This window comes from Molothrus ater, chromosome 15, assembly GCF_012460135.2.
Source record: "Molothrus ater isolate BHLD 08-10-18 breed brown headed cowbird chromosome 15, BPBGC_Mater_1.1, whole genome shotgun sequence".
NCBI classification, from domain to species: Eukaryota; Metazoa; Chordata; class Aves; order Passeriformes; family Icteridae; genus Molothrus; species Molothrus ater.
In genome coordinates this window covers 558,562-702,245 of record NC_050492.2, presented here as the reverse complement: position 1 = coordinate 702,245, position 143,684 = coordinate 558,562, and the positions used below count along the sequence as shown (strand labels likewise).

At 48.7% G+C, this 143,684-nt stretch overlaps 2 protein-coding genes across 2 annotated transcripts in view; both read right to left on the bottom strand.

The window, feature by feature from the left end:
* Nucleotides 1-65,885: 65,885 nt before the first annotated feature.
* FGF18 (fibroblast growth factor 18) lies at nucleotides 65,886-130,841 on the bottom strand. Its single transcript, XM_036391676.2, has 5 exons — nucleotides 130,616-130,841; nucleotides 130,311-130,347; nucleotides 107,622-107,802; nucleotides 82,066-82,172; nucleotides 65,886-66,897 (listed from the first exon to the last, which is right to left on the bottom strand). The coding sequence occupies exons 1-5, from the start codon at nucleotides 130,645-130,647 to the stop codon at nucleotides 66,631-66,633; spliced, it is 624 nt and encodes a 207-aa protein (XP_036247569.1). The 5' UTR covers nucleotides 130,648-130,841; the 3' UTR covers nucleotides 65,886-66,630.
* A 10,209-nt stretch (nucleotides 130,842-141,050) lies between these two features.
* NPM1 (nucleophosmin 1) overlaps nucleotides 141,051-143,684 on the bottom strand; it is a 12,032-nt gene continuing 9,398 nt past the window's right edge. The window contains exons 10-11 of the mRNA XM_036391678.1: nucleotides 142,366-142,440; nucleotides 141,051-141,398 (exon numbers count right to left, since the gene is read on the bottom strand). Coding sequence (XP_036247571.1) covers nucleotides 141,360-141,398; nucleotides 142,366-142,440 — 114 coding nt within the window. The 3' untranslated portion in view covers nucleotides 141,051-141,359. The remainder of the gene's footprint in view (nucleotides 141,399-142,365; nucleotides 142,441-143,684) is intronic.

The window sequence follows — 143,684 nt, the reverse complement described above, 5'->3', positions numbered from 1 at the left end:
GATCCTCACAAAGAGTGCTTTCAGACCCAGCTCCTACTTCAGTACTCTGCAGCTGGGGAAGGGCACAGGGATCTTCATTTATGCAGCCAGCAGCAGTTTATGACAGGCTCCATCTCATCTCAAGCATCTGACATAGACATGCATCATTGTCCAATTCTCAGATTCTTGCATCTAAAAGTTTAATAAGCGCTTCATTTGATTTCTTAATGCATTTCACAGAAAGTGAACATTTTTCCTGGCAGAGCAGGGACTCTGAGCTCTTTTATCTGCACCCCATAAAGGGCTAGGATGTCTTTTTGAGCTTGGCCAATAGTTTGAAAGTAATCCAGATTTTGGTTTTCCTGCAGGTCTAAATGAAAAGTGAATGTTTTAAGTGGAGGAGTAAGAGGTACATTGAATTTGGAAATATGACCCAAGTAGCAGCAGAGCTGTGGAAAAATTCAAGGAGTTACTAAATCTTTAAAACTCAATTGTTTAGAAATTAGGCACATAGTTTTAAAATGACATTTTGGCAAAGCTGTTTAAGTTACCCTTCCCATCATATATTTTATTAAACCTTTGCCATATGCCCAGTCTTAACTGGCCAGCAGTGTCCCCAGGCGTTTCCCCTTCTTGCCTCCAAACTCACTAAATGACCAGAACACATGTCCAGCCATTGCTCATCAGCACTTGAAGAAGCCTTGGTGCTTGGTTCTAAATTCCTGGCAGCAAAGGTGAACTCCTGCCATTTTTCCTTAGCAGTGGGTCCTAGGGAAGGGAGGCCACTGGAGGAGATGATCTTTCTCTCCCATGATGCTGCAAGTATCATAAGCTGAGCAGCTTTGAGTTTCTTAAGGCTGAGCTGCTTCTCTCACGCTGTAGGAGCAGAAGAACATCTGGTCTTAGCTACTGTTTTTCAACTGGATCATCTTGTGCCTCACTAAAATGAATGAGAAACACATGCAAGCTGTATTTTCAAAAAGTTGTATTTCATTGATGCAACTCAAGTAGTGATTTTCACATGCAATTAGATACACAGATGTAGACAAGCAACAATTTACACACACACACTGCATTTCCAACGAGGCCCTACGAGCATTCCCAGATGCTTTACACATGGAAATAGGCACATGGAGAGGAGGCATGGGAAAGTATTCACATGTGCAATTGTATCTTCCCACAGCAATGCCTGGGAATTAGAAAGGACTGACTGAGACAATATTTTGGATGTAAAATCTGATGACACTTTCAATTCTGTTCTGCAGGCCCCACTATAAATAATGCTAATTATTAATTATGATCTGCCTACAACAGCACTTCCCCAGGCACTTTGCAACAGGCCAGAGAAAAGGAGCTGAAATTGCCCTGGTGTTATTCTGCTTTTGAGAAGAGTTTTGGAACAGCCATCAGTGTCCAAAGCACTGCAGGAACAGCAAAAAGATGTCCCCAAGACATTGATGAAGAGTGAGAAACTGAAGAACAACTGGAGCCCTCTGCTCTGGAGCCAGGGTGGGAGAGTTGGGGGTGCTCATCCTGGAGAAGGGAGGATTCTGGTGAGACCTCAGAGCCCCTTCCAGTGTCTAAAGGGGTTCCAGGAGAGTTGGAGACGGACTTGGGACAAGGGATGGAGGGACAGAACACAGGGAATGCCTTTAAGTGACTGAGGGCAGGATTAGATGCGACATTGGGAAGAAATTCTCTCTTGTGAGGGTGGGCAGGCCCTGGCACAGGGTGCCCAGAGCAACTGTGGCTGCCCCTGGATCCCTGAAAATGTCCAAGGCCAGGTTGGATGGGGCTTGGAGCAACTTGGGATAGTGGGAGGTGTCCCTGCCATGGCAGGGGTGGAATGGGATGAGCTTTAGGATCCCTCCAACCCAAACCATTCTGTGTGTCCATGACTTGATGTCCCTGGATAGCTGCACTCACCAGCATCTGACATCTTTCCCCAAAAATGTGCACAAAGGACACAGGGCATGAAGGCAGTGACAGCTGGGTCATGAATCACAGCCACTGAGTTCCCAAAGCTGAATGCTTGGATGTGCAGGTCCTTGCACATGGAATTACCTGCTGGAATCCTGGCTGAGAGCTTGCAACAGCCTCTGCTCATTTCCCTAAACAGATAATTTCTCTGACCCCCTTCAGTACCTGTTTCTATTAACAGGCCAAGCAAGCTCTAAGAGCCAACATACTGAAGAAGTGGAAAAGTTGGTTTATAGAAAGGAAAAAAGGGGAAGGAAAAGAAAAACAAAAGCCAAGTTATTTCCACAATGCTTGCATTCCCATGTCTTAACCCCAGCATTCCCAGCACGTGCATTTTTATGGCGCATCTGAAAACCAACCACAATGCAAAAGAAGCTTCAAAGTGTTTAAGAAAAGGAAAGCTGAGAGGATGATGCTGGGGACTGAAGTCAGGCAGGGAGGAGCAGGACTCTGCTCTCTCTCTCCTGCAGTCTCAACCAAGACCTTGCTCTGCAGGTGACCCAGGACAGCAGCACAAGTTCAGGACAGGAAGGTCTGTAAAACTCAGTTACTTAGATGGTTTTCATTTCCCTTTTAGTAGGTTGAAATAGCAGAGCATGACCAAAATATTTGTAAGTGCAGTTCTTTTGTCCCTGTAATTAAAACAAGGTGAGTCTTGGAGGTGCGGCTTTTGCCCAGGTGGGGAGAGGGACTGGAAGGCATCCTGTGCTGTCCCTGGTGGTGGTCACAGCTGCAGAGAGGGGAGCAGAGGCACCTGTGGTGTTACAGAGGAAGTGCAAGTGTGGAACATTGCTGATATCGTTTACTGGACCATGGATGCTTAAGGGATCAGAGCACTTGGACAGTCAGTGCCACAGCCAGGACCAGCTTATACACCCCTGCAGCATCTCCTCTAGGCACAAGGGACAGCAGCAGCCCCTCAGCCAGTGAATTCCTGTCCCCAGCAAAGCTCCAAGCAGATGCTAGCAGCCCCTTCCCAAGCAGTGAGTCCATCCTGTGTGATGGAGCTCCTTTACTCTAAGGATTTTGTCAACACCTCAGTATTATTAAAAGGTTGCTTTAAAGTCAATTTCCTTTTTTCCCCTTTGTACTCTATAGAGCATTGCTGAAGACTCTCTCCCAGTCCAAAATGAAGATCCATTCCAGGTTTGGAGTCACATCAACGGTTGGTTGGTGATTTATTTTAGAGGTGCTGGTGTAATTACCCAGCACACACACCTCCCATTAACACTGAGTTCCCTGCAGCTAATGAGTCTTCCCAGAGAGGAGAAGGAGGAGGTCCGGTTGGTTCACTAAACCCTGTGCAAGTGAATGAGCTTCTAGAATGAATCCAGCCTCTGTAAAGACAGCATGTCCTGAAAGCTGTCAGGCCTTATTACAAATAAAAATGGCTCAGCTTCCTTAAACTGAAAATTTCAGCCCCATTTTGCCAACAACACCATGCTGATGTTCTTTTCTCCCCAGCATTTCTGTTTGGGTCAAAACATTGATGGATTTGTTTTGCCATTTTAACTTCTGTCATCTATAGCAGCACGTTGGCTACACAAGGCAGGGTTTGGCCAACAGTGCCCCAAAAGATACTCTTAAATACTTGGATACCTGAATCCAACATGTGCTGATACTGGAGATGTTTGGAGCAGGGATTACATTTCAGAAATATGAAATGCTGCCTTTGGTACCAAGTTTAGGTGGTGTTTTTGGCAGGCAGTATGGGATGAGCTTTGTCACCAGCACACCCTGGTGGGGTATCTTTGGGGGCTGCATTTTTGCACCCTGCATCAATCTGGGCGTATCTATGCATTACAGAGGGGTGATGCAAAGCAGAGCTTGTCAGGTACCTGGAGGAGGTGGGATGGACCTTTGGTAGCCTGTTAGAGCCACCAGCTGCCCACCAGCCCTCTTGTGCAAGACAGCCAGGGGTGGATCGGGAGTGGCCAGCGGATGGTGCCAGGTGCTGGCCTGGGCCCTGCCGGTGGCCATCCCGCCTGCAGAGCTGCTCAGGGCAGCCTTTGAACTCTGTCTGAGCGAGCTGAGCACTGGCCCCCACATAAATGAGAGCAGCCTGGAGACTGTTATAAATTACAGGGCTGCTCCAGCCCCAGAGGCAGGCACACATCTGGCTGGGCTCCCACTGGGGCAGCGGGGCTGGACTTGTTGCTCTGGCTCTGGCTCAGTCAGACTTCCCGTTCTGGGGTGATCTTCTGATGGCTGCTCAAGCTGGGCTTGGGCCATCAGAGCTGGGAAACCTTTCCATCTTCCCTTTGCTGGAAATAGCAGTCTTGATGGAAAGCGTTGTCAGCTTCGTGCCTGAATTCTTGATGGCGACTGTCCCACTGACCAGCCTGGCCCAGGCAGGGTCACCCTTCTGTCCCCATCACCTGCAGCTCTCTTCAGGATTCCTTGACAGGATCTGCCCCAACAGTGGCTCTTTTTCTGCCCAGGGTTTGGTTCCAAACCAGCAAAAACCCTCTCAGCAGAGCTCCAGGTGCCCTCTGAGCTGGACCTGGCTTACCTTGTCCAGCCCTTGTTCTGGATTGCTGGGCTGATCTCAGCAAAGAGGCCCAAAGCAGGTCAATGTCCCCCAGACCAACATCTCCCACCCCTTGTGTCCTTCCTGCATGGGTGTGAAGACAAACCCTGGTCCTTTCTGTTTAAATTCTGTAGACCTGAGTTACTGTTCTACAGCTCCTACTGGCTTTTCAGTTGAGAAGATTTTGAGCTTTTACCTTTTTCTCTAATTACTTAAAAATGAGTTTCTGGAAAGGCAACCAGGAAAGAAGCCAGCAAACCCCCAGTGCAAAGGAGTCAGGAGCCCTGATAATGTGACTTTTTCCTGGAATGGGACAGAAGCAAAGCAAACTAAGGAATTCTCATGCTAACACAAAACATTTCATTCACTTCCTTGCAGGTGATTTCACTGCTTCCGAGCATGAAAACCCTTCCAAGTGCAGTTCCCCTCTCTCAAGTCAGGTAGAGAAGCCGGAGCTTGGGCCACCCTGAGGGCAATGGGCAGCACTTACAGTGCTTACACTCCCCATCAGAAATGAGCCATGGAGGCCTGGGCAGTGCACAGCTCTTGCTGTTCCTTTAGAATGAGGCACTCATCAGTCTTCATATTGGCTTTTCACTTCAGTGCCCATGAGGATCCTGAATCTCTTCAACTGGCAGAAAAATGACATGGAAAAAAAAATGGACTTTTTTTTCCCTGTATATTCAAATAAATGGGTGGGATTTCAGATATATAACCTGATGTATCTGTAATCAGAAAAATAACTCTAACTTCATATATGAATTTTGGAGTTTTAAATATTTGGGATCTGGAAAAAAATGTCCATGCTGATGGAATCCTGTCAGTCTGACAGCTAACCTCACCTCCCATGTCAGTCCCTTGGCCCAAATGCTCTGTTCCAAAAGCCTCCTGTCCCAAAACCAGGGCTTTTCCAAGAAAAGGAAAAGTGTTCTATTTTTACCTTTTATCTGGTTGCATGCACAGGGCTGAATGCATCTCCCAGGAAATCTTGTACAATTCAGCTGACCTGCCCAAGAGAGCAAAATTCATCTGTTTGTGTCTGTGGTGTGATGATCCAGAGTCCCCCAGATGGAAGGTGCTACGGAGGTATGGAAAAATTGGATTTTTGAGGTGCTGGGGGTGCCTAGAAGGGGGAGGAGGTCTGTGCATGGCTATGCCAGCCTGGGGAGTACAAAGTGGGTTCCCATATGGTCAGTTTTTAGGATTTCTCCTGTTTCAAATCTGCATAAATGGCCCACTCAAGGAGGCCAAACTATTAAAAACAGCTGACAACGAAAAAGGGGGAGGTGAACGCCAAGCAAGCAGCAAGTAAACTCTGTAACTGAGCTGACAGATGGCAAATTAATGTTGTCAAATAGAAAGAAGTACATAAAGCTAAGGAGCACTATGACCAGATTGCTTTCTTGCACATGAAGTCTTTAATCATATGGATATCCTTGCTATTTTTACTCTAATGAGATTGGGAAAGAAAAATAAGACTGAGGCATCAAATTTAAGATGAATTTGCTTTGAATCCACAAGAAATTGAAGCCCTTACAGAAACAAGGAGAATTATTTGCCAGGCAAAATTTGTGTCACAGATGAACTTGTTTGTGCTTCTGAATTTTGACATGTTTATTTTATTGGTAATATTGCTGTAGCCAACAAGAGTAATAGCCAGTGTAGACAAGCAAGCAAAGGAAGTTGAGTGAAAAATGATGTTCATGGAGCTTTTTGCCCTTAGGCAAAGGCAAAAATAGAACCCAGCCCACCAAAACCCTTCCCTCTCATTGGTAAAAGGGCAAAAATAGGAAAAAAAACCCATTTCTCTTGTAAGGTACAACTTGATGAAATACCAAAGAGCCAAGTACATTAACTCCAAATAATTATTTTCCCTTTGTGTGGTTTATAATGAGAATACAAAGTTAATTTGTTTCATGTATTTCTTTAATGGTAAGTGTGAGGATGTCTTTTAATCAAGAGGTTAATGTGGGCTCTGACAACTATTAAGGTATTCACACCTCTGATTAAAGGGAGGATCCGCTGTGTTTGAGCAGGGAGCTCGGTAAACAAATACATCAATCATGAGAAAATCCCCCCAGAATGTGCATGGTCAGAGACAGCCGCCAAGGCAGTTAAAAGGAAGCAATTTTCCACAGTGCTTGGAGGTAGGTAATATAAAATAATCCATAATTAAGTTTAATCACGGCTTATCAGGCCTTCCTAGGCCTGTGAGCATTGTGGCTAATGTTTAACATATTGTCTCAGCTCTAAGTTTCCTCTGATGCCATTTCATTGATGCAATGAGCTCCTTTTATTTGGAAGTGGCAGATGTGATAAATGTGTCCGGAGGCCAGATTTGTCACTGATGTGACTTGGGATAGCTCAGCAAGTGCTGATATTGGGATCCTCTGCTAATAAAAATTGGGTTTGCTCAGTGGAGCCAATGGAACAATCCAATTTACACAGAAGAGCCTGGCCCAGCTGTTGGAATGGTCAGATCCAAGCCCCTCAGTCTTCCTCAGAGGAGGCTCAGGGAAGAGCACAGCCCCTCCTACACCCACCTAAAGGAGGGGACAGGGGTCGGGCTGTGCTCCAGGGAACAGGGACAGGAGCAGAGGGAACGGCCTCAGGCTGGGCCAGGGCAGGCTCAGGGTGGGCACCAGGAGGAATTTCCCCATGGAAAGGGGGCTCAGGGATTGGGAGGGGCTGCCCAGGAGGGTTTGGAGTCCCCATCCCTGGAGGTGCCCAGGAAGGGCTGGAGGTGGCACCGAGTGCTCTGGGCTGGGGACAAGGTGGGCATGGGGCACAAGCTGGACTTGATGGTCTGGGAGGTCTCTTTCAGCCTTAATGATTCTGGGATTCTGGGATTCTGGGATTTTTTTATTTTATTGACTTAAGCTAGAAGTTGCTTCAACCCCCTGTAAGGCCAGTAGCTGTTTTACTGGGAGGAGAAAAATGTTTCTCCTACACATAAAGCTGCACAGGCTTCTTGCCTGCATCAGGCAGGGAACAGCTCTGGGGTCAGAGCCAGGTGGGAGATGGGCTGTCCAGCTCAGGATACAGGAGGTCACACAGTTGGGGATGGCCAAGGCTGTTTGCTAGATCTAAAGAAGTCTTCTGTCCCCATCCTCTGCTTACATATTGGGAGTATAGAATTCTTACTTCACTATAATGCTGTGGTTCTTTTTTTCTTGGTTTCTCAGCATTTAACAAAAGCTGAGAAAAGTTTTGCAGGCAATTTTTCCCATTTCAGAAAGAAATCCAGTTTGGAACAAAGTGGGAACTCTTTGTTAATCAAAATATGCCAATTAATACTGTCAAAAGAAATGTTCATATGTACTGAGATGACATTTACAGAATTTAACTTCTTATCATTAGATTCAAAAAACACCATCCTGAAAAAAAAGAAAAAGTTTGCTGAAATGCAAAGTATCTTAATTTTGATTAAAAATTTGGAAGAAATATTCTGGAGAGGGGACACAGTTTGAAATATCCTTGTCCACTTAGGCAGTTTTTGGTGGGCTACAGAAAGGGCTTTTCACAGAGCTCCCCTTTTAACTGGCCAAGAGAACATCTGCTGACTGTTCCTCAAACCTAACCTCCCAGCTTTATGTTTAAATACTGATTCCCAGTTTTTAATCCAGGCCATCATATTTTCCTTTGAGTTCAGGAACATCTGCACTTAGGCAAACCTCTCTTTATGTTTGCTGTGGCCTTGCTGAGCCATGTCAGGGGCTTTGTGAGCCCTGTGTGATTTGCAGGGTCCAACTCTGTGAGACCCCAGGGTCCTCAGCATCCCCCAAAGGCTGTGACTCCCCATGGCATGTGGGGATTGATTCCTGATCCTTTATCACTGAGTTCCCATGGAAAAATCCTGCCCTTGGCCCTGGCACAGGGTGCCCAGAGCAGCTGGGGCTGCCCCTGGATCCCTGGCAGTGCCCAAGTCCAGGCTGGACAGGGCTTGGAGCAGCCTGGGACAGTGGGAGGTGTCCCTGCCATGGCAGGGGTGGCATGGGATGGGCTTTAAGGTCCCTTCCAACCCCAACCATTCTGGGATGCTGTGACCCAAATAAACACGGGATGTTTCCAGGCAGCAGAATTGTGCAGTCCATCAGCTGTGCCCCAGGATGTGGGGTTTAGGTGGGAAGGACTGTAGGTAATGCTGTTATCCCAAATGCTGGGGCCTGGAGAAGGGATCAGAGGGCTCTCAGCCACCCCCATTCCCTCCTGAGCCTGGCAGGGACGGAGCTGTGCCCTCCTGGCAGAGCAGTTTGTGCTTCCCTGCTGGTCCATGGCTTTGGGCTCAGCTCTTCCAGAGCTGTGCATATAAAAAAAAAACAGCCCATAAATAAAGTGTTTGCTGTTTCTCTGGCAAAAGGAAGAAAAGCTACAAACACTTACAATTGATTTTTGTTTTTTAAAGTGTTTGGATGGAAGCTGAAAGTCTATCACAAAGATGATTCTTTGGCTTTGATTTGACACTAGATTTCAGTCGGTCCAATGGAATTTTAATGCTATGGCCAAATATAACATCAAATAATGAAGAACTTCAATGGTAAACATTAACACAAACAGGCATCAAGTATATTAAACATCTTTTAGAATGCAACAGGCCAAATCTGCAAATTGGGAACAGGTCCCTGAGCTGGCACACTATAAAAGCAGGCTTCAGTTTGCCATCTCCAGGACCTGCCGATGGAATACAGGGAATATCTGAGCTGGAGTCCATTACCTGTTTAGATTAAACTCTGTGTAGCATTGATTCAGTTATTTATTTTGGCTAAAGGAAGCAGTGTTCAAACATGGGTGCCTAAATGGGATGTCCATAGCCCAAACCTGCACTAAGGGTACTAAGTGCTTATTCTGTAAGTCTGGCCACTGAGGCCAACAGCTGAGCCCAAGATCAGTGCTGAAAATGGGGCCAGATTTTACAAACTCAGGGCCTGCTGTGTGTGCTTGGGGTTTTTCAAAAATGCAGAATCCCTGCTAGCTCCCAGGGGGTGCAGGTGGGAGGCCTGAGAGCTGATCCAGGGGCAGGGAGTGCCCCTGGAGCACAGTGTGTCCTGCCCCAGGATGGGCCCTGTCCCTTACCTGGGCTGGGCACCCTCTGTGGGTGACTCTGGCCACATCACCAACTCCTTTAAAATTGCCCAGCCAAAATGAACCTGAAAACTGCCACTGCTCAAGTTCTCTCTGCATAAAATGGATTAATTCATTTCTCTTTCACTGCCCAGGCTTTAAGGGGTTGCTGCCATGCATTCAGGTTGTAGTGATTAATGGCTAGAAAGCATCTGATGGGGGTTCAGCTCTCCTGGCTTTGGGAACACTGAGTGGGTTTGGTGACAAAGAGCCCAGTATTGGAAACATGCACTGGATTGAGGAGTGGTGCTCCTGCTTTTCCCAGTAAGTAAATAATAAATAATGCAATTATAATGCCCCATAACAAGTCTTCCATTAAAACAATGCCTTAGCTCTAGAAGCAGCTCATGCATGAACCCCCATAGCATGCAAAGGCACAGACATGTTGCCTGAGCATTACATCCTTCTCTTGGCAACTGAGCTGGATCCCAAATGCCAGCTTCCAGCAGGGTTGTTTTCCCCACTTTGATTTTTAATTACAGATCACATGGAAGGATGGAGAGGAAAGGCCCAAGTTTTGGGGGGTGTTTTGTTGTTTTTTTTTTTTTCTTCCTCATTTAATAATTTAATTTGTATTCTGATCTTCAAATCCCAATAGCATCATGTGAAGTAGAGAAACTCAGCAGGGGAGGGGGAGGAGTGATAGGGGAGGGAGCCAGGGATTTCTATTTCCATATGGTGAGCCTCTCTTCCTCGTGATCACAGCTTGTCATCTGTCTTCTTTTAAACTTCAGATCCCCTTTAAAAATCTTCCCAGCAAAGAACAGGCCATAAATGTGACATAAAGACAGTCCAAGTGAAGAGATTACCATGGGGTAATGGTGAAGCATGATTTCATTACAGGATTTCTTTACACAGGGGCACGGATGCAAGAATAACCCAGTCCCCAGGAAGTGTGTGTTTCTGGAGTGGTGCACAGTGGCACAAGTGTTATTAATATTCTGGGCAGATTAGCCTCTGCATTCCCCTTCCATTTACTTGGCAGACAAAATGACTCATGTCTTCCTGATAAACTGGGATCAGATCAATGACCACCTTGATTTACCTGGGTTTAAAACAGATCATCATTGTGGCCCAGCTGAGCCTCCAGCCCCGCTGCATCACCCTGCCAGGGACCACTCAGTCTTAATATCCCACCAGCAGAAGGAAGGAATTTTTTTCTAGTTTAGAGACTTTCTGTAATGTAACAATAATGTCATCTCCTGACATGCAGCCATGGGAGAACAGAACAGATATTGCACCTGGGTTTTTGAGCCCCAATGCTGCTTACATGCAACGTTTCTGAGCATCTCTCTTAAGTACTTCACACAAACTTCTTCAAACATGAAATGAACAGTTTGTAATTGAACTCAGTGTAATGCAAGGATCCCTGCACTGATCTCCAGGCATGCCCCTTGCAGTGCTGCAGTGGGGGGGGCCTCACTCACAACAGCCCATTTGTCCTGAAAACTCTGGACGTCATTAAAACATAATGATTTCTGCAGAAAGACCTCCCTTCCCTCCTGGGCTCTGCTCCTGCAGGAATGGTTTGTTCTGCTGATGGAGCAGGAGTGCCACGGGCTGGGTCTGGCAGCGGGAGGGGAGCTGGGGAGCAGCAAAAGGGGGTGCTCAGTCAAGGACCCTCCCCAGGCGTGAGCAGGGCTCCAGAGCCCCTCAGAGCCATGCCCAAGGCAGCTCCTGGGCATCGTGGGCATGGGGACAGCCAGTCCAGTTCCCGTCCTATAAGGAGAGAAATCCTTCACTGAAATGGGGACCCACTGAATGGGAATTCCAGGCTTGGGTCAAGGCATGTTTCTGATTTTAACTTTGCAATCAGCTGCTGGAGGTTCCTGCATCTTGACATGGCCAAAGCATGTCCCTGTGCCCACAGGAGCTCTGTACCAGAGCCATCTTTTCTGTCTTTCTCATCCCAGAGATGCTGCAGAGCAGATCCAGAGGTGGAAGGAGCATTGCTGTGGAGCAGCCTTGGCACTCAGCTCACAGCCCTGCGAGGACTTGCCCTCCAGGCACGGTGGTGTGGGCACCAAAGCTCCTGCTGGGAGCTCCAGCCATGCAGCCCTCAATTCCCACTGCTCCTGCTCCTCACCTCACACTGCTCCTGTCCCCCCCCAGCCCCCAATTCCCACTGCTCCTGCCCCCCCCAGCCCTCTCCAGGGCTGCTCAGCAGGTGCCTCTTTGTCCTTCCCTTCCCACCTGGGGAGGTGCAGATGGAGGTGTGGGATCAGCCCTCTGCAGTCCCTGCTGCAGACAAATCCAGCTCATGGCCCTTGTGGAAGCCCCTCTGGACATCAGGAGATCCTGCAGGACACAGTGCCCAGCTGGCCCAGCCCCGAGGGCCAGGGGCATGGGCTGGGCCAGCCTTTCCTGATGTTCTGCTCTGTTCTGATGAAACATTATACAGAAAGATATAGGCAAAGCATTATGCTCGCAGCCTTTGCCAACAAGTTATGTTTTAATGTAATTTAACTGTAATCTCAGAGTGTTTTTGTTAGCTATAATTAGTAAAATATGTCTGTTTTCTGTGTTCCTTGAAGACGTCTGAACTCCTGCCAGTTCCCTATAGTTTTCCTGACATGCAGTGTAACAAGCAGACCACCAAAATGTATTTACCAATAACTGTTTATTTACATTCCATGAAATCTAATAACATTTGCTCCCTTCATTCGGGATAAATGCTGGCCAAAGTGTAAAGCATAAAAAAATAAACACTGCCTTACTCTCCAACCCAGTCCACAGAATATTTTATTTTTGCTCAATTTGCCCTGCCTGGTAGCATTTTGGTGTTCTGCTGCTTCGAAGTTGAAAAAAAATTAAAAAAAAAAGGTTGAAAAAGTTCTGTAATGTATCTTCCTGTTCAGTCCAAAACCTAGCAGGGATTTCCGGGACATTTTTCATTTTAAAGTCTGCACGGGGCTGGTATTTCATTTCTTTGTTTTCAGCTCTTGCAAGCGTTTGAAACCATCTTGCAGAAAAAATATCCAGGACACCGAACAGCAGCAGTGGTTGGTGTTGCACCAGTGCCAGTGTAAAGCACTGCTCCTTCTCCACATTCATTGGCTTTGCAGGTGTAAAAATAATTGGAATTAGGTCTGTATCTTGTTCTGCTCTAGTTCAAGAAAGAGGGCAGAATTGTCATCTCAAACCTCAAACAGGTTCCTTTCCTCTTGTATCTGGATTTGTTGATTTGAGTCCACGCTTGCTCCAAGCCCAGCAAGCTCAGATGGTGCAGGGAGGAGAGGACACATCCAACAGCTGTGGACAGCATCCACAAACCAGCCTGGGCAGTGTGAGCTCAGCTTGTCACCATCAGCCACTTGGTCCTGGCCCAGCTGGGGAAAGAGGATTGGGGTGAGCCTGGCTGGGAGAGGTGAGCCTGGTTTAGGAGTTGTGCCTGGCTCTGGAGCAGGGATTGCTCACCCAGGACAGTCTCAGCACCCACCCATCTTGGAGCTTGGCAGCAGCGGGGGCCTGTGGAGCAGCTTGATGGGCCAGGCTGGGCCGGGCCGGGCCGGGCCGGGCTGTACTGTACGTGCAGGGTGCCAGGTTTCCTGGTGCCAGGTTTCCTGGTGCCAGGGCTGTGTTGTGCCATAGCCCAGGCAGAGCTGGGCACAGCCACGGCTGAACTGAGCAGCCAGATGGGTTTGGAGGGAACCCAAGCTCACCCTGCAGTGCCCCAAGCAATGTCACCATGTCCCCTCCAGGGCCAGCAGGGCCAGCAGGGCCCGGACAGCTGAAGGGCTCCCACATTTGGCTGCTGCTGCTGCTGTGCCAGCACCCTGTGTGTGTCCCTGCTGAGCCTGAGCTGTGCTTGGCACGTGGAGCTGGGCTGGCACGGGGCTGTCCCACTGCTCTGCAGCCAGCACTGCCCTTGCATCCTTCCCCAAGGGCTTTTCCTCGCAAACTCACCCAGTTCAGCCATACCTCTGATTTGTGATTTGTGGGGCCTCTCACACCATCTAGAGAACCTCAATTCAACCAGATGTGAGGCCTGAGACACCTCGCTGGTGCTTTGGATGGTCAGCCCTGTGCCTTGCATCTTGATGGGACAACAGTCCCTCTCCTGGGTCACTGCAGGGCCTTTGGAGGAATTGGCTCTTTGAGGAGCCCCAAACCACCATGACACTGATGCACCTTTAGAGAATTAACCTTTAGAGCTGTTCCTTTGGAAAGCCATCTCCATCTTCACTGTAACATAACTGGTATTTTGTAAAGGCAGAGCCCTCTGCACTGTCCTAGATGCTTTCAGTTCAGGAGCTCCAGAACTGGATCTAATTTGAACATTAACAAATTAGGCCTCAGATTACCAGAGTTCTCCAGGAAATTCTGCCCCATTCTGAGGCAGAGATCATAGGACAACTCAAGTCCATGTTTCCAAACTGCCTTGAACTCTCTTGTTTCTGCACTCACTTCAGTTGAGGGTAAGGACTTCCCCTGCCTTCAAATGAGAGCAAAGTTTCAATGATTTTGGGGGGGCTTGCTTGAAAAATGTCAGGCTCAAAGGTAGAAGAAGTGAAATTCAAAATCCAGTCCAAGAAAAAGCAGAAACTGGTGTGGGGTGTGGAGCCTGCCCTGTGGCATCTCCCTCTGACCTCAGCAGTGGTGGCACAGAACTTTTTCCCCTGCCATGTTGCCCATTTACCCAGGCTGCTGGCAGATCTAAAGTACAGATCCTTTGGGATAATTAAAAAACAAACAAACAAACCTGAAAACTATGAAAAATTACACGTTGCCCCATAGAATTCTGTGATTCTAGACCCATTTTTATTTTCTTTCATTGCCTTTCTGGGTTCCTGTAATTTTCTAGCTGTGGTGTTCCTAGTGTAAGGCTTGCACTGGTACTGGTGAGATATTTGGGGAGAGGAGGAAGGAGAGGGGTCCAAAATGCATTAAAAACTCTGGGAAACCTTCTCTGCTGTTGACCACACTCAACCGACAACACACCACAGCATTCCCTTGGTGTTCTTGTAGGATGCTCAGTAAATTGAGCTGTAAATAAACTCCAAAACTGTTTACTGCTGAAATTTTGTTTCCAAAAGCAAAGAGCTTTTGAGAGCAAGTGTGTGAAGATGCAGCACCAGGCAAGAGGTGGGCATGCATGCAGGGCAGGTCCTGCCCCTCCAGGGCCAGTCCTGCCCCCCAGCATCTCCCATTCAACCCAGTGCTCCCTCAGCAGCTGCTCTGGTGGGAGATTTCGTGCTCCAGGAAACCCTGTCCTGCTGGGCTTGGCCAGGCAGGAGCTGCCAGCAGCCAATGCAGAGAGATGGTTTTGAGCATTTAGCACTGCTATAAACCAGCCTGGGCAAGTGAGAGGCCAAGAGGGTTTTCTGGAGATAATTATAAATATTGGGAAGTGAAGAAGAAAATTGGGATTTGCTGACAGAAGGAAAACCAAAGGAAAGTGCTTCCACCCTGAGTTTACAACCAAGCTGTCCTGCAGTAGTTGCTGGACTCAGGGAAGATGTGACTTTGGAATGGGAGAGGAAATCACCTTAGGACTTCTGAGACACAGGAAAAATTTGGGAGACAATGGCAAAAAATAACAAACAGACCAAGCAAAACCAACATTCTTTTGTAGAAAGGAGATTCCTTCACCACATGAATGTGACTGAGCACAATCCCCAAGTCATTAGTCATCAAGTGCTTTATTGTAAATTCTGGTTTTTTCTCATTTAAGCTGGAAATTTCTCTATTTTCTGTCTGTAAAAGTGACAACAGATACCCAGTGTGACAATCTGGGCTCTTGGATACTGGTGGGAAGAAGCCAGGCTGAGAGAGTTTGGGCTGTTCCACTTGTAGAAAAGAAGGCTCCAGGGAGACCTTAGAGGCCATTCCAGTGCCCAAAGGAGCTCCAGCAGAGCTGGAGAGGGACTGGGGACAAGAGATGGAGGGACAGGCCAAGGGGAAGTGGCTTTAAGCTGGAGGAGGGCAGGGTTAGATGGGATATTGGGAAGGAATTGTTCCCTGGCAGGATGGGCAGGCCCTGGCACAGGGTGCCCAGAGCAGCTGGGGCTGCCCCTGGATCCCTGGCAGTGCCCAAGGCCAGGCTGGACATGGGGCTTGGAGCAGCCTGGGACAGTGGGAGGTGTCCCTGCCATGGCAGGGGTGGAACAAAGTGATGTCTAAGATCCTGTCTACCTAATTCAATAAAAGTGTAACATGGCAAAAATTATAAATAAAGTAGGCCTAGAACATTGATTTAATTTATTGGAACTTGTCAACATAGACTGGTCTCCTTTTTTCATTTGAAATTGGGATTCTCCATGAAAGTGTGTGGAGAGTGTGGAACTGGATGGGCTTAAAAGGTCACCTGGCTGAGAGTCCCTCTGCCCCTAGCTGAGCCTTGGCTCAGTCCCTCATCCCTCAGTAGAATGCTCGGCAGAGGAGGTGGATAAAGTAGGCCAGGCTCTGCTCACAAACACACCTCTCACATGTCGCCAATTCCAATGGAATCAGGGAATGAATCAGAATTAAAAGCTGGGCAAAGGAGTTCAAAACCTGGTTGAACTCTCAAAGGGACAGTGAGTCCAGCTGCAGCTACTGACTAACCATGTGTAAAAAACTTTAGAAATTGGGCAAAATAGGCCTGTGTGTTCTTAGAGAGAAAGAGACAGTGAAGGCGAGGGGGGAAAGCAGCCACCTTCACACAGCCCTGGGCCCTCCTTGATTGCACCCCTACCCCAACTCTGCTCCCTCTTTCCAACACTCCAGCTATTTTTTGGTGATTTATTTCACAATCAAAAGCTGCTTTGCAAGGAAAAAAAAATCAAACAGCAACCCAGAAAGCTGTCTGACTCATCCAGGCAGGACCCAGTTGGGTTTGGATGCAAACACTGGGAAAGCAGCAGCGGGGTGCAGGAGCAGCTGCTGGGACAGAGTCTCTGGGATGTCAATTCAGCCCTGACCAAACTAGCTTCTTTTTTTTTTTCTTTTCCCCCCCCCCCTTTTCTTTTTTTTAAGTACCCTGACAATTAGTGGTAAAAAGGTCACTAGTAAAAATGAGTTTTGTGGTTTTGCAACTTTGCATTAAAAAAACCACCACACTTCTGGCACCGCGTGCCGGGCCTGGCAGCCTTTCCCCAGCCAGGACTGAATAAGCACACGGCCTGAAAAGCTCATTCACATCAGTCCCTCTAGGTCAGGCTCTCCTTACGTTAGCAGGGTCTTTGGGAGTTTGTGTTGCACCTGCCTGCAGTACATCTGGCTGGAGAATTGAAAAAAAGCAGGGGTTTAATGTTGCCTGGTCTCAGCTTCTCACTCTCCATGAGCCCCACAATATATCATTTGCAATTAAAATATAATGAAATCAAATTGTGAGATCATTTCAAAGTTAGTGACCCTAGTGTTTAACAGGTTGTGAATGTTTTGAGAAAGGCTGAGGTGATAGAAATATTTTATTCCATATTCTTTATCCTTTAGAGACCTCAGAGTAATAAACAATTAAGTTGAATTCAAACTAACTGTGGATACTACAAATTCTCCTTTATTAGGTGTCCAATACACTGCTTTTGTTCTTTACTCTCTTAAAGAACTTGGACCAGGCTTGAGGTGTTATCAGAGATGATGAAAGCAACTAAACATCACAGTTCCACTGAAAGTTTTGCAATGAAAAATCATATCAAATACAGCCTGGGAGGCATCTGATGCTCTGTCTTGAGGACTTCCAAACTCGCATTACTTCAAGCAGGACATCTGGGGTCAGGTGCCTTGTTAACACATTTAGGGCTTGTCTGAAGCTTCAGTGAGTTTCATGGAAGCAGCAAGTTGTTGTATGAGATGTTGAACTTCCCAGCCTAATTTCTCATTGATTTTGTCCTCCTCCCAGCCCCACCACAGTTTCCTCTCATCTCTATGACACAACCCAGCTGCCTCCCTGTGTGGAAGAGCCTCGACTGCAGTGACATTAATGAGATTTCTCAGTAGGATATTTTTGCCTAAAAATTACCAGTGTCAATGACCAGCCCAATCCATCTTGTGACTGGCTCTGGTCTAGAAGTGAAATGATTTTTTCTGAAGTTGTTGCAGAGTTGAAATCCATTTTCTTCCTAATGGGCAAAATTACTTTGGCAATGTTTTGATGGAACTCTAGCCACATTGGAAAGGAACAGAAGCAGCATTTTTTCCTTTAACTAGCTACGATTCCATTTCTACACTTTCAAAGAAGTTCATGATGGGATCCATAGGAAAACAGAGGCAAAACCCTGCTGGGTCTGGACTTCCTGATGAAGATGCACTGTAGAGCACAGTGCTGGCTCAAGGACACAGCTTCCAGCTCTTTTACACCAAGCAGTTCCAGCACTGACATGCTGGGGTGGGTTTCAGAAGGAGAGAAAAACTGCAATACTGTGACAAACAGCAAAAAATAGTAGACAACACCTGCAAAATACAGGTGAGATCATTCAGTGAGTAGCAGGAGTTCAGGGATGAAAAAGGGAAAAATTAATCTGTTTTCTCTCTGGATGATGCTCCCCAGGGATGAACAGATTCCCTCCAGAAGCCTCACACTCCACCCAACCTGCGCTATCAACCAGGAGCTCCACCAGTGACTCAGGAAAATGGGGAATTGATTAAAGCATTGACACCTGCCCTCACTACTATAACTGTGGCAGGATTTACAGTGTTGGTTTGGAGGTTCCATGGAGCTGTGGTCCATCTGTATGGAAACACATCAGGGCTGGGGGGGACTGCTGCCCGGGAGAGAGGGGAACGCAGGTCGGGCCGTCTCCTCTCACTCCCAGGCTCAGTTGCTTTCAAGATGCACGGTGCTCTTCTTTCATCTCTTGGATTCAAATCCACCATAATAAATAAAATTCTTCCTGTCTGAAAGATACATTAATTTTGGTGGTCTCAAAAGTAATGAAAATAAATACTTGACTTGGCATGTGGAGCCCGACTGGAGTGAGGAGCAGAATGTGTGTACTTGGAGCTGTTTTTACAAGAACATAAGCTGTGGAAAAAGCTTGGCTTTTTGCTCACAGGCTCTCCTCGTCTGAAGAGAAATGGAGAGACTTGAGAAGTTCAATCAAACAGACAGAAACACTGTCAAGTATGAGTTTTCTATCTCATTTTAAATGCTTTGAAAAGTGCACATCAAAGCATTGCAGGGGGAGGCACTGTCTGAACCCACAGGGATGCTCAGGCCAGGCCTGGCCCAGCACTGGCTTTGCCAGTGGAGAGGTGGCAGGGCTGGCCTGCATCATTTCAGGCCATTTTAGAAGACATATGGGGAAATTGCAACAAAACCAAGGTTTTGTTAAATTAAAACAATTAAATTCCCCAATTAAAAGGAACCACCAACCACCATTCACTGTGGCTATGGTTGGAAGAGCCTGGTCCCGCTGCTCTGGGGGTGAGTTGGTATGTGCTAGTCAAGTTAATAATTCCAGTTCTAACCAGTGCTGGATCCAGCATCCTTTCCTCATGTGGCAGCAGTGGGAAGGGCTGGGAGAATGGGCAATGGCAGCCTGGCAAAGTGAGATGTGCTCACAGCCAGGCAGGAGTAGAGGTGATCCTTCTGCTCCCCAGCATGTGCCCGTGGGCCTTGCCTGGCACCCAGGCCTGGAACTGCCAGGGCAGGGCAGCCCTGGGCTCTTGGGCTACTCTGTGCACAGCTCATAGGGAAAACATCCACCTGCTCTGTGCCTGGTGTTTCTGGGACACCCAGGCCAGGTGTGTTCACACACAAGTACACACATGTGTACACATGGAATCATGGAATCATAGAATCATTAGGGTTGGGAAAAAACCTCCCAGACCATCAAGTCCAGGCTGTGCCCCATCCCCACCTTGTCCCCAGCCCAGAGCACTCAGTGCCACCTCCAGCCCTTCCTGGGACACCTCCAGGGATGGGCACGCCAAACCTCCCTGGGCAGCCCCTGCCAAGGCCTGAGCACCCTTTCCATGGGGAAATTCCTCCTGATGTCGTCCATCCTGAGCCTCCCCTGGCACATGCCCATACGCAAATACACACATACACACACAAGCCCCCGCTTGGTTCTGCCCTTCCCACGCCCCACTGAGGGCAGGGCAGGACATGCCTGGACACTCAAACTCCTTCTGCAGCTGGGCTTTGGATCATGGTGTCAGTCCCTGCACAGCTGCTGCAACCATTGAGGCTTCCGAGGCCACTGATGCAACCAGCGACACATCTGATCCTAGCAAGGTGGCACTGGCACAGGGGGTGGCACTGGTACAGGGGGTGGCACTGGTACAGGGTGTCCCAGGACAGCTCTTCCCAAGCCAATGGGTGCGGCAGCTGCATCACTGAAAAGCTGAGCCCTTCTCAGGCTTTGCTGCTATTTAGCATAGAAGTGGGTTTGGTAGTCATGTTCCTCGAATGATGTTTATCATTTGAGCATAGATGAATTGTCTGACATAATCTGTGTGTATGAACTAAGAAATCATATTTACATTATTCAGAATACATACAGAAGGTGCTCATGACTTTGGACCACCTCTGACTTGATAACAATTATCCTTTCCTTTGTCTAAAAGAGATGTGTACCTCAGGGTTCTTACTCTGCAAGCTGAATAGTCTGGTGGAATATATCCATGTGCCTGCTCGGTAGTGCAGTGATGAAGTACAAAACACACTTTATTAAGCTTTGTAGAAAATGTCTGGCATCTAAATGCTGTAGAATGAGAAAGCCATTTCAGTTGTGAATTAATGAATTGCATCAAAAAGCCAGCTCTGAGGCTGACACAGATATGAATAAAAAACCAGCAGTGCCTTACAAAGAACACAATATTCTATAAAATGCTGCATCATAAAGAGGTTAATAAAAAGCTCAGCTCATTTTAGGTTAAATTAATAGGGACTCTGAGGAATGCAAACAGGATCTCTTCTCTCTGCTGATAACCAGGATCATTCCTGGCAGGCTCTGGGAGGGGAGCTGTGACAAGTGGCACCTACTGTGAGATGCAGAGTCCAGAATCACTCCAGGCTGACGGGAGGGGAAGGTGCCACTCTGGAAGGTCTGTGACGTGGGGCAGTGCTGGCTGCAGGTTCTTGACAGAGTCAGACACCACTGGGTGAGTTCTGTGTTCAGGGCTCATTCTGAGCCCACTGATTTCCCTTCTCTGGAAAAGCCAGCAGAGACACAGCAGTCTGGAGACAGCGGCACTTCATTCAACACTTCTGACAGCACTTCCAGCTGTGTTTCAATGAGTTGTTATTTTGATAAACAGCATACATGCCAGGACCTTTCCAGGTGAAAAAGCACACACTCAGCACTTCCCAGGAACTGCAGCATCCCATTTGGATGTAGAATCCCTGTGATTTCATCTCCAGAAGCTGCTTGGTTTCATTATAACATTGCTTTGTGCTGGTTGTGTTTTGAAAAATTGGCTACTGTGGTGGACCCAGCCCATGACAGGGTTGAGAAAGGGTCAGTTTAGATACAAAACATCCAGGAAAAGCAGCTGTAGGGCTTGGAGCTCCCTGTGTCAGCTGTTTTTAGCACAGGCAGTGCAGCAGGGATGACACAGCCTGCTCAGCACAGGGAAGGAGCACTTCCAACAGCAGCACTGGGCAGGGCAGTGATGAGCCTTGTGTGAGCAAAGGGATCACTGCTGGAGACTGTCCCTAAATCAGGGGCTTTCAGTCCCCATCCAGCACCAGGCAGTGTGTCCAAGGACACTGAGCAAGGGCATCTTTTACTGGCAGGTTATTTAGTTTGGTTGTGCTGGGTTGTGTCTCCTCTTCACCATCTTCAGTCTCACAAGGATTGCCTCCAAATAGTCCAAAACTGTAAACTACCTTAACAAAAAACAAGCAAAACTGGGAAAGCCAGGAAATAAAAATATATTCATGCTAGTAGAGAGCTGTCAAGTTGTTGAATATGCCACAAAGATTAATTTAAATGTTGGGAGGCACACAAATTACCCAAAGCTGTTGCTCCCTGCTGCAAGGAGCTTGTCTCTCCTCTTTCCCCTTTTTCACACAGCCTCCTAATCTGCTTGTCCATGAATGGGTGAGGAGCTTTGGAAGTATAATTTCTAGCAGGCTAATTCAGAGTTCAACAAAAAATTTAGCCCAAATGTTCTGGGTCAGGTGATACTAATTTTACCTCTTTAGCTTTGGGAAGCAGAAGAATTAATCAGGCTGTAAGCACACTGATGCAAAAAAAGCAGGAAAAAATTTAATAAAAGCTACAGTGTTAACAAATACTGAACTAATGACCTTTGATATATGAAGCAAATGCTTCACCTACTAGCCTATACAAGGTTTCATTACCAGCCATGGGAATTTACAGGTGTTAAATTAGCTGCAAGATAGCTCCCATATTGTTGCCTGACTGCAATAGAACATATTGAAAAAGTTATAAAGAATTGAGCATAGGGGCTGCAGGGTTCAAACAAAACCCACTTGCCAGTTCAGTCTGAGGTCTTCATCAAGCTAAGTTCCTGCACAAGCCACGGGTTTGTGCGTAATTGTTCATTCCCTTTGCTCAGGCTGCAGGACAGCATCCACTAGAGATGCACCGACTGCCAGAGAAGAGGAGAGGCAACACAGAGGCACCTGGAGCTGCCCTGGTCAGGTGGAGTATTGACAGATCCCCTCTTTTGGTTTTTTAACCTTTTTACCACAATCAACAGATAAAAATTATTCTAAATGGGAAACCTGGAGTTCCTTTTCTGAATCTGCTGCCATCAATCTCTTGGGTAACTGTAGAAGTTGAAAATGCACCCAGACTTCCCAGTCAGCTGTGATCAAAGCACAGCTACCAGCCCCATCCCTGCATTTCACAGTCAGGTATTGAATCCCACACAAAGGATATTCCACAAGTCCTGACAGAGACAGGATGCTCACATCCCTGCTGGAGTCGTTCAGTGCAAACCTGATCCCTTCCATAAATGCTCCGTGGTCACCGCTGTGATGGGAATGGGCTCCCTCTGCACACCCTTTAGAGTAGTTACTGTTTCCTCTCTTGTAGATAAAATTATGTTTTAAAAGTACAATGTATTACACCTAGGGGCAGGAAGGAGAGGTGAAGGGAAGAAGGGGGTGGATTTTACATAAGTGGGACTCTGAGATGAAATTATCTATTTTTTTTCCTTAAAACAAGATTTTGTGTACTCAGAAACCCCTTGGGATCACCAAACCCCCAGTTCAAACACTCAATTTCATCTAATAATATGCATAATTTAACAGTATCAAGTCTTTAATATACATCTCATAAATATTGGAATACATGGGCTGATGGTGCCATCAGTGGCTCTGCAAATTGCAATGAAAAGTGGGAGTGAAAAAGCAAAAAAAAAAAAAACCAGAGAAGGAGTTTCAGAAAGCCTTGTTAAAGCCCCAGTGTGTACTCAGAGCATCCCCAGGCCTGCCAGCTTCCCAGACCGTGGTGTCACAGCCCAGGTTTTGTGATGGGAGTGGGAGACTGGGGGCACCTCACACTTCCCAATTGACACTTGCTATGAGAAAGAGTCAAACCAAGAGGCTTTGACGAAGCTGAACAGAAGAATCAGAAGAATCAAAGACAAGAAAAGAAAGGCAAGGAAGGAAGAGCAGATCCACCTGGTTATTCATGTTTGTGTGTGTGTGTGTGTGTGTGTGTGTGTGTGTGTGTGTGTGTGTGTGTGTAATCACTTCTCCTATGGCTGATTGTGTACCCAGAGGCTTCACCACCAAAGGCAGTGCACTGCTCCAGTGCAGAATCCATCCCTCAGCTGGGCACTGGGAATGCAGAGGGGATCAGTGCTGTACTGAGCAATTGCAGCTCTAACAGAGGTAGATGAGGTCACAAATAAAGGCAAAGGGCTGGGGCAGGAGAGGAGGGGGCAGCTCTGTCCATTTGCTGACATTTGAGTTTATGGACTTCAGATATTCTCCTTGGTGCTATGAAGAAGTCACATGTTGTTCCACAAATACAGCATTCGTTTTCCATAAACAACAGCCATACAATAATTTTAAAGCTAAATTAGCGTGTGTGCATCATGCAATGTCCCCCTGTAAAGAGGGGAAAATGTAACAGATGGGAAAATATAATAAAGTAATTTTATGACAGTTGTAACAAGCCAAGAAACTCTAAAATGGCAGCAGATAGAAAACAGAATTATAAAGTACATGCATTGTTAGCTCTTTTCACTGGCACAGGGCTGGTTAGTGAAATCAGAAGACAATAACCAAAATTCCCAAAGCAGCAACCTTTGATTGCCCCCCCAAGCCCAAGTGCCCCCCAGGAGAGACAGCAGGGTGCCCCCGATCTGTGCGGGGTGCAGGGAAGGCAATAATGAACATCCAAGCACTGCTTGCCCTCGGAGAGCTTCCAAGCATGGAGGAACAGTTCTTTATTTGCTATTTCCTGCTGCTCAGGGCTGCCTTGCTGACCCCTCTCCTGGTAAATGAAACACCTCTGGCAGCGCAGTGAGTTTGATTAAAACCCAGAAAATATAGGAGGTAAGACGTTTTCAATAACGCTCCCAACCTGCGCCTGCTCCGCCGGCCTGGAACGCAGCGGAGTGGGGACGTGATCACGGCAGAGATGTGCGCTCTGTCCTCGGCTTGCAGTGAAACCACCTCTGGAATGAATCTCAATTGTTTTTCTTAATCTTTCTCATTTTTTTCTTTTTTGTTTTAAACACAGGTTCTATATGGTTTTCTCTGACGGTGTCTCCTGGGGGCTTGTGTTTTCTCTGCTCTTTAGCACTGAATCACAGTATCTTACATTTATATGGTACCCAGAGGAACCCCAAGCATGCAGAAATTATAAGCCAAATTTTGCTCTTGGAAGCATGAGCTCAGCTCATACCAAAGTTAATGGGAGGTGAGCACAAACATCTAAAGAGAAGAATTTGCCCTTTCAGACAAAGAGGAATCGTTTCACCCACCGCTGAAGCGCAGCTGCCTGTGAGGCAAAACATGGCAAATGGTTAAAGGTTCAGACCTTGGAGGTGCTGATCTCTATCAGCTCTTGAAGACAACGAGACCTAAGGATAGTCAACACCCCAGCAGGGTGCTGAGCTGGGTTTCAATTGGCTCGAGGCAGTGTATCATCAATACACAACTTTCTTGGCTTTTATGGGCTAAAAATTAAAGAGCTCTTAAAATTAACTTTCTTTGTTTCTATTTTGAGCTGACTTGGACTTTTCAACTTGAAACATTTCATTTCAGGGCTTTCTAAGGCCAAGATTTGCAGACTGAGAAGGCTGAGTGGCGCCCTTGGGCGCTGGTGCAGAAACCACCATGGCAGAAAGCTGTGCTTGTTCTGTTTGCAGCGCTGATGGCAGAGTCATTTGGACATTCAGGAATTATACATCAATTTGGTTTTCTTGCTCTAAAGTCCCTCAGGTGGCACAGACAGTTCAATGCAGAGGGTGTTTAAGTTCCCTTCACTGGCACAAGCCAGGGTGTCAGGTTAGATGACAGTGGCCTGGGGCACATCCAGCTACCTGAAGTACTTCCTGCCTTTCCTCCACCACCTGATGGCTCTGAAAAGCACTGACACAGATCAGGGGTTTAAATCCAGAGTCCAGCACACCAAATACCAAAGAAGAAACTCCCTTCCCATGCTCTTGCTTTGCTTTGATTTTACTAGATACTAGAAATGGCTGAATTTCCAACTGCTCTGCCTGAGCTCTTTTTTGGATAACCCTCCCCCAAGATGCAATCCAGATGCATAGCCAAGTGCCTTAAACCTCCAAACTGACTAAACCAAGTTATATAAAATTTTCTGAGTTTGCAGAATTGAGTTGGGAGTCTCGAGAAAACAGGCGTGCTTAGGGGATTTCCAGCGCTTCCTCCTCCTCCTCCTCAGGCTGGCAGTATCACAGAGCAGCCTCTTCCCGTGGTGTTCTGGCACTCAGGGGCTCCATCCCAGCCAGAACAGTCATTTGCAAAGGTGCCCAAAGTTAAAAAAAATGTGGGGGAAAAAATATTATTTGGCCTCTTTAGCTCACAGAAGGCTTCTTTGAAGCACAGGACAAACTGGTGGCTCATTACCCAGGCAGGTTCTGCGATCCCCGACTCTTTGGGTGATGGTTCAGCCACAGACCTCTATGGAGAGCCAAGCACTGCAGGGACCCCAAACTCCAGAAGGCTTTGTTTCTTTCTGTTTCACTTGCTGTTTCACTAGTGGATGGGCTTTAACCAAAAGCTAAGAGCCATAATGAAGGAAAATTGGAATAAGGAGCCAGGACCAACTCTCACGATAGTCCTTCCGCTCTTTGTTAGTGTAATTAACACGCGGAGGGCAAACCTAGGCTTTGGGAGCACCTGAAGGAAGCCCGGGGGTTGCAATTCACGGCCATTCAACTACTCAGTGGCATTTGCTAGGACGGTTTTGCACTTTGCTAAATGCAAATGTAGTTCCACTCGCATTTCCAGAGGAGCTCTGCCTCTCTGCAAACTCAATGCTGTAATCCAAAACCAGGAGCCAGACTACCTAATAAACAAAGGAGCTTCATCCCCTCGCCAATCCCCTCTCTGAGCTCCGGAAGCACAAAATACCCGGCTGTGTTTCGAGGGGAGACGTCCGAGCCCAAGCGCCGAGCTCACGGGCAGTGCCCGGTGAGGGGCCCGGGGATGGCAGTGCCCGGTGAGGGGCCCGGGGATGGCAGCCAGGGCAGCTCGGTGAGCCCGGCCCGGGGCCGGCTGGGCGGGAGCTGCGGGCACATCCGGGGCTGCTGCGGCCTGGCAGGGGAGCAGAGCTCATTAGCGTGCAATAACTCAATCACCCGCTATCATCCCCATCTCCAGTCTCTAAGGCAGTGGGTTGGTTTTTCCGAAGGCCGGGGAGCCTCGCAGGTCCCAGGGGCAGCGGGAGGTGTGCAGGTGCTCCAGCCCCGGAGATGGGGCCTTTGTGCCGCTGGGCGAGGGCAGCCGAGCGCAGCCGTGCCCAGCCCGGGCCCGCCGGGCTCCGGGGCCCGCAGCGGGGCAGCCCTGCCCGGAGAGCAGCCGGGATGGCACCGCTGGGCACACAGACACGGGCTGGGATTGAACGAGGAAAGGCAAAACTGGCCCAGATCGTGGGGGTGGGGCGGGGAGGGGGAGCGCCTGACCTCGGTGTGACTCCGCAAACCCTAATGTCTATTTATCGTTGTCATTCTCGCTCTTTAGGCTTCCAAACGCGATGAACCAGTTTCTCTGAGATCATGTTTTAAATATACTGCCCCGGGGCTACTCCTTAAAATTCAAAACATTGGAGGACACACAGGGAGGGCGTTTCGAATCATTTTTGACAAGCAGAAATTCTCCTTGACAACCTGAAAGGTGAGCGCCGGGAAGCCCTGAAACCCACACACGGTGCAGCACAGCATCAGAACAAGACCACAAAAATGCAGTTTTCTTGTAAGACACTGCCTTTTCATCTGCACAATTTGCCAGCAAATCTGAACCACGTTGCCGAAGGTTTCAATGTTGGATAACCCCTCTGGAGCACAGCCTGCTTCAGCAACTGCAGACCTGGTGGTGCTGAGGGCCAGAAAGACTCAAAGCAAGCTAAGGAAAGGCTCACCTGATGGACGCTGTCCCTTCCCATCTCATGCACTGGATGTCCAGTGTCTCAGATTGAAAGGAAAAATCCAGGCAGATGGTGGTCTGTGGCCCCCCATCAGAGCCCTGTGGCTGGGTCCCTCCTCATCTGGGGCAAAGGCAAACTGGCACAGTTTAAAGCCATGACTTCAGAGTTCAATCAAAGCTCTGCATTTCTGCCAGCAGCTATCCCAGTGGACAGACCATATACCTTTAAGTGCTGCTCACTTGCCCTCTAAAATGGAGAAAATCATTTAAAAAAAAAAGAAAAAAAAAAAAGAAAAAGAAGCTGTCAGGAGTTATATTACCTGCAACAGCTGAATTTAATTAGTACAGCAATCACAACAAATATTTAAAAGGTCTAAAAAGCTGTGAAGGGAAATTTTCTTTCCTAGCAGAGACATGTGCCTCGCATGCTCTGTGCAGGACAGAGCTGCCATGAATGACTCATGTTGGAGATGCTTCACACAGCTGTGGGTTTTTGCAATCATGGCATGAGCTGGAGTATAGAGACAGGACATGGAGATTTTGTTACAAATCAGAATTTCGTCATCCTGTTGTCAACCCTTTCCAACCTGTTCCTGGATGTGCTGGCAGTGCTCTGTGTGCTCTGATCACTGCCATCCCTCCCTTAGCTCTGCCTCCAGCTGGGAGGGCAGTTGTTCCTCTTGATAAAACCTGAACAAAACCAGCAACAATAAGGAGAAGGTGGAAGATTTGCTGCTTCATGCCTGAGCACAGTGCAGCAGCCACCAGGGAGACAGCAGTCAGTCCAGGGGCAGCTAGGTCATCTCTGCCCCAACCCTGGGCTTCAGATGGGGCGGGTGAGGAGGCTGCTGTTCTCTCCCCAGAACACAGCCTGGATCAGGGAGAAAACAAAGATGTTTGGCCAATTGGGTAACAACGCCTTTATCCTTACCAGGTTTCCACTGTGTGTGTGTTTTCTAGAGCCTAAAAGATCAAGTATAATGACTCTCTCCGAGGGATGGGCACAGATCGCAACAGCACTGGCATTCCTTAAAAGCCTCATGGTAGGAAAATAGGAGAAAGGGTCCCACAGCCTTGGAACTCAGGTGACATGGGTTGTGGCAATGTCCCAAAATGTGAATTTGGGGCATCCAAAGAGTTCATTTGTGGTGCCAGCATGGTTCTGTAGCCCGCTTCAACCCACTGGGCTATTCCTCCTCATGCAGGCTTGCTTCTGTGTCCATGGCCATTGGAAAGGGCCATCATTACTGGTGCTGGGTGTCTCTTTTCCTGCCCTCTTGTTCTATTTTAAGGACAATATATGACACAGTATGTGGTTTAACATGTTCACATACCAAAAAATGGAGGGAGTATAAAAGAGTTATCTGTCTGGGGAGGAATTTTGCTAAAAGAGGAACCAGAGTAGGGTAAAAGAACTACAGAAATAGTTAACTTAAACACAACACAGTTTGGTGCAGCTTGGCTCTGCTCACAGCCAACACATGGGAACTCCGGGCAAAACCATATTGCACTAGTTACAGGCTCATCTTGTGGACTTAGAGATGGAAAAGGCTTATTAGGTCATTGAATCCATCCCACCTGCCAGTGAAGGATTGTTCCCTGCAGAATTTCCTCTATTGCTTTGTACAGTCCAATTTTAAATGATCCAAGCAATGTGGTCTCAGTGACTTCCTTGGGGAGGCTCTTGCACAGATATATTTTGTTTGACTCAATCCTTTAAATGGTTAACCCTTTTCTTTCCCAGTTTGTCTTGCATTTTTCATTCTGTTTCCACTCTCTGAAACATGGAAAGTTTCATTTTATGTTTCCCTTGTTCTGTACTTACACAGTTATGGTCATACGCTACTGGTGCTGCCGGCTCTGAAACACAGCATCATCTCCAAGAGCTAAAAACATGACAATGTATTGCACAAAACCCCCAAATTTGCTTTAACCATCTATGCCAACAAGCTCCTCAAAGCCAAGAATCATTCAGGACATTCCAGCACAACATAATTATCAGGTGGATGCTCCAGTACATCCCTGTTTGGTGGAAAATCAACCCGTTTCTAGCTCAATACATTTCATTGTCACCATTAGGATGTAAAGCCAGTACAGTTCAGAGCTTAATTTGAACACTGGCAAACTCATCACAGATTATCCCTGTTACTTTGGTACCTAAGGGCAAAATTTAACTAGGGACAAGCCTGGCTTATATTTTGCCCATCTCAGTGGAAGTGATAGTATAATAATAATTCTAGATAACAAGGTTAGTGCTAGATATCAAGACCTGGCTCTTCATTGTTTCAGTCTTTCTCTAATTACTTCTTTTGGCATTTCACTGTGAAGTGCACCATCAGCTCACAGGGCTGACACAACTCAGCTCTCTTGGCAGAGTGGGAAATCAGAGCCGTGATGCCATGGAGGAGGAAGACACTGACACGGGGGTCTTTAATGGAGCCTTTGGGATTTTTTCTTCACATTGGAAAAAGCAAAGAAATCCAGGACATGCAGCTCTGTGATTTGAGGAGCTGCAAAGATGGAATACAGACAAGGAGGATGATGTACAGATTACAGAGCAGTGTCCATCCCTGCAACACCAAGGACATAGCAAAAGGTGTTGCAAAACTTTGTTGGTTTTCCTCAAATCAAAGGCCAGGGATTGCTCCATTAATCTCTTAATCCACAGGATTTATAGAGATTGTGCAGTTTCCTTTCTAGAAAGGAAATTTGCACAGATAAAAGTAGTATATTTTATCAGACAAACTGATGCAGATGAGAACAATCTACCAAGCCGTGGGGTCTAGAGGATAGGCTATGTAAGACACTGTGTCTTAAAGGCTTGGGGTTTTCTTCCCCCAGCCCATTGTGATTTTAATATCAGACAAGTTATATTCCTCAGACATAATATGCATATATTTATATACATGCTAGTATGTTGAGATTTTGTTGCTGCTGTTGCTTCGGAGGCCTTTTCCCCAGACACCTGTTGATCAAACACTGGAGGTGTCATGCCTAAAGACATTCAGTTCCTGGGTATTTCAAGGAACAGTTTAACTACTTCCCAGCAGCAACCCAGATCAATCCATTCCATGCTGATTTAGTTGGTGGAGAATAATGTTCCTCACGAGATGAAGAAGCTAGCCAGATGACCACCTCTGGGCTTTGTTTTCCTCACCAATAACACGGAGCTGGTGTGGCACAGTAACTCAGAAGGGTGGGAAGCAGAGGCTTTACACTGACTGTGCTCCATGTCCTGCAAGGACCAGCCCAGCTGATTCCCCCATGGCTGATCCCATCCCTGCTGATGCTTCTCTGGCTTAGGGCTGGGTTGTGCTTGGCCATGTCTTTGTGTGAAAGGTGGTTTCTCACTTGAGGTAAGCAAGAGAAAATTATCCAAAACCACAACCTTCCACTGGTTTTTGTTTGTTTGTTTGGCAACTCCCAAACCACACAGCCTATATTTAGAGGGAGGATCAGGAAGTGGTGGAGAGGGAAAGCTGGAAGGTAGGTGTAGGTGAGAGGCAGGTAGGGGAGGGGACTCCCAGGTGGAAGTGAAAAACAAGGCAGGAGCCAGACTTGGCAAGAGCGAGCTCAGTACCGGCCCCGGGGGCGAGGGGCTGCCAGCAGGATGGGAGGGGAGCAGAGGCATTGCAGGGGAGATGCCAGGTGGAGAAGGGAGAGGGGAGATGAGGTCAGGGAGGTACTGGTGGGTGGAGTGGGTCCCATGAGGGAGGTCACATCCAAGAGTGCAATTTTATATAAGCCAGAGAGAGTGATGAATTATCCTGTTTAGTGCAGCACAGATAGCAGAGAAGGAGGCTGAGGCTGTCTCTGACTCAGGTTTCCTTATTCTGAGCTTGCTAAAAGATCACCTTTTACTGCCTTGTCTACAGCCAAACAGATAAATAACCCCATGCCTCTCCCCCAGGCTGGCTTATCATAAGGGTGTGAGTAAGCCTTGGTGCCTGGATCCAAATCCACACTCCCAGCCTCCCGGGATGTCCATCACGCTATTCCGTTCAGACCTACATGTATCCTCAGGATTGAGCATATCCATGAACCCTACACCACTTTCCATGGGAGACCTCAGTGTTCAGAGGGGCCTGCTGCAGGCAGAGGTAACCCCACGGACTGCTGTGGGCTAAATAGTCAGAGAAGCTGTCCAACAGATGAAAGGAGTTCCTCATGTGTAGCAGGATCCTTCCAGACTTCAGATCCAGTTGTTGATCAGTAATTAATTCCATCACCTAGCGATGGTGGTGTCCCAAGCAAGGACCAGTTTTTGGGTATTGAGCAGACCAAATCTGTTGCCAAGAACCAAACACTGCTGAGCTCCTCACCATTGAGCAGACAACAGCTCTCCCCACCTTCCCCGACCCCTCCTGGTTTCACCCAAAGCAGAGTCTGCTTTAAAGCACTGTCTCTTTATTCCCATACAGATCTGGAGGTGGGGAACAGGGTGGTAGCAACATCCTGACCTTAACGTGAGAGATGAAGCACTTTGAGGCTCGTGCAGGAGTCGATGTGAATGGATGGTAGTGGTAAAGACTTGAGAATGGTGTAAACACTGCTGCTGCAAACTGACAGCTCTGTGTGGGTGACCCACTAAGCCAACAGGTCTCACCAGCTCCAGGATGTGCAAGCATCTCCATCCAGAGCTAAATCAGTGAATCCAACCTATGGGGCTTCATGTGCCCCCTTCCACTCCAGTCAAGTTTGAAGCCTCCGAAGGTTCCACCAAACTCCAGAGGTTTTAGCATGGCTCCAGAGGTTTTAAGGACCCAGGAGCCAATGCCCTCACATGCACGTGTAACACAGCACAGCAAGTGGTGATAACAAACCAGTGGATGAAAAGCATGCTGCTTCTACATTGCATAGGATGAAATTAGTAATGTGTTGATAAAATCCACTACCCTTCAGGTAGAAGGTACCATCCTTCAGCTGAGATGCAGTAGTAGCAATTTACAATTTGGGATGGTACCAGGCCTCAGGGTACAGATCACCAGGCACCATAAGCCAATCAGGAGTTCCTGACCTGATGCAGAGAAGGACCAAATGTTCTCCATCATTTCCAAAGGAAACAGCAGAGTCAGCACAATCCTACCTACACCCAGGCTCTGGTGAGTCAGCTCCAGATTGGAAAATTCCATTACCACCCATGGAAACCTGGTCAAACAATGTCCCAGGTCACACAGGGACTGCATGGGAGCCCAGGCTGCCGCAGTGCACACTGTGCCTGCCTGGGTCAGGCAGAGGCTTCCCAAAGCTCTCAAATCCACCCAATTCAATAATGCAACTTCTTGGCCCAGCCAGGCTCGGAGGGAGAGTGCTGGGCACCACCTACAACCAAGCTGGCTCTGAAATTGGGGTGTTTTGGGCTGCTGCACAGTGTGCCGTGGAAATACCGAACATACCACGCAAAGTGCTCTGCATCTCAGCCCTCACTTGGCTGGAGGTAGAACTCTTCCCAAAGCAAGTATTCCAGGCTTGCATATAAATTAAAGCTCATAAATCAGTAGAGAAAAAATCTTCTCTATGGAAATGGCCAGCTTGTTAGAAGGGAGTTAAAGGCTGCAGACGGATTCAAGAGAGCCTTCCTGGCTGTCAAGAATGCACGAGGCAGCAGAGTTGTTTGGGTTGGGAGCACGAGTTGGATTTTTCTCCCCTCTTTTGAGGACAATGAAATGTAACAGCTTTCCTTCCCCTCTGAGCTGGTCTGAGCAGTGTGAGCTGGGAGACAACAGCACAGATAACATCTCTGGAAATCATGAAGTGACTGAAGAATGACTGAGGAGTTCTGAATAACTAAATAAAGCCCTCTGTGTTTTCTTTAGCAAGTAAAGAAAATACTTTTAGCATTTTAGTGTGACTTTTGGGGTCAAGGGGGAATCTCAAGTCCAAATACAACAAACTGGTGTGGAAATTACTGCCAAGAGTCTGATAGGCTGGGAGCTTGCCTTAAAGCTCAGATGAGAGAATACCGCTCACTGAAGGCAGGCTGAGTCTGAGGTTTTGCTCAGATCATGGGAATCTTGGCATTCCTGGAGGTGCTTGCTTTTAAAAGGTTGAGTGTACCTCAGCAGCCCACAGGAAGGGCAGGGACTGAGCTCCAGTGCTCCCCAGAGAGGGAGAACACCCTGGGAATGGTGGCAGGTCTCATGTCCAGCAGCACTTCCAGGACACCAAGCACAGAGTCACTATTCAGCCATCTGCAAACACTTCCCTGACACGAAACATGTCTTCCCCTTGGGAATCCCAGGTCCACTTCAGAACACCTGAAAATGAAATGTTCCCAAAGTGTTCACCATGGGACAGCACTGAGAAGCTCCACCCAGTACCCAGCACAGACCATTGCATCTGGGGCAACCCAGCACATCTGGTTTGAAACCATTCTGCATTCACCAGTTTCTTCCCCAAACAGGAGCTTTCAGGTTTCCTTCTGTGTGCCATAATGAGAGCAGCAGCTCTCCCAGCACCAGATGGGAGATGGAAACAGAATGTAAAGGAGCACATAAGCACTGACTCCAGAGAGATGTGAGCTGGGAGGAACTAAAAGGCTCAATAAAGAAGCAGGAAATTAAGAATTCCTATTTCTCAGCTTCCTGACTTTTGATGCATTTACTATTGGAATTGCCATCTCTATCCCTCCCACTAGAAGTTCTAACCTTTGTTTGGCTTGTGCTGTTAATTCCAGTGCTATAGTCTGAATAAAGTCAATATTAATAATTCTAGCTTCAAATACACATTCAATAGATTTTTGAAGAGGATTCTTTGTTTGCTGAGGTGGTAAATGAATAGTTACATTAGTACATCCACCAGAGACCTATCAGACCTGGTTCCTGTTTCATATACCCTGTCTTCATCAGCCTGGGTGGAACAACCCTGCTGCCATGAAGAGCAGAAGAGCACTTTAGAAGCATCACATTTATTTCTTAAGCTAACAGTGGTACTGCTGAAGGATGTGAGGCTTTTGTTAGCCCAGTACAGCTGGAGAAACAGACAAGCTTTCAAGTGCACAAGTGCTTCTTCTGCTTTCCTGGTATCACCACAGTTAGCCTAATAAAAGCCATGACCCCTCTCTTCAAAATGGTCTTTGTTACTCATGACATTCAGTCAAATGAAAAGACGATTACAATAAATAGCATGTGGGTTTTGTCTTCTTTTCTTCTGTTTCATTACTGTGTCTGCAAGTGGGGGGCACCAAGGATTCTCAGAGAATTTCCTGTGCCTCCTCTAGTGTGGAGCCTTATCAGGAGCCCTTCTGCTCCCAGAGCCAGCCAGCATCTGACACACCGTGTCCCAGGTACCACAGCACAGCCTCCTGTGGCAGAGTATCCCCTGCATCTGCTCAGCTCACAGTCATTTCCAGCCACCTCAGGTTTGGCCTAAACCCCAGTACATCTGCTGGCTTAGAGGTACCTCAGCAAAGTAGCTTAACAAACCAAAGTGATTGGTTTTAATAAGAATCTTGGCTTGTTTTGACAATGCACGGAATCTTCACGTTGGCACTACGAATGATTTTTTAGGAAAATGTATGCAACTTTGCAGCCCTCAGCAACTAAATCCCCTCTTCTCTTCATGGAAAGGGTTTCCTGGCTATCTGCTTTCTGATGGATTCCAAGTCTCTCGCAGCTGTTTGTTGTCTGGGCTGGAAACACTTTCACATGGAGCTCAGAGTGCCCCCGCCGTGTGCCGTGTGCGGGCAGGGGCACAGGGCACGAGGGGCACACCCTGTCGTCCCCCCCCCCACTTCCCAACGTGCTCCCAGAGTGTGCAGGGGCACGGAGGGACCCCCTGCTCCCTGCTCCCGGCCCTGTTACAGGCAGTAGCAAAACTCACGGAGTTCAAAGGCATTTCATGCTCACTGAGCATTTTTCAGCAAGAAATCTGAGATTAAATAAACTTGAATCCACTCTGAGGAGAAAGCAGAAGATGGAGGGTGAGGAGCTGGCTCTCAGTTGCACAGCACGATCCCGGTGTACCTTGGAAAAGTCCCAGGTGAGGTGCACCTCAAACCCACATCTGGCCACATGTCCCTGCGGGGCCGGGTTTGTGCCTGTTGGCAGCGCTGTGGGTTTCAGTGTGCTGGTGCCACGGCTGCCAGCCTGCTGCACACCCCACAGTCACCTGAGATGCTTGCTAGCCTTTTATCCCAGAGGATTGCTGAGGGGGGGGTTTACAGTGGATTCACATATTTTCTCTATTTCCATCCATAAAAGATGACCCGTTAGCACCAACAGAAATATCCAGGTTTCAGTGAGTACAGGCATGAAACCCTGCCTCTCTGGAAAGAGCTGAGCTGTTCACTAGCAGAAGGCCACATTCCCCCCTAGTGCTAAAGAAGTAGGGCCCTGAGCACATCAGCACCCTGAAAGGTGGCTGTGAGCACTGCTCATCCAGGACTTAGCACAAAAAAATCCAACTGCTTGATATTTTCCCTCTCCCTAACAACTCTGCCTCTGCAGGAAAAAGAAAATATTTGGGTCACACAGCTGACTGAAATGTCATTCCCACAGATGAGAGCTGTTTGTGCAGTCTCAGTGATGGAGCAAGCTGGAAATGCCTGTCCTGGGCAGCCCCCACATCTGAGCCCCAGACAGCAGCTGAGTGCAGGTGAGCTGGGAGGTTTTATTCTGGAGTGAAACCATTCCCCAGAGCTGGGGTAAGGTGTGTGCTCAGCTTCCAGGCTGGGATTCACCATCACCAGGCTCCAAAAGGTGCTGGTGCTCCTGCAGATGTGCAGATGTGTCCAGGGCATGGAGCCCTCTGCCCCAGTGTGCCTCAGAGCTAAACTCTACTGACTTCCTGAGACAGATACAAGCCCAGTGTGGTTTGGAAAATCCTGCTAGATACCATTCCTCATCTTTAGGTGACCAATACTTCTGAAATCCCATCCCAAACACCCTCAGAGACTTTGGATAGTCTGCACGTAAGTCTTTCCTGGGCTGCCCAGTTGAAAGTCACCGTGGCTTTGCTGGAAAACTTTCTAGGTCAGGTCTGACTTAGGCCTGTCCTTGAAAAAGCCATGGAACTCTCGAGCTGAGAATGCTGCAGTGGCAATTAGCACATCTCTGCTGTAGACAAGACAAGTCCAGGACAGATCTGAAAGCTTGAGAGACAGACATACAAGAGTGTTATGTCCTCTGTCTGAGAGCTGAATTCCAGGGAGGGTGGAAACAGCAATGTAGGACAGCTGTGAGTTTGCTTAGTATTAATATAAAATATAATGGTAATTCAAAACAGAATCTTTTGGTACAGATCTGAACTACACAAGCCAAGTTATGAAATGATATTAGCAGCTGGATCTGAGGAGCAGCTGAGAGTAAGCTGGCCAGCAATTGCCATATGTCTCATCTAAAGAGAATATTTAAATAAGTAAACACAATGAGTTAATAAATACATGAAATAACTTTGCAAGATAAGCACCTAGTGGTGTGGCAGGTCGTCAGAATGATCACATCCAGGGGAAACCCTGAAAGGGAAAAATGTATATGGCACAAAGCTGGATATTTTTTGAGTATTCAATTGACTGAACAGCATAACCCAGAATGGTGAACACTTATGATGATCCTTATCTGCTGGCAGGTGAGAGGATCCTGTTGCCATTGCCAAAGCCTTAACTCATCTTGGAACTATAAACTGAAACCTTTTAAAGACCTTCTAGCTACATCCCTGTGTAGGCAGAAGGGGCTATCATTTTACCAGCATCAAAGGTATAGAAAGTCATGCTGCTTTCCAGTAATTCCCTGATAACACCTAGAGGGTGAAACAAACCTGCTGGTGGTCTACTCTGAACTGGAGGAACAAAAAAATGCTAAACACTGACTCTGGGAAAGAAACTATTCCTTAAAAACAAGCCAGACAGATCCAGTGTCCTGAATCATCTTAACTTGTGCATGTATCTAAATGTCTCCAGCAAGGGCCTAACCTACAGAGGATTTCAGGATCTGACCCAAGGGAAGCTCTTGAAGGACCACCAGACTTCAGGGGTTTTATTAAGAAATCTCCCCCCCTTGAAGAGCAGATTGAGGGCTTGAGCATGAGGTCAATGGCTTCCAATTGCTCCACATCCACAGCTCCCAAACACATCCAACCCCCTGAGCAGTTCCCTCTGACTCTGAATCACATTCTTTTATTGACAGAGGAGGCAGAATATTAATTGCATACCAAGGACATTTTTGCACAGAATTTTTTTGTAATCTCAGCATGTCCCTAGAAGATGTCAACAATTTGATTCTAATAGGCTCTGGCAATGCATGTACTATCAGTTTATCAGCCTCAGCTTTTTTGCTTTGGGTGGTACAAAATGGTACTGAAAATTAACACTGCTATTAATAATAGGTGCTCAAAGTGATACTTGCAGTCATTTTAGAAAGGTTCAAAGCCCAAGTTTATTTTGGCTCTCTAAACTAGATCACATAACACTGTTCTGATTTAGAACAGGACCTTGCTTCAGTTCTTACATGGGTGGGTTCAAACAGGACTGACCATCTCAAAGATGCACAAGCTGAATCCTCCTGACTTCATTCTTGTTTGCTCTCCTTTCATGCAGGACAGGATAAATTGTGTCATTCAGTAGAATCAAACCACATCTATTCAGGTTTCCTGGGGTTCATTTTTAACAGGTGTAAAATCCCTGTTTTAACATAAAGCAGCAGTGCCTCTCTCCAGCAAATCTTCCACCAGTGAGAAAGGTTTACTCCATGAGGGCAAAGAGCTGTGTCAAGACCTGATACATAAAAGCAGGTCTCACCAACTATCAATATCACTTTTTCCTTGCCCCTTGTGAGTAATTATGAACAAAGTTAAATTTTATAGAGGCTGGTTGTGATGGGTAGCAGATGAAATGGTTGTGATGTTTGGAGGATAAGTTCTTTAGTATTCAGTCTGATTGGCAGAAGCTGCACAAAATAATTCAGTTGCCACCCCATCATCCTCTCCCCGTTTTGCTCCCTCGTGGGCAGCTGCACATCTGCCAGGCAGGGGAGGCAGAGGAGCTCTGCACCATGGGGCTGTGCTTGGGTTCACTACACCTTCCCACCTCTCTCAGCCGTGAGCCAATAACATGAAGGCTCCACACCCCCAGCAACAGCCCTCAAAGGTAATTTGCACTTTCACAGCCTGGTTTGAAGTTGCAAAGCATATTGAGGGAGCTAGTTAACGATACAGACAGGTATCAAATATATGCAAGTGCATAAAACAGAGGAGTAAAATGGCTCGAACCAACCAGACAGAGCAGTCAGCCCAAGAGCACAAACACAGAAATATGATGGGTATGAAATCATTGGGAACCAATCAGTAAGCTCCAACTTCTAAAGCAATTTCATAATTGAGTAATGGGACACAGCAGGGTCTGAACTATTGTGTATTATAATCTGAATGGAATGCTGTGAGAAGGCTGGAGCAATCTGATCGCACCGAGACCTCGCTCACAAGAAATGCCTTTGACATATTTCCTTAAAGCGCAGCAATAAGAGCAGAATAACTGCTTGTTAATGACACCCTGATGGGTTGTCTGCAGCACTGAAACTGAGATAGCATAGATTGGAAAGCATGTGCCTCTCCTTGGCTGGAGTTAACACAGCAGCCCCCACAGACTGCCCACCCACTGCAGCCCTAATCGCCGGCGTGCCTGTACAATCACCAGTTTCACTTCACTACATATTTCCTCCCCCAGAACCTTGCTTATAAAACAAGAGGCTCTAATAATCTGAGATGATCCCACGCCAGCCTCCTGTCATGGCACAGTGCTCCTGCTCCGTGCTGCCCAACCCATGGCTATCTGCACAGCTATGTTAGCTGGGCTCTGTTCCTTTCCAATTTTCAGTCCTTCCTTGGATACATGTGCACTGACTCCACCAAGGAAATATAACCTCTTTCTGGTTTAAAAGACATCACCCATTCTGCCTTCTCTTCACCCCTTCCCTCTGCTCTACTTGCAGACAAGCCTGGAAAGAGGCAAAAGTTGGGCTGTGGAAGAGTTTGACAGTAAGGATGGGTTTGGGTCTGGATCCCAGGAGGTGCTGGGGGAAGCAGGGCAAACCCTCAGCCTGCTGTTGGGCAAAGACTGGAACACATCTCTCTCGTTCACATCTCCTTCACAGATGTGCTCTAATGTGGACAGGGCTGTTCTGGGGCAGCAGACCTTGTCCTGCTTCCTGTGCTCCAGGCCAGCTGGGACCACAGTGTGGAGGGGGAGAGGGTGCAGCTTTCTGGGGAGCAAGGGACAGGCTTTGCTGGAGAAAGTTGAGCGGGGGCAGCAGCTGTGGCAGAGTTTGCATCACAATGGCAAACTGGGAGGCTTCTGAAAGAGTCAGGAAGTGTGACCGTGCTGGGGACCAGACTCACAGCCAAGCCTCAGAGGTTGTGGGAGCAACACAAAGACTGGGAGCCAGAAGAGATCTGTGCAACCCATTGAGCCAGCCACTGAACCTTCTTCGGTTGCAAGAGACCCCCTTTTCTCCCTCAGAGAGCAGTTTTTGCTTTCAGTGCTTACTCTGTTTCAAGAAGCAACCTTGAGCACTCTTGCTCTTTTATAGCATTTCCACACTCTGAGAAGACGTCAAATGGTGCTGCAGCAGTTGGGTTGAGGGCTCCAAGAGCCTGACATGCTCCATCAGCCAAAGCCCCAGCAGGCAAAGAACAGGGAATGAGGGAGATTTTCAAAGAGTTGAAGTGTTCCTGGGGACAGTCGAAGGAATTCACATTGCAGAACCAGATTTTTGTAGGTCACTGAAGATACAAGGAAGCTCCAGCTGGGAGTTCATAAATGGGTTTCTAGGCCTGGGAACTGATGGCAGCACCACAGGACTGAATGTCCCAGGAGCTCCACTCTCAGCACCTCACTGTGACAGGTGGCACCTGTGGCCCACCCAGACATGTGGTGGCTCTGGAGGAGAGATGGGCATCTGGGTATTTCCAGGGCTTAGGAGGCAGGAACAGAGCCAGCAATGAGAGCTGCAGTGGACAAACCAACACAAGAGAATGAAAAGAAAGTGGGAATTGGGCTTGGAAGCTGGAAAGGCACTTTCAGAAAATTCATCCCACATAATTCTAACCCTTTAAATACCAGGCTGCCTTCTCTCCTCTGCCCAAGAAGCTGTTTTCATACAACCTGTTAAAAATCCCTTGCTAAATTCTGAGTTTACAAGGATGCAGCCCAAAGCTCAGTCAGGCTTGTTGCCCAAGGAGTTACTGGACAGGTTTGTTCTCTGAATGGACAGATGTTGAGCCAATATTGAAGAGTCTCAGCAAGCATGATGAATACCTATAGCCAGGAGCAAACCTATCCTAGAGTATTCCTGTCCTTTCAGATGAGGAAGGTCCTCTCCACGGACCTTCCAGGGCCTGCCAGTGCCAGCAGGAAAGCTCCCTGGGTTTTAGAGGGATTTAATCAGGTCCATGTGAGCTGTGTGCACGCATGCAAGACAGCCTGGACTTGGACTATCAAACACTAACAACAAACTACTCACTAATAAGCTCCAGAGCAAGATTTCCTTTCTTTTCAGAGATTATTTTTTTAAAAACCTTCCAAATAAGAAGTTTCTCAAAGAAAAATCCAACCTTTTCATATAGACAACTCACATACTGGAAAAAAAGGCATCATTGCTATTTAGATTATTCATTACAAATTACCCACCTATTTCTTGCTACCAGTGGTCCTTCTTGTATACCTGGAGCTGTGGAAAAGCTAGGGTCACCTCAGAGAAGGGTCACTAAATACAGTCCTCGGGGTATCAAGCCAGATGAGGATGATGGTGGGACCTCCTGACCTGGCATTTGTCACATGTGCACCAAAAATCTCCTTTTTAGCCCATTGGTTGTCTTTCTGCCCAACTCTAACCTTCAATCCACATAAAAAGGCAATCAGGAGAAGTTATCCAAGATGTTCCCAGCAAATCAGCATAAACATTTTAAAAAAGAAAAAAAAAAAAAAAAAAAAGAGCACCTGTTTATCTCCTAAGGGTCAGCAGAAGTAAACAATAGAACTTCACTGCAAACCAGAGCCTTGTAGGTTTCCCTCTTGCAGTGCAAGCTCTGTGTGAGTGGTGTCCTCACATGTGCTGGGATGCTGCTGTTCACTGTCCATGTCCAAGGGCTGTGTCTGGCAGGTAACAGCTTTCATCTCCCCCTCTCCAGGTACTAATGCCATATCCCAGCCCACGGCATGGCCAAGCTCCAGCACAAACCCACCCTGATCTCCCTGGGGTCACAGCACTCCAGAGCCTTAGGGTTCACAAATGAGCACAGCTCGTGTCATTGCAGACTTGTATTCTACCTTCCTCAGGCATTCAAAAAAGGTCTTATCTCCTACCATGAATCTATCACACACATCTCCCAGCTGTGAAACTCTTCAGACAATTCCTCCTGTTGTGCAATAGTCTGAATGAACAACACTTGAAGAAACCACAGAGTGGGGGGATGTGCTACGTCTGTTGTCTTCCTACATTTTCCCAGTGTAGCCATGGCCAAACTGGGCCATGCATGTGGGTACCTGTGACAGCTGCAGCTCCTCAGGTTGGACTGAGTCTGGCTGAGTTTTCCACCTAGAGACAAAGCACCACATGGTTATGTACCCAAAAACAGGGCACACATTTTTGTGATGGACAGCTCTTCTTAAGTGTTACGTTATTTTTTTTTAGCACTTCAGGTATATAATTTGACTAGTTTACAAGGAATTACTGGAAGTGAGGCAGTTGTGGAACTCAGCATGCTTGTTTCCTCTCGCTCTGAAGCTGACCACAGAACAAAGTAGGCTTTCAGACTTAGCAGATAGTTAAGATTCATGTGCCATGGATGCACATGGAATCACCTAAGAGGAGATCAAGTGTCAGTTTGAACCAGCAATTCCTCAGATCTGATGCTCTCCTTTGGTAGATGCCTGTCTAGCAGAAGACACGAGCACATGTTCCAGGAGGTCTGTTCCAGAGAACAGCTCCTCTCACTATTTTCCTCCTGCTTCCACATCTTACATCTGCTTGGAATTTAGAGGCTGATTTAGGACCTAACTCTGGCTCCGGGCGAAGGCATCCTGACTTGTCAGTCTCTTTGATGGCTGCTGCGAGAAGCCTTGATAACAGCTTGGGCTGTGTCCACTCTGCAGAGGCAGCGCCTGGTGCGGGCCATCTGGACACTCCCAAGGTGCCAAACGCTGTCGTTCTTGTCCAGCCCAGCTTCCTGCTCCAGGCAAATGGTATTTGATGAGTGGCTGCTCAAGCACTGGGGGTTTGACCCTCGCGTGTGTCCAGCCCTCCCCAGCAGTGACATGGTCTGCTCATCAGCTGTTGACTCAGTTTGCAATAGAGCCAGCTGAAAATTTTTCAACAGAGCGATTTCTCATCCAGTAAAGTCTATTTAAAAATCAAAATATTTCTCGGCAGTTTGTCAATTTCAATGAAATTTTACACCAGGAGAATGTCAAAACACGGTGTTTCATCACCACGGCGCTGGTTCCTCTCAATGGCATTGACATGCTTCGTTTCATTGCAGTCTTTTTGCTTCCACTACTGCATAGAGCTGAATATTGACCCAAACCTTCTGGAGATTTTACATTTCCCACTTCCTAATGTTAGTTTTTCCTGATTTTGTATAATAGGAAAGTAGAAACAAATCACTTAAATAAGGCTTTCTTTTCTGAACAGTTCTTAAATTTACATTTTGTGGGAAACTTCCAAATTTCACCTTTTTATCTTGATTCAATAACAAAAGGAGCTGGGGAGTGTCAGAGCTTCTCCTACAGGAAATTCCACCTTCTGAGCAGCTCCCATTAACACCCAGCCTGACCCAGCTGCAACCCTTGGGTCTGTGGGAAGGTCCAGGGCAGATTTGCTTCCCAAGCCCAGCAACAACCAGAGAACACAACTGGCAAATCAGCCCTTTGTGAATCATCACAGCTCTGATGGAGCCTGTCCTCCGTGCAAGGAAAATGTACCTCAGCAACAGAAATAAGATATTAAATCAAATCAGACACAGCTTGAAATATTTATCTACTGTTCTGGGAAGAGGGATTGTAGTGGAACAAATCCTCAGAGTTATTCTACTCCTAAGATGGAAAGAAGAAAAGAAAATCTGAATGCAGTTTTACCAAAAAATGAGGGAGATGACACACAACTGTGAAGAAACTCTGGCCACTGAAGTGTCATATGACACTGAACAGGCAGCCTCCCCACAGGCTGAGGAGCTAGAACCCACACAAGATAGCTCCAAAACCAGAGGAAACACTTGCTGGTGTAAGTCACAACACAAGTGCTTGTGAAACACGAGGCTGCTCAATGCAGATCTGGGTGAGATTTAGCCACTCTCCTCTTCCAGGGCAGCACTCTTGGGTCAGAGATGCTCCATTCTTTCTGAAGGTGCCCAGTGACTGCTGGAGCTCATCTGCCATCTGCCTTAGCCCTGTTTCAGATGCTGCAGCTCCTTGCTGTGTGTTTGATGATAACTTGGCAGGGCAGGAAGCAGAGGATGGGTGACCATACACACTGTGGCACCATGGGGTGACAGTCATCTGCAGAAAGACAGAGGAGCATGAGCTGGCAGGATGAGACGTGATCCAAACCACTGGTTCCACGATTCTCTAGAGGAGCCATCCCAGAAATCCAGTAGCACCCATGGGATTGTTTGCCTCAAAAAAGGCTTCAATCATGTTCCAGGGGCAGTTTCTAGGATCACCCATAAAATTACTTCACCTCTGCAAGGCAAACGGGGGTTACAGTCCTAGGAGATGAAGAACCTGGCCTGTAAGACAATTTAAAGTATCAGCTTGGTTGATCTTGACCAAATGGCTCCAGTTCCCTCAGCCTTTGCTCCTACACCCACCAGCATTCTGTTGCACCTAAGCAGGTTACAGCCTTTGGATCCCATTCAAGAGAAATGTGTCCAGTCTGTGACTTGCTCTTCTCTCCACTTCTCTCCAGCCTTTTCCCTGCTCATCCAGCTGGAGATGAGTCCAGCTGTGAAATGACCACACTCCCAACACAAAGCAGGGACAGTGAGTTTTCCCTCTCATGGGTGCCCATTCCCAGCCAGAGGGTTACGAACTGCAAGGTTAGATCATAAGTAAAACAGGGTGGGAACTTCCTAGCAGAGCAAGGAAGCCTCTCAGGGCAGTCTCAGTGCAAATAAACAAACAGTATATTTCAAACGTGACTGATGTGGAGCCCCAAATATTTGAGGCTGGGTACCCTGAAGCAGAGCCCTGAGGACCAGAGGCCCCTCTGAAATGCAGTGATTGGATCTCATGTGAAAGCAGAGCGCAAAGTGACAGAGCCAGGCTGTGGTTTTGCAGCTGCACTGGCCTGGGCGATGAAATCAGGCCCAGACAGGAAGCAGTTTTCCTCAACAGTAAGCTGCTATTTTTACCCATCTCAGTTCTCCAATCAAAGAGACATTTGGAGTCAGTGGACTCTGTTCTGCTGCCTGTCACGACAGCACCAATGTCTGGAGTAGGGCTGGGCAATGAGCACTGCTGGCTCCCCTCTCTATCAGTATCCCTCTGCTATCTCAACACACCCCTGATCATCTCAACACCTCCCCTGAAGATCTCAACTGCTCCCTGGTCATAAACGTTGTCTCCAAAGGTCCGATCACTCAGGCCTGAAGTCCAGTGGCTGCATCTGCCCTGTGGAAGAGGACAAGTTGGATTTCCCATGGATCAAACGGCCCAGGGCGAGCACAAGAGGCTGCAGCAGCCTCATCAGCCACTGACCCTGCTGCTGCACCACCCAACACACAGCGTTAGCCTCCAGGAATTACGGAGGAGGAGCTGCAGGGCATGGATGTGTCCAGTGCTTTCCTATCTCAGCTGCTATGTGAGGATCTCATGTTGCTATTTATACTTGGAGGCGATGGTTTCCTTCAGCTCCTGCGTGTCCTGGCCCTGGTCACAGCCCTGGCTCCCACCTCAGGGCTGCAGCTGGGTTGGGCAGTGCAAGCAGCTCCATCTGCCACTTTGTGCAAGGTGACAGCTCTGTTTATTCCCCAGTTCTCCTTCTCCCCACCCCACAGCAGCAATGTGGGCTGAGGGAGTGGCAGCACTTCCCAAATCCCAGAGCAATAGATCTGGAGTGAAGTCACTAATAACTGCTGCTTCACAGGAACGAGCTGGAAAATAGAGCTCGGAAGGGGGAACAAGCTGTTTATGCCAGAACCACTGACATCCAGTAACACCAAGAAGCAATGAGGGGGAACATTACCATCCCCTTCTCCAGTGGTTGATTTTCTCCCAGTTTCAGTACTTGTCTGTGGGAAATGTGAGCTCAGCTGGAAGAAAGTGAAGCGAGATGGGCAGGGGTTTGCAGCTCTGGCAGCAAAGAGCCCCTGGCCCTAAGTCCCACCAAGGGCTGAGGCAGCTCCCTGCGGATCTGTGCCATCCTCCTCCCCACCAGGCACCATTACGGGCATTCTTTCAGCTCTTTGCTTGATGTCTGTGCACATGCAGTGACCAGAACATCCCATTACACCTCCCTAACACTGTCACTGTCCTTTTCAGCAGAAGTTTAATAGCAGAAAATGCCCTGTTTCCAGCTCTTTCCAACACTCCAGGCCGAGCTCTGTCTCCCTTGCTCACTGAGGACCCTGCCACACTGCACAGACAAATCGGGAAGCTGAAGACTAGACTTAATGAAAACATATAAATTAACATATGCCTCCTAGGGGGGTTGTTAGGCTCAGCTCATTAGTGGTTTAAAGCATATCCAATGCTCTAAGTTATTTATTTGTTTGTATTTTTGCAGCTGTCCTTAGTTTTCTTAGGTCAAGTAGAGGTGTGAGGTCCAAAATAGCATCGGGATGGCTGAGCTTATGTTTCCAGCCCTGAAAAAACAATGAAGTGCTAATAAAAAAAAAAACCTTGTGAGAAAGATTTCACTCCAAAGCTCTTTGCAAACAACACACACAACAACATGGAAATGCAGGAGCCTCTGCTCCCCGGGGAGGGGAGCTGCTGCCAGCTACTTTGGGAGGAGAAATGGAATCTCGGTGGCCTGGAGAGAAATTTTGGACATAGATACCAGAGTAAGAGAAGTCACTGGATCTTTGCTCTCTGAGCATTGCAGCTCAGCTGGGCAGCTGATGGGGTCAGAGGAGCCCGTCCATCCAACCCTGCTGGTCACTAGCACTGAAAGGCAGCTCTGCCTGCAGCAGCGCTCTCGGCTCTGGGAGCAGCCCCAGGCCCTGCAGTGCCTCTCCCGAGCAGGCACTTTAGCCCAGGCTCATTCTCTCAATACAAAGCAAGGGGTGCATGTTCCCAAAACACAGGGACTGTGCTTGGGCTGGGGGGAGCAGCTCTTCCTCAGGGGAGCTGCTTTGCATCCATACCTTGCCCTCAGAAACAAAGAGGTGCTTGAAGCAGACCTGTCCTGCTTTGAAGTGCTCCTCCCTTTTCCAGCTGAGCACAGCATTAGAGATCTGGAAGTGCAAAGGGATAAGTAAGGCTTAGAAGCCTCAAAAAATGCTAGAAGAGCTGTTACCCCTCTCTGGAGTGCACTGAGCCCAGCAGCTCCTGCACTTCCCTGTGCAGGCTCTGAAAGAGAGATCTGACTTTTCCTCCAGTGGCAGTGTTGGAGTGGACCTGCACGTTTGCATCCTGGAGTGGACAAATACTGAACAGTGGTTGAAGATTCCCATTTCTGCAGGGAGCTAAGACAGTTCTCCAGTGGGTTTGGTCTCATTTGGTGACAACACCACTTGTTTGAGATCTGCTGGATGAGCAGCAGCACTCAGGGGGTGCAGGCAGCATGAAGGTGGTGTAAGGGCAGGGTAGCACGTTCCCCTTTGGATGACATAAAATCAGACTGATGGTTCAGGCAAAGCCTGCAAACCAACTGGGATCTTATGAAAGGACATTTTCACTTGTTTTGGTTAACTCCACCAGGGACATGCCATCACTTTTAAGCAAAGAAACTCCACTAAAAATAAATGACGCCTCAGCTTGTGATGCCTCTCCATTCCTGTGTATAAACACTGCTGGGAGGTGATGGAAGAACAAACCATCAAGCAACACTCTGATGGAAACTTTATCCCTAAAAATTGCCCTGAGCACAGCGGGAATTACTGCTGAGTGTCCTACCTTTGAGAAGAGGTCAGGGAGACTCTTCCCACTAGATCACTCTCTTTCTACAGCAGTCATTAATTGCAACCCTCTTTGCCATCAAGAGAAAAAAACCACATCTTTAGAGCCTCAGAGGTAATAGCAGAGGCTTTATCACAGTGTCCAGGGATGGGGTGACTTTTTGAGCAACACTGGGGCAGTTGGACTGTCCCTTCCATTTAACAGGAGGCTCTTAAAAAGCAAAACCCTTTCCTCCCCTGGCACTCCTGTCCCCACTTCCACCTCACAAATTTAATCTTAAAAGTCACTACCAGTGGTCTCAGCCCAGGCAAAACTATGACTCTCTGAAAGCCACCAAGATTCCCTTTTTTTCGGTAGAGCCAGAATCCCACCAGCCAGATTTCAGATGGGCAAGAAGAGGTTCACTCTCAAGTAGGAGAGATACTGTTTGGCTGCAGGAGCAGTTAAGGAGACCACAGGCAAAGCTGCACACCCAGGCAAAGGCTGAGCCCCATTCCTACAGGCAGGACAGGAGCTGGGGCAGCCTTATCTCACACTGCTCAAACTCAAGCTCATTTCAGGAAAGTGTTGTTGTTTTGATCCTTCTTTGAGGGAATGAGCTCAGATGAAACGGAGGCAGGTGCTAATTAAAACCAGAACTATTCTTCAAACTGGGATTTTAATTACTGTAAATATATGTAAAGGAAAGTTGCAAAGAAAAATAGTAATTTCTTGTGCTACCTGCCATTTTCACTTGATTACCATCACACTTTTCTGTAGAGCAAAAACATCAGTCCTTCATAACAAACTCCTCTCTTGGGGGCTAGTGTGAATTGAGAGCTGTGAGGCCCTGCCATGGGTTCCAAAACTAGCAGCATAATGTCTGTAACAGACATGCTACCTAATTAAATTGTTAGGGAACAGGCTTTTATATCTTTAACACCTAATTTACTATTGTTTCTTTGAAAGTGTTTGGCTTCCCTGTGGTTTTTTGTGCCTCCCTTCTCAGTTTTACGATAGCTTTTAAGTTTTTCGTGTGTGTTTCTACTAAATAACCATTTTGGAAGTTTTGTTAGGGTCCCGGCTCGAGTCGGACCAAGGGAAACAGGGGCCTGTTTTACTGTTGTTCATGCTGGGTGAGTTACCACTACTGTGCTAATTATGTAATTACCCTATTTTAATAGCTATTGTACACTACTTTATTGCTAACAAATCTGATTTCCTCTTTCTTTGCTCACTGATCGAACAGTAAAGGCACAGGGACACACACAAACATTATACAACTCCATAAACCTCAGCACCAGAGCTGGCAGAGCTCTAACCATAAACAAGCATCTTCAAGGCAGCAGGTTTAGCCAAATCTACTTCACACTAATGACAATATAATTCTTGCTTATTGGGAAGACACAAAATTGAGTTAATTTCTCAAGAACCAAGTGCTCCACAGCTGTTGCTCAGGGAGTGTATAATGTGCTCACCACAAAAATCAGGGGCTATACCTGAGATGTTTGGACTGTGCTGTACCAAAAATGAGTAATGAATGTGTTAATCAGCTACTTCCTCCCTTGTACTTGCGGGGGGGAAGGAAATATTTGGCCCCAGAGAGGTGGGGGAACATATGTTCCAAAATACTCCTGAATTCTGCACAGTCATTTGGAGACTATGGCTGACAGGACAAGGTAGGGTACTCAGGGATATCAGAATGCAGACAGGCAGGATGAAAAGGGGAAATGTCACCCAACGTCTATCCCGTACAAAATTCAGTCATAATAGCAAAACCTTATTTTTCTGCTCTCCTTGTCTTTGCCCACAGCCAGACCCAGGTCTCATTCCCAGTTTATCTGAAGGATAACCAGTCTCCAGGCAAGTAAAACATACATTAAATTCAGCTGGACTTTCAGCAATAAATCATTTTGCCTGCTCCTTTCCAATGGCACTGATGGGCCCCAGTGCCCTCCTCTGCACCAGGAAGATCCCTGCAAACAGCAGCAAGCTCTGACACTTCACATTCCTCCTTAAATCCATCCATTGCCAGCATATCCACCAAAAAATTGACAGCAAGAAACATTGCATTAGGCTGCTGGTGTGCTAAGACCACTGTCTATCATAGTGAGCAATATTGGCTCGGCTCTCCCTGCGCTCGCTCTCTGTCTGCACCCATCTGCTGCCTTTCCTCTCCTGCTCGTCACTGGGTCAAGGACAAAAGCTTTGGGATGCTGGGAGGCTACCAGTGAATACAGAGAGGCACACACATATGTGTATGTGTATGTGTAATGGGTGTGTGGCTGTGTGTGCCTGTATGTATGTGTTTATGGATGCACAGGCATGTGTATGTATATATTTCTAGATATATTAATATCATGCATCAAAAGCAGTGTGGGCAGCAGGGCAGGGGGGATTCTGCCCCTGTGCTCAGGTGATTTCCCACCTGCAGAGCTGCCCCAGCCCTGGCCCAGCACAGGCAGGAGCTGGAGCTGCTGGAGCCAGGCCAGAGGAGGCTCCAGGATGAGCAGAGGGATGGAGCAGCTCTGCTGGGAGGAAAGGCTGGCACAGCTGCCATTGTTCACCTGCACAGGAGAAGCTTTGGGGGGACCTCAGGGTGGCCTCGCAGGGCCTGAAGGAGCCCCAGGAAAGCTGGAGAGAGACAATTGACAAGGGATGGAGGGACAGGACACAGGAAATGGCTCCCAGTGCCAGAGGGCAGGGATGGATGGGATATTGGGAATTAGGAATTGTTCCCTGTGAGGGTGGGCAGGCCCTGGCACAGGGTGCCCAGAGCAGCTGGGGCTGCCCCTGGATCCCTGGCAGTGCCAAGGGCCAGGTTAGACATTGGGGCTTGGAGCAGACTGGGACAGTGGGAGGTGTCCCTGCCATGGCAGGGGATTGGAATAAGGTGATTTTTAAGGTCCTTTCCAACTCAAATCATTTTGTGATTCTCTGATTCCAGGACTCTGGACTATTCCAGAACACCATCATGACAACACTGACTGAGATCCACCTACAACCTCTGCCTTTCAGACCCCTTGTTCATTTCTCAGCCAGGCTTTTAGGGTGTCCTTCAGAAGGGTCCAAACCTGATCACTTGGTCACAGGCTGTGGTCCTCAGGGTTGTACAGATGTCAGGTTGCTGAGAGGAGATACTATGCACAAGCTCCATTCCACCAGCTTCTGCCTCCCACCCTGAAGGAGTTAAGCAGAACTTACAGCATTTTTAACTTATATTACTCACTTGTATTGAATTATTCTTGGATCAGATATTAAATGGAGATTTTCCATATTATATCTGTCACAGATGGAAAAAACCCCATCATCTATGGATGAGTGTAATCCATTCATTGGTTTACGGATACAGTCCTCTCCAGGGATTGTCAGAAATAAACACGATGTCCCTGTTTGCTGGATTTTTGCATTTGGATTGCTGAGCTAGCTGAAAAAATGTGTGAAATCGCATGAAAGCCGACAGCTCCCTATTGACTCGGCATACGAACAAGCTCCCATGTGTTATTTATTCCAGCAAGCCCATGGACTGTGGCGTGTACATGAAATGCAAGCCCGCTCTGAAATTCGAGGGGATAATAATCAATAATGCTTTGTTTGGAACGCAGCTTTCATCTGCAGAGCCCGGAGCGGTGGGAGGGAGCTGGGGGAGAAGGGAGGGGCAGACACACAGACCCTCTCTCAAAAGACACAACTGGCACCTGTCTCTCCACCCTGCAAACTCCAGGGACAAGCTGCCTGCTGACAAGGCACCTTTGGCATCTCAGACATACAAAATCTGTGGATTTTTGTTTGTTTGCTTGTTTTTTAACAAAACAGTCTCTGCCAGAGTAGCTTTCCAGTTACCTGCAAAGACCGACTGCAGTGGTTAAAAACTACTTGTTCTTTTGGGAATTCCTGGGAGGAATTAGGGATATCAGTGTGCCCAAAGCAAGGGTACGGCAGGATGGGAAAAGCCAAGCCTATTTCCAGTCCTTGCTTTGATTCCTGAACACGGGATTTGCTGCAGCATCCTCTTGCCAGGCTGGTGGCATCTGGGTCACCCCGGACGGGCTCACCCCGCTCCCTCGGCAGTGCTGCCTCGTGCTGAGCGGCGTGGCACAGCTCCAGGACAGCATCACCCTCACCACACAGCTACCACTCGCTCGGGGATAATTAGTATTTCCCCCATCTGCTAGATGAGCCTGGGGAGGGGAGGCAGGGGAGCGCTGCCAGGGTGTGCTTAACTCTTCCATCCTCAGGCGTTTCGCTGCCGCTCCCACTCCCAGGCTCGTGGCAAACCCAGCTGGAGCCTCAGGAGGTCTGGGAAAGGTGGCTGGATCCTGCCTCCCACCTGAGCCTCTGAGGGGCTGTTGGAAGGGGAAGGGTCTGTCCTGCTCCCATGGGAGCCACCACCAAATCCCTGCCATTCCCTGTGTGTGGCAAAGCACCCACTGTTGTGCCCAGCATGGGTGGCCTCCAGGTGAGCAGGTTTAGGTTCCTCAGCTGCAAACCCCTGCCCAGCTGGCCCTTTCTGCCCTTCCCAGCCAAAGCAGGGGCCCATGTGCCCGGGACAGTGTGTGGGCACCTCATGGAATGGGGCCCTCACGTCCAGGAGACAAAGGAGGAGGTTAACAACCACAGCCCAAAAGGCAGATGCAGGATTAGTGCTGCTCCCGGCAGCAGGCTCCTTTCCTGCATTAAAGTCAACACATCACCCGACACTTACTTCCCACCTTCCCTGGGGTGGCCAGAGAGCTCCCTTTCTAAGGTTAATGCCTCCTCCTCCCCCAACCCCCTGAAAGAAACAGGATTATTTCCTAGCTAATTTGTATGTGTCTAATTTTCATATCAAAAAAGCAAAGTCATGATTTGAGGCTTTTTCGGCTTTGCTTTCTTTCTCACCACATTCCTGCTCTTACTGAGGCAGTTTCCATTCCTCCACTCCTTTCCCAGATTTCAGTATCCACAGGTTTCTGGGTTAACAACAAAATAACACAGGCTGGAACCTGTTCAGGTGACTTTTTTATTAATTATTTTTATTTTCTTGCTTGGAAAACCTTTTCCCCTCTCTTTCACCCTCCCCGCCAGGGAGTTCAAAGGGACATGTTCGCAAACAGGGGCAGGGCAGCTCTCCACACCCACACTTGCCACCTTGAGGGAGGGAGCGGCATAAAAACTCTCTGGTGAACATTTGTGCAAATATTCATTTGGCATCTGCTAATGTCAAGTCTAGCTGGATTGGGGCTCAGAGCTGCAGAAAAGCATAAATGAGTCAGGCAGACAGCAAAAGCCGAGCTCTTCGTTATGCAAACAGGAGCCTCTCACAGCAGCTCTTGTGCATAGGGAAGGGGCTCATGCTTCTCGTAATTTCTGTCATGCTTTGTCCTGCTCTTCAGTTACTATGACTTTTCTCATGCAAAGCCCCTGATGTGCTAAATGCTGGACAAACCTCTAGCCCCAAAAAGCACAGCCTCAATAAACCCCGGTCTGACACAGAGAGCTTGGCAGCCACAGGCAGCAGCAGCAGCAGCAGGGACAGGGGCTGCTCTTGCTCCTGCCTTCATGGCTGTTCTGCTTTATGGCTGTTACTGCCACAAAACCCTGGCAGGACCGAGTTCCTGGGACATACACGGAGCTCCACGAGCCTTTGGTCCTGCCAGCTCCCTGGCTATGGCAAACGCAGCAGAGCAGGTAGCAAGGAAGGGAGGGCTCCCTGCCAGCATAAGCAAAATGCTCAAACAAGTGCAAATAACCCGCTCCATACAATGTTAAGGGGGCAGCCACAGCCGGGGCATGTGGCTTGTTAGTAAAGCATCCACATGCAAAAACAGACCCAGGCCTAAAGAATGGAGTCAGTTCCCACTCACTTACGTGGTGACAAACCTTCCCCGAAATCAGCAGGACCTCATGGGGCAAAGTAGAGCTCCCACAGCCACAGGAGAGTTTCACTGCAGGAACTTCATCCATCCCTTGTAAATTCAACAGCACCAATGTAGTGGCTCATGGACCACATAATCTATAATTTAGAAGTAAATTAAACAAGGAGCAGGATTGCTTCCTGGAAATGATGCTTCCACCAAGCACATGGATCCTGGGAAGGAGGTCACAGCACACCTTGCTCTGGGGCCTCAGATACAAACTGGTCACAAACATTTGGATGGCAAGAGCTGGACTGGCCATGTCAACACAGCCCTGATTCACCAAGCAGCTGACCTCCTCCCTGGTCCCCTGCTCTGGCTCAGTGCTGGCCTGCCTTGGGTGACACAGGGCTGAAGCCAGGAGGAGAGGGCCTGGCACTGCACTGTTAACCATTGGAAAATTGAGCACTGCCATTTCAGATCTTATGAACTGAATAATCAGTGTATGAGCTGGCTGGAAATCTCCACATTTTTACAGGTAAACAAAAATTTTGCATTCTTTTTGTCAAAACCAGAAAACCTGGGACCTGAAATGCATTCGTTGCACTTTTCAATATTTTTAGATTTTGTTTCTAGGCTGGAAAAAGATAAATAATTTTTCAAGAAAAAAAGGTTTAAAAATGCAAAACTTAATCCATTTCCTTTAGCTGTACTTTCCAAGGCACAAAGGACAAAATTCCCAGTCATATTTCACCAGACCCCTGGCTGATTCCTGATTTAATGTTTAGTCCTTGTTCAATCATCCCAGTCCAGCCCCAGGTTCAGCATGGCCTTGGTGAAGGTGTCCCCTGGAGGTGGTGACAGGACCAGGCACAAGGGAGGGTGTCCCTGTGTGCCCAGGGCAGGTGGACACTGGTGTACAGTGGGGAGGGAGCTTCTCCAGGGCCCCAGCTGCACCCACCATCTTTGCCTGGGTCACACCATGGTCAGAGCAGAAAGGGGCTCTGACTCTCCCAGCAGCTCCCACCAAGTCTGGCTCCCTTCCTGCTCCTTTAAACAGCTTCCCACTGCCAGAGGGCAGGGTTAAATTAGATAGCAGGAGGAAATTGTTCCCTGTGAGGGTGGGCAGGCCCTGGCACAGGGTGCCCAGAGCAGCTATGGCTGCCCCTGGATCCCTGGGAGTGTCCAAGGCCAGGTTGGACAGGGCTTCAAGCAGCCTGGGACAGTGGAAGCTGGCCCTGCCATGGCAGGGGGTGGGACTGGATGAGCTTTAATAACTGAACCAGTCTGTGATTCTGTGACACATCCCGGCCAGAGAAGCCCTGGGAGAAAACCCGAGCTCCTCCAGGGTGGAACAGTGTAGGTGTAGGTGTTGGTTGTAGGTGTTGGGTGTAGGTGAGCAAAGACTTGTTCCTTAATGACACAAACAGCTGATGAGTCCATGGAGAAGAACGGGCAGGTGAGTCAGGTCTCCTGCTTTCTCCATTGCACCCACAGCCTGAGCAATGATGCCTGGATCCCCAGCAGCATCCCTCTTCACTCCCAGAGCAGCAGGGTCTTGGGTTCCTGGGTTTGACTGAAAACACTGGGGAGATGAAACTGAATTCCTCCTCATCAGCCTAAAGACTTCCTTATTATTTATGACTGGGAAAGATTCCCACCAGAAATGTGAGCTGGTTATAATTTAAATGTTTCTTCTAACTCGGGAAATTTCCAGGAAGGTCTAGCAGTAAACACAATAACGTGCCCACAAGTTACAAGCCAGATATTCTGTTTTTTAAATTCATTTGCCCAGAAAAATAATGAATACAAAACTGATGATGATTTTTGTTTGTTCCCTAAAACAACATTATTGGTACCTGCCCTGGTGCATTTTTACTGCAATTATAAAGGTTTTTCCATCTGGAAAGTGAGCCAGCTTAACTTTCTTCTTTTAAACTAATGACCATTTAATGTCAGATAAAAGGTTTAATGGAAAGGATTAAGTACCACTTTCAACAGAGATGGTGGGAGATAATTGACTCAATTTACCCCAGATATCCATGCAGGACACTGAATGCATGTGTCTGAGGTACAGCAGAGCAAGGGACCTCACCGGAGGGAGGCCTGCACTTTCCCCGTGCAGGTGTGTGTTCACATTGTCCCCCCCGCATCGTCACAGCACAACCAGCACTCTAGTGGGTGTCCCTGCGCCCTCCAGGAAGATGCACTGCCTGCCCAGGAACCAGCTACACCTTTCAAACAGCAGAGATGTTGCTTGGCAGATGTGAAGCTGATAATGCACCCCCAAAAGAAGATAACAGAACAAAATGCTCCAGATATTTGCCAGCAGACAGAGGCACAGCCCTACCCTGATTCTCTAACCTCCAGCCACAGTCACATTTTCACCTGCACCCACCACCACTTCTCTGGATCCCAAACGACTTTTAATCTTTCATCCTGTGCACTCCTTTGATCCATTTTTTCTGCCATTTTCAAGGACTTGGGGTAATTCCTCCTGGAGCAATGATTTTCTGATCTCTTTGAGCAGGATAGACCCTACCAGCAGGGCTGCTTCAGGTGTCATTGTTCCCCTCTGCTCACAGCCAAACCCACCCTGGAGCTTGCTGTCTGTGTCCTAGGTGCAGTGTGGCCCTTTCCCCTGTGGCTGTGAGGCTGCCAGGAGAGGCTTTGATTGCTGCTCTGGTGTAGGAACCTCTTGGCTCGGGTGGAAAGGTGTTTAATGAAGAACAACTGTAAGGCATTCACTCCATCACTGCTCCCTCCCTACACAGAAGTCACCTATAAATTTACATGTCATGAATTCCACCCAAGGGCAGGGTTTTGGTTTATTTGCGAAGTCAGTCACTTCCTGAGGGCGATCCCTGCCTCCTGAGGTGGCTGGGAGCTGCCTGTGGGATCTGGCTTGCCCCCTGCCCTTGGAGAGTGATGCCCTGGGAGGAAGAGGAAGAAGGACTTTGCTGGCTTGTGGCTCAGCTGCTGGCAGGTGGTCCCAGCACCTGAGTGAAGCCACCCCATGTTTGGAGGAGCCACCTGGAAAGAGTGAGGGTCTGCCCTTGCTGTGTTGTCTCACAGGCCACAGTCTGGGTTCACACCTTGCACAGGTACGAAGCAAACCTCCAGCCTTGAATAATTTGGCTGCTGCAGCAGATCGGAGATTAGGGCACCTTGGGCCGCGTTCAGACCACCCACGGCAGCGTCTGCCAGCAGCATGTACAGCCGCGCCGAGCCCACAGCCGGGCCCACAGCCGGGCCCACAGCCGGGCCCACAGCCGGGCCCACAGCCAGGCCCACAGCCAGACCAACAGCCAGGCTCACAGCCGAGCTCACAGCCGAGCTCACAGCCGGGCCCACAGCCGGGCTGAGCCCACAGCCACACCAACAGCCGGGCTCACAGCCGAGCTCACAGCCGAGCTCACAGCCGGGCTAAGCCCACAGCCAGACCAACAGCCGAGCTCACAGCTGGGCCCACAGCCGGGCTGAGCCCACAGCCACACCAACAGCCGGGCTCACAGCCGGGCCCACAGCTGGGCCCACAGCCAGACCAACAGCCAGGCTCACAGCCGGGCCCACAGCCGGGCTCATGGCCGGGCAAGGCCCACAGCCAGGCCCACAGCCGGGCTCACAGCTGGGCCAGGCCCACAGCTGCGCTGCGCTGCCCAGCCCCTGCTGCTCCTGGAGAAGACACCAGCCACGGTAGGGCCCAGAGCTCTGGAGCCAGACTCACTCCCGCCCAGCAGCTGTTTGTGGTGCTTCCTAGCAAACCATGCCATGCAGCCATTTAGATTCCCAAAGCAAAGGGCCTGTCATGTGCAAGGATCTCCTCCTGAAATCACAGGAGAAATCTGGCTGTAAGGTGCCAAACAGATGGGAATTGAGCACCTAAATCCTCCAGGTCACAAAAGATCTCAGCCCAAATGTGTGCAAGGAACTTGTAGGATCAGGCTGTGAAACACGGAGAACAAAAGTTGCCATGTTCAAGAAAAGCAAGCAATCCCAACTTCTCCACCTCCAGAATGGGACCACTTGTGCTCAGTTGTCTGGCTGGCTGATGTGAAAGGCAGTGAGGGCTGGGCAAGGTCTGGGTCACCCTGTGGAGGGGTAGGACAATTCTCCAACTCCATGCAACACACGGCCATACATCCCTGCCACATCCCACACTGGAGCTGTATTGATGGTGAGCAAATGGGATGGTCCCTCTTTGACACAGGAAGGGCCTTGGAATCTAAAAAGCGCCAAGAGAAAAGGCAAGGTAGGGTTTGCAACCAGGATTGCCACATCGGCAAAGGTCTCAAAGGTCTCATTGGAAATAGGTGCCTGTGGAGCTTCTTGTGGAGATGGAAAGGTAAAAGAATGAGGATGGACCATACAAGTGTCCTGCAAGGTCATCATGGAGCGTCTTTGCTGCTCCTTCAGGCAGCACAGGAGTGTGAGAACAGCAGGCCTCTGTGACACAGGACAAGGCAAGGACTCAGAGTCCACACATGTGGAGTTATTCTTTCTCCAGAGCTATTTAACGTAGGTGAAACAAGGTTGAACCCCAATGGTTTTCACTGGGTGGGATGGGTGAAGCACCAGTCTGTAGGGGGGTGTGCTGCCCAACACCCTGCCTCTCTGAGGCTGCTCTCCAGGCTCCCACTGTCTGAGCCCAAAGCTAATTTCCATGCTACATGTTAATTTTCCCCGAGTCAAGAACCCCTCTCTTTCAGCAGTTTTGATATTTGCTGCCTTTCTTTGAATTTCTCTGTGTTGGGAGGGCAGGTGAGTGGGAGATCCCAATTTACTTTCTCTGCAGTCTAGACTATTCATTACTTTTCTGTCTCTAAATGAAGCAGGCACAGTCCTTTCAATACCTACATAAAGCATTCCCTCACCAGGCCTCTAAGTATTTTCATTGTCAGCCTCTGAACACTTATTATTTCCACTATATCCCCTTTTGAGATCAGGTATCCAGAGAGAAGCTCGGTGTGTTAGCAAGGGTCTCCTCCGGAGCTATGCTGTAAGCAGACAGGAATTAGGGAATATTTTACATCCCTCTCTTTAACCATCCTCATATTTTGTTTTACTCCCACAATAGCAAAGAGGAAAAAAAACCCCAGAGTGGCTGTTATTGCACTCATTTTGTGAGAATAAATGATTACAATTAACATGGAACCCGACAGAGTGCAGGCACAGCTCGAATTATTCTTTGCCATGCCTTGCCTTGCAGTTATCAGGGGTGAATTTTATCTGCCATTGTGCTGCCCATTCACCTAGCTTTGTGTGGTCTGACAATATCTCAACCCAAGGTGGTATATGGTTGCAGGCACTGCCGCTCTCGTTATTTACAATGGCTAATTAAGATCCTGCTACAACCTTCATCCCACCCTTAATTCTTATGAAGCAGCCAACAAAAGGTTTTGATTTCCTTTTTGGCTGGAAGACCTTTTGGCTTCTGCAAAAAGGGGATTAAGAATGAAAGCACATAAAGGTATGTGCACAATCACAAAGTCATAACAGCTCTCCCAGTGCAGTCTCCCAGGAATGAAACGCAGCATTAGCAAGAAGGGCTAATTGGGACCGGTTTAAAGAGTGCACATTGTGTAGCTCAGTCCGGTAACACTTTTGATCAGGCAGACAACACAGCCACAAATTGCTTTCTTCCCCCTCCAAAATATCTGACCCTGCAGGAAACGGTGTTTTACCTTTCCCAAGGAATCCAGACAGGCAGGCAGACGGATGGTGCACATGGAGCTGTGTGATCACCCAGCTGCTCTGCAGGGCACAGCCTGCACAAGCCCATCTCTCTGCCAGCTCTGGGCAGATGCAGGGTCCCTATCCCTCGCCATCAGGGTCCCCAGAGGCTGGTGCTGGCTCTGATGGTGATTGCCACTGTCACTGTCATGGCAACTTTAAGATCAGATGGAGTCACACACAGGCAACTCACCCAGACTTTCTCTCTAGGGAGTGCTTCAGGCACTGCCATCAGCTGTGGGTTTCCAAGCAATTGCTCTCCATCACCTCTTTGCCTTCCAGACGAGCTGGGTCTCAGATCCCTGGTTTCAGGTTGCTTCTAGAGAGCCTCCCCATTGCACACCTTGCTTCAGAGCCTCCTCACTGCCCACCTTGCTCCATGGGGATCAGCCCTCCCCACTGCCCTGTCCCCCTGTGGCCAGGCACCCCATGCAGGCTCTCCTGTGGTGCTATGGTCCCCAGAGCCTGTCCCCAGCCCAAAGGCCTTTCCTCTCTGTCCCTGCATCCCCAAGCCAGCTCTGCAAGTCAAGCCCAGGAATCTGGTTCATTAGCTCTTGGCAATGCCACCCCCCAAATGTCATGGCATGCAGGCATCTATGAAAACCAGAGGCCTGGCACATGTGTTTTTATTTGTTTGCATGTGCCAACATTTCCAATGGCTCAGAAATGTGTGCCTGTGAAAGCTGCATGTGTGTTATTCATTTAGGATTATTTTCAGTCCTCATAATAGGAGGCTCATTTTATCCTTTTGAAAGCTCTCGAGCAGAGATGATCACAGCCCGAAAGCCTGCCATGGCTGTGAACAACATCTAAGCTCCACATAGCTGTCTCTCCTTGGAAAATGGTCCCACCAAGGAGTGGAAAGGTTTTCACTTTGTGCTCATGTCAGATACACACATAAAGAGCAGCTCATTTCTCTAGACTCCTTTGTAAACCCCAGCCAAGATTTTTACATTCTGGTTCATGCAAATCCGATCATCTGATCAAAGTAACGTGCTACCTCCCAGGAACTCAGGCCCTGCTGGCTGGGCCATGGCCCATCCCTCACACACCAATGCCTTCCCTCTGGTTCCTGGCCGCTCCCTCTGGCCTCACACACAAATCCCTCTGGCCAGCAGCAGCTCCAGGCCTGTGCCATGGTCACCTCCCAGCTGGCCATGGTCACCTTCCAGCTGGCCATGGTGGGCTCTGCTCCTATCCAGCTCCAAACTGGCCACCACAGGGGCTGCTGACTCTGCACAGCCTCACAAGACACTGGGACAGCCTTTCCGTGCACCCTCGCTGCTCCACCCATGCCAGAGTTTCTGGTGGCACCTCTCTCCTGGGTAGTCATAGGGGTGTACCCCAAAATGGGCATGTCTCTGAATCCTCAAGCTGCAAAGTTTTGAGGTGAAATTTCTCAATTACAAATTTCTCCCATGATTGCCATAGCTCATTGCATTCACTTGGGACAAAAGCAGGTTCAGAATTTCCTCTTCAGCAGAAAAAAACTGGCCCTTCCACGACTGGGATTGCACAAGCCACTGAAAACACATTCCAAGGGAGGAAGAAGCCCTCAGCTGGGAAGGGGAACATCATCATCACCTGCAGTGCTTCCCCCAGCTGGGCCACACTGTCCTGCATCCAGGACATCCCTCAAAACATATTGCAAACCTCAGGATGCCTGCGCTGCTTAACCCAGGAGGAAACTCCCATCAGAGGCTTTGGTGCGGTTACGTCTTCTGTTATTCCTGGCCGCTGCGGTTGTTTTTTTCAAAACAAAGGCAGTGTTTTCTATCCTTTAGGCCTGAGCAGACCAATTCATCTCTCTTTATATGGGTTTGATGTGGCTTGGGAAACTCAACCGGTTGTTTTCCAAGCCCAGCATAACTCAGTTATGCTTCCTGTGGCTCAGCCACGGGTCCTCCAGCCTGGCAGCCACTGGGATGCACAGACAGCTACCCTTTAGTCTGTTCCAAGCCTGGGAATCAGCCCTTGCCCAGGCAGGTGTCAGCCACCTTCACGCTGCACTGGTTGGACTAAACTTTCCACAATTCTGAGTAGAAACGAGTCCCACCCACAACAAACAGTCAGGGACTGGTGACTACGAGCCCAGAGCTCACAGCTTGGCTTGTCTGTATCAGTAACCACTAAATTCACAGGTCTTGATGGCCACGGAGGCCCCAGTATGTGCCAGACCTTGCTGAGGGACGGGGGACTCTGGAGGATGCTCACAGTGTAGATCTCCTTGGGTTGGTACCTTAACACAGACACTTAAAATGCCACAGGAGGAAGAAAACAGTGTTCTGAGCTTTGCTCCCATCAGCCAGGATTCAGCCTCTTATAAAAGGTGAGGGGGCAGAAGAAGGGCAGCAGGAACGGGTGGGACAGGGAAAAGATCTGGGCTCTGCACCCATCTGTGGGCTCCAGAAAAGGTTCCATCCAGGGCCTCAGCGAGTGGAGAGAGGCAGCATTTGCTAAAGCAACAGAAAACTGCCAAAGGACTGAAGGTTCAGTGGGGGGCTCAAATCAGTTTCAACTGACAAATAGGCAGGGGAGACTATTTTACTCATCACATAATTGTTTTTTACCTTCGAAACTTCTATTTCTCTTTTTTTCCCCTATGAAATCACATGTATTTAAAGAAAGTAAATAAATCCTTAATAAGAGTGAATTAAATGTCTCTGGTAAACCCAAATCACTCCACTCAGAACTTTGTCTCACTTAAAAAGAAAAAAAGGATAAGTTTCAGTTTGACCTGGTTTTTCCTCCCTAATTTTTCAGCTCACACTGTTGGAAATAACAGTCTACATAGGTTACATCATTTGTGAGGAATCTCCTCTCATCTGTCTCCAAATGAATAACAACAAACATTCAAAAAATAATTGAAGTTTTATATATATCCCTTGGCCATTCAGGTGGTATGGCTGGCATAAGACATAGGCACTTTAAACAGCTGTTGTGAATCTTAAGTATAAACTTCCACCCTTTGGCACAGCACCAGGAAATTCTGCATAGGAATATACCTGCTCTGCCTCACAGCAGACACAACCCACGGTGTTTAATACCTTGAGAGTGGACAGCAGAGAAAAGCTGTTTTCCCAGGGGACACCCCTGCTTTGTGTGACCCTTTTCCCTCTATTGGATGAGCATGACTGAGCAGGGCTTGGGGGAATGTACAGACCCCCACACACACAGAGCTCCTCTTCCTCCTGCACCAGCAGATACTTGTGTTGCAGAGCAATGCAATGGCCTAAAAAAGCCCAACCACCACTACACACACACCCCCCCTATTTCACATACATGTTTTCACCTATTCCAACCTTATTTCTCAAAGGCAGGCATGGTAACACAGTGTGCTCTGGGAGCCAAAGTAACCCATGTTTTCTGTTACCCAACCTGTCCCACTAGAGCTTACTCCAATTGCTCAGTCAGATCTTCCTTGGTGGACAAACTCTTCTAAACAACACAAAGACCATGTTCTCCAGCTGGAGTCTAAAATCATGGCTGAACTCCCATTCCACTGCTTTTGTGAAAATACAGAGACACCAAATTGAGCAGAGAATCAGGGAAAGCTGATGGACATCACCAGGCACGTGGTGCAGAACACAACCCCTATGGCTACATGTGTGCCTGTCAAGCCTGGCTTTAACAGCTGGTCGAGGCTGGTAGTTTGCCTAAGCCAGACCTAACTTCCACCTTGCCATGTTTCCATAAGCAGGTAAATAAACTGCTGCAAAGACCGAGGTGGTGCAGCAGGCACGGCTGGGCTGAGCTCAGGCCTCACAGCGCTTTTAGGGTCCTCCCCAAGCTCTGCCCCACTCCAACACACACCCACCCCCAGACACACAGGGCTCACAGGCATGAGGGCATCCAGCCTGTTCAGATTATGGCTTTAACTCCACGAGCCAGGGACACAGAAATTGGGTCTTCTTGTCGTTTAACTACTAGGGCAGCACCCCTTCCCAAAACAACATTATTTTGACCTGACTGCTTCCTTCTCCCCTTGTCCCACCTCATGACATTTATTGGAGGATGGATCAGCCATGCTCCCAGAAGCTGTTATAATTACAGCTGCACAGATATCACACATGTTGATGTGTAAGAGATGCAGCTGAAGAGATCAGTTTCTATCACAGGTAGGCTACACCTGGGCAGGTGCAGTAGGGCAGGGCTAAATCTGCAAACATGCTCCTGGAAGAGGCTGCCCCACTGCTTCACATCTGTGAAAAGTTCATCCAAACTGTCTGTGTGACCCAGCACCAGGGGGGTGATCCTGAGCTAAAGACTGCAAGGACAGCACAGGGAAACAAACATGGGTTTCCCATGCCTGTGCTCCCAAGGATTGTTGCCAAAAGCCAGCTGCTGGCCCAGAGGGGCAGATCAGGCTCTGTTGGGTACTTCAGGCCAGAGCCTGCCATGGCACTTGCAGACACAGAACAGAACAACTCTGCTGCTAAGCAAGAAAGACCACACCAGCTTTGGGGCTCCAGCTGCAGGGATGTGAACTCAGTCACACCCTGACAGCTCTGTGGCAGGGGGTAGGAAGACCAGGGCAGCTTGGCAGGGGGTTGGAAGGCACCTTGCACAGGGACCAGGACACTCTTTGTCCTCTTGGCCAGTGGTAAGCCGCAGGCAGGGCACAACACCACCATGGTCAGTTGTGGGGTGGAGGGTTTGCCCTGCCTGGACCAGACACTGGGCCTAGCTGAGTGGTGATCACTGACCCTTCACCCTCACAGGGACAGCACAAGAGATCCAGCACCCAGAAGGTCTCATCAAACAGCTCTGGTTCATGCAACATGCTCAAAAAACTTGTACCCACAAAGTTTCCCTCCTGGGCTCAGTGGCTCCTGCACCCGACAAAGCCAGCCTGGCATTATCAGCCCGTGCCTCTCTCTGATCTCAGCTATCAAAGCAGTGTGATTAATCCAGCAGTGTTTCTGAGGCAGTATCTCCAATGCACTTGTATTAATGCCAGTTAAGCAGAGTACTGGTTAAAGTGTGCCCGCTCAGAGCTCCATGCACATTAATGCCATCACAGAGTGTTACGTCCCTTGCTCTTGAGGCGAATCCCAGAATAGCAATTAAATCCTCATTAACAATCTTCAATTATAAAGTAAATCAAATGCAAAGCCTCCATGGGAAATTTCAGCTCATATTCAGGGTGACTGAAGATTTTCTGAAAAGACAAAATTAGGTTAAACACCACAGACAAGCTACTTCTCTGCTCTGGATGTCAGAAAGGGATCTGTCCAGCAGGGCTGCTGACAACCACCTCTAACCAGCTCCTGGCCCGATCCCTGAGCACAGCCCAGGCAGGAGTACCATGTGCCCCACGCACAGGGCTGTCCCTCACTGGGCACAGGATGGATTTCTCCTATTTCTGTTCAGTCTTTGAATGTCTCCTACCCAGAGCACCCTTCTGTCCAACATGGAGGTCCTCTGAAGGGGAATTCTCACCTTTGCCCCTGCTTTTGTTAATAAAGCCTGAAAGCAGATGTTCAAATACAAATGCTTAATGAGCACCATCAGCCAACAAATCCCTCCAGCATCACCTAATCCAGGTGAGCATCAATCTCCTCACCACACGGCCTTTCCACAGCCTGAGGGACCTGTCCCACTGCTGTCCAAGAAATACTCCTGTAAACCAATGACATGAGAGACAGAGGCCCCAGTTGTATACCAGTTGTATGACCCCTCACTCCCATGTGCCAATTTCCCATTGTGGGATGGGGAGCAGATCCTCCAAGGTTGCTCCCAGCCTCAGTCTGGAAGAGGAGATCCCTTCTGCCCACACTGCTCCAGCCTTTACTGCCCCCACCCCTTTAAATTTCTCCAATAGCAAATAAACCCTGTTGTTCTAACAGTGAAACCATCAGGGCCATGGCAACATTTCAAGGAGAAGAAAGGCACCCATAAAACCTTTCTCACTCTGGAAATCAACTGGGTGTCTTCTCTTGGAGGTACTAACGCAGTAAATCTCCAGTTGCTCCCAATCCTCCACCCCAGCACTCCTCTGAACTTTCCCCAAATCCTTCCCACATGAATCAATCTGGAGACAAAGCTGGCAAAGCCTTCCAGCCCCCACCAACCAATTCCACCCTTGGGTCCCGCTCCTGTGCTTGTCTCCAGGTGCCCCAGGAGAGCAGCTCCCAGTAATCCCCTGGGACAGGGGCTGTTGAGTGACCTCCCATGTTTAGCTGGCATGAGGCATCACCTGTACAGCTCCCCAGCTCCTCCTGGAGCAGCATGGAGTGACCCTGCTTAGCACCTGCTCATTTTTCTCCAGGCTTGCAAGGTTTGGAGATTGGTTCAGATAAGCATCCTCAAGCTTGCATGCTTATCTGCCCCATCTCCCAAACAGCTTTGATCTGCAGGATTTGGCTGCAGCTCTCAAAGTTATCTTGGGAAAGCTTGTTCTGGGGAGAGTCATTCTCCTGATTAACAAGAAAATCTTTCTTAGTGGCATTGAGCATTTCCAGCCCTGGCTGTACCCAGGGAATGTAGCCATGTCTGCAGACAGAGAGAAGGAAAAGCCAAGCAAGCTTTTCCTTAAAACTCCACTTGGGCTCCATCAGCATTCCAGCTAAAATCTGAGGTCAGATATTTCATCTTGCTTCTTTTCCCCATTTTCTGTTTGTGGGGCACTTTACATCACCCATATCCTGTGCAAAATTCCTGGAAGGAAAGCTGGCTGGACTGACCAAGGAAACAAGTTCCTGGATGAGCTAGGTGAACCATGCAGAATAAGGGAAAGGGATTTATCTGGCTGAGGGCAAGTTTTAAAAGCCACAATTTTGCATTAAACAGCTGAAAGCAAGAGCCCCTCTAAATCCTCTAATGAAGGAAACACAAGCCACACGTAAGTATGTGTTAATGCAGTCAGATACTCATTTTCCAGTTTACTTTCTGCTTGGCCACAGCTTTAGGAAATATTCCTTGGACTGCAAGGTATCAAATGTGCCGCTCTTGAAAAACACTGGCGTGGATTCCCTCACACTCAGCCCACCACCATCACCCCACTGAAACTCTTCCTTGTGGAAACAACCAGGGAGGAAGAGGAAGATGGTATTAAGGAACAGGAGGAACTACAGAATCAGCAATGAAGTTTATAGTGGGGAAACTGCCCCGAATATTTCCTGCCAGCCTCGCATAAAGGATAAATATGCATTTAAAAAACACTACTCAGTGAGGGGAAAGAAGTGTGAACAGCAAAAATATGTACATATGTTTTAAATAATTTTTTTAATTGTTGAGGCAGTAATACTTGGTTCATGGAACTGCAATATACAGAGAGGTGAAATAAATAGCTTATATATATATAATATATATAATATAGCTGGTTTTAAAATATTCCCTTATCATTGGTGTACTAGGTCATCTTGTAGTCACTTGAATGTAGTTAGCAGCATTCTCCAGAAGTGAGCGGGATGCAGGATCACGGAGCCGTGACTCCCAATGTCGTCAGGAGGGGTACAGAGGGTCGGTGCGCCGAGAGCTCCGCGGGCTCGTCCCTGCAGCCGCCGCCTGTCCTGGCGGGTGGGCAGCAGGCAATAAATAATTACTGCAACCGGCACTTGGCGGGGCAGGGTCTCAGTAACTTTGGGAAAGAACTTTGGTTTTCTTTGGTTTTATTTATTTATTTTTAATAATTTTTTTTCCCTCTGGGGATATGCTTGAGAAGTTGTCCTTTCCAAAAAAAGCAAAAGAAGCACCTGTGTGTCATCAACAACAAGAAGTCAATTTAAATAGAGCAGTTAATTTCATTTTTCAAGTCACAATTAATCCCGAACAGCTTTCCCCAGCATTTGCCATCTAGTCTTTTATTAATTTTTTTTATTTTTATTTTTTTTAAACACAATGTACAAAAATAGAGCTTCTTCCTTATTTTTAATGTAAAAATATTCCTCTGGTGCAGTTTTTTTTTTTTTTTTCTTTTTGTGGTTTCTTATTGTGACACTGTTTTTGTCTGGTTTTAGCTGGGGTTGGTGGGTCGTATTCTCTTAGTCCTCTTGGTGACTGTTGTGTACTTGAAAGGTTTCTGTATCTCCATTTGACCCTTTGGGTATCTCTTCATAAAGTGTACATCTTGCTGATTTTCCCGGGTCTTGGGCCCTTTCCGCGGCCTCCCTTTTTTGGTGAATCCAACATACCAGCCTGAATATTTTGCAGACATCAGTGCTGTGTAGTTGTTTTCTAGGACTTTTTCAATGAAGACACACTCCTTACTGGTGCCATCAGGCTGAAAAAGGAAAAAAAAAAAAAAAGGAAAGAAAAAATAAATAATTCAAATGCAAGCTCAGTGACCAAAACCCAATTTGGCATAAATAAAATCATCACATCTGGACCTCTTTTTTGGTTCAAACATTCTTAATAAGAGCCATAACAAGCATCAGCTAAAATAGATTTTTTTTTAAAGCATGAAAGCGTGAGGTCATAATTTCTTTTTTTTAAATGCTCTTATCCAAGGGGAGAAAACTTTTTCAAAGACAACAATTAAGTTTATCCAGTCCAGTGCCTTCAACTGCAAGCAAAGCAAGACATCCAGCTTTGCTTTCTTCCCTTAGGGAGAGAGGATGAATTGAATTCGTGCCAGGGAAACATCATACTTAGTCAGAAAAAAACCAAACCCCAGAATCTCACATGGCCCAAACAACAGCGTTTCCCCTTCTACCCCTCACTCCTGAAATACCTCATGGGCTTTCACCCCCAACTACCCAAATCCCACTAAAATTATGACAAGCTTCAGTCTAAGCCTCCACAGCAATTTGAAAACTCTCCCCCATGTGATCCCAGGGCAACCCCTGGCAGATGGACCACACATGGTGCTCCAGGGCTGCTGGAACCACTGGGGTCCCCAGCACCACTCCAGTCCCTGGGACCCTGGAGAGCCCTGAAGCCAAACTGGGCTCAGCTCAGCCTGGAGATTCCTACCAGACCCAGAACTGGGCTTTGAATATGGCAGAACAAGGATCTCTGCATCCAGGACTCTCACCCAGCACAGGCAGCACCGGAGGGAGTGACAGCATCACACAACTGCATCTTCAAGTCCTTGAGCATAAAGGAAATTCTTCTCACCCATAACCTTCTGCCAGAAAACATTTTACCCTTTAACTGCTGAGTCACTGGTACTGTACTTAGAATGTCACATGACTTGATTTATGCATCAGAAGATACTCAGGAGTAGATACAGGATAAGTAAATATAAACCATCGCACAGGACTTCATTTAAAGCTCAGCAAACTCAAAGGAAGTATTTCCATCATAGGCCAATTCAGCTTCTCACTGATATCAGATGAGTTTTTTGGAACTGCAGGCCTACACATACTACTATGAAACCCTGCCCACCCAAACTAAACACTACACCCATCATATCCTGGGGGGGCAGAGAAGCGTGAGCTGCTCAGCCCCCAGTCCCCGCTCTGCTTAGGGGCCCCTCTGGGCACAAGGCTGGGGTGAGCAGCCAAACCCTGCATGGTCACCATCCTTTCCCCAAGGACAGCTCACCCTGTCCCTTCCAGGGCAGCCATCCTGAAATGTGCTGCACAACCCCTGTGGAGTTTGCTGCAGTTTGTGGAAGGGCAGGGAATCATGGAACAGGAGGGAACCCCTCCAGGCCATGCTGCACAGGGTTCCCTGCACCCCTGAGCCCCAAACACACACGACAGGGGAATCATCAGGCACCATGACCCAGGCTGGAGGCAGCAACAGAGGAAAGCCAGGATGGCTGGTCATCACCAGCCCCCAGGGCCAGCCATTCCTCTAGGACTCCATGCCTTTAGCAGAGCTTTGGTTCCATCTGTGTGACAGAAGGTGATGTTTGCTCTGAAGTCAGCACCTCGAAGCTTTCAGCACCAAGTAAGGTCTCATTAAGAGGGCGAATTCTGGCAACTCTTCCAACAGTTCTGCTAATCCAGGGGCTCTGCCTTAGGACCAGCAGTCTCCATCCAGGATAGGCACAAAGGTCCTCATTTTACCATCCCCAACTGGAAGCTCACAAATGCTTTAATGAACAGCAGAACTGGGCAAAGCCCAGTGATTCCAGTTCCTGGGGGTGTCATTCTACAAATCCTGGGTTTGATCAAAGCCACATGAGTGGCAAAGAGGGAAATCAGTCAACACCACAGGGTTCCACCAGATTTCAATGGGAAGCCATAAAACCAGCTCCAGGTTTCTCAGGGCCCAGCCCACTACAAACCCTTCCCCAGTGAGTGGAGAATTTTTAAACAATACCATGGCTGGGATTCAAATCCACCCAAAGCCAGGTGCCTGTGAACCGACCGGATCCGTACCGCAGGTAATTGGAAGGGTTGTTCCCCCCATGCTTGTGGGAAGGGACTGGATTTGAGCCCTGACCTTGTTGCTAGGAGAATTAAGGGTTTTTCATGCAATTTGGGAGGGTTCCGCTTCTACTGCAATGTCAGTTTTTCATGGAAAATGAAGACTGGAATGAAAAGAAAACATGTGTGTAGGAGGGGGGAACTTATTCTATTAATAACAAAAAAGTATTTACTTATACCTTCAAATTTGCCGACAGAGCCTAAGACGGAGACAGGAGGTGGAAGATTAACAAGGTGCAACTTCAGGCCAACCTCAGGGCTAATTTGAAGTAAACAAGGTGCATGAGATAAAATAACTTCGTTCTGGAAGAGGAAGAGCTAAATGGTTTGATAACATGAAATTACAGCAGCATTTACAAGTACCTAGAGATAAATCAGGATAAGGACCTCACTTCCCCAAACAGAGCATTCCTGTATGTGCTAAGACACGTCACAGACACACAAGTGATTTTCAAATACTGACAACATAATTTTACAGTTTCTTTTATGATCCCCAACAGGATAAATCATTCACACAAGCTACCTACACCATGAAGAACTGTACTCACAGCAATCTATTAGGGGAAAAATAAATTTGTGAGGGTTTTCAGTAATTTTTAAGCATCAGGTGACCAACATTTAAAATTTAATCAGTTCCCTACTTGAGCCATAGCAAAACACTTCTTGGGTCTGTCAGCATCCTCTCACACCTCCAAAGAGAGGGGGGTGAAAGAGAAAAGGGAGACAGCTTTATCCAAGCATCACTCCCTGCTCCAGCCATGGGCTCACCCTTCCCCAGGAGCTCCTGGTGCAACTGACCCAGGGCTGCACCCTCTGTCACCAACGCAGGCAGGTGGGAGCTGCTGCCAAGCCACATTTCATACACACTGTGCTGGCAGGGATGTGCCCTGCAGAGCACTCACTCTCCAAAACACGGAGCTTTGTGTTTTCAACTGATTCTTGACAATAAACAAATTCTTGAAAGCCTCAAAGCTGCACAGGGGCTGTCTGGCCCAGTGTAATGGCCTGGCCACAGGACAGAGGGCTTCCTGTGCCCCTCATGTGCCCCACTGGCTGCATCTGCCTTTTGGCCTCATCGTCCCACTGGCAGCGGCTCCAGCCACGCTCCCTGCTCAGAGCAGGACACAGCAGTGGCACAACCCTGCTCCTGCAAAGGCCCTCTGCAAGTCAGAGACCAAACTGTTTGGGTTGGCCAAGGGGCTGCTGCCTGGCTATGCAACAAGGCCATGCCCCCTGGCAGGTCAGTTCTTTGCAAAGAAATCATTCAGAGCACGTTTTTGTTTAAACACAGCCCAAGAACTTTGGGAAGATGTGGTATCTGTTAGCCAAATTTCTGATAAATGCCTTATATTTTATAAGGCATTTATCAGAAATTTGGCTAACAAAATGCCTGATCTAAATGCCACCTTCCAGGGAAAGCTCTGGGGCGTGGCCCAGGTCTGTGCAGAGTGAGGGGAAAGCCCAGCCTGAGCAGCACCCAGGGCTGGCTCCAGCAGAGTATCTCCTAAGAAAGGGCTGGGGAGCAGCCCCGCTGGCACTGGGTCAGTGCCCAGCGCCAGGCAGGGACCTGAGCGGTGCCAGGGTTTTTACAGGGCAGGGTTAGAGCAGCAGCAGCCCAGGCTCACCCTGCAGTAAGGGGTTCGAGCAGACTTTCTGCACCGTGAGCCGGCTCCAGCCCGCGCAGCTGAGCGCAGCAGAGCCGAGGGGCCGCGCTGGGCCGGGGCTCTCCGAGCACACGGGGCTCACCGAGGAGCAGCCCCGGATTGTTTGTGCAGAGCATTTGGTGAGGGGCTCTCCAGTCTTAAACGTGAAACATGTTGAACTGACACTAAAGCAGAATTAAGTGCCAAAGCATTTGCTGCTTCTACAATTACACTCCGGAGCGCTTTGGTGCTCCTGCTCTCCTTTTATGACCCAACTTGGTCTTATTGTAGTTTGGCTTTCTCGTTTTAAGTTCTCCAAATGGAAAGGATCAAAGAGCTCTTTGTTGTCGTAGCAGGAGCGCTCCTCGGAGCGAGGCATTCCTGCCACGAACAGCTTGCGGCTCAGGGGGAATTCGCGGCCGCTCTGTGCCACCAGTCCGAGCCAAAGCATCAGCAGGTGCAGCAGCCGCCCCCGCCCTCCCCCGCAGCCACGCCGAGCCACCTGAGCAGCTCTTTATGGCACACGGGGCCAGGGCAGGTTTTCTCATTTACGCTTCACAAATCTGGCGCAGTGGACACCGGGAAATCCAAACTTCCCTCGGCTTTCACAGCAACAATGAGCTCGCGGCAGCAACTCGGGTAACAGCGAGGAGCGGCGAGAGAAGCCTCCAGGACGGAAAAGTTTCTCTGTTTGCAAAGATCGGGGTTAGCTAAGCTTAGGTTAAAACACTTCCCCTCCTCAAGTGCTGCTGTATTTAGGAGCTCTCTGGGTGAGCGACTGGTAATGTGCTGCAAATAACAAAAAACCCCAAACACAACCAAACATCCCAGACATGCCGGGTTGGCACAGGGCACAGCGAGTCTCAGCACTCCAAGTGAGAGGGGGCTGAGTCTCTGGTTTAATTATCACCTTTTTGGCAGCTCAGCCCCCAGGCTCGAAGTCAAACCGTGGTGACACCAGCCCTCAGTACAATGGAGAGCATCTCCCTCTGCGAGGGAAGCAAGACCCCACCTCCCAAAAATTCTGGAGTAGGGAAAGCTACCACCCAAGCAAAAGGTTTCCAAGAGGTGCACGCACCCAGGCTTTTACAAGGAAACCCGCTGAAAAGGGACCCTTCCTGCACCCGTCCTTCTCTCTCACACACAGACAGACAGACAGACAGACGGGGTTCCCAAGCCCTGGCACCCTACCGTGCTGGTTTTCATGCCACCCCCAGGTGTGAGGCACACCCACTGAGCTCAGCAATCATTTCAAAGGACTGCTGAAATTCCCTCGGACACTGACACTGTTAGATTCACCCACTGCATTACGCGGACGAAATCCCACCTTGTGTCTCCTAGATTTCACAGCAGTGAGAGCAAGGAAGGCTTGGGTTTCCAGGAGCAGCATGGCTCAGAACTCCCCGTGAGCTGCTCCTGAAGGATGCCCAGTTGAGGACTCAGGGCTGGTGCCCCAAACACCACTGATAACCCCTGGCAGCCCCAGAGCTGTTCCCCCAGCAGTGCCCAGAGACGAGAGGCTTTCAGGAAGTTCCTTCTCTGCAGTTTTGCACAAGCTTAGCTCAAAGCCAGAGGGCCAATGCTCGGAGCCTCCTCTAGACTTGCTCCACATGGCTTGGAAAATCCCAGGTGGAAGGAGGCAATACAGGAGCAGTGTTAATGTCACAGCTTTTAGCACTGCCCCTCTCCCGCTTGACGGGCACGCACACACACACACACACCTTCTAAAGGCAGGTCGGAAAACACGATGGGGAGGTGAGCACAGCACTGCCAGAGCCCACAGTTCTGGGGTGGCAGAACCTGCTCACTCACAGCAGTGAGCCTGAGTGCTCAGCCATCCCCTGCACTTTATGGGAATTATCGGGACAGATCCATCAGCAGCATCCTGATGCTCAGCATCTTGGATTTATGACAAAGCATCCTGACCACAGAGACACCTCTTGACCCAAATGCACATTCCTGCTCCTAGAGCAGGCTGTAAATCAGGGAAGCTGCATCCATAACTGCCAAGAGTCACTCAGCCTCATGCGCGTTTCCTCCAGCTTTCTGCCCTCTGAACCTGCACAATCCTCCGAGGAAAATACTTAGGAGTCATGATGGGCAGTTCAATAAAAGTGTCTGCCAGCACAGTGGAGAGGTTAATTATGTATACAGGACATCTAAGTGCATTCACGAGGCAGGGAAGTAACACAAAACCACGCAGAGGAGATGCTCCGTGGAGGGCACATCTCCCTCCAGAGGCCCCGTTCCAAAGCAGCCCTGCCCACATTTGCCTCCAGCTGCCCCCATGTGCTGGGAACACCCCATTCCTCCCGAAAACAGGCAAAAAAGGGCACGGTCCTGCATGTGTGGGTCAGGACATGCAGGCTCGGCAGAGCCCTGTGCCTGTCTGTGCCAGGCACAAGCTGCAGGAACCGAGGAAGGAAGAGAACAGCTTAAAATTTTTCTTTCCTTCCACCTTCCCTTCCAAAATTCCCTTTTTCTAACTAAGTTCAGTAATCCCCACATTGCCCTGGGAGAGCTCTCTGTCACAGGGTAAACTGGAGGACACAGATGAAAGGAGTCTCTGTAGGCTGGACCAGGCAAGGCTGGGGTTACACCAGGACAGGCCTCCTCACCTGCTCCTTCCGTCACTGCCACGGCTCCTGCCAACACTGCAGCAGGGTGGCCACAGCCTGAATTAGGGCAAACCAGGTGGCTTCACCTGGTAAGATGCACATTTGCTTGACAGACATTCCTAACTGCATCTCAGAGAGCTGCACATACGAAATATCAACTGCTTTTTAAACGAACTTTATTAAACCAAGAGAAAATTTAGGAAACTTAAGTTAAAACTGCAGGTTCCCTGGAGCAGGAAGCTATTGCTCTTCAGGAGGTCTGAATCCCCAGGCAGGTTTCAGATGTGATATCTGAGCAGATCTATGGCATCTTCTGTTATCTGCACCCACCAGGTCCAGTTCCATGGAAGCTGGGAGGGGCTGCATGTGGTAAGGGATGGGAAGGTGTTTTTACCCCTCTGTACAAAGCACAACCTGCTGCTGAAGGGCTCTGCTGGGCTTTGCTGGGAGCTCTTTTCCAGCAGTCATTTCCAGCCTCCATAGGCCAGTCCTGAACTTTCTATAAAAGCCATCTAAGAGCAGCAGCATATTTCATGTAGGCTTCAAATCAATATATAATTGTAGCAAGGTGGGAGTCACTCTTCTCCCTGGGAACAAGCGACAGGATAAGAGGACAGAGACTCAGGCTTGGGGGAGATTCAGGCTGGGCATCAGGCAGAATTTGTTAAACATGGGAAGGGGCTGCCCATGGAGGTAGAGTCCCCAACCCTGGAGGTATCAAAGGAAGGCCTGGAGGTGCTCTGGGCTGGGGACAAAGTGGGCACCAGGCACAGCTTGGACTCAGTGGTCTGGGAGGGCTTTTCCAACCTCAGTGATTCTGTGATACAGAGAGTTGTGCCACTACTCTGGCATTGTTTTCTTAAAAATTTGTTTAAAACCCAGGTGTAGATGATAAGTGGAGCAGGATAACAAGACTAGAAGAGTTGCTGACCTCATAGAAAGTTGTGTTTGTCCCAGATTTATTCACATTAAACAAACATGCACACTTACTGTAAGTTATCATTGCAAACAAATGCAATTTCATCCAGCCAAGATTCCAGTAGTGACACCACTTTCCATGGAGCAAGCTTAAATGGGGGAAATTTAGAACCAGAAAGGTCATTGTTTGTATGCAGGATGGCATTAGTTCTCTTCATGTCAAGTTATATTACTAAGAAAAGAGAGAAATCCATCATCAAATCAAGTGCCATCCAGAAAAAATTATTATCCAGATTTGTTCCAGCCTGTGAGTGACCAACTTCCATCCCTATGCAACAAATGCAAGGCTTGAGACTTGTCCTCCTTAGGCAAAACTTCGTATCTCTGGGTACCCAAAAGATAAGGCAAGAGAATCTCAAGAACAAAAATGTATTTAAGCAGGATCTACTTTTCTTGGACCTCAAATATAGTTCTGTAACTGACATATCAAATAGACTCTATTTTGCTACTGTTAGAGCACAGGTTTTATTCTCCACCGCAAAAATAGCCTCTGTCTTCTCACCTCCTCTCCAAAACCAAACTGCAAGCCAAGGAGAAACAGTCCTTGAGGAGCAGGAGTCCCCTGAACGTGATCTCAGCTGCACCCATTTGAGAGAGACAATTCCTTCTTCCTTCCTTCTTGCAGTTAAATACATCAGTGTATTTGCTAAGTAGTGCTTAGAAGAAACATCACACTCAGCTTAAGAGATGCTCAAGACCAACAAAAAATTGCACTTAGGAGATGAAATGCTGTGAGGAAAGCAGTTAAATCCAACTTGATAAGTGTCAGCACAAGATGCATTCAGCAGCACCCTCTCCACCCAGACAAGACAAGGCATGACCAGGGCTCAGGGATCTCCATCAGTAATTTTAATTAACATTAAACCTTAGGGAACTGAAATAGTCCAACAGGACACACAGCTGCAGCCACCACAAAACAGAGGACAGGAGGTCAGCAGCTTTATGGTGACACTTGCTTCCTGAGGACAGCAAGGATTAAATTAAATTATCACACAGCTTTCAAGAAGATGGTTTTCCTCCCTGGAAGGGCATGGACACCTTCCAGCCATCGGATAAGGAAACGATTCAGAGGTCAAGCTTACAAGTTGGGGCTGCAAGTGAACCTTGACTTTGCAAGCTTAGTCTGAGAGAGAACTGGGGCTTCTTAGAAATATCCAAAGGAAACACGGCATTTCCTAAAGAGGAAACACAATAAACCTGTACATGTGTTACAGAGCTCTCTGGTGCCCTGACACAGCCAGGACATACAGTGCTCACATCCCCAGCAGAGTACCTGCGAGTCCTTATCATAAAAATAATACTATGAAGAATGTTTATTTTTTTAAATAAAATGACCACTTGCTTTATTTCAGGGCAAACACTTGAAGAATTAGGGCTGTGCTGAGAAGCTTAAGTTAACTGGAGATGTTCACATATAGATAAAAGTAGTTTTGGGCACCAAAACTGCCCCAGCACTGGAGGTGAGGCTGCTCCAGCCCAGAGCAGAGCAGGACAATCCCTCCCTTGCCCCTGATGTCCCCAGGACAGGGATGTCCCTCCTGGCTCCAGGGCACTGCTGACTCAGATCCAACTGGCCATGGACCAGGGCCCCCCAGGTCCCTTCTTGCAGCTCATCTCCAGCTTCTCAATGATGTTTGGGGTCTGAGAATGGAGGAGTGTGGTTTAGCTTCCACTTCCACTTTTAATTTCATGACACTCTCAGCTTCTAAATTTTCAGAAAAATAATTCAATTTTTTTTCCACAGGTTGCGGGGAAAAAAGCCTGATCAGATAAATGCAGAAGATTCTGATAGCCCAACCAAAATAGAAGTGGTTTTGTCATCTCATTGCTTTTAAGACCTTCGCAATCCTACAGGCTCTGATTCCAGATTTTTGGACACTTGAGACAATTCCGGATCAGGTCTCCCTGTCCTAAATATGGCAATGTCCAAAGCTGGTTGGCTTCAGGGTCCAGTGCATGTGTTTATTTAGATGACTTAAACTAAAAAAACGTTACAGGAAAGCGAAGACTCAGACTGCAGTTCCAAACGAGATCTGAGTGAGACCCAGCAAAAGCCATGTCAAGTTCTGCTTTTGCATGAGATGCCAAGTTGGAATGGTTTATGGCTGAGCATGTCACAGAGAGATCCACAAAACATGTGCTATTAAACCTGACACCCCACCAATCCTGCTCATGTTTATGTTGCAAATTCAGCATTCAAAAATGTAAGGTTTTACAAGCCCCTTTCAAGCAACCCGAATACTGTGCAACTCCAGGAAAAATTCTGGATAAGCATTAAACTCCAGTGAAACTTAGAGTTCTGCCCCAAATCCAAGATGCAGTTAAGTGTGGTTTTAAATATACAAGCTGAGCAGGGCAAACACCTCATGTACTGCACCAGAGTTCCAAACTGCAACCCCAGGGTGCCCCTGCCCTCTCCACACACCTCCTGGCACCTTTACAGCACCCCTGGCTGCCAGGATGGCCCTGGCACGGCAGGCACAGGAGCACTGGCACCCAAATGTCACACAGGACTGGGGCATGTGGAGGGCACTGGGCTTGGGGCTCATCCTGAAGTGTCCTTACCTCAGCCCCCAGCCCTGCAGCGAGGAACTGATTCTCCACCAGTAGCTTTTCAAAGACAGCTTTTCAAGAAAGCTTAACCTCACTCTCAGCCAAAGCCAACTGATGAAAACCTGCTCCAGGTACAGCAAAAAGGCTTTGGAGGATCCCCTAGTGTCTCCCACCTATGTGAGTCTCCTTCCCTACAAAGGGAGGCTCCTGCTGAAGCCTCCACAGCTCCTTCTCCCATGGGGCCAGTGGGTTTCAGGGGCCAAGAGCACATTTACAGGCCACAGTGGGCACCTTCAGTCTTTGATGCTGTCAAGAGTTTTTTTAGCCAACTTTCCTGACTAAACACACACATGCCTCAAGAAAACCCCTATTTTAAAGCTGTAATGTAAACAACTCCAAATTATTACTATCCCCTAAAGGCTACTGCTGGCAGGCATCAGTGATAAAGCTCTGCCAGAGCAGTCTGGCATCGAGCAACAATTTGTTTGTTGTCCTGCAAAAATACAGAGAGCCTTGCCATATGGTATTAGCAACTTTCTGGTAACATTAAGAAATATATTGGCTTGGAAAGCAGTTATCACACCAGCAAAAATGCTGTGTTTAGAGGCAGGTCTCTGCTGTGAGTGGCACCAGCACAGTGGTGCTGGTCAGGGCTGGGAGAGGCACTGGTGGCCAGCCTGGCCGTGCCACCTCCTGTCCCCTGGACCAATGACATGGCCCTGGCACAGCCAGGCTTTGGCTGGCACAGCTTTTGTTCAGGAGCTGGGCTGTGCCTGGGGCCCAAAGCTCAACACTGCTCGTTGGGAGTGCTGGGAGGGCCCCAGTGCTGCAGACATGGTGTCAGGGGACACATCCCCAGGAGGCACCCAAATGATCTGTCACCTGTCTGGAGCTCTGCCTCAGCCACCCAGCTGCCCACAGCCTCCTACCCTTCACCAAACAGCTTTTCTCCTCTGCTCACATTCAGCTCAGAGAATGGAGGAATAAAATCAAACTCATTAAAATGCTATTACAAAAATAATGCCCCTATATGTCCCCAATACTACCATGATTTTGAGAGTGTGTGGACACCAGATCACTGAGGATCTTTGAAAGAAGGTGGGAGTGTGAAGAACCCTCCCCACGGATACCTGCTGCAGCCTGAGCGCCAGCATTGACCAGACTGCCTCATCCCACAGGGGGTGTCAGGGAACTTCCCTGGAGACAGTGCTGGGGTCAGGAGATGCTCTGCTCTGCTCCCCATGCAGCAGCCACCGACCCTGGCTGTGCCCAAAAGAATAGCAGGCTCTGGCCTTCCTTTGATGGTTCAGGCTTCACACAGACCCCTGACTGCAAATGTTCTCCTGGCAGAGGATGGGACAGGGCAGTGAAGGGCAATCTCTGCAGCATCCTGCAGTACTAGGGAGCTGGATGTGCTGTAAGGACAGGCTCAGCAAGAGCAGCTGGAGCCCAGCTCAGGTAAGAGCCACCTGCTCAGCCCAGGCTGCTCCTCACTCTGGGAGACTTCAGTGACTCACCCTTGCCAGCCTTCAGCAAACACAAATGGCCTCATCTCAATGCAAATGCATGAGATAAGAGAAGCTGAGGCAGAGAGAGAAAACACAGAAGGACTCCCCAGGAGAACCAGTTAGAAGCTCAAGAGCACCTCCAAAGAGACCATCAGCTCCTCTTTGCCTCTAACAGTGAATTACTGCCAATATTCAGAGTTGTTGTGTTCTAGATGACTTGTCACAAGTGGACAAGTCACATTGTGCCTCTCCTTTGAAGAACTGCACCTTTGAGTCCTTTTCTCCTTGTGTTTGTAAAAAACCTGATATAAATAAAGAGGTTTAATAATTTTTTTAGAGACAAAAAAGGTTCTCAGAAAAGCAGCTGGCATTCTTGTTCTGAATTTTCCTATTTTCATCTCTCTCCTGATTCCACCATAGTGTGATTCCACCATAAAGCCTGGAGAAGAGAGGGCTCTAGGAAGAACTTAGTGCAGCCTTTCAGTATTTAAAAAAGGTTAAAAAAACAGGGACAAACCTTTTAGCAGGACCTGTTGCAGTAGAACAGGGAGTAATGGCTTTTACTAAAAGAAGATAAATTTGTACCAGATATAAGAAGAAACTCTTTGCTTTGAGGGTACTGGCACAGGGTGCCCAGAGCAGCTGGGGCTGCCCCTGGATCCCTGGCAGTGTCCCAGGCCAGGTTGGACACTGGGCCTTGGAGCAGCCTGGGACAGTGGGAGGGGTCCCTGCCATGGCAAGGGGTGGAATGGGATGAGCTTTAAAGTCCCTTCCAACCCCAAAAATTCAGTGATTTTATAATAAAGTTCAATGGTCCACAGAAAACCTCAGGAAGACCAGAAAACTCAGGACCTACAATTTTTATGTAGCTCCAAAACACCATGGTCTAAGAAACAGATGGGCAGAAGTAAAAAGAAAGAAATCTAAATGTTTCTTGGGCCTTCTTCAAAACAACACCAAGAATCCACAAAAAACACACTCTAGTTTGTTTTCCCCAAGCGCTGCTCACCTGTAACAGAGAAGTGACTGCTGTACAACACATCCCCTGTCTCATTTTCCAAAGCATCACAGAGTGCCAGTGACTGCAGCAGCTGCTGTTATAACAGAGTCAGGAGCCTGCCCAAACCAGCTCTGAGCCCTTTGGCCACTGCTGCCTGTGAACACACACAGCAGCACCTGAGACAGGCAAAACCCACAAGGTTTGGGGCTCCTGAGCAGGCTCCATCAGAAGGCTCTGCTGGGAAACTCGGGTGGAGGTACAATCATCAGAAATAAGGACACAAAGGCTGCTCTTCTTACCCCTGGGGAGTTAATCTGCTTCCCTGCAACACAGCCAGCTCCAAGGTGGGGAAAAGCCCTGTCCACCTCTGGAGCTCTTGTGTTCATCACCAGTTCCAGCTGAGAACAACAACCTGCTCCTGACTGTGGCACTCTTTGTAGGTGATTATGGGATACAAAAGGGGCTAAATTCAAAGCAGGTTTTCAACTGGGGGGGATCCAAAACTGCTGAGTGAGGAGGAGAACAGAGCCAGATGGCATGTGCTGGTCTGGTTGGGGATTCTGCAGTGCAAGGCAATAGGAAACGAGCAGAGGAAAGGCCTGGGTTGGTCCCATGGCTCCTCTCCTGCCAAATGAACATAGCAGGACAACCATGGAACAATCACTTCGTGGGCTTCATTCCCCTCCACCCCCAGACTGAACTTAAATATTTGTATAAGCCCAGGCGTAACTTTTATCTCATGTTTTCCTTGGGGTTTACTGGCTGTTTAGAGCATTCAGGCTAAAAAGCATTCCCTCAAACTCTTGCCACAAAGAGAGCTGAAACCATGACACTAATTAAAACCACACTCTTTGGTATCAAGAAGACATGCTATTGTTTTCTTTTGTTGCTTATGAGGAGCTGTTAATATGGGCAACACGTCTGGAACATTTTCCTGCCCAGCGCCGCGTTCCCTCCAGCCCAGCTCGGCTGCTTTGGGAAATTGTCATAGGCTGGGCTGGGAGGGCAGCAGTATTTACAGGAACAGACTTATTTATTCTTTGTAACAAAACATTTACCAGCTTAACACCATGAAAAGCACACGGGGAGGCAGGTAAAGGTTCACGCTGCCTGAAAGGTGACAGTGAAACAAGTGACCTGCCTCAGTGCCCAATGGGCCAAATCAAGGGATGAGCCTTAAATACACACTCCATATAAATTTATGGTATGTTTGGAAAAACTGAGTGTCCAGGAACATCCTGACTTTGCCAGGATGCTCCTGGGCACTCCATTCAGAACAGGAAAGGCTGTGGGCTGCCCTGTGCCACTGCTGACCCACCTGGGGCAAGGTCTGCTGAAGGAAAAGGATTTTTCTAAGATTTTGTGCTCAATTTACCCCACCTGAGTGCTTCTAAGGTCTCCATGACTGGTATCAGCACCTCATAAACATTAACAACATTATCCTTAAGACATTTCTGGGGAAAATGCTCAGATCTGGGGAAAATGCTATGATCACATTTAAAGGATGGAAAATTAGGGCACAGAAAAGTCTAAGGTAGGTTTGTGTCCAATGCAACCTTCAAAAGCATCCAACATGGTTTAAAACCAGTTAAAATAATTTCCCTGTCCAAGACCAAACAATGGGGTCCCATGCAGGGTGGTAACCCAAGTGGAGGAAGCAGAGACAATTGGCTGCTTTGCCCCAGCCCTCTCAGAGTGCTAATTTCCATTTCTCCCTGATTTTAAGCAGTGCCCTGGATGCCTCCTGCCTTGACAGGTAGCTCCAAAGCAGGTCAGGCACAGGGCCCTGGCTAGCAGCAAATAACCTGGTCTTAGCCTCCACAGAGCATCTGATCCCCAAGGAAGCACAAGTGGAAGAGGGAGGGGTCCTCCAGGGAAGGCAGTGTCCCACAGGTGTCACTCCTGGGACCACAACAGTAAATAATTTTTCATCAGAGCCATTTGGTTTCTGGTTTCTGTTTGGGAGCACGGCTTTCACTGCCTTGACTAAAAACAAAACTCTGCTTCCATTTTTCACGGCCACAAAGATGCTCGATTTGAACTCCTGGTGGTGCAAAGTGAACGCAGTTGAGGTTTGAAGGCTGGAATATTCTATTTGACATTTATTTTTTGGTGGCACTTCAGCTTTGCACAAGCCTCTTCCTGGTTAGCAAGCCTCCAGCCTTTCCAGCCATAAAGAAGGACTGTGTGAATTACAAAAATACTACTTCAGCACACAAGTTGGGCTGAAGGGGTGAACACACTGTAATTTGTTACATGCTTCCATTGGGGAGGCATCCCCCAATGTTCAGATTCCAGCCCTGGCTGTGCCATGCCAGTCCCTGGCTCCTGGAGGGCAGGAAGGAGCCTTCTGCTGCCCAGCACAAACCACAGCACAGTGCTCTGCTTGCGCTTCTACTCTGAATTCTTCCCAAAAGGAATTCTGGGGGAAATTCATATTTGAATGTCCCCCCAAAGAAAGATCAGATGAGGAAGGTGCTGTGGAGGTGGCCATGGCTCTGGGATGCTAAGGTGACATCTCACGTGAGGCACGACCCCGTGCACACCTGCAGCAGCACTGGAGAGCCCTGTGAGGCTGCAGGGCTCCTCTGGCAGCCTGGGGGGCTCAGGAGAGCCCCTGGGAGAGCAAAAGCTTCCCTGCAAACCCCACATCCCCCGTCCTGCTCCTCATTTGAGGCTGACAGACGAGGCTCAAACACATCATTACAGCCTTGAGGAGGCTGCTCAAGGTAACACTCAGGTTACAGATGAATTAATAGGAAACACTTACCTTGCCCACTAGCTTGCCTTTCCTGTTCATGCAAAGGTAGAAATCTGTCTCCTTCCCTTTGATCCGGACTTGACTTCCAAAAGTGTCTGTTTCCACTAGAAGCTGGGCTTGGAAAGGAAGAAGAAAAGAAAGCATTTACCTGTGTGGTCCCATGAAGGCACAGGGTGCAGATCTCCCTAGGCACTGTCCCAGTGCCCAGCTGAATCACACCATGCCCAGGTGCTCTGCAGGGCACAGCCCCAGGCAGCACCAGGGGCTGAGCTCATGGCTCGGTGCAGGACTGACACCTCTCCACTCACTCCCACACAGATACCCCAGGTTTAAAGCTGGTTTGCCACAGAATAACCAACAATAAACACAATATAACCACACGTGTGGGCTCCATCTGTCACACCAACGCCACCACCACCAGCAATATTAGCTCAGTGTTAATAGAACCAGAGAACTGCTTATATTGGAAAAAACCTCTGAGATCATCAAGTCCAAAACTGTTCCTCCAGCACTGTTGAGGCCACCACTACACCCTGTCCCCAGGTGTCACATCTACACAGCTTTTAAACACCTCCAGCGATGGTGATGCCACCGCTGCCCTGGGCAGCCTGTTCCAATGACAACGCTCTCCTTCACGCTGTGGGAGGGTTCTTGGAGGATAAGAACGTGGATTTTATTCTCATGAAGATGAAAGATTAGCATGACGAGAAAGAAAATCCTTTCCCCACAGCCAGCAGCCTTCAAACACTGCACAGAAGTGGTTCAGCCACACACTCCAGTGCAAAACATTACAGTGACCTCCTGAAGGTCACCACAACAGCCAGCAGGGAGAAATTTGGCACTCCTTGTTCTGTCTGATGCACACCCACCCTGCACATGTCCTCCATGCCTTGTTGTGCATCCAGGAGGTCAGAAATTTCTTTCTGGCAGTCAGACTGAGGTCTCCAGCTCTAGCTGGGAGAAATGTGGCCAATCTCAGTGTCTTGCAGGGTATCGATGCCAGAGCTGGTTTGCAGCAGGAGCCAGGGTAGAGGACAGATTTCTGCTGCATCTCCATAAACGCCCTGCTCTGCCACAGCTGTACCTGCAGAAGGGGCCAGGCTGCCACCCAGACAAGCAGCATGCCATCATCATGATCATGATCATCATCATCATCATCTCAAAACCCCAGACAGATCCAAATCCAGCCTTTTATTTCATCTCTAATCTAAACACAAATTCCAGTCATGCTCAAGATTCGGATTCCAGGAATTTCCCCAGAGAGGCAGGAACAGGCAGACTGGACATTTTGGTTCAGATCCATCCCCGACATGGAGGAGGAGAAAGGAGACATGGTTGAAACACAATGCAAGAATGTGTGAGTGTCAGCAAGTGCAGCTCCACGCTCCTGCTCTGGAAATACTCACGCCTGTGAGTGCTGAGCCCCACCGTAGAAATACAGCTTTTGCCAAACTCTGGAGAATGTTTGATCTGTGCTGCAAAAAGTCACATTCTTTTTGGCATTCATATTTCAAACTTTAAAGCCCTCTAAGAGCAAATATGTTCATTGTAAGGATTTACCATGGGGATAGAAATAGGAGTTTGTTTCATTTAAACACATTAATATTTTTCCCACTTGTAAAGTCAGCTTTTGGCTTCTGCAGCAGTGCAAATATCACAGACCTTTAACTCACAAGGGCCCTAAACAATTTTCCCCTCACAGCTCAGTCACATCTGTAAGTTCAGGGGTTTCCAGTTACTAGCTGCTTACATTTATTTAGATCTATTTGTTAAACCTGTTATCACTGGGGATATTTAAATTATAACTGCTTTCTGACAGCAAGTGGGATAATGTCTGTATTACAGCAGGATATTACTTGCAATCATGCACAGATATGGATATTTATGGAAGTTTTTCAGAAACACCTCATGGGTTTAGGTACCTGTGATGGAGAGCAGCCTGAAGCAACAACTGGGTGCTGCCCACTTTGTCGTTTCACCTGCCAGGTCAGTATCCAACCTGTGACCACTTCTGTGAGGAAGGGCCCTGAGCCAGAAATAACCCCTCAAAGGGAGGCTATCAAGGTGAGCCAGCCAGGAGGGGAGTGATGGCACAGGGCCAGGCCAGCTCCTCCAGGGCAGGCTGAGCAGCACGGCTGGAACCTGGTGAGTGCCCACTGCTCCAGGAAGCTCGGGGAGGCTGCTCAGGTGCAATGCAGCATTAACAGACAAGAGAACAGCAAAGATGGGACTGTCTGCCTTTGAAGAGGTGATTCTGAAAGGGCTTCTCCTCACATGAGCAGAGGATGGAGGTCAGCCTCAGAGCGGGAGTCCAGCAGCCAGCACAAGAGCAAAGGTTGTGGAGCCAGCAAAGCCTGGTCCAGGAGCCATGGCTGACACCCAGAGCACCAAGGAGCTGCTCACAGATGTGCAGTGGCCAAACCAGCTGGGCATGAACACTGGTGTGGTGCCACCCAGCACAGGGGTCAGAGAAGGCTCCACACAGGCCAGAACAGGAGAGCACAGCTCCCTCTGAGCTGTGAGGCATTCCCTATCCACCCCAGCCTGAGAGTAAAAAGCTGCTGAGAGTGAGTCTGAACATCAGATACAGCCTCTGGCCAGCCAAAGGAGGAGCTAACACCGACAAAACCTTCCGGCATGAGAGCCGTGAGCTGCGGTCCCACGGGACAGGCAGCAGCTCCCACCCCTCTGACGCAGGTCCCCGTGGCAGCCCGTGCTCAGATGGACAAACACGGGGCACACTGGCTCATGCTCCCCACCCCCTCGCTCTGCAGCCACTATGACTAATATCCAAGCTGATTTTAATTTGAAAAATATCACCTTAAAAAGATGCCGGTTCCCTGCTGTGAAAATTAAAACCATCTGGATGGAGTGATTTCAAATAATTAATCTAGGACTCCTTTGGCACCACTACTAATTAAAATATGATACCTTCCTCCCCTTTTTTAAATAAAAAATTTAACTAAAGTTTAAAGATCTAATAAAATAATGTCATAATTTAGAACTAGATGGAAGTCACCTTTCCTGCAGGCTGCAGAGGTTACAGCAGCCTGAGATCCCTCCCAGGCAAGTGCCACAGCACAGCCTGAGCACCAGAGGATAAGCAGGCATCCAGGGAGACATTTGTGCTGGCAAACACAGCAGCATCCATCCCAGGGCCCTGAGAGACAGCCCAAACCCCCAGGGACCACCCTGCACCCCATGCCGAGGAGTGGGAACAGAGGCCAGGAGGTTCAGATGTCTGATCCCTGCTGTGACCTGAGCTGCCCTAGGACAGGCCAAGGCCTCACAGAGGTTTCCCACTTCTACAAAATCTGAGTCTTAAGATGTAGGAAACATCTTATTTCTAGGGATCCCTGACCCCCCTTTCTACAAGAGAGATCAGTGCAGCTCTAGGCTGGGTTATAACCTATAACCCAGGGGTCTGCAGCACCCCTGACAGCTGATGCTTCTTTGTGCAACAGGCATCTCCCTAAGTTCTCTCAGGAGCAAGGACAGGCACCTTAAATAGCAAATCTGAAATCCTCTGGGATGGATCCCAGCCCTGAAGGATGCAACCAGAGTTCCTAGGGGGTGGAGGCTGAGCCAGCACCCAGGGGCTGCTCATGTCTCCCCCTCCACTCACACACAGCAGGAGAAAAGCTCAGCCAACATATTTTACATTAATTCAAACTGGACTTGAATGCTGTCCTGTCCTGTGATAGGTATGCCATGGCACAATGGAAGTGCCCAGGAAAATCCAAGAGAATGTACAGGAGAGTTCAGGTGAAATGAGAGCCACCATGCCAGAGCAGCAGCCCCACAGCACTCTGGTGCTCAGCACCCCTGACTTCCAGCCCCATCTCTGTCCCTGGACACACCACACAGAGATTACAATCTTTATTTTCAAAGGCCCTGTGCTCCAATCTTCAGATCAGGTGTTATTGTTTAAATTCTTTGACAGCTAGATATTCTGATATGTTTTCCAGGGGAATAAAATAAAGAGCAAAAGAGAAAAGATGTCTTTAGAGGGTGAGATCTCCTGCTACATGTTTTGCCTTATTGGCCCATTTAACCTAAACCTTCCTGAAAACTCCCACTGGAAGAGACTGGAATTCCTCACAAGTCTAGGTGAAAAGAATTACATATGTATGTGTATATATATACATATATATATATATATATATATATATATATATATATATATATATGTGTGTGTTGAAAAGCTATCTACCAGCTAAGAAAACATGAAGTCAGGGAGATATGTGAGATATGTGAAGGTGGCAGAAAATATGCCAAATTATCTTTCAGATATTTCCTGGGAGTGGGAGGACAGGAGCCAGAAAAGCACAGGCAAAGAGAGGAGAAAGAGGGCACCTGAGAAGTGTAAGGTTTACAAGTACCAATCACAAAATCCTCAGGTCCAGATAAAGAAAGAGATAAAGGGGAAAACACAAGAAGGGTGCAGAAGGACTAGATACTTCAAGTCTATCCACTGGTTTGTGGTTTTTTTCAGGTGAAACCCCTGCAAAGGGAGCCACAGGGAGAAAGAACACAGCTGCTTACACTGTCCACAGGCACCCTGCAGCTGGCAAGACACTGGGGAAAAGGATCTCAGAGGGGACAAAGATATTGTTGCTTTGGTTGCACTTCTTTTTCTGAGAAGTCAGGAGAACCTTCTCAGACTTGAAACCATTTCCAGCTAATGAAGAGGATGCACGGACACACTGAGGCTGGGAGCACAGCACCTGGGATGGAGGGCAGCTTTCCCAGTTTGTTACCCTGGAGCTGTGAACAAGGACATTCCCATCTTTCACAGTGCATAGATCACATCCGATGGGAGAGCAAAATCCACTCTGCTGAGACTGAATCTTCTCCTGAGACTCCCAGCATGGGCAACAGTGCTTAAAATAGTTGAAATCTGTTCAAACACTGCCTACCCCTACCAAAACCACATGAATCCCTTCCACGACCACAACATAGGAGAGAATGACCCCGTCTCCACAGTCATGATGTAATGATGAGGGAGTAACACCAAAATTAGGTAAAGTCTGGAGGGTCTAATGAAGCCTGCAGGCTGTGGCCCAGTGAGGGAATCAAGGCTGCATCCCCAAGTTTTGTCTGCACGCTTGCATCGTCCAGCAAACTAAATGGTATTTAATATTTATAATCCACAGAACCCAGCTCCCTTCTCAAATATTCAGGTGCAAATTAGGAGTAACCACCCCAGTCAGTGAGGCTGGTGCTCTGACCCACATACCACTGCCCTGAGCTCATCCCGTCTCTCCTGAGCACAGCATATGCCCATCAAATTATTAAAAGGTATGTTTGTGGGGAGGAAGACTAAGAGCAGCTCTGAGACCCAGGCTCCAGATATTGTCTGTTTTAAGCCACCATGTTTCAGGAGCCAGGAAAGTGCTCGGTGTCAGCACAGAGGCTGCCCAGGGAGCAGCTCCCAGTCCTGCCCAGGGTTTGAAAGATGCTGTTACTCTAAATGAGGATTTCTTTTAGACGCTGTAACTTTCACTCGGTGAAAGCACCCTAACTGTTGCTGACCTGGGGACAAAGACTTTTTGGGGTGTAAGGTCCTCAGGGCACCAACACATCCACCGAGTGCCAAGTCCTGGCAGGTTTTCCTGCCCCATCGCGGGATGGGAAGAGAAGCGGGAGCGAGGGCTCTGTGTGGACAAAGGACAGGCTGCAGGCACAACCGGCCACCGCACAACTGCCTCAGTAGCTCTCAGGAACCAGACAAGTTAAATATTTGCATGGGAGACATCTGAAGAAAATCTATAATGCAGCAAAGACCTCAAAGACATTTCCACTGCAGCAACCTGATCTTGTAAATACTTCCACACAAAGGACTTCACACACATCGGAAGTCCCTCGAGTGCTGATAAAGACCCTACAGGCCGCAGGGTCCCGCCTCTGCCAGCGGCGGCAGGGTGGCAGCACAGCCTGGGACAGGCTTTGGGGACAGCTTCCCCCGAGGGCTGTGTGCTGCCCACTGCCCACCCCGAGGGGAAAGGTGCAGGATCCCGGCACGGAGACCCCTTCCCCTCCTGGCACCTCCCTCGGGCCTCCCCTCCGCAGCAGCCACGGCAGCTTCGGCCTCCGGGCTCTGCTTTCGGGCGCTGCCGCTCCCACAGCCCCGCCTCACGCCCGGGCGGCTCCCGTCCCACATCCAGCACTCTGGGCTATCCCTCGGCGCTCCCTGGGCTCGGCTGCAGCACTCGGGGCCAAGACACGCAGGAATCTCCATGCTGGTGCCAAGCACACCAGCCCGAGTGCCCAGCTGTGCAGCTGGGCAGGCAGGACACGCTGTGCTGCAGCCAGCCCAGCCTGCACGGCCCGGGATGGTCAGCACAGAAAGCATAACTCTCAGGCTCTTTAGTATCATTCTCCACTATTAAATATCACTCCCTATTTAGCCTGACACACCATTCCTAGAAACATGAAATCACATAGTGGTTGGGTTTGAAGAGATTTTCAGGCTCAGCCAGTCCCAACCCCCTGGGCAGGGGCACCTTCTACTGGACCAGGTTGCCCTAAGCCCTGTCCAACCTGGCCTGGACCATTACAGAGCTCTTACCTGTAGTGATGCCCACCCAAAAAATTTCCCTACCACTTCAGCAGTAGCTAACAAAACACAGCCAGGAGATGATGCTGAGCTGGTGTTCCCCAGGTATCTCCGGGACCATCTCAGGCTGATTCTGCCTCCCCACCCTGTCGAGATGTGTTGTTTATGCCAAAGGAGGTTCTAAAACATACAAGTCCTCTTCCCCAGACTGCCAGGCTCCTATAGGATGACAAAGCTTCCAAACATAGTCCCTACAAACTCACTCTAGTCACCACATCTTGAGAGAAGCTTAAATGAAAATGTGCTAATTTGAGATCTTTTATTAGCCTACACATATGAAAATTGTTTGAGAGTTCAACAGATATAAGACCAGAATCAGACCAGAATAAATACCAAGGTAGGTAGGTAGGTCTAAGAGATTTTTGTCCAACTTAAATAAAACTTTAGTAAATCCCTGAATCTGTAATTCTGTGAAAAACAAAACAAATAAACACACACAGAAACAACCCCCCCTATCGGAGCTGTAAGTACCATATTACTGGCCCAGGCTGGTACTACCCAGAGGCTGGTCATCCCTTAGCCATGTGAGAAATGAATGCAAAATACTGTCATTCTAACAGGGAGCCATTTGCACCCTTTTGTATATCTAAGAAAACAGGACTAAGCAGTGGGAATCAGACTTGACCTCTTGCAGATGTTTTATACATAATTCACCATAAGAGACACTAAAAATATTTTGGTAATTGCTTCAACGATGGTGAATAAGTTTATCTAGACAAGATTCAGTAAAAGGGAGGTGGGTAGGTTGTGTGCTTTAAAGACGCCTGGGCGGGGACAGCTGTGAACAAATTCTGCCCTGAACTTTGCCACCTGCAAACTTGCCATGACTAAGAAATAAGCCTGGAAGGAGAAACGTTCAGAATGTTAGCACAGAAATTCCTCTATCTCACCAGGGTGTCCTGCTGCCTCCAAGCACAGCTCAAGTGGACAGTATTTCTACAGAGGCAGGAAAACTGCCTGACAAGCTGCCAGGCTCTGAGTCTGGAATTACTGAAGGATGAGCCTCAAAAAAGTTCAGAAGATCTGTTATGCTTGAAAAAGCACCTAAAATGAAAAATAAAGGGCCAAACCCTGATGTCTTTGATCATTCTCATTTGAATAAACTCCTACTGACACAGTGAAGCCCAACACAACGACCTCAGAACCTGGCCCTGAGCTCCTCGCTGAAACGCATCCAAAGCGCTGGAGTCTCTCGGGTCTGGAAAGAGTGTGAACCTTTCCCGTCCCCGCAGAGGGTTAGAATTACTGCAAGAACAAACCCCAAGGAAGGTATTTTGACTCTCTTGTTCCCAGTCTCAGCTGGACCCAATAAAAACACTGATGTACACAAAAATAACAATAAGGAGAGAATGACCAGCCCAGGAACCCATGTGCTCTCGCGTCTCTGCAGAGCTGCTCCGTGTGTGCCCAGGAGCTCAGGAGAGAGCACAGGGACCCTGCAGCACTGCCCACCTCCCTCAGGCAGCTGCTGGCAGGCTGCTCATCCTTAGGGATGAAGTAGGAGTGATGTCAGCACTACCATCTCCTCTTTCCGAGGAGTCCCAAACACATAAATCTCTCCCACATCCCAACACCCAGATGGTTTCACCCACTCCAGCAGTCAGCCTGCCCAGGCTCCACTGCTGTGTTTTTCAGTGCTCCAAAAGGGGGCTGATTGGGACAAATGTGTCAAGCATCTGCAGTACAGCTTGAATTATCAGACGTGCCCAATACACAAAGATTAAGTTCTACCAAGCAGGGTTCTTATTCTGCACCAGTAAAAGCTGAAATTAAGATAATTAATTTTATGGATCAGAGTAGAAGTGTGTCTATGCATTCTCTCAAAAGGGACTCATTGTAACATTCACTTCTTTCGGCAAGTGAAAAATATGCTGAAAATAAAGTTGCAGGATGCTCTGGTGTTTTAAGTGGGATTCTTGTGGCTCTGAAACCCAAAGGAGCAAAGGCAGCAGCACAACCTACCAGAAGAAAATGTTCTGGCACACAGGGAAAATTCCTTTCTGTTTTAAGATTTTAAGCAGGATTTGCTCTTAGACATGGTCACAAATACAGTTTCAAAGATACCTGACTTCTTAATGCCTGTGTTGCTGAAGCTCCCTTTTGCCAGATAAAAGATAACTTATTATTAAATGAAGTACAGAAAATGGTCACTCTTGGGTCAGAGGATATAAGAGAGTGTGACTATTTTGGAGTAAGGGTTAAAAGACGTGGGAAAGGACTGATCTTCTTACAGTGCCTGGGGACACCTGGAACCAGCTGTACCCTGAAGAGTGCCTCAGGGGAAGGACCACGGAGAAAAGTCCTCTGCACCACCCCCTTTGGAGAGGTTTCTCCTTATAGACACAGCACAATTCTTACAACTGTTCTCAGGGCAACAGAAATAGCACAACGACCACCAAAAATCAGGTATCACATTAACTCTCCCTTTAACACCTTTGGTTTCACATATTTATTTTTGGAAACATTTATCACGGGACTTCTCTTAAACTGTTACCCCTAGTCCTCAGCATATGTAAGACTATATACTTCCCTTTTACTGCATTTTAATTGCATGAGAAGTTTTAAAAGTCTTTTTTTTTTCTTTCCTGAAGTCATTTGGGACAAAAGGCATCTGGCACTGGGTATTTAAATAAGACCTGTCAGAACTGTAAAATTAGTTTTACGTTTTAATAAAGGTACTTTAAAAATCTCAAATATAATTCTGCATTCAAATCATAAGTGTTTGGATTAAGAAAAGCAGATCCCATGTTAAATCTTAATATAAAAAATAAGTCAAGTACAGAACTAAGCCAGTCCTCATTTGTGGCATTATAAAGAGCAGCAAAGAGGTAATATCTCCCAATAGCTTTTTGGGGAGGACATTCTAAGTTTAGAGAAGCAGCATTGATAGCGAGAAAATCTCTATTATATTATATTATTTGCTATTTATTTCAGTTTATCTAGAGACCCAGGCTACCTTTAAGCTCAGACTCAGGCCCCTGTTTCCATCCAAAATTCTCTCCTCTTTCTTATTCTCCCTGGGATGGACCATCCTGCCCTCCTCTCCCCACCCTGAAGGGGTTGGCCCCAAGGACCTGCATGGCAAAAGATCCCTGGAGGTGCAGGTGCCACATTGGCAGGGGACATTTCTGCTGTAGGTGTGCAGCCCACACCCATCCAAACTGGGATTGAAAAAGCTCACTTAGCTTGGAGAGCTCTGTTTTCAGCTCTGCAATGGGCACAGAATTCACTCCAAGGACCTGCAGACATACAGACAGAGGACAAACCCAAACCTCCTTCCAACACTCACTACCCTACACCAGCGAGCACATCCCTCCTCCCCACCAGGGCACCTTCTGACTCCCCTTCTGTTATCTCCTTCCAGCCTTTGAAGTGCACAGAGAATTGCCCACTCCTACACCTACACAGACCTGAATATTTTTAGGCAGTCCTTGGCCACATCTGTGTGCCAAGCCCGAGCATCGGGCTGCCCCCACCTTTGGCATGGGAGGACAAAGCCACCTTCAAATGCCACCAAGGTGACCAAGTCTCCCCATGTTTGCCACCACCTGAATTCAGCAACCACTGCTAGGACACTCATGGCCAGCACCACCAGAACAGAGGAACCCAAGGACACACCACAGTGGTGGGACAAGAGACAGCCCCTGGCCAACAACACCTTCTCCAAGGGCTTTATAGCCCAGCACAAAGCTGCAGCCTGACCTGTGCGAGAAGGGAGCCACTTCTCCATCCAGGACCCCAAAGGAGCAAAGGAACCAGCTAACATGGACTAAGGAGCTTCAGTGCAAGCTCCTGGTGAGGAACTGCCTGACCTTTACGATCCCTTCCAAACCATTCTTCCCTTCCTTCACTGTTCTGTGACTCTGTGGAGTGGTTTTCCAGATGCTCAGCAGGCCTGGCCCTCCTCCGAGGTCACAGTGTGGATGAAGGGAGCAAGCAGGGAAGTGTCACAGGTGCAGACAGGCTCGGGACAGCCCCCATCCCCCAGCCATGCTGTCACCTCCCTGCCGCCAGCTGCCCAACCTGGCACTTCACCACAGGTCACCTCTGGTGTGAGGAGTTAACGCTCATCCCCCAGCAGGCGCGATGAAAAGGAGACAAAAAAGCAGGATGCTGGTGAATGACAGCAGTGGGTGGCCCAGCCCTGCACACAACAGGCACAGCCAAGTGTGTCTGGCACCAGACAATGCTTGGGCTGGAGGTGTGTGGGGCGGCAGCGCCAGCGCCATTCTCACGGCGGGGCACCCGGCCATGTCGCCTCACAAATCCACTCCTCTCCTCGCTCCCAGCTCTTTCCCGAGGCTGGATTTGTTTTTTTCTGTGCTGTCCTTCCTGTTGGGACATTTGCAGCTCTGAAAAGAAAGCAGGTCAAACCCCCTCAAATGGTGTATTTAGAGCTTCCCCTTGGGTTCCTGTGGCTTCCTTGCCATTTCCCCGCTGCACTGCGAAGTGCAGCTGGATTTTGGGGTAGCAGCCTGACCCCTGGCTGCTTGGGGCCTGATGTCAAGTGCTGCTAATGTGTTTTGCATTTGTGCCTGGGGGCAGGAAATCTCAACTTCCAGTGCCAAGGGGCTAATTATAATTTATACAGCAAGATCTCAGACTGCGGGAATTTTTTTCTCCAGCTAATTAAAAGGTGCAATTACCTTTGAGAATCAAAGGGATATTCTGGTACCCAGCTCTGAGAAGCAGATTACAGGCACTTAGGACACAAGGACATCTTTGCTTTTCTACATGTTCTTAGTTTTTGATGTTGATCATTAACAAGAATTTGTCATATTTCTGATCCATCATCACAATGTCCTGCTGACCACATGCTGAAAACCACTGCAACAGGGTAACACAGAGCATTGCTGCTTTCCCTGTGATTACCTATCCTTCCACAACATGCTCAGCTGGCCTATCACCTGCTGCTCAGGACTCCGAGCAAAACTTCCTGCTTTTTTAATTAACAAAGCTTTATGATGACCTTGAGGTGGGCAATACCTAACAGCCCAGTCTGTGCTCAGACCACAAGCTCGGGACTACTTACTCCCAAAGCAAGCAGTGCATTGACGAATGTTGTATTAATTTAATAAAAACATTTGTCTTTATTTGTAAATATTATTATAATTAATAATTATAAATTGATACAATAATTATAAGTATTGTATTAATTTAGTAATAAATATGACTAAACTGTCCCATGGCAGCCGCTCTGCATTTCCCTGTCCTACCCAGTGGTCCAGTGCAAACAGGAGGACACCATTTGCAAATCTACCCCCTCCCACAAGCTCTTCCCATCCGCTCCTTGTCCCTTGCCTTCGTGTTTGTGCAGAGGCTTAACAGTTCCAGCTCTCTCTTCTTACCACTCCCAGAGATGACTGCTGAGCCATTTGCAAGGGGCTAATGTAATTGAATATTCAAATGTGGGGAGTGGGGCTTTTGGCTGAAGACAGCAGTGAAAGGTTCTGGGGAGCTCTCAAAGTCCTGCTCTGGGGTCTCAGCAGAGTTACACGTGCAACACAGGCTGCAGCCTCAGCCTGGCCCAGAGTGCACAAATAAATCCTCAGCCATTCATTGTTTTTTAGGGATGCACTGGGCCATTGCTCTCAGTGAAATGGAGTGCTTAAGTTAGAAACTGGTGCCATGCAGTTGTCAGCAGCCCACACACACTGCAGGGCTCATACACCCGCAGCAGCAGCCTCCACCCTGACCCAGAGCACAGCCAGAAGCAGAGGTGAGGCTGGCAGTGGCAGGAAGACCAACCCTTCCTCTGAAGAGGGGATTCCAAGAAGAAGCTCTGTCTGTGTGAGTTAGAAATGAAGCTCCTGCTGGCAAAGGCGACAGGGGAGCTCAGCAGCTGGTACCCAACATCAGTAACTCTCTACCATGACTTGATTACACTGTAGCAGCTTTATCAGGCTGCCCTTTGATGTGCTGACAGCAGCAAACTGCCTGTGTTGAACTTGTGGCCACGCAGGCTGAAGCACACACCCCAAACCCACACCACGTGAGGCGTTTTGTTAAATGAGGAGGCGATAACACAGATAACACAGCTGACATCTCGGCATGGAGAGATGCCTACTGGCACTGCTCATCTCACAGGGAGCTCCAAGAAGCTCCTTTAGAACTGACAACAGACTTATCCCACAGGTATTGCCATCCTTTGGTAGGTGGCTACCATAGAAAGGGCACATCAGTTGTCATAAGCCATTTTACAAGAACATCTACAAAACTACACAGACCTGTATCAAGCAGAGCATTTCCAATACAACCAAGTCCCCAGACAGAATAATCTATTTCTCTTTAGGAGACTAAGCAAAAATCAGGAAGGCTTTCCTCTGCAAAGGTTGAGAATAATCAGGGTAGAAGAGAGGATGGCAGTTTTTAGAACATTTATTACTCTACACAGGAAGGTATTTTGCTCCTTGTTGGTGCAGGCAAGAGGTTGGGAAAGGACCTGGCTCAGCCCTGGAAAAAGCAAGAGAGGGATTACAAAACTATGCTTGTAGTCTCAGCTTAACCCACGAACCTGCACAGCATTCAATGAAAAAGTTTGTAAATGCTTCATCAGCAACATGACGAAGCTAAAGAAAGGAAGGGCAGATCCAGAGGGAAATAAATTTACTCCAGCGTTACCTTTCCCTACAGCTTGCTATTTATTGAAGAAGCAGAAAAGCTTCAGCGTGCTTCAGGATACAAACGCTGACACGGAAATTCAGAGCCCTGAACCACCTCCAGCAGGGAAAATATACTGACCGCAGTCTCTTTGGAGGTCAAACAAAATCAATAGCCTTTCTCTCCAGTCTGTCTCTAAACTAAGCTTCTTTCAAAGACATCCAGAGAAAATGGATCATCTTTTGTTGTTGTGTGTGGTTTTGGGTTGGGCTTTTTTTTGTTTTGCTTTTTTTTAAGTGGTCAAACATTCATAGAAGCATAAGAACTCCTTCCTCCCTAAGCATACTGAAAGGATTGTATAGAAGTCAACACTGCCCATCAGTTTTACTACACAATAGATGAGTTATCCACTTCTTGGGGAGGAAACCAAGCTGGAAGCTGCTTAGTGCTCGGCAAGAGAGGAAAAAATAAATCAATGCGTTTTGCTTGATTGGGGTACGTTTAAAGCTGGTTGTCAATTAGTTCAACACAGTTTGCTGTTAGAGAGCACAACAGTTTAGCCCCAGGAGCTGAAGTTTGCTGCATTTCCTCAGATTCCTCCTGCTGAGAGACAGATATTGGATGCAGCACAGAGGAGGAGAAGGGGTGAGGCTGAAGTCACAGCCACAGAGTGGGAGCCTGACATCAGATACAGCCAGCGGGGACCATTTTCTTCTGTTCTGAGCACACAGCACACCAGGCTTGTGTCCAGAGAGGAGCCGAGATGAGAGCTGCTTCTCACCCTGACACACGGCACGCCTCTCCCCTCCCAGCACACATCTTCTGAGATAAACTACAGCTTACACACCCTTGTGTACCAGATGGTATCATCCGTTCCACACGAGGGGGTCACCCCAAGCTGAGCAAAAGGGCAGAAGGACCAAAGCAGGAGGATGAAAAACTTTGCCTATCTCCAGTTTTTAAAGTAATTCTTAAAAATCTCAATACAAAAATCCCAAATGGGGACAAACCACAAAAGTCACTGCCCTAGGGTCCCTCTGAATGCATCCAAAGGAAAATCAGAGAAAGGGATCACCAATGCCTTTACCTGCCAGTTCTGTTCTGACAATCAGTGTTGAAAGACACTCATTCAGGCTGAGAAGGCTCTCAAGAGGTGACCCAGCTCAACCCTCTGCTTCGAGCAGGACCACTAGAGCTGGGGACCATCACTTCTCAGCTGTGCTCCAGCTACCCTGCAACAGGTCACTCTCTGAGCAAGTGACATCCTGATCTAAGCACACCTAAGGGTGGCATTACTGTGTCACAGGCATGGCTGGAGAGGGACAGACACATCTGCAGCTGACAGGTGTCCCAGCACCACCAGCAGGGCTGAGCACTAACCCAGCAGAGTGAGCTGCCCCCGGCCATGACCATGAGACCCTGGTGCCCTCGCAGGCACAGGAGTCACGTTTGCCAGCAGGCACCCATCCCACACTGCTGGCCTGTGCTGGCAGAGCCTCCACGGGCTGTGCTCAAGCTACGCTGTGTCTGCAGCCGCCCTCCAGGCACAGCACACCTGACTCACGGCCGGCCTGCACTCACACCACGGGAAGGAGGGTTTGTTCCCTCAGCCGATGTAAGGGGCACCTCATTTCCGAGCGAACACATTTAGCATCCTATCATTAGGATCTTAGTCCCGTGCCCACACGGGTCTAATGGTGCTGGAAAATCCTGGGGAAGCTCAGAACAGGCTCCAGCAATGGTGACCATCAAACGTCCACCCCAGCTCCAGTAGCAGCAGGAACAGCCAAGGCTAGGAGCTAGAAACAAAAGCGCTGCTTCTTTGTAATGCTTTTTTATCTCCCCTCCTCCAGCCCCCCCAGGTGGGACAATTTACCCGGTGACTATAAAGCTCTTACATGTGCTTGTTAGCACCCCCAAATTAGTAGGTGTAAAGTCAATATCCTTTTGCCTATTTACTCCTAATGAGTCACCAGTCAGAAACTTCACTTGAAAAAAACGGTTACAAATGCAGATGCCGAAGCAAATGAAATAAAGGCAAGAATCACAAACGTTGCACAAAGGCAAGGGGCTGGGCACACCACACAGCACCAGGCCATTGTCACCGGCTCAAACCTAACAGCTTTGATTTGCCTCCCACCGGCTAAAATGGTTTGAAATGCAAGGTCTGAACAAAGGTGCAAGACACAGGAGGAATGGGAGGCACTGCTGGGCACTTAATCTCCTTTCAGTCTCACACAGGAGCTCCAGGAATGGCTCTGTTTAAGTCGGTGGAGTTTCGGGAGTGTAGGAAAAAGGATAATCAAGCTTTGGCTGTAACAGAGATCGAGCCCTGTGATCCCTCCATGCAACCAGCAGAAACCTTATTAGGGATTTATGCTGGTTACCTTTAGGCAAGTTCCTTTGGCACTGGAACCTGGGCCTACATCACTGATGCCGAGAGGACAAGACCAGCTTTTGGGAGCTGTGGTGTTCACCTTCTAACTAACCAAGTATGTGATTTGAAATCAGGAGCCTGAAGCATCCCCCAGTCTGCTTCAGCACTCACCCCTGCAGACTGTGAGCCTTGCAGCTGTCCCTGGCCAAGCACTGGGGACACCTGGACAATATTTTTAGTGGCGTTTCTGGTGCTTACATGCCATCCAATTCCTAGCCCTTCCCTGCTGCTTCTCTACTCTAAGGTCCTCACAGCCTCCAGAGGCTGGGGGTGACATCCCTCTCACAAAGTACCTCAGAGCTCCCCTCTCACATTCCAACAGCCATTTCATCTCCTGCTTGTCCTTCCAAAAGCACTTGAGTACATCAGATATAAACCAAAGCACACCAGCTCGAAGCCAGGATCCCAAGCATGTCACCCACCATGTGGGTCAAACACCAAAGGCTCATATCACCATCGAGCTGCTCAGGAGCAATGTCTGCTCCTTCTCTGCCCCACCAGCCCAGCTGTGGGACGAGGCCAGAGCAGCTGAGCAGCGCAGGAGAACAAGGACTCCTCTCCACAGTAATACCTGGGGCCAGACCCCTCCAGCCAGCACAGCTGCTGTCACTGCTGGAGAACACCCAAAACTCATCACAGCTGAAAGAGGCAGGGCCACAGTGGACGGTGGGGTTTTGTTCATATTGCTCTGGGAAGAAAGGCACCTTTTTTGGCAGCTGCAAATGCAGAAGAGGAGAAGGCCTCCAGGCACATGTTTCAGCTCACAGAGACAAGGGCAAAAATATCTGAGCACTACCCAATCACACTTCAAGCTCCACCATTCCAGGCAGCATCAGCAAAGGACAGACACATCCCAAGGCAGCTACAGCACAACTCAGGGACCCAAAGCTCAGGATATATTGAGAAGGTCTCAGCCCCTATGTTCACCATGAAAGCATGAACTGTCTACTATGGGCATTCAAAAATACTGAAAGCTCTTCAGGGACCAAAGTGGGCACTATTTATTGCTGACACAGCTTATTAAAAGGGATGCTTTCTGAGTGCAGCTGCCTTGAACCCCAGTAGCCCCACACTTCCTCACTGGATGAAAAGTAGGTGTTTCTTATTTTTTACTGGGACTTCTCACTGCCTTTACATCCAGCTCACCTTCCACTTCTTGCGAGCACTGCGACCGCAGACGCTCCACACGTGTTCTCCTCTGCATCCGACTGGCAAGCAGTCTGGAAAATGCCAGTATTGGAACGGCCTGGATTCAGCGGTTTCTGAATGCTGATCGGACACTATTTCATTCAAGCCACAGATAGTCATTTTTGGGGGGTATTTTCAGCTCCCTTTCTGGACTCTTCCAGCTTTCCAAGCACCATGCATCAGCAGTTTCTCCTCTTCACAGCTTCGTTATTTTTCACCTTTCTGCCAAACACCAGTGCAGTTCTGCAGGACCTGGGCTCTTCCCTGCTCCTGCAGACAGCCAGGCAGTGCTACTGGCCTTGTTAATGTTTGCTGTGCTCCACCTTGCAGCTGCGGAAATTCCTGACTATCTGTTTTTTCAAAGAGCTGAGGTGAAATCCGAGTGACTGAAGTGCCTTATTTTTTATAAATTTAACACCTTTCTTGAGGAAGCCCCAACCTGAAAACAGGAACAGTCTCACAGCATCTCAAAGCACCAAATAATTACTTCTACCCAGGCTACCAGTGTGGTCTCCATTAGCACTGTCTCCTTAGCATTTCTCCATCTGCAAAGCTTTCATCCTGCTGGCACACCATGGGCTGAGGGGGTTCTGGGCTGAGGAGGGACACGTGAGGACACTGAGATGATGAAATTCATGCTGCTTCATTATACATGAGGAACAAAGTTCCTTCTGTGTCCAGTGTCTGGAGGGTCCAGCCCCAGCGTCCCACCACCCCAGATCACCCTTCCTGGAGTAGGAGATGCTCCAGGTGAGGTGTGGCCAATGCCAACACCACCATGAGTCTCCAGGAATCTGACTTTAGGAATCTCAAACAACAGGCAAGTGAGGTTCCATGATGAACTTCAAGGAGAAGTGTAATCTTCACATCAAGTTTTGTATTCCCCATCCTGTCTTTAGTTAGGCAGTTTTTAACAGGGTTATTGACATTTCTTATTCTTTCCAAATGTTTCTTGTGAAGAAAAAAATTCTTTGGCCACTTGACATCATGTATGGGAATGTACACAAAGCAAAATGTACAAGAGCATTTGTTGATGATGTTTTCCTTCCTTCTTCTTCAAAGTAAAAGCAATTAAAAACCCTTTTGGAAATGCAGACTAGCCTATTTGTAGGGTACTTTTACTTGCGCCCCAAGAACCGACTTGAATTAATCAATGACTGGCCAAATGCTTAGACATGGGAAAACCTCAGAGAGCACAAAACAAGGTTTGGTAATAGGCACCAACACAAAACAACTGCAGTAAACCCAAAGGAGCTCTCAGCATTTGTGCACAGAATCACTCCTGGCCTAGAAATATACTTAAAATTATGTAAACTTCTTCCAGAACTTCATCACAGAATGATTTGGGTTGGAAAGACCCTGAAGATCACCTCCCAGTGTCCCCCCAGCAGTCCCCAGTACAGATTTCAGACAGAAGTAATCACTATACTGACAAGCATAGAGCATTTCTGGAGCCATGGAGGAGAAAGGAAAGCCCTAAGTTTGTTTCTGTGTTATTTCATCAGAGCCAGGGAAGAACATTTAACAAAGCAGATGCTTGACCTTCGTGGGAAAGCACCATAAACACAGCAAGGCAGGAGCAGATAACATCATATTGACCTGTCTTCAGGGGCTGGCATTCACATTTTCATAAAGTGTCTAAGAAGATAAATCACTATACTAATAATATTTGTATTGATTATCTAAACTGAAGCAGCAATCGACTCCATTGTCTCACTTCCTCTTAAATTGCTCACAGATGGGATCCTATTTCCTATTCTGCATTTCTAATGGGAACACTTAAATCACAGTGCGGAATTATACACACACACACACACAAACTGTTAACAAAAACCCTTTTATGACTCACATGAAAATAAAGATTTTTCACTTTGTAGCTCACTTTCTACTCTACACAAGAATTAAAAATGACAAATTATCAGTAGATCCCTAAATTACCTCTCCTCATTATTTCTGAGTCTCTAATATTTGCTGACAGACAGGCCTATGCTTTCAAAACCCTGACCAGTGCTTGTGAGACTTGTGAAGTATAGACACCCAGTTAAAAGGAGATTCTTTGTTTCCCCATGAAAGTCAAGGTTCTTTAAGCTATCTCAAGATCCAGCAGTAGGGAAATCTAAAATCAGTGCGGTGTCAGAGGGAAAATAAACGTAAGGCTTTGCTGTTATGCGGGTACAAAACAAGGACTGGTGCAGAGAGACTCGGCTTCAGGTGTGATGCTGGTTGCAGCAGGAGTTCAGGAGAGGAGCTATCAAAATCAAAAGTAAAGGAAATTGGCAACAAATTAATTGTTCAAAAGAGGTTTGTCATGAATCAAAAAGGCTAGGATTTTTCTCAAACTTCTCATCCTGCCTAAGCAAGGCTTTTCCCCACACTGCCGCGAGCACAGAATATGGCAGAATAAAAACAGAAAATGTCTTCAATATACAGATGGTTTGTATAAGATGCTAACAGTGTGTTTCAAATAGAACTTTTCAGAGCCACCAGGAAGGTGAGGGCAACCAAGAGCCCTCGCTGCCCAGAGCAAGCTGGGAGCCCCAGCTCCATCCCCAGCCCCAGCTCAGGTTTCTGCCTCACACAGAAGCTCTTCCTGGCTCAGCAAAACCCTGAGCTGCCTGAAGCTTCAGCTCATCCCCTCATCTGCTTTCAAGGAACAGCTTCACCGCTGCCCCACTGCAGATGAAAAGGGGAGACGTTTTAAGGAACAAAATATAATACAGCTCTCAGGGATTGCTAGGCAAGCAGGGAAAAGCCCAGAGCCACAGCACAGCAGCTGGAGGGCAAAGGCTGCTTGGCTCAGGCCTGTCCCCAGGACCCATCTGACTGTACAGCTGCCATGGTGAATGATCATCCCCTACGCTGAGGTCAGCTCTGCCCCCGGGCTAAGTAAGTGAAAATAAATGGTTTAGAAGATAAAAGGTCTTTTAAAAAATTTATTTGTCTTGTTGTGATGTCAAAACTGTAATGGGAAGAGACTGGAGGCAGCGATATGTGGGTTAAATGGGAAACAGCCATTCTGATGGGTCAGCACAATAAATTACAAGGCAGATCCCAGCTCATGCGGGATTTGGGGCTGAGCTGCACTGACAGACAAAACCTTGCACGCACCTGTTCCTGGAAAGAAAAGCAGCTTGGAAATACACGTGGAAAAACTGCGGAAATACAGCGATATTTCACAAATCAAAATTGATGTTCGGACTACATCTCTTATCTTTCTTGCACAGAAATTCTGAGTCTTCCAGCCACAATGAGTTTGGTTTTTTACTCCTGCTCTTTCCAGGAGATGGATCAAAATTGATTCAAACTATTCCAGGAAGGGAAAGGGTTAATCAGATTTCCCAAGGCAGCTTGCTGTTAAGGTGCCAGAAATACTGAGGGAAAGAATGACTTGCTAAAGATGGGACAATGGCACTGGTATTTTGCATTTGTTTCCAGGCTTTCAGATAGAACAAATGGGAGTCATTAGTGAAATGAGTTTAGGGAGTTCTAAATTAGCTGTCAGGCTGCCAAGCTCGAAGAAGTGCTATGTCAGCCATTAATTCTGGAGAGCACCAGATTACCCAAACCTAGGAAGGAATCCTGCAAAATTTAGAGTCAATTAAAGGAGGCTATTTTGCTATAATATTTTCCACACATATTACACCTCCTCATGGAACAAAGCCCACTTCTACCACAAATGAAATCTCTGGCAGGATGGAGTGTGGCTGATGTCTAGACAGCAGTAATGTGCTCTCCGTGGGCAGGTCCGCTGGCATCTCAGGGCAGCTCCAGCTCGAGCAGGAGGTGGAGGCTGCAGGGCTCAGCAGCCCGGCTGGAGCGGCCCCAGGAAGTGACACCCGTTTGCCTCAGCGCCTTGCTGTCTCTGTACCACCCAAAGCAGCACATCTGTGTGGGGCGTGATGTCTGTGCCCACAACGCCCTTCCCCTTCCCTCCTGACCCCACTGACAAACCCAAAGACCCCAAACCCGTCCCTCGGGAGTTCTGAGCCGAACCCGCTGAGCCGGGGGAGCCTCCAGGGGCTGGCACCGCCAGGGCACAGTGCCCGGTGCTGATGCCCCACCTGTGCCCTGCCCCTGCACAGGGTGTCCCCAAATAAAGCCTCCACGCTGTAGACGAGAGAGCTTATCGGTAGGACGGTTTATAAAACACAGGGTTTGTAACTTCCTGAGGGACTTGAGAGTGTTTTTGAAGCTGTGATGGAATGGATGCATGGAGCACACACCACCTGGAAGGTGCCGTTCAGGGATGTACCTCTGTCCCGAGCCCAGCCCCCGGGACACCCCCACACTCCGCAAAATAAAGTTCTCTCCACCGAGGGGAGCAGAGGGCTCTCACACCTCTGCACTGACGGCTATCGCTGCTCCATGCCCCGTAGGACAGCAGGACTGGGAACAAATTAAACCAAAAACCTCTGAAATACAAATGAGGCAAAAAATGCCTTCACCCAACCAAGAGAGCTCTGCCTGCCCAACTGCGCCGGATACACAGATCATGAACAAACAGGATAGAATGTCTTCTGCCTTTTGTGAAATGAAAATAAATGAAAGGATCTAAGGTTTCAGGTCACTGATCCCTCTCTTCCCTATCTGTACCATTTATCGGAGGTAGATTATAAAGGTTCCAGGTCCTTTTTTTTTTTTTGTCAGCAATTTAATGGTTGTTTTTTCTCCTTCATCCTTTCATTTTCTGAATGAAAGGACCACTTAGGAACCTGTAAAGCAGTAATAAGCTTATAATAGAAATATTGTTTTTCTGGGCCAGTGCAAATTCTTTCTGAATAGGTTCAAGGGATTAAAGTAAAAATGCAATTTGTATATACATCAGTCGTTTAATTAGTTTATAGTCTGTTAAGAGATAATATTTTGCTCACACAGATCATCTATTATCTAAAGATCTCAGAGCACTTTAGGAACATCAATTAAGCCTTTAAAAAAACAACCTTGGGAGATAGGTAAGTGTATTTAGATTAATTAGTGTTGCTGTGAGCAGTAGGCATTATTATTAGATTTAATTTAGTCCAATAATTGACTTATCTGTTAATGGATTCTAAATCATCCGAGAAGGGATCAAATCCATCTGATTAAATGGATTACATCGACTCAATTAATTCTATTAACTGACTTAATTTGACATTTAATAATCCAACACACAGGACCAGATCTTGGCCCCAAAGAATGCATAAACCAAAAATTACACACTGGAATTGTTACGGCAGCAGAATTATGCATTGCAGAGCATGCATTTTGCCTTGCACATGGCATTTACACACCTGGATTAAACAATCAATGGGGATTCCTCTGCCCTGGGATCCCCCAGCCCTGCAGCTGCGTTCCTCCCTGACCAGGGCTGGCTGCTCATTTTGCTATACTTGGGGTGGCTGCTTGGAAAGCAGAAGTTCCCTGCCTGAGATCTGCCACCTCCCCTCTCTTCTGGGCATTCTCTGCAATCAAGAGGTGACAAGTTTTACAGAAGTCAATAAGCCTTGCAATAAAAGTAATCTCCCTTCAAAGGCAGGACAACCCTCCCATTTGGAAGCTGGATATGTGGAAGAAAAAAAAAAAAAGGAAAAAAGAAACATTTGGACACTGTTGTGAATATAAGGGAAGACGGGAAAGAGGTGTTAAAACATTATTTATTCCGCTATCCTTAAAACGGGCTGGTGCTAAAGGGCTGGTGATGAGCACCAGGGACCTTCGCCCTGACAGAGCTTCCCACGTGAACCCTGAGCTGGCGTGGCCCTTGCCCGATGTCACCTTCTCCTAATTGGACCGGGCTGTTGAGAGGATGCACGGCTGGAGCCAGCTCACGGGCACCTTTGCTCACGTCTCTTGCCTTTTTTCAGACATTTCTCAGACGTGTTTCTCCTCCTAAAACCTTCCCCAAGCTGCAATCCTTAGGCCACCAGCCCACATCATCCTCGCCGTGTGCTCCCCCAGCAGGGCCGGGGCAGGAGCCGGTGCCATCTGCGAGGGTGGCACAGCTCGGCTCTGTCACGGACAGGGAAAGGGCAGGGGGACACTCAGCCATCTGCTGCGTGGGAGGAGAGGTGTCCTCCTCCAGATGCAGACCTGATCGGTAAGACGGAGATGTGGATCAAAAGTTTACAACTGTTGAGATTCCCAGACCCGGTTTAAGCCTCTCTGGTCTTGATCAAAGGTTACTCCATAATAATGCCTCAGGGGGTGGGGTTCCTGGCACATAATGAACCCTGTGTCATTGCTTTTGTGTCCAGGTTGGGCTGTAACACAGATGGTTCTCACTCCAGTAACTCCGACATCTCTCCCCCCTCCATTATCCCAGACAGGAGCTTTGCGTGGATCCATCCCGGCCCGCCGTGTCCCACCTCACTGTCTTCCCGATTATCATGCTCCGAGTGTTCCATGCCAAGCAGCACCAAGAGCAGATTTCCATAACCTTTCACAGCGCTGGGGGCGAGAAGGCTCCACAGCCTCGGCGCGTTTGCTGAGAGGCTCTGGGGACGGAGCCGGATGGGGTCTGGGGGAGCAGGCAGGGATGGGGAGCGGGGTTTGGAGACAGGCGAGGATGGGGAGCGGGGGTTCGGAGGCAGGCAAGGATGCAGGAGTGGGGGTTTGGTTCCAGGCAAGGATGCAGGAGCAGGGTTTGGAGACAGGCGAGGATGGGGAGTGGGGGTTCGGAGGCAGGCAAGGATGCAGGAGCAGGGTTTGGATGCAGGCAAGGATGCAGGAGCGGGGGTTTGGATGCAGGCAAGGATGCAGGAGCGGGGGTTTGGATCCAGTTAAGGATGCAGGAGCGGGGGTTTGGATGCAGGCAAGGATGCAGGAGCGGGGGTTTGGATCCAGTTAAGGATGCAGGAGCGGGGGTTTGGATGCAGGCAGGGATGCAGGAGCGGGGTTTGGAGGCAGGCAAGGATGCAGGAGCGGGGTTTGGAGGCAAGCAGGGATGCAGGAGCGGGGTTTGGAGGCAGGCAGGGATGCAGGAGCGGGGTTTGGATCCAGGCAAGGATGCAGGAGCGGGGGTTTGGATGCAGGCAGGGATGCAGGAGCGGGGTTTGGAGGCAGGCAGGGATGCAGGAGTGGGGGTTTGGAGGCAGGCAGGGATGCAGGAGCGGGGTTTGGAGGCAGGCAGGGATGCAGGAGTGGGGGTTTGGAGGCAGGCAGGGATGCAGGAGCGGGGTTTGGAGGCAGGCAGGGATGCAGGAGCGGGGGTTTGGATGCAGGCAAGGATGCAGGAGCGGGGTTTGGAGGCAGGCAGGGATGCAGGAGTGGGGGTTTGGAGGCAGGCAGGGATGCAGGAGCTCCCGGCCGAGAATCTCGGGCTCTCACGGCAGCAGCGCCCTCGGCCACGAGCACGCTCCCGCACGCGGGGTTTGTTGTTCAGACACGATTGCATATGTATGAAGGGGACAAGATGGGCTTTGACACATAAATTAGCACTTGTCAGCTGCTCCCGGGAACACTTCCCTGCTGCACCCACTGTAAATGCCGCCTTCTTTCACCGAGAGGAAAACTCCATCACGGCACCTGACAGCCACCGCGGGCAGCAGCCGCACCCGGGCGGCGGCGGCAGCGCCCAGCGCCTCGTTTACACATCAGAGCTCAGGAGGATGAATGCCATAAAATGACACAATAATTAGCAGCCAAGTGGCACTTTTCATTCCTGTAATATCTGGGAAAAAATTTGGGAATGACAAAGGGCAAGGTTGATGAGACGTGAGGGCAGGGCTTTCTCTGAGAGAGGGGCTGACCCCACACAAGTGCTTTGGGGGGGTCACTCCCTACCTGCCCGGTGCTCTCTGGCTGTCGCTTCCCGTGGCACAGCTCACGCTGCCCCTGCCCCTGCAGTGGCAGCAGCTGCCCTCAGTGCTCAGCGTGTGCCTCATCCGTCCTGAAGCTTCCCGAGGGAACAACCGCTCCCAGATTTTGACCTGCCCTCCCCGTAGCTCAGCTCCATCTCACCAGTGCTGCACTAGACAATCTCATACGAATGGTTGAGCCAGCAAACTCTCACACACACCTCTGCAGCAGCACAGGAACTCAGAGGGCTGCACATCCCAAACACAGACAGGACCAGTGTTCTCAACAGCCCTAAACTCCTCCCAACAGCCAACTAGAGTAAAAGCATCTCAGCAGAAACCATCTCAAAATGAACCAGAATTACAGCATTTTTCATAGCCCAGGCTCTAGCAGCGTTTCCAGCATGTTGCTTGTGTGCAAATCACAAGAAGAATAGTTGAATGTGCTGTCAGCACAGGGATCCTGCAAGATCCACACACTCGAGAGATTCAGCTTGAACTCTGGGGTACCCTCAAAGCTCTCAAAGTCTACTTTCAGTTTAAACCAAATATCCCACCACCCGAAAAGAAGAAAGGGCTTCATTCAAACACTGGATTCACCCAAACACGAGCTCAAGAGTTCATGGGGAAAGGACTTCCCAATCACCAATTTAGGTATCATTCATGAATTGCAGTAAACACACTGTGAGCTCATGGCCTGGGGAGAAAGACATTTTGTTCAACCATATACTAATAAATTGGGGCATGGCAGTATTGTTGGAACTGCCTGCAGCTGGGAGGCAGCACCAGCAAAACAAATCTCATGTTCTTAACCTGGAAATGTTATTTTTCCTTTTATTTTGGTTTTTATTGCTCTTATTACTTTTCTCCCAAGAGGTTCTTAGCACAACACCCTGGATTAAAGCCTTTGACCTGAAGTCTGGGGGATCCCAGTAAATATTCTTACCATATTTATCTCCATCTTCTCCTTTGGCACTGATCCTCCTGCCGAGCACTTGGATGTGCTTCCCGCTTGTCCTGCTGTAGAGCTGATAGAGCCGGAGCTGCTTCCTGCTCACATCGTCCCTCGCTCGCGTCTGGTTCTCCACGTGTATCCGAAAATCCACATTCTCCTCAGCAGCAAACATCTGAGATGGGTGGAGAGTGGGGAGAGAGAGCAGAACAGAGCATGAACACAACAAGGCTCTGGGGCAGAGGGACTGCAGACTGGCCTGCCAAGGGCACTGGCACTGGGGACCTCAGATTTGGCTGCCTTTCATTTGGCAGCAGTGTTAGCAGCCATCCAGAGCTGATTCTCCACTGTAAACCAAATCTGGGCCATTGTAATCAAACTGGGAGTTTTTGAATAAAAACTTCTGATCATCCCTGCTTTGATTAACTCCTAGTCAGCCATGCTGACCATAAATTAGGCTCCCCACTGCATATGCACAGCCTCTACCAGGTTACACAGGCCCAGACTGGAGAGTGGAGACAGCCGAACCCTTCTCAGAGATTTGGTGCATCTCCTTCAGCAGCTGCACTGATTCTCTGAGTTAACTGCAGGAAAACATCAAGGGGAAAAACTCTTTGTGTTGCCCTTAGCAGTACGGACTTCAACTTCACACTGGCATAAAGTCCACTACAATAGAAGTGACACTTGTACACTCTGCAGCTTAACTGTTTGACCAACTCTGCTCTGCAGTGAAGCCACCTCATGATCCCCAGCCATGGATGTGTTTCTGTCCACCTCAAAAGGGGTCACAGGAGGACTGGTGAGAGTCAAACCAGCTTTTCCACCAGTGGCTGTGATCAGTAGGGGTCTGACAACCTCAGCCACCTCATCTGTTTCTTCTGGCCAAGGGAATAAATTAACCTTAGTTCACTACAGCTTAAATTATTACCATAAACTTTTCATTTTGTTTCCTATTTTAAGTATCCCCAAGAAATATCAAAACAGGAGTCCCACTTTTCCTTCCAAAGAGTCATCCTGACTTGCCCAAGGTCAGAGGACCCAATAACAGCACTGTTCTCAAGATGCCTTCCCAAAGGGGAGACTGGGCAGCATGCACCCAAAAAGCTCTTCACACCCAAACAATAGGAAGCCCCAAAAATTGCTCCATGAACTGTCCATCTATGATCTGTGGAGCATTTGCACCACAACATCCACACCGTCCACTCCAAACTCACAGATGGGCAACATTTTGGTGGCAGACTTTACAGGACAACAAATGACATGAAACATGGCCTGCAAGCAAAAGTGTTCTGATGTATCAGAGTGAGGAGGGAACTGGCAATGAAAATGGAAAAGGTCAATAAATCCTTGTTCAGATCTGCTCCAGACTAAAACACATAAAGAAAGTGGCCACAACACACCAAAGAGCCCCACTTCAGCCTCCTGCACATCACCTCATGCCAGCAAATACAGTGAAGCCTGAAAGTCAAAACCTCAATAGAACTTTGCAGCATTTCCAGTTATCCTGGGGACACCCAGGCCTGCAGCAGGAAGAAAAGCAGTGTTGCTGAGCACCAGACCTTCAGAAAGCACCCCGAGCCAAAGCCCAAGCTCAGCACAGCAGCAGCAATGAGGTTCCCAGTGATGCTGTGGGATTGCCTTCGGTGCTCTTAGTAAAATCTGGGATTCTGGTATTGATGTTTTGAGGAGAAAGTGATTTATCTCTGATTTGGCTGTCAGAAGCCCATAGGGAGCTGAAGGCACAGGCAGAGGCTGGGCAAGGGAGGCTCAGGGCAATGCTGGGACATTCACAGTGCTGTCAGAGGTGACAGACAGGGGTCACAATATTTCACACTCTCAGAAAACAGGGTGGCCAGAAGCTGTGACCCAGAGCTGGGGAGTGGGAGGAGGAGCAGCCCCTAGCCAGAGGGCCATGGCAGGGTGCCACATCAGGATGCTGACAGAGCTCTGGCCAGCAGAGAGCAGGGGTCTGCTTGCCCTGCCCTCTCCAGGCACCACAGCTACACCTGAGCGAAGCACACAGGACTTGACTTTTGACAGAAATCATATTAATTTATTTTTCTCCTTGCTATGTCTTTTCTTCCTTTCTTTTCAAATCCCATTGCTGCAAAGGATGCTAAACTACCAAACCCAGAAAGGTTCCAGTCATGCTGACAGTCTGCCTTGTGCCCACAAAGCAAGGCTATTTGCAGCTAAAATTCTGGCTCCATTATTTTAAGATTTAAAACAGATTTTAAATCAAGATGACGTCGTTACATTGCTTTCACCACATGTTAATGAATTTCACATTTTTCTAGGAAAAAACCAAAACAGGTGGGATTTGAAATGGGGGGAAGGGCAAGTTGCTTTGCTTTTTTGGAAACTCCCAACAGAAAATGCAATCTGTTTTCCAAAACATGTTTTAATTATCTTCTAATTGTCTCTGGAGCACTCAGAGTGCAGAGGCTCCAGCTTGTAGCTGCAGTGCCTAGGTGGGCCCAGGAGCACTCATGGAGCATCCTGCACAGTGCTCAGCTCCAACATGTCACCAACACACCTTTGTCACCACTGTCCTGCCTAAGATCAGCTAATTAAGTGCCCCTTCCCTTTGCAAGAAGGGCACCAGCAGCACAGGGGGTGACATCTCCTCTTCCCCTGTCCAAGGAGCTGGATGGCCCCACCCTTAGCCAAGACCTGAAGTAGCTGATGCAGGAATCAGCAGGTGATGCTGACCCTGAAATACAGCCAGCCTAGCCTGTATCACTCCACCACTTCCCTAGAAGTGCCCAGTTCTGCCCAGGGCAGAAATCCTGGAAGAGGAACAGGCTGCAGGTTCCCTTGCGGCTGAGCTGTCCCCTGGCCAGAAGCCGTGGTTAAGAGCAGAAGTGAAACCACCCGGATTTAGCCACCTGCTTCAAGATAAGCTCACACTTAACCACCCTGTGGAAACAGGATGCTCTGCTGGAGGGTGGCCAAAGGGAATTACCCATGCCAGCCTGGGCTGCATCTGGCCTGCAGCAGAGAATATCAATACCCCAAAAAAATTTCACGCAGTGTTGATTTTATGAGATAAAACTTGTTTGATCATTGATAAAATCCACTCTCACAGGACCCCTTCCCTACAGGGTACACTCCCTCAAGCAGCAAACCTCTCTGAGATAAGGAAGTCCATATATATATACCAAAAGAGAGACTCTTCTATAAATCTCATAAAAATTAGTAACATATGTCTCCTTTGGCAACTGATCACCAACACTCAGTCAGGGAGGTCACCTGAAACCAAGTACACTCACCCTCAAATACACTTGAATGCAGAAATGTCTTTAAGTCCCTTAAACTGAAGGGCTTTCACTCCTGTTCACCAAAGCAAGTTTTCCTTTTTTGTTTTGACTATTGAAATGCTATTACTGCACATAACACATCATACACAAAATGAGGCCCTTTTTTGCCTTTCAGTCTGATCATCCACATCTCCACTAGGCAGCAAAACAGACCCTGGGTCCAGAGCTCCACACAACAGGTCCCTGAAGGGAAGGGCTGTTTGCACCTTCTAGCTCCTGAGCAGCACTGTGGGACACAGGAGACAGGACTCTGTCCTGTCTGGCATCTGTCCAGCTGGTATGGGCTGTTGTCTGTGCATGTCGATTTCAGCATCTCAAGACAGTGGTTTTGTGTAACTCCACCTCATTCCTTGGCAACAATTTATAACCTGCAAAATTCCAGCTGTTAAATCAGAGCATTGAATTTCATTTCATTTTCACTCTTCCTCTCTCTTCCTTTTCCATCAGTCTCTTATCCATTTTTTATTTATTTGTCACTACACCTTTCAGTGATAATATCCAGCTACAAGTACAGTTGGCTATCCAAAGTTTATGCAAAGGAATAAACAGCATTTACTTTAAAAATAACCATCACCTCCAGCCCCAGAAGCGACAAAAATGCCTCACTCATGAAAGGAAGCTGCTCTCCCTCGCCTGTTGTCCTTGCCCGGTCATTCAAGGTGGAGCATTCAGTTCTTCCTCCTTTCCCAACAAGCCAAAGGAACCAGAAATTACATCTGTCTTCCAGTGAGTCCACAATGGGAGATTTTCATGTGCTTTTTTGCCAAATGAGTCTCAAATAAGAGTGGATTTCATTTTAAATGGCTTTACAATGATCCTTCAGCTTAAAGAACGACTGCCCTCTTTGTTAAATCCCAGACAGAGGGTGAGGGAAGGACCATTTTGCTGATGCAGCCTAAGGTTTCACTGTGCATTAATCCAAGAAAAGCTCAGGAGCAGCAGCAAAAGCCTCCAACAGCAGCTCTGTGATGTCAGCCCTGCACAGGCTCGTGCCCCATCTCTGCACTCACGGATGCCTCCTGTGAATGGAGCAATCCCAGCCCAGCCAAGGTCAATGAAAGCCTGGCCGTGCCAAGCCACGTTTGCAGGATTTGGCTTTCCACCCAACCAACCTCCAGCACTTTGGATTTTTCTATTTCAAGCTTTCCAGTAACGGGGGATGTTAATCTGTTATTGTTCATGTCATAAAGTGTTACAGCATGAGATGTCCAAGGCCCACAGCATACCCAAGTTAGCTGGGAGCTGGACTTGAGAATTTCCTGGTGTTTTGCTATTTATGCTACAGAGCACTCAATAGAGAGCTCCGTATGTCACTCAACCATATGTCATTCCCCCAGCTGAACCAGGAATACAAAATCCCTCTAGCTAAGGGCCATACCAATTGCAAAAGATAAACAAATCAGGCTATTCAAAGTCCTCTCAAACCCCATCTGATAAGCAGGAAATACTTATTACCTTTCAGCCATCAAATCAAGCTAATATTAATGATTTTCTCCATGACCTTCTAAACACATGAAAGTTAACTCAATAAGGTCAACAAGAGGATATCCAAGACAGATCTCTCTCAAGCCCTCAAAGGCAAGTAACAAACCACTTTGCTTCCATGACTTTGGCAGAATTCCTGTATACAAATCACAGCAGGATTTGCTAGCTCCCCATGACAGCCACCCTCAGCACACAGTGAAACACAATGCACTCCTTTTTCCTCCATTTAACTGCAAAGTCAATCCACCACCAGGATGTTGTTACCATCGTGTCACAGAGCCTCCCACAGCTAGACAGGAGTGCTTGGGTGTGGTCCCTTCTGTGGCTTTAGGAGCATGTTTGGAAAAGCAGCTCCATGCTCAGATATGCAAAGAAGGTACCTTACAGTGAAGCTCTGCACATCCAATGGGAGAGAGGCCATGGTGCAACAGTGCCAGAATTCCACCAATAGAGCTAAGCCTTTCCAAAAAACAGAACTTAGAGCTTTGCTTTGGTGTTTGTTTCTTCCCGATACCCATGGAAAAATATTTTTGTCTTGAAAAATAAATATCCAAAAATTTAAGCTGCACTCTTAAACTGTGGGAGATGTCACCATGGATGGTGACTGTGCACCTTTTGGGATGGTCTGTGAGAAAGGGCATGCAGCACTGTGGAAGTGGTTGTTCAAAGTGATCAGATATGAGATTCCACAAAAAACTTTACCAATGGCATTTACATTGAAATGCTTTTTGGTATTTCTTTTTGGTGAGAAAGCTGGAACAGGAGAAGGAAATGGGGTGATGTGGGGGTCAAGCCTGCCCATCCCTTTGGATTTCAGAAATGTTAAATAAGACCCAAGGAGAACACATTTCCAGGGCTTAGAAAAAGGGACACAGCTCCATGAGGTGACACATACTTGGATCCAAAAGCTGTTCTGCAAGCGAAGCCTCCTTTCCTCTGGAGAGCTGCCTTGTACATTCAGAAAGGCAGATTGAATCTCCTCGGGCAGTGCCAGACCTCTGTTCTCTCTGAAACACACAACCTCTGAGAAATGCAGCCATCACTCAGCCACACCTCCAGCAGCTCCAAGACCCCGCTGGCTGTCCAAGCCATGCACCACTGCAAAAGCAACGCATCTGTCGGCCTTGGAATGGCAGGCACAGTGTTACTGAGCCTGGTATGAAACCAGGAGGGAGGCTGGAGGGAGCGCCAAACAACTGGAATCTGAGAGTTTGAGGAAATGAATGTTTTATGGCCCATCAATCAATATTTGACCATTTTCTAGAGAAAGATGATGCCATCTTCAAGAAAACTAAGTTTCTCCTTTTGATGGAGGAATGAGCCATAGCCAGAACTGTGAAAATGCCCCATGTGTGATACGCTGAGATTCTAAACTTGTTGCACCCTGGGAAATGGTTAATCCTGGCGAAGAGCAGGGTTTCAGCCTTGATGAATGGCTTTTAGGAGCCCAGCTGGAGGCAGGATGTCGCTCATGGCCTCTCATCACCCCCAGCCTCCCATCTCCCCCTGCACCTGTCTGTTCTCACTGGCTCAGAACAGGTTACTGCCAGCAGCTCCCAGGCCACATTACTGACAATGTCACCATGAGCAGCAGCAGCTCAGCTGCCTGCACTGGGCAGCCCCAGTGCCCCCCATGCCCCTGAGCTGTGCCCTGGTGCTGCAGCACCAAAGGGGCCAAGACTGAGCCCCCTCCCAGCACCCAAAGGCAGCTCTTTCCCACTGGGACCAGTTCCTGCTACCTGTGTTGACCAAAGCAAACCAACCTCATGTACCTCAGCTGAGGGAGATCTGCGGGATGCCACAGCTTGCCATGGGCTCTTGACAGTTCAAGTCTCCAGAAATACAGTTTAGACCTTAACTCTTTTTCTTATTTTTCTCCAATTCTGATATATCCTGATGATAATGATGGTGACGATTATTAGTTAACAGCTGGTATTATTTTACCATGCTATCCATCAGGCAAGGAGCAAGCAGGGCTTTTTCTTTCTTCCTTTCTTTCTTTGTCTTTTTTAATGCTTGTTATATCTCTGCTATATACTTCCTCTCCACACAGAAATATCCCTTCAAAGCTTGATATTATTGAGCAGCTTTCAACCATGCCCAGCAGAGCCATGTATTCTCTGCATTTGTCTGGCCTTTGTTTCTAGGAATGAAATACCAATGGCTGAACAGTGTGACTTCGTTTCACTCCTTCATTCCAATACTTGTTCTATTTCTATCCCACTGGGTCAAACTCACCTATTGTGAGACCTCACCGATTTCAATTACATCAGGGATTAATTTGTTCCATTGCGTTGAAGCTGTTAATACAATCCTGGCTGGCTCTAGATTAGAAAAGGCACGGTGAGACCTCCCTCACAGGCAGTGTGTTTAACAGCAGTCTTGATCTTCAGTTTTGTTCGGCGGTGGGGTGGGTTTTTTCTTCCCTTTGTGCCCCTTTGCCCCTCTTTTCACAATCTTCCCCTTCCTTTCTAATTGCCCTTATCAGAACTGGGTGGTCCTTCTGACTTCCCCTGCGCCTGGCCAAGTGTTGCCTCCCCGAGCCGCTGCCCAGGGCTTGCGAGGGAGGTCGGAGCTGCAAGGTCTGAGCTGACACCACACAGGTGTGACCACTCCAGCTTTGGCACCTCATCTCTGCATGGGGCTCCAGAGGAAGTTTCTGTGTTCATCCATGTCCCCTGCACTCTGCTAACCAGTGGCAATGTCCTTCACTCTTCACATGGGCCACGCTGGACCCCGCATCCCTGAGAGGCTCTGTGCTGCTGTCCTCACTGCTCACTCCAGGACACGCAGATTTCTCAGAAGTCATTTCATGTCCCTGTCCCTCCTCACAGCATTGGTGTTGCTGCAAAGAAATCTGCAACAGGCTTTGCAGAACAACCCCAACCAACCCCTGTGAAACTGTGGGACCGGGGAGCTTGGCATGCTACAAATGCCTCCACTACCTTAACAAATACCCTTATTTTCTTGATGGAGAAAGCACTCCTGCTGAAATAACCTGCCCTGGTATGCAGGAATTAAGCCCTTGCCCAGCACAGGTGGCTCTGCACAGGTGAGCACAGGGCCGAGGGGCTGCCTGCCCCACCCAAGGGTGCTGCTATCCCCAGGGCCCTCTGCTGCTCACCCAGGGCTGGAGGAGCCTGGGTGGCCACAGCAGTGGGGCTGAAGTGGGCAGAGCTCCCAGTGGGTTGTTCCTGGGACAAAAGCTGCAGCACCCCACTAAAAATACTTACCAGCAATTTGTTCACCCCTTCAATTGGACCCGAGTCCAATTACTGAGAAACCTGCCAGGTTCAAAGCACCCCTGACCTTTTCTCCCCTTTCCCCAGGGGAGATGCTCCTGCTGCAAACCCGTTTGGCCACAGCAGCAGGGCAGAGCAGAAACCCCAAGCCCACTACCCTGAAACTGGTCAGGCATTTCCTAAACCCTGGAAAAAGGCAGAGTTCTTCACCACAAGGACTTAAAATGTCAATTTGAAGCATGGGCCTGCCAGGTTCAAGGTGACATCTCTGCTCTTCTGCTTGATGCCAGCCCAGTTGAGACCCCGCCACAAAAACAGGAGCAAAGGCACAAGATACAGAAAACCTGAGAGATACTCAGGAAAACCTGAGGGATACTCAGGAAAACCCTGCCATCAGAAGGAGATGGAAGATCATCCAAGACCAACCTCCCCATAAGAGAATAAACATTTGCTGGGGCAGCACCTCAGCAGTGATACTGTGCTTATCCTAGGAGCTCCTTTCATCTGGTCCCCTGACATCCTCCAAGGAACACAGATCCCTGCTCCCACTGCAGAAAAGCAACTCCCTCTAGGGTAAAACACGGCAACTACCGAGCAGTACACACCAGGGCAGAACTCACAAAATACCTTTCTGCATTGCATTTGCAAAGAAAACAGAGACTTGGTCAGCAACTGTCCCCACAGCAGCTCCCAAGTCCTGACCTCAGGTGAGAGGTGGCTTCTCTGCTGATTCAGCAGAGACACTTGGGGACCTAACTGAATTATCCCAGCATCACCTTCCTCTGTCAAATGTCCTCTCTGGAAATCTTTTACTAAGCTCCAGTCAGTTCCACTCCTGCTCATTCTGACAAGGTAACACCCAGTGACCCTCTGTGGGAATGGTGCCAAGGGGAAGGAAGGGACCTCCTCAGGAGTCCCTGCCATTCACACCAGCCTCGTACCTGCTAACAAAAGGATCCAGCAGCAGTCTGGCATCCTGATTTCCCTCTGTGACAGAGTCCCCTTCCTGAGGAACCACAGGATGAGTCATAGAATGACCTGGGTTGGAAGGGACCTTAAAGATCACCTGGTTCCAATGCTGCCATGGGCAGGGACACCTCCCACTGTCCCAGGCTGCTCCAAGCCCCAGTGTCCAGCCTGGCCTTGGGCACTGCCAGGGATGCCAGGGGCAGCCCCAGCTGCTCTGGGCACCCTGTGCCAGGCCTGCCCACCCTCACAGGGAAGCACTTTTCCTAATATCCCATCCATCCCTGCCCTCTGGCACTGGGAAGCCATTTCCTTTTGTCCTGGCACTGTATCACCTTGTAAATTGTCTCTCCATCTTTTTTGTCTGCTCCCTCACTGCTTCACCACTGCCTGCTCCTGCCTGAGGACTGATCAATTCTGCTTGCACAAGTCACCCTCAATGTTAGCCCCAGTCTGTTGTCCCAGGCCATGCTTGGAGCATTTTTGCTCCAAGTTATGAACTCTGCTCCAGGCTGTCCATGGAGTGCCCACAAAACCCATCAGCATTAACAGGGAGAAATAAAAAATATGCTGGCTGGGCTGGTCTGTAAAGGCTCTTCCTCCAGCACAGCCAGGATCACCCCATACCTTCCCTTCCCTTCCCTTCCTCCCAAAAGCCCTTTGAAATACATTCTCAAGCCCTGTTATCTCTCCCATTTAAACCACACTCCCTCTATCATTGAGAAATCTCAAAATAATTTATAAGCCCACAAGCTCCTGCACTAACAGGGCCATAAATCACATTTATAAAACCCATCACCTGCTGTTCCAGGGCTGTGGCCCCAGGAGCAGCTCCCCAGCTCTCCACAGCCGCACGTTCCGAGGACAAGGCAGCTCTGGTTGCACCAGCCACAGGTTCGTTCCCAAGCATCCAGAGAGGATCCCAGCCAGTGTCCTGCCTCTCTGTGCTCTCCCCATCTGACCCCAACACAAGCACACAAAAGAGGGTTTTCTTTGCACAAAATCAAACCAAGGGAGGAGGATGTTTCTGGCTACTTTCCTCAAGGAAAAAGGTTGCCCATCTAATAATCCCTAAATGAGCAGTGGGTTGTTGGGCTTTCATGTTTGCCTTCGAGCCTCCCCTTGCCGTGCCAGGTCGCTGGTTTTCTTTTCCACAGAATTGCAAAACCCCTGAATAACAAGATTTGTGCATGGAAGTGCTGACACAACCCTTAACTACAGCATCCTGAACATGATACCAGAATAAGGACGCTCCCTGTGTGGCCCAGCCTATGGATAAATAAAGCATTTCAGCAGCCAGCACCGACAGATCATAAACCTCCACGAGCATAAATACCAACAACAACCCAAAAAGATTAGAGGGCTTACGGGCGAGGCATGCTGGGATGATTTAGAGTTGGGGTGGAAGGGTCATTATTGCTGAATAGGTGGGGGTGAGTGGGCCACAGAAATCAATAAACCATTCTGCTCCCAGGGAAGGAAGGGGCCACGCTAATTGTGCAAACACACATTTCCATGGCAGGCCAGAGCTCTCCGGCTCACCCGGCACGGGGGGATGCAGGGAACCCACTCCACGGGCTGAGGGACAAGGACCTCAGCCCAGGCCATGTCCCAGCAGCTGTCACTCAGGGCACAGCTCACCTGAGCCCCTTGCTGGGCACAACCTGCTGCTGGAGGCACCTTCAAATGAATGCAGATGCAGGCAACATTCAGCTCCACTAATTCCACTTTCAAGGGAGTTAATGTACAGCTGGCACAGGTATCTCACTTGCTTTCAGCATCACCATCAAGTCAGAGCTTTCCCAGTGTCCAGTTCTAGCACTGAACAATCACCCAATGAGTCCTGCCAGCACCAGTTACCCTCAAGCACCAAAGACAACTCTGGGACCCATTTAATCCTGATCAAATAATCCCATTTGGAAGTTTCCACACTGGCATCAGAGATGGAGGTGGCCACAGAATGAGCCACAACAACTCTCTGGATCCTCCAGTGAGCACAGACCCAGAACTTTGCAGATGGGTTTCCAGGCACAGAGTTCAAAGGCAGTGAGCAATTCCCAGTTCCTCCTTGGGTCCTCCCCATTCCCAATTTTTCTACTGTTTTCCCTCACCTTCTTTCTAGGAAACACAGTAATGACAAAGAGACACTCACTTTGGAGAGTGAAGCTTATTTATAAACAGGATAAATCTATACCATACAAATACACAGCTGTTTGTACCCAAGGGGCCAAGGGTAACCAAAGCCCATTCTGGGGACTCACCAAGGAGGGAACCAGCAGCATGTGGCAATGCCTGTCATTGCCAGGAAGAAGCCTGAGCTCACAAGCACATACAGGTGCAAATGGTGGCAGTTTTTACTCCTGCTGGTCGGAACTAGGTGCTGGTGGTAAAGCACAGGGACCTGCTCTGCTCCCCCTGCATGAACCAGTCTCCTCCTCTCTGTCCTTCCAAAGGTATTTAAAGAAAACACTGTCTAGATCAGTTAATAAAATAGCTTGAAGTTTGCCCAGCTCACATCAAGCTTACAGCTTGCAGTCAATGGATTTCAACTTGACTTGGGATTTTAAGAGTTTTTAAAACAAGAAATTTCATCTTCCCTCCAGAAATAAATTCTTCAATAGCTTCACTGCAAAAATATTCCCAGGAATGGACAAGTCTACTACTTATGTACTAAAGACAGCCTGGAAAAAAAATCAGATTACTACTGAGCCTTATCAAAAATATGGCATAAACCATGTGTTGACTTTAATCCAAACCAAATTGTCAATCTGCCTTCAGGATCCCATATAACAAACATGAGCCTAGGGTCAGAAAAGAAAAGCAGAGTTTGTTTTCTAATAGAAGATTTGTTCTGATCTCTATTAGCCACACTTCTGCCTGGAAATATTTACACTGCAAACACCAGGCAAATAGGATTTCTTATCTTTCAGCTTTGTTGAGTTAGGGAAAAGTCTCATTCGGTATTAATTAATTTAGATTGCAAGTTTCCCATTTTCAGGGAACAATTCTCAACAGTTTAGGAAAATAAATCTGTTTTTTTAAATATTTTAAATAAGGGAAAAAATAAAGTGGTGTTAAAATCACTGAGGTTTGGGCTGCTGCATCCCTGCACAACTTGGGGGTACCAGGGAGAACCCCACACGTTTTGATCCGTCCATCACCAGTCACCAGCAGTGGGAAAATGCTGCTGGGGGAAAATTCAGGCCAGACATGGGCGGACACAGACATGAGACCTCGTGGCATGAAGCTGGGGATGCCCCAGGAGCCCTTTCTTTGAGCACTGGGGGGATGTAAGGCCCCGTGCCTTGTCCAGACACCCCCGGTCCCTGTCTGGTCTGGGGACACCTTCAGGTGCCACCCCCCAGGGCCACTACCCAGCACAGGGCAGCTCTGCCAGCTGAGCCTTGCTCACCTCAGATCAGACTTTGCACAAATTTCCTTTGGAAGTGAAACCCCACAACTGAACCTGATGGTGCTCGGTGTCTTGGCTCACACGGTGATGGTGCACACTGGGGAAATCAGGCTCCCACAAATGAAAGCTGAGCAAATCAATTCAATTTTCTTGTTTGCTACATTTAAAGAGCAATTAAATTCCTATTACCTACTCCTTCAACATAAACAGCACAAAGCAAGCCGTCTGCCTTGCTGGCAGACTTCTCCCATTTATTACAGGACAAGGGGGAAGGGGTTTAAAGTAAAAGAAGAGATATATAGATAAGATGTTAGAAAGGTGGTCAGGCACTGGCACAGATTGCCCAGAGAATCACAGAATATTCTGAATTGGAAGATACTCATTAGGATCATCCAGTCCAACCCCTGGCCCTGCACAGACACCCCAACAGTCCCACCCCTGTGCTGTCCAAACACTCCTGGAGCTCTGGCAGCCTCGGGGCTGCTTCATTCCTGGCAGTGTCCCAGGCCAGGTTGGACACTGGGGCTTGGAGCAGCCTGGGACAGTGGGAGGTGTCCCTGCCATGGCAGGGGGTGGAACGAGGTGGGCTTTAAGGTCCCTCCCAGCTCAAACCATTCTGGTTCTGTGATGAGCAGGGCAGACTCTCCATGCTGGCCAGAGCTGCCCTCACTCCTCCCTTCCAGCCTGAGATGTTCCAGCTTTGAGAATCCCAATGGAAACACACAGAGTCCTTCCCATGCCCACAGCCTGGGGTCAGGCTGGCACAGCCCAGCTCCCAGCACGGAGCTCCAGGTGGAATTGCAGGGGAAGCTTGAAGCACTGCCTGCTCCCTGGGACAAAGATGCCTGTGCCTGCAGCAGTGCTGTCTCTGCAGCAGCAGCAGTGCTGTCCCTCCTGCAGCAGCAGCAGCAGCAGCACTGTCCCTGCAGCAGCAGCAGCAGTGCTGTCCCTGCAGCAGCAGTGCTGTCCCTGCAGCAGCAGCAGTGCTGTCCCTGCAGCAGCAGCAGCGCTGTCCCTCCTGCAGCAGCAGCAGCCGTGCTGTCCCTGCAGCAGCAGCAGTGCTGTCCCTCCTGCAGCAGCAGCAGTGCTGTCCCTCCTGCAGCAGCAGCAGCAGTGCTGTCCCTGCAGCAGCAGCAGCAGTGCTGTCCCTGCAGCAGCAGCAGTGCTGTCCCTCCTGCAGCAGCAGCAGTGCTGTCCCTGCAGCAGCAGCAGCAGTGCTGTCCCTGCAGCAGCAGCAGTGCTGTCCCTCCTGCAGCAGCAGCAGTGCTGTCCCTGCAGCAGCAGCAGCAGTGCTGTCCCTGCAGCAGCAGCAGTGCTGTCCCTGCAGCAGCAGCAGCAGTGCTGTCCCTCCTGCAGCAGCAGCAGCAGTGCTGTCCCTCCTGCAGCAGCAGTGCTGTCCCTCCTACAGCAGCAGCAGCAGTGCTGTCCCTCCTGCAGCAGCAGCAGCAGTGCTGTCCCTCCTGCAGCAGCAGTGCTGTCCCTGCAGCAGCAGCAGTGCTGTCCCTGCAGCAGCAGCAGTGCTGTCCCTCCTGCAGCAGCAGCAGCAGTGCTGTCCCTCCTGCAGCAGCAGCAGCAGTGCTGCCCCATCAATTGCTGGCGCTGCTCTGATCTCAGCTGGCCAGGACGCTCCCAATCACCGCAAGGTCGCGACCACAGGGTCAGAAACCTGCACCTACATACATCATAATTTATTGTACAGCTAATCAATACTGCACTGCCCTGTGCAGTCCTACAGTGCAGCCTCACACCCAGGGACTGAGGTTGCTCATGTAGGGTCGTAACCTTCCGGCCTGGGAGGGTAAGGGGGCCAAAAGCAGCTTCGTGTTAGAGCTGGAGAACACGGCTGGAAACAGAGCACAGACTCCACTCCCTGTTTGTTCCTACAATGCAGTCCAATTCCACCTGTGGTTTGAATTCAGCTTGGGAAGGCAAATCCAATTATCTGACCAGGATTGTACCTCATACTCCAACGGGAGAAGTGATGCAACCACACTGTGAGGAGATCACCCAGGGTGTGACAGGAAGGAAGTGACCCCAGTCCTGGTGGTCACAGCACGGCCAGCTTTCAGACCACCCCTCTCCTCAAATGGATAAAAACCATCAGAGAAGCAGCAAAATGCCCTTCTATCAAAAATGTCCTTCACCCACTTTCTAATTTATCTTCCCAGGGCTCCCCATCCCAGCAGCCATGCCTACAGACACCCAGCACACACAGTACCCACAGTCATTGACCAGGCTAATTGCTGCTCCCTGCATTTTTCTGTTAATTCTGGATTTCTGTGCAAGAGCAGCTCAGGGTATTCCAAAAGATACAAAAGCTTTTTAACAAGCTTAAAGTTCTTAATTTCTCCTTCAAAATTATGCCAAAGATAGTATTCTAGCAGGAAAAAAGGGATTTAAAATACAGGAGAAAAAGGAACTGGGAGGACTAAGGAGTGCTGGGAATACCTTGTAGGAAAAGCAATCCGTTATTTATTGCTGCATCCTAACATTTCTATCCACACAATATGCACTTCTCTGGGACCTTCACCAAGATTTAGCATCCATCCATTTGGATTTTAAAAGACAAGCAGAGGAATCACAGGGCACACTGGGCCCCTCTCCACCTTGCTTTCCCTCAGTGCCAGCTCCTCCTTGCTTCCAGATCCAGCCCCTTAGCCTGGCCACCATGGGGGCGCTGGGTCTGCCTGGGGCAAGTGCCAGCATCCCCAGCCTGCCCCCACTTCCATCTCCACAGGGGTGAGCCCATGGGCTGGGCTCTGCCCCACCTCCTGTCCATCTCCAGCCACACAACAGTGAGCAGGATGTGCTGGGCCATTCCTGTGCTGCCCACTTCTTATCACAGAATCATTTAGGTTGGAAAAATCCTCTAAGATCACCAATCCACCTGTTGACCCAGCACTGCCAGGCCCATGGCTAACCCAGGTGCTCAAGTGCCACACCCACACATCTTTTGAACACTTCCAGGGATGGTGGCTCCACTCTTCCAGTGCTTGACAACACTTTTGTTGAAGAAATTTTTTCCTAATATCCCATCTAAACCTTCCCTGGCACAACTTGAGGCCTTTTACCCCAGTGACCTCAGATCTTCCCCTCTTCTCCCACAGCCTCCAAAGCAACGTTGACCTCCAGCAGCAGCAGCAGCAGCAAACTCAGCAGCACCAGCCCAGCTCCAGCCCTGCAGCCAGAGCAGCACCAGCCCAGGCAAAGAGCCATGTGCAGGACATCATCAGAGCTGTTCTGCACCCTGAGCTCCAGAGGTTAAAATTGTTCTGGCTCTCCTGGCTGCAGCAGAGCCAAGGCAGTAAGTCCATGAAAAGGCACAGTGAGCAGGGTGTGAGAGAGCCTGGCAAAGGGGAGGATGTGCTGTCACTGCCGTGTGGTTCAGCCTGAAATGCAGCTGTTTATGTGGGCAGAGCAGGCAGGGGCTGAGGCAGCACTGCCCAGGGAACCAGCGCCACATGGAAGCACCGGGGGCACAACCAGAGCCCAGCCCCTGGAGGGGGAAGATTGGAAGATTGGCAGCCGGCTCCCACCCGCCGCAGCCCCTGGGGCTGTGAGGAGGTAGCACAAAGGGAAACACACAGACCATGACAGGCTAAGCCTCCTCCTTCCTCTCTGTTCCCCTTTCTTTCTCTTCATGCTATGGCGAGGCTGCTGAATGGCAACAGCAAAATACTTTTGCAGAGCCAGACGGTCTTTTATATTTTGGGGTTTTTTTCTTACTTTCCTTCCAGCTGCTTTGCAGGATGCCTAATCCTCCATGGACATCTGGAGAGGCATCAGGACAGAGGCGACATGCTAGGTAGGCAGCACATTGCACAGCTCTGCATAATTTCTGCTTGTACCTGCTGTTATGGCACAGCAGGTGACCAAAACACAAAAACCCAGGGAAGGAAAGAAAAACAATATGTCTGGACCTTCCAGGCCACAAGTACCCAGGTGGAAGCCCCCTGGTTTCAGCATCAGAGCATAGGAAGGCCATGCCCTGCAGCAGAGCATCTCACAGGCAGGAGGGCATTTAGGTGCCTCCCTGGGCCCAGGGCTCCCAGCTCCCCCAGCACAACCCACCCCAGGCTTCCCAGAGCAGCTCACAGACCCCAGGCAGGGACCTTGGCAGGAGGTATCCCCATCCCTGTCCAGGCACCAACAGCAGCCATTCCTCTTTTCCCTTTTTAAATCATGTTCCATTAACACATTTTTTTCACCTGCACTTATCATAATAAACTATCTAAATCTGTGGAAAAACAAAGGAAAAGAAGCTCTGCAAGGGAGAAGAGGAAAGAGCAAAACAGAGTCCTAAGGAAAGGAAGAGATACATAAAAATACTCCCAAGGATCTAGGAAGTAGCTTATATATCCAAAATAATGATTTTCAGTCCCAGATGAGTCTCTCTCTTGAGCTCAGTCTCACACAGCAGAGAGGCCTGGCTGACCAGCTCAGTGCTATCAGCTTACAGCAAAATCAAGTATTCAGTGTGGCTGCCCAAGCCCCCAGTGCTGCTCATCCTCCCTGAGCCTCCTGCAACCCTCAGCAGTCACTCACAGCACCAGCTGCATCCCACATGCCAGCCACAGCCACAGAGCTCAGGTAGTGCCACCCTTTGCCCATTCTGCTCTTTTCTCTCCCACCTTGGTATGCTACAGCCAAGCTACTCTATAAGAAAAACTAATTCTGAGTTTGAGCAGGAATTCCTCCCGTGAATCTCACTCCACTCCAAACCCAGCACCTCTCAGAATCCCACACTGCACTGAACCTCACACCACTTCAAATCCTGCACTACTCCAAACCCCGCGCCCCGAGCCCCCATCCAGTCTGGTACTTGTCAGGTGCAATAAGGAAAGCAAAAGCAAAATACAACACAACCATCACACTGCATCCAATTAAAAGCTGAACTTCATGATGTCCTTCTAGGCACTCTCCTCAACAACGCCCATGTCCATCCCTGTTCCTCTGAAGCACCTCACACATCTCTGGAGCTTTGGAAAAGCAAACTGCATTCATGCAGGGGTGCAGAGCAAAGCCCCCAAGGAGCTCTGTTCTGCTGCCCATTGCCACAGCAAAGCCAAACCCCCAAATGCTGAAGCAGCTCACGTTTGTGTCAGCCTCGCTGGGGTGAGAACCTGGAAACAGCTTTGCAAATCTCCCTGCTAAATGTCTTTGAGGGGTCTTTGTGGCAGAGAACTCGTCCCAGCACTTTGAAGGGCTGGGGACCTTCAGTGAAAAACAAAGGCATGGTGTGCCCAGGGCAGGCAGCCAAGAGCTGCTGGTGGGGCACAGGCTGCACATCCCCATGTGTGAGGAGCAAGACCCACAGCTACGCTCACCCAAGCTAAGCTGAGTCTCACCCCTCCCACAGGAGAACCCCAGCACACATCAGCACAAGCCCCAGCCCACTGCCATTCAGCTTCCCTGCTCCAGCCCAGACAACTGCTCCAATGTGTCTCCTCTTCCTCCACAAGCCCAAGCTCTCCAAAGTTCAGGAGGCAGAAGCAGGATACACGGGGCAGCTTCACGACACAACACTTTGTATTCTGGTGCAATGAGTCAGCAGCAGGGAATAAAAATCCCTTGTGGCAAGCCACATGGTTATTTCCTGGAGAGCAAGGGCATTTGCAACTGGAACAAACGCTTTCATGTACAACAGGACCCTGCCTCTGCAGGCCTCCATCACTGGGAGTCCAGCACAGCACGGAGCCAAAGCCATCCCATCCCAAAGCCATCCCAGGGACCATCCCATCAGCTCCAGCCCATGATGGGGCCAAGCACTTTCACATGGCTGAGCTCCTCTGCTCATTAACTCAGGCTTTGCTTACACAGTTTCTCTGGTCTCCTCACTGCCTAGTAATCAAGGCAGGTGCAATCCGAAAAATCAACAGAGAGCTGCCCAGCCTTGCACAGACCACATTTGCCATATTCTGTCCTTTTCAGGATGACTTCTCTACCCTCATGGAGCAGGAGGCAGGTACTGGCACAGGGATGCTGTGCTGAGGACGTGGTGTTCCCAATCCAGGCTGAGCAGAGAGGGCAGGCACGGGATCACCCAGCCTGGGGGGCTCTCACCCAGCCTAGGCCCCAAGGAGTCTTGGCACACAGGGCTTGACCACAAGGAAGGAGCAGCCCACGGAGGCACCACCTACCCCATCCCACAGCACTTCAGGAGCAATGTGGGATGCCCAAAGCTCCATCCCTGGCAGCACACTCAGCCTTGGCACCGCCTCAAGACAGACACTGTGCCACCCAGAGAGGACAAAGGCAGGTGGGTGCCCATCTGCAGGGAGGGGAGACATGAGAATAACCTTGTTGGTGATGTGCAGTCCAGCTACCTGCCTTTGGTGCTGTCACCAGGAGGGCAAGGACAGGGCAGGCAGGGAGCTGTGGCTCTAGCACTGCTGCACACCTGCAGAAGGAGTGGCCAGCCAAGGCAAGCTGGCCGGGTTGTGACCAGGACCTCCTTTGGCTTCTCCACGGTGAGTCCCCAGAGCTATTTGGTGGCACTCACCACCCGTCCTGCTTGTCCCAGGGAGGACAGCCATGGATCAGCAGGCAGGGAGAGGGGAGGGAGCTGCTCAGCAGGCTCACGCCTCTGACATGTGCTGTGTGTGGCTTCGCCAGACCGCAGGATCTGGCTCACTGAACGTGTGGAAGCAACGCTTCTCTGTGTCTCACTTTACAATGTCCCAAACAATAACTGTCTGTCGCTGCACAGGAGCTTAGGAGAAACATAAGTTGCTATTGGCATGGCACACAGCAGCCTTCCTCTTACACAACACCAGCAGATGTGAAAATAGCCTAGTGCTGCCTTGTGCATTCCTCTGACCTCCTGTTTGCTTCTAGATCAGATTCCAAAGCTGGATCTTAACCTACAAGAGCCATAAAAGCAAAGGATTTGGCCCTATCAGGGACCTCTTCATAATCTAAGACAGATGCACTCCGTGTAGGAGAACACTGGCGAGGTTTATCAGGCAGGGAAGAGGCTGGGGCAGGACCACCCTCTGCTCTGCAGCACAGCCAGGGCAGCCCACGCTGGGATTGCCCCGTGCTCTGCCTGGCCATGCACTTGAGGTGGCTCAGGGACAGAAGAGCTGGAAGCTCTTGCAAACCAGGAAAGCACTCAGAACCTCGGATCCTACTGCTCAACTTACACTGAAGCTGCCTCCAGCCCCCACCTGCCCTGGCAAAGGGGGCCCTCTGAGATCTCATGTCCCCAAATTTGTTATCCTCAGGGTCACTGGTGCTGCTAGAGCCAGCACAGCATGGGGCAATCCCCTCCAACCCTGCAAGGTGCTTCTGGGGTTTCTCACCTGCTTGTAGAGCAGAGATTGACTCCAAAGCCAAAGTGAAACCCAAAACCACTCTGGGGCATAAAGAACAAAAGCACATGGAAGAGAAATTGCTCCTGGAAGTGTGAAAAGGTAGGAGAATAAACTGAAAAATGTTAAAGACATGATATAGGGAGAGCTCAGTAACCATCAGTGAAAGAGCATTCCTAAGAACAACCTGCATAAATAAATTATTGTCTCCAGGGTCTGCAAGGGTATCCAGTATCCCTGCTTTGGAACTGTAGCAACTCCAAGCATCAGAGTGACTTCCTAAGAGGCAAGAGAAGAAAACAAGACAGGGGCATTGCTGTCGCAGGGGAAGGTGAATGACCTCTCCTCCAGGCAGCCCTGTGAGGTCCAGGGCTGCTCCCAGGGCTGTGCTGCACCCATGCTCCAGCAGTGCTCCCCTCTGTCCCACCATGTGTTAATCTCTGCGCTTCTTGGTGGAAATGTCACACAATGGCAAAGCCCTGGAGGAGTCCAACTCATCCAGGGGTCTAAATCCTGCTTCTGGAAACTCCAGACCCTCCAACCTCCCTGTAGCCAGGGCTGGGGAACACTTCCCAGTGCTGCCATAACCTGCCCACAGGAGATACTACACCTGCCCCATCATCCACTGGCGGCTGCAGGGTGGCCTTGGGGTCTATGAGAAAGCTTTTGGCCAGAGCTGAGCCCCCACCACAGAACTGCAGCAGCTCACACGTCAATGCACCACAGCCCTTGCACACAAGGACCCACTCGAACACACAGAGTGTACCCAACCATGGTTCTCAGAATCCCTCCAGCCCCACACACACTGGGGTGATTTCTACACAGAGCCACAGGTACCAGGCAGCAGCAGAGCAGAGTAATTCTAAGACCAGCACACAGGACGAGCCACAGATCATGGCTTGAACGCAGGGCGAGAGGCAGCCTTAGAATATAATCCCCTTCAGGAACTCTCAAATCTCCCCAATACAACACAGAGCCCTTTAAGCAAAACTAAACAACTTCCTTTAGACTAAATAAATATTAAACCTAAGTGATGCATTAATTTACTCCAGTTCACCAAAGGCTAACTCCTACCCAAACTGATCATTATTAAAGAAATCCTATAATCCCTTGGTCCCATTCAGGCTCAAAACATGTAATCCCATGAATAAATCCAGAAAGAAAGTGTAACAAAATGGGCAATAAAAACTTACAGCATTCACATCTTTTCATCTACCATTAATACTGTAAACACTCACTCGAAGGCCCTCGAGTATGACTAATCTAATGTTTTGGCTCCCCACACCAATCGCCGAAGGAGCTCGGCTCTGCGTGTGTCACCCAGTGAGCTCCACCGCCTCTCCAGCCGCAGCCAGGACACCTCCGCAGAGCCCAGCGCAGCCATCCCACCTCACAGCCCCCAAAACGCTGCAAAATCAGCACAAAAGGTAGCAAGTATGGTTCTAATAGCACCAGAGCACAGAGCTTTCTCCTTTTTTTCCTGTTTTTTTTGGTTTTTTTTTTTTTTTTTTTTATTATTATTTTATTGCTTTGGAAGCCTGCAAGCTCCAACTGTATAAATGCCAATAACTTTGTTTTAAGGCTGCTGAAGTAAGAGATCAGATTTTAGCAAGTGCTTTCCAGGCAGCCAGCCAAACTTTTTCTGATTCACTAAAAGCACCAAAGGGAGGGGGAGAGGAAGGGGGCTGGAGGGCTGATTAACTTCAGTTACCGCACAAGCGCAAAAAAACCTCTCCCCGCTGCAAAGGGTTCCGGCGCTGCGAGCCCTGCGCAGCCTGTGATTCCTCGGGCTGAAAAAAATCCGCACCAGAGAAACAGAGCAAACACCTTCCAACGGCAGGGTAATTTACAGCTGCGGATCCTCTCCTGCTGGGGAGGCTGCTCCACCAGGGGAGGCTCTGCTGGTGTCGGGTTCGAGCTGCACTTTTTGGAGAGGATGAGGAAAAAAATGTGATCGGGCATTTTTCAGATGGGTGGGAGAGCAGGGGATGGGGCTGGTTCGGGTTTTAGCTTGGCCAGAGGGATGGAGCCCCCTCCAAGGCTGTGCTCATCCAGGACCATCCCCTGCTGCCGTTGGGGATCTGGAGAGGCTGAGCAGGTGCAATCCCGGCCAAAGCACAACTCAGGGCCAAGGGTGTCACAAGTGTCCCCCAGCTCCGGCGGGAAGGTGGCCAGAGCCACCGAAGTGGCACCTGCTCTGCGCGGCCCCGCAGGTGGGTGCGCTCCAGGATGTCCAGCTAAAATCCCTGAGGCAGAGAGGCAGCTGCCATCCCCACCCCGCGGGCACCTGGGCTGCAGAGCCTCGCTCAGGGTGTTCCTCCAACGGCCTCATTCCTGCCGAGACAGGATCAAAGGCTGGAGCTGACTTGGACGGCGTTCTACTGAATAATGGGGAGGGAGCACGCAGCCTCCTTCTCTTGGCTAGGAAAACTTGTGTTTTTCAAAGCATCGGTTTTTGGGAGTGAGTTACCGAAGAGGGGGAGAAAAAAAAAAAAGAAAAGAAAATTTAAAAGAAGAGAGGGGCGAAAAAAAAAAAAAAGAAATGGGAAAAAAGGGCGAGCAGGAGAGCGCCTGCTCTTCCAAGGCAAGTGCATCAATCAACACTGTGCAAGGAGAGTCCAGCACTCCCTCTCACATCATTAGCCAGGCTAATGCACTCCAGAGGATGCTGCTACGGCAGGCTACCGGCGCACCCGGCTGCACCCCTGCCCGTACCGGCGGCAGAGCACGGCGGAGCACGGGACGGGAGCTGAGCACAGGGGAAGTCCCGGTCCAGGGCAAGTGACACTCCAGCATCTGGTGCGGGGCTCGGTTTAATACAGCTATAAAAACTAGAGGGAAACAAGTGAAAGCCCCAGCCAAACCTGCCTCGCACTCGAGGTCAGCACGCCGCCTTTGTTTCTATTTTACAACCAAAAGCGAGAGAGGACAGAAAGGACACGTACCTGTACCTGAAAGCACAGCAGCAGGAAATGTAAACATCTGGAGAGGAGAAAAAAAACAACAAAAGATCAAATGATGCGGTAGAATGATTAAAGTTGATTTTTGTTTTGTTTGGTTTTTTCTTTGTTTTTGTTTGCAATTTTTAAAGGGTTCAGAGCGATGCTCTGCTTATAAAAAGGCTCAGGTCCCCATTACCACCTGGCTGCAAGGAAAATGCAACCGGAGCCTCCAGAATGAAAGTTTAAAAAAAAATTTAAATCTTTTTAAACATTTAAAAAAATATTTAGAAATATGCCATAATCCTTACAGGCAAGTGCAGGCTGAGAGCAGTGAATACATCGCTGGGCGAGGAGGGGGTTGGCCGGCGGCTGGTCGCTAGCGGAGCGCAGTCCCCCGCCGCCGCGCTGACATGGGAGCGATCCGGCCGGCGAGCTCCGATCCCCGCCGCGCTGCTCCGCGCCGCTCCGCGCCGCCGGGAAGTTGTGGTACCGCCCGCTCTGCCTCCGCCGAGTGACTCGTCAGGCATCAGCTCTCCTCTCCCCCTGTCTCTCCTCCTCCTCCTCTCCCTCTCTCCGCCTTTGGGGGGATGAAGGTGCTTATTGTCAGTAACTTCCGATCATCAGCAAGTGCCCCCCCGCGTCCCCCCGGGCCGGGCCAGCCCCGCCGGGCGGATGGAGCCTCTCGGCCGCCGCCGCGCCCCGCTCCGGGCTCCGCTCCGCGCCCCGCGCCGCGCTCCGGGCGGGCGGCATAGCGATGCGCGGGGCGCGGAGCGGGAGGCGGGACCCGCCCGGGCGGAGCGGGACTGGCACCGCCTGCGCGGAGGGGGCACCGCCCGGCCGCGGGCAGCGCCGGCCGGGGAAGCGTTTTTTACAGAGTAAGCGAGGGAGGGGGTCGGGCTCCCCCGAGCCCTGCCCGGCCCCACAGAACGGGCGGCGCCGCCGCTCGCCCGGGACGCGAGGCGCTCGGAACCCCCGGCACAGCGGCCGCTGCCCCGTTCACCGGCACGTGTGGCCGCGGCTGCCCGGAGTCCGCTGCGCCCTCACCTCTGACGGGGCAGGAGCGCGTCCCGCGCCCGTCGAGCCCCGGGCGGGCGGCAGCGGGGCCCGGCAGCCCCGGAGCGGCCCCTCGCGGGCCGGGACAGCCGCGGCCGCCCGGTCCATGGGCCCGGCACCGCTCCCCGGCGGGACGCGGACGGCGGGGTCAGAGCGCCGCGCTGCCGGCGCCGCTCCGCACGGCTCGCCTGCCCTCCAGCGGCCGCTCCGCCGCCCCGCACCTCCCGCAGCCCCGGGGAAAGCCCAGAGGCTTCCTCCGCCTCAGCTTTGGGGAGTTTTTTTTTGTTTGTTTGGGGGTTTGCTTTTTTAGGAAAAAAAAAATCACACGCTGATAGCGTGTGGTAACTCTTTCCTCTTGTCTGAAAGCTCGTTTATAGCAGACAAGATGCCAGGAACCGTTAACCTCCACACATAGCCGAACTCTCCAAAGAGCACCCAACGTCAGTTAACACCTTATTAAGTGAGAACATAACCCTAGCTCAGAGCTCTGAGCTTTCCAAATTCTCCACTCAAATAACAGCGTGCATCAGCGCAGCGTGTCGGGCCCAGCTGCTCCCACCTCTGCAGGGACTGAGGTGCTCGCTCCCCAGGCACTCTCAGCCACAAATCAAACGACATCTTTAATCCCTGGAGTTCATCACTGGGGAGCCTTCAGGTATCAAGTCACAGGGTTTTTTGGCCCATAGTTTCAGGCTCAAGAGGCACAGAAAACATTAAGTTTTAAAACAGTGATCAAAGCAAGTCCTTATAAAATTTCCAGCACTAACACATGTCTGTGATGTATCTAACAGACTTCACACTTCTGTTCTTAGGGATCTGCAAGTTAAAAAGAAAAAAAAAAAAAAAACCAAAAACCCAAACTTCTGTCAATTGCTGATGTCACCAACATCAGAGGCCCCATGCATCCCTGTCCTGGCAGTCCCATGGCACCTTGCCACAGCTGAAAGCTGTTTTCACACATGGCCAAGAACATCAGAGCCACCATCCTGAGCCCTACAAGTTTAGCTCACCGAGATGCCTACACTGAAACGATTCAGAATTTGGGGACTCACAAGATCATAGTATTTAACTTAGATGTGAAAATATTCCATATATCCCTAATCATCACCAGTACCTCATTTCTTGGAAGAGGTTTGGGTGGCAGAAGCCCAGCCTGTGCCATCTTATGCTAGTAGGTGCTGCTCAGCCCCACAGGAAAGGTACAGGGTCATGCCCACCACCAGCCACTCACCTTGCTAAGCCCAGTATCTGCTGCCCAACACACACAGGAGTTCTGCAAAGCCAGGGGCAGTAACTCCTCCAAAAGCCTCACAGTCACCTGTCAGCATGAGCTTTGACTGCTCCTCAGGCTTTTCCATCACTTGCCTCCAAGAAAAAGCTCCACAGACAGTCACTGATGGCTCTGCCCAATACCCAAGGTGGCCCAGGGCTGCTGCACCTGGCTGGAAGCAGAACAGCTCAAAAAGGAATTTGTAAAGCTGCTGCTAACATTTATCATTTTAATTGCCCCAACAGCACGTAAAATTACAGCAGCTACAACAGAGCTGTGAGCTACACATGGAAAAACTCATCCCAGGTGATGCTGGCCCAGACCACGCTGAGGAGCCATGTGCTGGTAGCACAGCTGCCCCCGCAGCCATGACCTGAAGGACTTGGATTCACACAGGCCAGAAGGACCTGGACATGTCAAACAGCAAAAACTGCCAGGGCAACACGAGGGGTTGTTTTAAAGAGGGCACATGAGGGTTTTCTTCTTTCAATTATTGTATTTGTAATCACAAAAGTTCTTTTTTAAAATAGAGCCATCCTTTGTACCTCAGTAGTCTGACAAAACCCCTAAATCTTCAATGTCCAAATAGTTACCTGGAGAATAATACCAATATTGGGTGAATTTCAGACTACCAGTCTTGAACAACACAGATGGGGCACAGAATAGAGGCAGCATACATGTCTCTGAAAAAATAGAAATATCATTTAGCAGCATGCTGTTATGAATATATACGAGCGTGTGTGTATATGTGTATATATATTAAAAGCTCCACACCCAAACCTGTTGCTCCACTGCTGAAGGCAGTGTGATCAGTGTGATCAGATTCCCAGCACAAATCTAGCCAGAGAAGCTGATGCCCACTGGAAAACCTTTAAGGGTGTTTATTTTTCTTACAGCACGCTCAGGGTGTGAAGGCTGGCACAGCAGTTCCTGAGAGCCTGACGTTCTCAACACGTTATAAACCAAGACAGGGCCAGGTAGGAGCATGCACTGCAGGACACCCTGGGAGCTCCTGGGGTTACTGCCTTCCAATCACCTTGCAAATGCCTGAATTAAGGCTGTGTCCTACAGTCCCTCGCTGGCTTATTGGATTAGTGACCGTCCTTCAGCAGCTCAAATCAAAGTCTGAGCAGCCTGACCTTTCGCTTGCAGGGCAGTGAAGGTGCCCCCAGTGAAATGAGCTTCCCTCGCCCTGCTCCACTGGTCCAAATCCCATGAGGAGCAGGCATTTCACAGAGCATGGAGCCCATTCAATGGAGCCAAGGACTTAAGAGCATGCTTGAATGGGAAGCCTTCCTACCCCAGATACCCCTTTGGTATGTGAAAGAGAAGCCAGCAGGAATGGCTGGGATCTGGCCCTGCTGCATCTGGTACACCAAGATTTAAATTAAAATGAAAAACCTGGGCTGATATTGTACAAAGAGTTCAGCTCTACATCCCAGCCCTGCTGCCAGTGAGCAAATCCATGTGTGGTTGCTCCTGTTATCTGCATTTCCAGCCTTGTGTTCTATAAGCAAACTTTTCCTAACAGAAAATCCAGCTGAGGAGGTTTTCTGAATCTGAAAGCCTTGGTAAAAGGAAAGACAACTTTCAGACTGACTGGGGTGCATGTTCTGCCTTTATCCAGTTTACACACAGAAAGACAACTTCATCCCAAGGTAAGGAACGCTTCTGCCACATAGTGTGGACACTCAGGGAAGGAGGGGGATGCTTTGCAGTTACTGCCATTTGACAGAAAAGCCACCTCAAAATGACCCTGAACTGTCCAGGAGGACAGGACTTCAGCCTCAGCTCCACCACATTCAGGCACAGTCTTGCAGAAGGAAGATGGTGAAGAACAGTCAGGACTTGGATTCAGCCATCACAGCTTGGACTTCTTGGGAACAGAGGCAACTGCAGCATCCCTTCCAGCTCTCGACCACAGGGATATCTTGTGGCCCCTTGCAGAGGGAGAACCCAGCATGCTACAGCCCTTATTCTGATGTGTATCATTACTTTATAAGAGAAAAGAAACCCTGGAGAGGCAGGCATTATTCAGCAGGCAGGGTTTCAGAGTTTATAAAGTTTTTACTCCACTGGAACACCCCTTGGATTTTCAATGGGATTTGGGGACTGAAACCTCAGATTCCTCTAAAAGTTCCAGCATACTCATAAACAAATCCCAGTGTTTTATCAGCAGAGCAATGAGGGTAGTCCCTAACAATGATGGACAACTCAAGCTAAAGGGCAGACCAGTAGGTTGCTTCAACACCCTGCTCTCCTGGGTATCCAGCCCCTCTCCAGTGCCCAGAGCCCCTTAGCTAGAGCCTGCCCCCACCCTGTGTGCCCCAGCCTGGCCACCCTGCTCCAGTGTCTGGCACAGGGTGGACACAGACATGGGCCTTCCTTGATCCCAGTGCCCAGGAGCACGGCAGCTCCCCTCTGAAAGCATCAGACAGCTGCTAGAATGCTTTTGAAGGGAGGCAAGAACAGGCCAACCTCTGCAGACAACCCTACACAAACCAGTGGGAAATTCCACTTTTCAGCCTTTGCACTGCATTAAATCCGAGGGCTTGGCTCCTTGGATTTATATTCCTCTATGGTTTCACTTTTCCCTAAAAAAAAAAAAAAAAAAAAATCACAAGCTGTTAAGCTTCAAAACTTAATATTTCCTTAACTTAGAGCTTTTCAGCTCAACAGCTCTTAAACATAAACCTCTTTGACTGAAGTCTTCTGAATCAAGCTGTCTCCAGCAAGTCCCCATCTCAAGCCCTGTCTCTGGGATGACCCATCCCTCCCCACACCACCACCCTGGGCTCCTGCCCTCTGCCCCAGCTGCTGGCTCAGGGCAGGACCTCACACAACATGCATGACCACCCATGTCCCCACAGCTGGCAGGGACACTGCAGGGGCAGCTCAGCGCTGATGCAGGCACTGACTGGTGACATCACAGACCTCTCAATGCCCTGTGTCACTGTCCCCAGTGGTGACACAAGTGAATGAGTGACCCCGGAGGAACTCAGGGTGGGCTGTGAGACAGCTCAGTTTCTGAAAACATCACTGGAAAACCTGTGTTTCTACTAATCTTTCTGAAGAGGAACTGTAGCCACACTTTGCATCAGAGCATGGATTTAGAAAATGTCTTATGGGTGGATTTACACTAAAAATATTGGAAAATGCCATTTTTCTGCAATGTCACAGATCAGTAAAGAGACATCTCTGGAAGTCCCATTCTCCTGGGGCATGCACAAACGTCTCCTGCAAGCGGAGCTCCACCCACTTGGAGGTACAGCAGCAAGGCTTTTATCAGTGTTCTCCACCATGGCCACAGTGAGGGCAACAGCCACAGCTGGGCTCTCAGGGACACTGCCAAGCAACCCAGACAGGGCACAGATTCATGCAGGAGCACGTTTGCAATGGTGTCCAAGCTTTTCCCAGAGATCAGGGAAAGGCCATGCTGCTCCAACAGCAGTGGCTAGGGAAGACTGGAGGAGGAACTGAAAAGGATCAGAAGACTGAAAAGTCTGAAGAGCAGTGAAGGACTAAGCAAGATGGTTGAGGCAAGATGTAGAACTAGGAAGGAATTGGAAAGGACTATTTAGAACCATGAAGCCAGAGGGAACAAGTAGAAGCATCTCTCCTAATTCAAGACCCTAAAAATGAAGCCAAGATCCCCCTATCTCCCTGTCCTGTGCTCTCTGGAGATCACAAGGACTGGCTGAAGGCCCTGCACAGTGGTCCAATTACATGTTATTGCTCTGAGCTACAATTATTGAATTAAAATCTATTTTCCATGTAGAAAATTGGAAGGAAAGGCTTCAAAGTATGGGAAAAATATTTAAGAAACAGGAAGGAATGTCCTAAACACCAGAGGTGGCCTTATTATTAAATTGGAAGCTTTACTTATTAGCTGTAGCTGTGCACTGTTGTTGGTGTCCTCACACACATTTACACCCAGGGATCAGCTTTACGCCACTTACAGCAGTGCCCAGATAACATTCACTGCCTCAAAATAGCACGATAAGGGCTGCTAGGAGCCTTTTATCAAGGACATTCCTGGGAAAATAGCACAATTACAAGCTTTGGGACAAATGTAAGGAGCAGTGGGAAAAGTTTCACGAACGAGCACGGATAAAGGTGGCTGCAGTGGTGATATGCCAAATACCTCAACAGCTACAATACATCTTTCACTCTCCCTGCCATTACTACTCATTAAGAAAAACCATAACTAATGTAAAACCTAAGGCTTAATTTGAAAACAGGGAAGAAAAACTGTTTTCTCTTAAATACAGTAAGTCAACAGAATTGGATGGGGCTCAGCAGGCTTCAGGCCCCAGCAATTGGTTGAGTAAGACTCCAGGACCCTTCTAACAAAATTGCCTTCAATTGTCTTCAAAGACTGTTTCTAGTACCAGTGTAATCATTTGAGGTGAATCAGGCACATCAACTCTGAGAGGCCCAGCTCTGTTCCTTCTCTTTGCCATTTGCAGTACAAGCAGGGTGGTGGCCATGCCCTGGTCCTGGACGAAGCTCTAGGCAGCAGCACAAGGCGCTGGCATGGCCAGCTCAGTGAGGGTGGGCACTGTCAGAGGTGCCCTGTTGAGCATCCCTCCCAGGGTCTTCACTTTTCCCATTCTCACTTTTGACCTTGGCTACCTTTTCCCCCCTTGTTTTATTCATTGCCCTTTCTTGCTTGTTTTCTCCCAGGATCCTTTTCCCATAGAGGCTCTTATGGCTTGGTCAGGGAGAGGTGACAGAAGTGGTGGAAGAAGAGAAGTTTTTGAGGAAAGGAGAAGAGCAAGAGTCATCTTTATAGAACTGGATGCAGGCCATACATGTGGTCCCCACAGCAGACATCTTAATTAACATTTGATGTAATTGATTGATTTACTTGGTCCCAATTAGGCACTGCTTAAAATTCATTTATGTAAGACAATCCAAAGGCCAGTCACTGAAGAGCTGATCCAACAAAACACAGAATTGTTCCCAAAAGTGTCCATGCAGTAAACCAGTGAGCAGCCAGGAGGGTATTCCCTGTGCTACCTGCAAATGGGAGGACAAGTCAGGCCCCTTGAGGCACACCTGTAAATCCAGCATCACTTTTCCTGCACCCCATCATACACACTCAGCTCTCTGTGTTCACATTGAGAACCAGGCTCAGACAAAGCAATCCTTAATAAATACCAGATCACAAAACCTCCAAACCTCACTCAACACAATTGCACTTGCTGTTGCTTGCCAGAAACTACTGCCCACTAGCCAAGGGCAGGAATAAAGGCACTGTGCTCCATCCAACACTGAGCTCCAAACCACCCCATTCTTTTGTAGCTTTATCTGACATTTTTAAGTAGGAACCAGTCTGTAACGCCCTTTTGGGAAAACAGTGAGGAGAATAAGGATCTAGGTGCTGGTTCCACAGAGAAGGAAGGAAAAGTTGAGTTTGGCTGCTAGTCAGTAATGCACATGCAAAAGAGACAGGACATGGCTTGGGGTATCTGGGTAGGAGCATGAACTTAGCCCCTGAGGGACCGTCTGGGTGGCAAGGAGCCCAGAACCGCCACCCATCGTGGCCCTGTTTTCCATTACCTCAGCCCACACACACTCCCACCCCTCCTGCCAGCCATGCCTGAGTTGCTTCTCTCCAAAGGCTTCAACAATTGCTGAGCACAGGGCAAAGAGCCTTGCACTCATCACAGCCCCTGGACTCTAAAAAGCCATTCTGGCAGGTTTGCTGGATCACAGGAGCAAAGAGAACCCCAGGACAGAGCTATGGCGGCTACAAACATTTCTCTTGAACACCCTTAGGACTTAGGCACAGACTGAGAGCTCCTAACAGGATGGTGCCCTTCTGTTATCACCTCTTCTGGAGTGAGATGCCAAGAGAGATATGTATGGAGCAGCTCTATCTGCAGCACCGTCACACACCCCCACTCAGCTGGGTGGCCTCCCCTTTGTCCTGCACAGGGGGACACCAGCTACCTGTTCACTGTAGGGAATGAAACACTTGCAGAAGGAAATGAAATATGAAAAAAGCTGGAACAGACAGGATCTGCAACAGGAACGGCAGCAGTAGGGGCAATTCATGTACAAAGGAAAGGTGAAGGCACCACTACCTGGAGAGGCATTTCATCATCCTGTAAAGTTTTTCCCCATCACAGTGTTAGGAAATAGCAATGCATCTGGCTGCAGGGCTCCACACTCTCAAGTAAGCCATCCTCAAGGACCAGGATCACACAGAGGCTCAGAACCCTCAACACAGCTATCAAAACACTACAGCTTTGTTGCCATCATTACCATGGCAAGAACATGTTTCAACTGCAGAAAGTCAAAAGCAGTACTTCAAAAACCCACATCTGTTACTTGTCTTTTCTCTTCAACAGGTATTTTCACATCTGAGCTTATTTTAAGATCAAACTTTGAGGCTCTGTTCAAAGTGAAAGAACTGGCAGCTGCATGTGAACATCCAAGAGGATACAGCTGCATCCAGAGTCACCAGATAGCCAGTTCCAAAAGGAGCCAGGGTTTGGAGATGTGACCAGCACAACAGCAGAGGCAGGGAACAGGCCCCACAGCCAGAAGTGGGGCAGTGACCACCCCTCACTACTCCATGAACTGGCAGAGAACAGTGTGGGATCTAACCAGGGCCATGTGAAATTATTGTTATGCCACGAGGGTGCCTCAAAGATGCCTCATGAGGTTCGACAGCAGCTGACAATGACTTGACCTACACTATACCCAGCCCAGCACAGCAATGATTTCCTTCAGAGCTGCCCATACAGGCTCTGCCTTTCCCCTGCAATGCTTCTGCAGAGCATGGCTGCACCCCAGACCTGCTCTGGTCAGTCACCTACTGACAGACAACACCCTGGCTTTTCTTAAAACTAGCAATCAGATTATTTTACTGGCTAGTAATTTCTTGCTGAAATTACTGCACAATTTTCACTTCTTTCAGCCAAAATTGAGGGCAATTTTGCTTAAATAAGCCTGTCTGTGCCATTAGCCCTGTTTCACCAGGGAAATCTGCTCTCACTTGTGAATATGACATCATCTATTGACATAACCCCACCAAAACAGGCATTTCAAACCGTTATACTCTGCCATTTCACATGCTGCAATTATACTCAAGCTTAAATGAAACTTTGACACAAGACTTGCACAGTTTTACTCGTCTACCATGCACTTCCCTTGGCTCTATTTTCCCCAAAAGAGCTATTTGCTTCTGGAGACTTGCACTGCTTTCCATTTCACCCAGCATCTCAACTATAGGAACTAAGGGTTTTGTAACAGCAAACATAAAAAAATAAATTCAGTGGCAAACCAAATTGTCATCCTAACTTAACAACTTGTAAAGAATGCTCAGTAGGACAGACCCCATGCCCAATCAGCACAACTTAGTGTGTGTTCACCACATGTCTTGCAAAGCCACTTGCTGCAGGACCTAAGTGTCCCAAGTCCTTCAAGTGGGGAAAACTCAACCTGTTTTACTCAAGTTAGGGGGTGTTCTGCTATGAGAACACAAGTCAGTTGTGTTAATTTCCAAACACAGCAAGGATTAAAGCAGAGTTTGATAGTTACCATTCAAGTGTTTGAATGTTTTCTGAGTATTCTTCCAGTCTCCATGTCTGCAGTTACTGGACACAAGGTGGAACAGTCATGCATTGGAAGTGACAGCAGACAGGAGCCTTGACGAGTCTCATCCTCATGGCACAGACATCCATGCTTCCCTTCACCTGAAAGCCCTTACAAACATTGATGTTTTTACTTCATGTAACAAGAATGGCCCAAAATTTGAACTCTGGCTCTGAGCATCATGTGTAGGCCAGAGGACCAGAGGGGACTTCCTGCTCATCTAAGCTTTTGGATTTCTTGGAGATCAGTCTCAGCATTCCCAGGAATTTATCCACAGGCTCTGAACTCACTCAGTGAGCTCTCTAGGCACACCCTACAGCATTCAAGCTAATTCTTCTCTCCACAAAATCCTCACAGGAGTCATTATGGGAGGCAGCCTCAGACTCTGCAGCTCCTCAGAGGAACAGCACAGCCAGCAAATCCCAGATAAAAGTATTGCATTTTACAAGCGGAGTTCCAGGCCCTATAAACCCAGTAGTTAGAGAGAAACCATAAACCCAAGTGCAGTGAAGCAGGTCAGAAACTGAGATGCAGGAAGGGCTGTTTTAGGCAATTATGCAATTAGCGGTCACTTTCAGACAAGAATAAAGCCCCACTTGCCACTTCAGTCTTCTTCCCAATCATCTGCTCCGTAGCTCCACAGCTCATGGAACTGGAGTTGTTTTTGAAGCTGACAACACTCGATAGTTTGTGTACTTGCTAAAGAGAAGCAGCTAAAATACTCAAAGGTAGTTCCTCAGAGAACTTTCAAGCCCAATTATCTCTGGGTTCAGTATGCAGATTCCCCTCATCCATAAAAAAAGAAACAATAGTACTGTATCAAAATACTAAATTTTATTTTTTCACATACATTTAGTCTCCCCACCGTTTCCATTTGTCTGACCACCACCATGCCTTATCAAAACATTCCATACATACTTAAAATGAAGCTGAGGGTGGAGTCCTGTCTTTAAAAACTAAACAGGCATTTTGGACAACACATTCTTGGCAAGGTAATCTGGATGACATTTATCAGACACAGGAGGAAAAGCTCTTTCAGTATTTGTAAAAAGAACAGCCAAATAATGGTTACAGAAGTAAGATTGCAGATTTTAACGAACTGTTTAAACTGTTTTCTTTTCTTACAGAGTCTGTCTCCACTGCCAGAGAGCTTGAATGACCTGGAAGTGTACACAGAAAGTTAGAAATTGAAATCCATATTTAAAAATTATTTTTAGCTTACTATCACCACTGAATTTCATAAAATACTGACAAGAAATTGTAACAAAAGTACATTCCTTTCAGAGAAAATCAAGTTGAAAGCATGTCATTGGATCCTTCTGCTAGAAGATTATTATTCACACTAGGTCACAATACTAAGAATTCAGTGAAGGTTGAGTGAGAGGATGGGTGTGGATCAGTGAGGCAAATACTGGCTGAACTCTGCCTACCCTGGCTAATGCCACAGCAGGTCCAGTAGCTGAGGCTGACTGCTTTTTAACATTCCTTCAGGAACATATCAATTTGTCCATCAGACAAGTTTACACCAAACCATTAAGGAAGCAGGAAAGCATAAGCAATTCTGTCACTGCAAAACTGACTTGGTGGAATTTTGATAGGGAAATCTAAGATTTTCAGCTTAGTCTGTGCTAAGTAGTAAGCAATTCAGAAACTTGATTCCTGGTATCACCTTTTGGCTTGTGCTCTTTCAAGAGCTCTGTTGATTCTGGGAGAGAATGTGGCAAGAATGCCATAATCTCCATCACAAAACAGCTCTGCTGTCCCAGACACCCTCCCCAACAAAGGGCTGAACACCAGACTGGCTGAGGTAGCCAAATTCAGCAGCAAGAGAAACCACAGCTCATTTCCTTAGCCAATATGGTGCCAAAAGGAAAATTCTGTGGGTTTAGTAAGCAAGAGATAATTTACCAACCATATAAAAGCTGGAAAAATGTAATAAAATAGTAGCTTTCTCATCTTAGCCAACTAAAACCCTTAAAACCATTCCCATATATTTAACCTGAAGTATTGTTTGTGGTTTGCAACCCTTTAAAACAGTCCAAAGCTTGTAAAGATTAAGAAGTGGAAAAGAATCCCCAAGGTTATAAAAGTTTTTGGACTTTATCAAGCTCTGATGAATTCTGTTACCTTCTGGTCCTCTGTCCTGAAGCAATTCTTAACGTAGTTGGCAAATTTGGGCTCCAGCTTAGGAAGGGTAGTACCCTATTTGGAAAAAAAAAAAACAAGCTTTAGGGTCTGCAGATCATTTAATGCTTTCAACATATGATGCTGAAAACCCTTTGCAATACATGGAGTTTGAACTCACCTGGCAACTTCTCACACTAGTCTGCTTTAAACCATTTTAGGAAGTTTGTTTTTCTACCATGCCCAGCTATTTCTGACAGACGTGGCTACGAACTGAATCGATGTCCAAGATTCTTTGCTGATGCTGAAGAGCATAACAGTGTTCACCACTTCAAATCACTGTTTGTAGTAAACAGTCCCATGCTACTCAGATAAATTACAATTAATTCTTTATTTATGGACTCTTACTGCAACACACAACCTGAGGCCACCCTTCACAGGCAGATTTTTAACTTCAGCTCTCTAAAGCAAAACATGAATTTGACCTCCCATCTATCTTTGAAAACTCACTAATACACTACTCATTAATATGTGACTTTTATTAATTTAAAGAACTGTTCTAGAAACATTTCCTTGTAATCCCTGGAATTGTGTTTGCACATGCTCAAAGGTACAACATAGATTCAGTTATAAATCATACATACAGGGTTATCATCTTGTCTCCTAGTATCTCCAGGGGAAATAATACAGCATGCAATTTTAGGAGACACTGGTTTCCTTTCCTATGTCCCAAAAGAAATATTTTCTAATTTCCCAGGTGAATCAGTTGAAATATTGCATGTCAATTAGGACAGCACACTTAGCTGCTCCCTGCTAGACAGCACTTACCAGCAGAAGCACTATTCAGTACCAGATAATGTATTTTAAAGCTCTTTTTGCCAGTTATCTGCTCTGCATGCTTCCCTCTGCACACGTCTACTATCTGCTCCCATGTCTACTGTGAGCAGCTCATGCACTTGTGCTCACACTGCAGAAGTACCACTGATCTCCTGAGTCATTCCCAACACCACAGAAGCTTCCTGGGTTACTGTGACCCACCAGGATGGGCCCATCCATCACGCCAGGCTCACAGGCCAGGGCTCTGCATTTCCATCCTCATCACAGCCTGTCATTGCTCATTCTGCATCCACCCTGTATTTAAACACTTCTGGTCTGATTTTGCATCATTCCTGGAAAAAAGCAGCCCCAAAACACTAACGGATCTAAGCAGAAGATGATCCTAATTCTTCAGGTGACCTTTGTTTGCCATTTTATGGGTTTAAGAAATGTATTATCTTGAATTAAAAAACCCCATCAGCAAACCAACAATGCTTCCTAGCACT

Excerpts from the sequence above, each read along its gene's own strand:
- FGF18 (XM_036391676.2), bottom strand. The coding sequence starts at position 130,647 with ATGTATTCACTGCTCTCAGCCTGCACTTGCCT. Across the intron at positions 130,348-130,615 it reads CTCTCAGCCTGCACTTGCCT|ATGTTTACATTTCCTGCTGC; the intron begins GTAAGGATTATG and ends TCTCCTCTCCAG. Across the intron at positions 66,898-82,065 it reads AAGGCAAGCTAGTGGGCAAG|CCTGATGGCACCAGTAAGGA; the intron begins GTAAGTGTTTCC and ends TTCCTTTTTCAG.